Genomic DNA, 144,179 nt, shown 5'->3' on the forward strand with positions numbered 1-144,179 from the left:
TCCGCTGAGCTTAACAAGCACTCGTGAATTGGTTTCTCGCAGAAAACCAAACAAAGCCCACCGAGCCTCTCTACTTATGAAACCATCGAGCTGCGAGACAGACTGCGTAAATTGTGGGGTTCTTCACCGCGTTGGCATGGTGCTACTTACTTTATTTCTTTTCCTCTCTCTACCCAACCATACAGTTATACTGATATACGTCCCTGTATTTCCCCTTCTGTGTACCGCTCTCTTTCTCTTATGTGGTTTACTTATTTTTATTTATTCAACACTGTTTAGGCACAGATGAGATCTTGGATAGGAAGGCTAACAGTTGAGACTTCGTCGTGACGGAGTCCCCGTTGACATTATGCTGCTCAACTACCGGGTGGAGTATATATACAAGGCAACCATATACATTTCTTAAGTTAGACACAAATGGACTTAATCCGACTCCGATACACTAGCATATGCAAGAGATAAGACTTCGTCATTCGAGAACATCAGACACGAAAAGTAAAATAAGTCTACTACAGTACATAAAAGAATACAAACGAAACGAACGAACGAAACGAAACAAAGTCCAATGAATTAGACGATTCCTTTCGCGTGATAATATATCTATTATTTGTGAGTGTGGTGTTGAGGAATCGCAAAAAAAATTGAAATGCAATTATTGCACTATCCCGCCCATTTCATAACATTTTCAAAGCTGTTCAATAATTTCAAACGTTGCACGTTGCTTATCGTGTTTCGGTGGACATCTGTGAAATCCTGGATTGGATACTATGTTTACTTTTTTACCATAGCTCGTCGCATCCGCGTATGTGTTCTGCGTAGTAGATTGGTAGACGTGTCTGATCGTAAAGACAGAGATATAAACAGATATAAACAGTGAAAAATCTGAGAGAAAACAGAAAAATGTATTTGTTATGCTGCGCGTTGCGAATCGAAATGAATTTAAAATGAGAGGAAGAGAACAAGGATGGACTTTGGGATTAAACATGACCCCACAAAACACTGAGCGGGATGATTGCGTTTGGAAATTTGCGGTTCCTTTTATGCGGCTGCAGCTTAGCGTCCGAAAATCTCGTCGTTAGCGTGAAGACGAAGACCATTTCAACAGCAAGTGATTTGCGTCCGGCGCTCATTCCGACCGCCGCTTTCGCCGACTGAAAACAAACCGTCTCGGAGAGTATAATATTTCGTCCCTGCTATCGCACCGCAGCTACGGATTAGGCGCCAAGACATGTTCTACAGCAAAATAACCGTGGAATCTTCAGCGCTTAGTACTACAGTGATCCTAACCAGAGTGGATCCTAAAGTGTTCCGCTTTTTTTTAAATAGTTATTGCATCGCATTGATGGTGATGAACCCACAGCCTGATTTTACTTCGACTGGTGCACTCTCGCTTATGTTCCTGAATAGCCATTTCGTCTTGTCCCCCCCCCCCCCCCCCCTGTTCGTGCAGATCGATTTCAGCCTCGCTGCCGAAAGCGAAAGCTGGGATAAATTCCATCTGGATCGCCTAATATTGCGGCCGCATTAAGCACCTAGAGTGGAGTGAGGGGATGTGAGATGGGATTCGTGCTCAAGAGACGTGAAACTTGAAGGTCGTCGGGCGGCTGCCATCATTGTGTCCGTCAACTCTGCCGCACAGTGCCTTCGTATCAATCGCAGTTTTGCTAGTGGTTTCTTATGCCGTTGCCTAGGCGACCATGCAATCCTCGTTGTGCCCGACTAGGCTTAGGTGAACCGGTCCGGTGGCGCAGTGGCTGTGGCAGTATGCTGTTCAACACGAGGTCATAGGTTCGATTTCTGGCCACGGCGGCCACGTTCCGGTGGCGGCGAAATGCAATTGCACTTGACTACTTAAATTATGGCGCACATTGAAGAAACTCGGGTGGCGAAAATTAGTCCGGAGTCCTCCACTTCAACCTCTCTAATAGCCGCAGTGTTGCTTTGGGGCGTTAAACCCCATGCTATAGATATATAATCACGCGAAAAGAATCGTCTAATTATACAGGCCCATATTTATTTTCATTGGACTTTGTTTCGTTTCGTTTGTAGTCATTTATGTACTTTTCATCATCAAGGCTGATGAAAGGGGCTGCACGAAAAAAAAAATGTGTTCGGCGTATCCCCCGCGTGTATGTGTGCATCGGTGATAACTTAAGCTGAAGTGAAATGAAGACATTTCAGTAAAAAGCAGTGAAAGCTTCTCTTTTCTTTATCCCTTTTATCATGCTCAATGTACCTTGCTCAATGCACGCTCTGGTTTCGATTTGTTGACGCAAATTCATTCTTTACACGCGGCTTCTTCTGTTGCCGAGGTCTTCCCTTTCTATTTGCTGTTGTTGGGATTCCGGGTAGCGTTTAGGCTGGACCGAGAGAAAAAGGGTTTATTTTACAGTATTTATATTGGCTCCAGATATGGAATCCCACTCCATGTAGAAGCACTTTGACTATGTGACTCACTACATCACTCAGCACACATCACAACCGTCTGGACATACCTCACTGTACCCAAGGCGTCCCCTTATTAAACTGCCATCTTGCCTATTTGCCTACACAATGGAATTCGATGACCTTGATGCGGCCGAGCAGAAGGGTCGTACTGTTCGCATAACTCCGCCTCTGATATCCCACCTTCCAAGCAAGGACGAGGCATTATGGAAACCGGAGGTTCACGCTGCTTCCACGAAAGTCTTCGAACTGGTTCCTTGCTCTGCGTGATGGTCAGAGTCAGGAGAGTGGCCTTCGCACTGGTCACCGCTTTCAAGGAAGGTGGTGGTCGGGCACTGTCATCGTCTGGGCGACGCTGATGAATGAGGCTGCCTCGGGAGAAACAACTAAAGAATGCGCACTGCCGATTTGGGACGCAACACTGTTACCTTCTTCATTTTTTGCCTCTCGTTCTGCTAGCGCATTGAGGCACCTACCAAGTCCCACATACCCATTCTGTGGGATTGGCCAAGAATGTTCACACATGGAGTGGTTTGTCCAGGGGCCCAAGTCGTATACTCGGCAAGACAGCAGCCAGCGAGCCCAAAGTGGGGGCAAGAAGAAAAGAAAGCTTGCTTTAAAAAAAGAAGACACTTTTTGCTGGGGTGGGCACAATCTCCTGAAAAAATTTGCAGCAGAGACACAAAATGCTGCGTGATGTCAAAGTTGCCTTGGTGCCAAACGTACATCGCTGCGGGGGAAACTTTGCTCCAGGAGCTGAAAGGCAACAAAAAGCCTAAGGTGGACGATGAAGTCGAGCGTAATTCTCGAAAAAAGGCATAAATGGTACCGTACCTTCACAAGGATAGCCACTACCTTAAGGTGGCGAACAGGTATGGAATCCCTGTGGTTTCCGCCGCCCCGAACAAGCATGGCCTGTCTCTGCCCCCGAATCAGGGTTGCTCTACGAACGGGTGTACAGTACAGCACGTTAAGCGTTACGTGCATTGCTCCACTGGACTGGTTTATCTGATTCCGCTCAGCTGCGGCAAGTGCTACACTGAGCAAACTGGGCGCTGCGTCAACGACCGAATGCGAGAGGCACGCAAATATTTTAAGGATAAGACTGTGCACACTTGTCTGCGCATTGCAGGTCTTGCCCCGGCTGTGAGCCATTGTTTTTAACAGCGGAGCTGTTTAAGCTTGGTAAAATTATGGTGTGCATTGCTAAAACTGGTTGAGCGCGGCGTGCGCTCCTACTCGCGCCTCCTCTCTCGCCAGCATAGAGCGCGCCGTGCACTATCACACTATGCTCGCGAGAGAGGAGCCTGGACATTGACGTCACAACTGCGCCGAGCACGTGTTCAACAGAGTCATGTGACCGCGCTAATAAAGCGTGCGCATGCCGGCGCCCGGGCATTTCTCCGCTCTACCAAGATATGGCACGTGTTCAGCAGAGTCGTGTGACCGCGCTAATTAAAGCGTGTGCGCGGCGGCGCCAGGGCATTTCTCCGTTCTACCGAGATATGGCTCGACCTAAGCACACCTTGGCACCGGAAGAAGAGGCTGCCTGACGAGAGAAGCGCCTTGCAAGGCACGCGGGAAAGGAATCGCCGTCCTCGTGGCAGATCCAGCCTACCTCGCAAAGCAAAGCTGCCGATATGCTACGTCGGCGAGCCGATCCGGAATACCGAGAACGCGAGAATCATACCAAGCGTCAACGGCCAGGTTTGCCATGATAGCCTAGCCTGGCCCTGATAGCCAGAACCTTGCCTAGAAAAAGCCAAGTTAAGCCACGTTAAGCCCACATCAACTAGTTGCCAAGGAACGTCGCCCAGTTTCGCTGTTTCTTCAGACTTGGCATTTCTAGTGTCAATTAAGCTGGCCGCATTTATATTGCGATAGTAGTTATATGGACACTCAAAGCGGATTTATGCCATCGGCGTTGCCGTCGCCGTCACCGTGAGGTTCCGTATGAGCTCCAACTGTGGTGAAATCGTCCCCACGCGCCGTATGCTGTATGTGCAAGTGAAAGTGCGCGAGGGACGCGCGCTTTCACGGGGAGCGAGCGCACGGCGGAGAGCAAACGCGACTCCTTCCGTTGCGCGGAAGGTTTGGGGGGGGGGGGGGGACGGGAGGGAGGGGAGGCGACGTTTAGCTGCAGCACCAAATGCGTACTATATAAATATTAGCAGATAGCTATACGGAGTAAGGATAGCAGTTTTACCAGCTGTATAAGCAGCTGGCAAAACTGCTGCTGCACACCAGCTGCTGCATACAGCAGCAGCTGGTGCTGCTGCTGTATGCAGCAGCACCAGCAAGGCACAGCACTGTTGTCGACGCCGTCGGCGTTTTTCGCACCGAACGCGCGCGGCGTTGGTGACTGTTGCCGGTGCCTCTGGGGGTGGCTCGGAGGTTTTCGACGAGGAAGAAGACAGGACGATTGCTGTGTAACGTACAACTGAAGTTTAGTAAGAAAACGTAAAAAAACGTACTCGCCATCCTGGCCCTGCGAAAGTGGATGTATCCAGCGAAGCTGTTGAAAACGACCACTACAACTGCTGAGGGAGGCATGCAATGCTTTATTGCTCCGTTCCTCCTCCGGTGAATTATTCAGCCGCAGGAGAATGTGGACGTGCGGACTGCCCTATGCTGGAATTCCACGGTAATACGACCAGTGGCTGGACGCCGCTGCTGGTCGTATTGCCGTTTGTTTTCCTTTTGCTTCTCGTATTCACGCTGTTCCTCTGTAGTCCTAACTATGCGTTGCCTACCCATAGCGGTGCTGTAACAACGATGAAATGAGTTTCTAGGCTCGTTCTTTTATATATCAAAGGCTAGTGACGTCACTCCCGACGTCGCAAGCTGCCGTCGCCGCGACAGCTTGCGCAACCGTAATCGTTACCGGGAAACGTATGCGCGGAGCGCTACGTGCATCGCATTGTTAGTAGGAGCGCGTTATCATGAATTATGTGGATTGGATGCGTGTTTTGTGCTTGTTCTTTATTAAAACGAATGCTATGTTGTATGTTGTATGCGTGATACCAAAGAATGTATGCACTTTTTGCTTCGATCGCTGAAGGTTCGTTTTTCCCCCTGGGGACGACGCCGCGAGAAATCCCGACAAACTTGAGGCTAACAGCTTGACTGTAAAAACTCATCTGCAGAAGGAGGCCCAGAGCCCAAGGCCTGTAAGGTGCTAATATATATTTATTTTTACCTTCATCGTACTCGGCTCCTTCCATGCCCACTGTCTGACGGTGCGTTAACCCTATCGAATTCGATTCCTAAAGGTGTAAGCGTATTCCTTGGTCTCTTTCATTAACGGCTATATTTTTGTCGAAGTATGCGTTGCACAATGCATATCAAGTTCGCGTCGCAAAACGCCTTCCTCACGTAAATACCGCATGCTCGCGTTTTCCTTATTCCAGTGCCAACGAAGGAGCCATTGTGAGCCAGAGGGTGAAAAAAGTGGAATCGTGGAAAAAACACGTACACTTTGTATCGTTCCCTCCGGAAGTGCTGAGCTACTCCTGATAACGCGGATGAGGCGACCCCGTAAACAACGTGGCGGTGATTGCAATAAACATAAACGACGCCGACACATGTTCACAACACTGTTTGATGGCTTTTTTGCTTAGCGCTAGGGTACTGCAGGAAAGCCAGAACAAATGGAGAATGCCGGTCTATCCGATAAAGGATGGGAAGGCATGACATATTTTTATTGCGATAGCAATTATATGGACACTTCAACGGGATTTATGCCGTCGGCGTCGTCGTCGCCGTCAGGTTCCGTATAGATTCCAAGGGCGATAAAATCGACGCCGCGCGCCGTACGAGTAAAAGCGCGCTGGGGACGCGCGCTATCACGGAGAGCCAACGCACGGCGGAAAGCAAGCGCGATTGTCGCCCAAAAGGCCGTGGGGGTATGGGGGGGAGGGAGGCGGGGCGACGCTGTGCTACGGCACCAAATGCTCATCTTGCAACCCAGCGCAAGGAGAACTGGCAACGCAATCTCCCACGCGAAAGCAAAAACAAAAATGTCACAGTTTCGCCCTAAGGGCGAAGCAATGAATGCGATAGCAACACAACAATGTCATACGAAGTAAGGTGAGCGGCTTTGGTAGCAATATGAATTGTAGTAAACATGAGCTGATTAAGTAAGCAGGTGTGCTGCGGCGTAAGTAGACCGACATGAAGAGAGACTCGATGACCACGAGAAGGCGCGTGTGAAACGGTGGTGTTGATGAGAAGCGCTTCCCGTGGGCAGCGCGTGCGAAGGGACACACCTGTAGCGCTGCACTGCCGATCCGGGCAGCATTGCATGTGTAGCGTGCGTTGGAAAATGTAGCCCGACTATTACTACCTGAATTAACAAGCGTGGTGTGAGCGCGAACAAACAAACATGAATAGATCACACTGAATGACTGCAGACAACGACCGTCAAAACTCTGGCAGCAAGCGGATACGCCGCAGCGGCGAAGGTACGTGTGGTCTATCGCTTCAACGGAAACTGAGCGGCGAATGCACGGCGCATAAAGGTCAGAGCCGTGTGGAGATAAGAGAGGGTGCGAGCGAGCGACGAGCGCGGTTGTTGGCAGAGTGGAAGTGCGCCCCCCCCCCCCCCCCGCCGCTCCCTCTGGCGCTGGCTTCCCGCTTCCTTGCTTGCGCGTGGGAGATTGAGTGCGTTCGCTCTCCGTGATAGCGCGCGTCCCCGCACGCTTCCGCTCGGGCATACGGCACGCGGCGAAGATTTTATCTATAGGGAACCTGACGGCGACGGCGACGGCGACGACGACGCCGACGGCAGAAATCCGGTTGAAGTGTCCATATAATTGCTATCGCAATAAAAGCGGGGAGGCAGCGCGGGAGGGACGGGGGGTGCAGCTTCTACTCTGCCAACAAATACGTTTTCATTGGCTGTGGTGCCGTCGCCCGCACCGTCTCTTTATCTCCACCGCGGCTGGGCTCGACTGGCGCGCGCACTCGCTTCTTAAGAAGCGAGCGAGCGCGCGCGCCAGTCGAGCCCGGCCGTGTCTCCACACGGCTCTGACCTTTGTCCGCTGTCCATTCGCCACTCAGTTTCCGTTGAGCGGCCGCGCCAGCGTTTTGACAGTCGTTGTCTGTAGTCATTCAGTGTGATCTATTCATGTTTGCTTGTGCACGATGACACCACGCTTGTCAATTCAATTAGAAAGCGAATGTGTCCAAGTTTATGCGGCCGATAAAACTACTCTACTATCCCTACTCCGAATAGCTCTCTACCAATTTGCTATCGCAATTGATGCTTCGCCTTTCGGGCGAAACTGCGACATTTTTTTTATTTCTTTCCTTCGAAGCACCACGTCGGAAATGTAGGTGCCCTTTACGGCAAAGTATCCGGACGAATAAAGAGATTCCGGCTGAACCCATCTCACAATGACTGTCGTGGTTGATACGATGAGGAATCAACGACACACCGCAATACGAAAGACACAAGCGGGCGAGCAACTTGACGGTGAAAGTGTAGCAGAAGTCGAAGCGCGTGTTGTTTTGTAGACGTTCATGACGAACTCGAGCCGCCGCCGAATCGCGTTATGCACGAGCGCTGTAGTGCAGCCAGGTTCCTCTCCCGCACTCTAGGCATGCTGCGCGCCATCTAGCGGTGCGGCTCAATCTCACGCACGCAAGGGAAATAAGCGGGGAGGAAGCGCGCCGTCTTTCGTTGCACGCAGGGCTCCGGGTGGAGGGTATATGGAGGGTGGAGGGCAGAAGATGCCTTCTACACCAGGCGGCCCGAGCGGCGCGCGCAAGGCTCGTGCAAGGCTCATGCAGCTGTATAAACTTGCACGCACCCGAACGGCGCGCGCAAGTTCATACAGCTGTTAAAGCTGCTATCCTTAATTCGTATAGCTGTCCACTAATTTGCTATCCACATCGATGCTGCACCTTTCGGGCGAAACTGCGACTTTTTTCGTAGCCTCCGAGATTGCACCGGTGACAATTAATCCCTCCCAGCCCGCAGGCGTTCATGGCACGGCGTTAAAGCGTCCCGTTTCTATGCTTGAGGAACCTGTTTGACGCAGGCCCAAATCCACCCAGCACCGGTGTGAGATTTTATTCAATTTTTTTAGACTATCGGCGTAAAGAGGCGAGATGTATAGCCACAAAGTGGCTTAAGTAGGCTGAGAATTATAATTATAATGTTCTACTAATTATTGTAATTATGATGTTTATGATATTGGTATTTGTACCATTGTTGTACCCTAAGACAGCATAAAATCCCCCCTTCCCTATGTAATACACTCTGGACCTTTAGGGTATTGAAACAAATGTTAATTGCACTAAAATGTGTGACTCAGTCGATCCATCAAGGCGGTTTGCTGATATTTTTGAGAACAAAGGTGCTTAATCAGCACCACCTATAGGGTAGGGATTTGGGGGATTACACAGGAAACTGAGCAGAAGCTAAGCACTGCGCAACGGGTGTTGGAACATTACAGGACAGGAGAAACATTATCATACAGAAAGACGGACAGGGTGGTATTGGCATCCAATGCAAGTAACTGATATTAACGGGAAGCGTTCTTTACCTACGTTTCCGGGGTTTGGCATCGCTGGTCGATGTTTCGTTTGTTCCCGCGTAAACTGCACCTGGTTTAATCGATTTCGCAAGTCAAGCGCAATAAACAGGGACAGACGGAGGCAACCACCCATGCGGTGTAATCAAAACTGCGCCGATGTCTGGGACTGTGCAGTCAAAAGTGTTTACTTGCTGAGCCGTTCCTCACACCAGTGTATGACGTTTGCCCTCGCAGGGGCTCTATGCGGCTTGTAAACGCGAGGCAGCGGAATCCGGATAAATGTGATGATGCTATCGCATTACAGTCGATAATGCTCGCATGCTAGGCCCAAATGCGATAGCATTATCGCATTTGGGCCTAGCTTTTTCTGCCTCTTCCGCTGGATTTGGAGGCGTCGATGTCTCGCTGAGTTGGCGTATCGAATTGTCTCGCACAAAAGTGTCGCACAGCTAAAGAATTAAGTAAGTTGAAAGTGAAATACACTTGCACGCATCACGTGCCTTTTTGGATAGCATTTAACTGATTCAAGGAAGCTTCGCTTAACGTAGGTCCCAGCAAGTCGGTTGGATCTGCCGCAATTTTGTTGTTCAGACTTACAGAGACAGAAAGATAACATTGGCTTTCGGCTACTGGTTTGAGGCTATACTGGGTGAGAGTTAGTTGAGCTAGGTCGGACTAATTCTCTTTCTAACGCACCCGACTTTTGGCCCATCTCCCATAGCGGGTATGGGCCATACGTAGAGGCAAACCAGCTAAACAACAATGTAACGCACAGAGCAGAAGCAGATGAGGGGTACGCTATTAAAGTAGGAGAATTGGTTCCAATAGAAGGGCTTGCGCACACAAAAATCACAGAGAAGAGGAAGAGAGCTAGCTGGCAACTGCCACCAGGAGGGTCACAACCCCTGCCGGTTCTAGAAGAATGGAAGTTACATAGAAAAAGAATAGTGAATGACGAACAGTAGCGATATTAAGCGGAAGACAAAAGAAAAGTCGAGGTTGACAGAGGGTCACGTGGTGTGATGAGATAAGGAAATCTGCCGGCATAGAGTGGAGTCACTCAAGGAAATCGAGGGTTTACTCGAAATAGTATGGTATGATAAAACTTTATTATGGTCCCTCGGAACGCGCGTCAGCACGTAGCGGGCCGCTCGATATGACTGGGAACTATCTTGATCATGCAGCTCGACACAAAAGGAAGACGACGAGGAACAAAGACGGTGACCCTGCCAGAGCTGTCGCTCCATTGTCACCTGATATATCTGGCTTCAGGATTGGAAGATTCTACTATTATGTATTATGTGCTTCAGCTGAACTGGCCGTAGCATGTTAAAACTGAAAAGACGGCGATCTCATACTGGAGCCGCACGTGCGAAAGTAGAGAGTTTTGGTTCGTTCGTAAGCTGTTACCTTTTACGGATTACCGGGTTACCGCATCCATGGATGGCTGCAGCAACGATGCTTTCAACTACTATGCGTTTGAAAGGTTCAGGTGCGGCGTGCGCGTTCACCTCAAAGAAAAATTGTGAAATGACTGTATGTTAACGATTATGTCACTATACCGACGCTTTACGCCAACAGTTAAATAGAACATGGTAGGCCACTGGAGTGTTAACTTTGTGAGCTCTGGTTAAACTCCGCGTCACAAGGTGCCACTACCAATGTTGTTGCCGTGCGCCTCTCCGGTAAGTCGGTATTCTGTAAATGTTAAGATGTTTACGGACGAGCTAAATCCCCATAGCACTCCCCCCCAAGCACACTTTTCAAGAAAGTTGGATTACGAATAATTTATTGTTGTGCTCAACTCGTAAACTGAAATACGTGCAACTATAACTGGTCTATATATCTCCCAACGGAATAAAGAGAGAAAGACAGAAAGATGGTATCGAAAGGGCAAGAAAAGGTAGTCAGATGAACCAGAATCAGAAACTTGGCTCGCTTCCGCTTTAGGCACAATTACTCGTCTGGGAGAGATCTAAAACACACTCTGTAGCGATCATGGATGACTGGAGAGAACTAACGTCTGTATCGATCCACGATAATGGTCCGTTTCAGGCCGCGGACGATGCAGCTGGCAATCAGGAGATTACTGCCACTTCGCCGCGACATGCGCCTTCTAGCTCACTCGCTCGCAGAGCTGTAATTCCTCGTCAAGAGTTGACGTCGCGAGGGTTGACGTTCAATGTCGGGTCTTTCCTCTGCAACGTGTAATTTTCCATATTCTTAGACCAGCGATCCACAGTGTCGTTATGACGATGTGATGGTGGCGCAGAGGCCATTCGCCGTGGGACACGCGCGAACCAAACTGCAGATTAGGCTTAGTTGATTCGATATTTTGGGCATGGCATCGCTTGAACAAAATCATAATAAATAAATAAATAAATAAATAAATAAATAAATAAATAAATAAATAAATAAATAAATAAATAAATAAATAAATAAATAAATAAATAAATAAATAAATAAAACGACGGAGGCTTCAAGCAACTTATCTTATTTTGATGCATCAGCGCGATGAATATCAAGGAAGTAAAGAGAACAACAAATCAATCACGCATGCAAACACACACACACACGCGAGCGAACGGTCCAGAATTGAATTCTGGAATTTTACGTGCCAAGACCACGATTTGATTATGAGGCACGCCGTAGTGCAGGAACTCCGGAATAATTTTGACCACCCGGGGATCTTTAGCGTGCCCCCAATGCCCCCATCAAAATGCGGCCGCCTCGGCCTGGATTTGATCCCGCGACCTCGTGCTTAGCAGCGCAACACCATATATCCGCTAAGCCACCGCGGTGGGTGGGAACGGTCCTCTTCGAGAGGTTGATTCTATATACGGTTTATTGTATCAGCTTTATTAGTTTGTGTTTCGTGTGTCTTTTCTTTACCTGTCACTTGTTAATTGTTACATTAAAGACGCCATTTGGTAGAAGCGCTCGCGCCAGCTGTCTCATTTGTATCTGTTGTCCCAGCGCTTTATTAAAAATTGAATTAAGGGGTTTTACGGGCCAAAACCGCGATCTGATTATGAGGCACGCCGGAGTGGGGAACTCCGGAAACTTTGGACCACCTGGGGTTCTTTAACGTGGACCTAAATCTAAGCACACGGGGGTTTTCGCATTTCGCCCCCATCGAAATGCGGCCGCCGTGGCCGGGATTCGATCCCGTGACCTCGTGCTTAGCAGCCCATCACCATAGCCACTACGCAACCATTGCGGGTATCCAGCGCAGTATTCTGCCGAAAACGAAGTACGTAATCCTTAGCGTATGCGATTGTTGCAATAAGTAAAAGACGTCGACGTAGCCTTCGTGATGACATCGCGTAAAGCTGTATTTTAAGAACTAGCATGGGTGTTTGGCATTTTGTATTTATTTGTTAGGTGCATAGCGTATATATCGCGTAAGAGCAACCCAGCACGGAAGGGGAGAGCTTTGTAGTCACTGCTGTCACTACTTCCTCCCACCGACACTCACCATGCGCGCATGTACGATGTCTGGTTCCCTACAGATATACAATCACTGTTACTATGGAAATATCAAATGGTAGCAGAACCTATTTTGTGAACAGTCCAGACTATATCGACTTCCGCAGCTCAAACTGTCCACCGAGAGATCAAGTAAGTGAATACATTTAGTGCCGTGTCATGGCTGAAGCTCTGAATAGCAGCCAGAGTTCTAATTGCCTTACGAGGCTAAGAAACACGTGGATTAATAAAAAAAATGTTCCAAACCTAGTGTTCGTCACTATAGTGAACCACGGTAACGGAGATTTTAGAAAAGCCGAAGGTTGTGTTGCAAGCCTGGTTAAAGCCGCGATCAAATTGCAGCTTAATACTTGTCTTCGTATAAAATTGTTCAAGACTTCCCTTAGAAATAGACGGCCATTCTTACTCCGGGAATACGAAGTTACAGAAGTCATCTTTCATTCGTTCTAGCTTTTGTGAGTCGAGTGTATTGACAATAATTTGGTTCCCCCGGAATAATATTTTATGCAGACAAAGAAGTCACTCCTTAAATTTCCCCGTTAGGTTTATTCAGTTTAGCGCTGTCGTCCTTTAGCGTAAGCACAAAGCTTTTTTTTTTTTCTTTTATAGCTGCCATCAAGTTCTCTGCAAGCACGCACCTTTCGCATTTTGTGCATAAATTAGCCTAAAAAGTTCATATTTGCTCATTCTGCTTGCGTAAATAACATACCAATCAGCCATTCACACAAGAATAACAAATTTTACCTCCTTGAAGCTATCAAATTCTGCGCTTGACTATGGCTCTAAACATGCTTTTGAAAAATTGGCTGCTACAAATGGTTGAATTGCAAACGAGGCTTAACCACTGTCATGCTTAAAGGCTTTCTGAAAGTACATTCTCTGGAATATTCAGTCAGGATGGCCACTGGAAGATGTGCTACTTGAGCCAAGCACCACGTAATAACGTCGGCGTTTACGTACTCCCCAGAAATTTATTCAAATGTAACCGAAAATGCCTCGTTTAAGCACAGGGAAGACAGCTACTACTTCCGTTGAATTTAACACAGGGAAGGTTTAAAGGTAGGTCATTTTCTGCCTCTGTTAGGAGCGGGTAGTTTAGTCAAATCAATACGCTGAACTGACAATACAATAAAGATAACTTCACATGATGAACCGTGAAGTCACAGTGGTGACGGACTTTTTTCCGCACTTACGCTCATCTTCAAATAGATGCACAAAAGAATTATTGAAGTAGAAGCACTTAGACTAGTTTATTAATCGAACGTCAAACAGCATTAGGTAAGAACATTACTGTCAAGCTTTATAGTACAAATATATAGATACGGCTGTGACGCATGGCGCATTTGTGCTTAAGAAACTTTGAAAAAGCAAGCGCTCCTTCCAGATAATATATGAGAATTGTTTCCGACAAAAAACTTCTACATTAACAACGCTAGGTTGGCAATATACCTAGGTGTTACGAGCAACGGAAAATACTTCAGCGACCAGTGGGTTGCAAATAACATTGGCCTGTTCAGTAACACTGAAGATGATTTAAATGATCGCAACAAATGAGTGTCCGAAGAATATTTTAGAGTAAAGGGCTGAATATTCATATAAGCTATGTTTAATAGCCTTTTGGATGGAATAACAGCAATAAATTGTCAGTCACTTGAAGCTGTGTAGTATTGAATTTGTGTAAGCAGTGAAGTTACAAAATTTCTTGACCATGAGAAGGAAAGCTGCATACGAATAAAAATGGGTTGCAACAGTTCTGCCAATGATATTGAAGTAAGGAACGCAGGCTTAAGGATACATGCTTGACGAGAAAAGTGCATAATCACTGTATTTTCAACTATTAGCCCGTGTGGTCTAAAGTTAGAGCCTCACAGGGGAACTTCAAAAGGAACTAAGGATTATTCATCGATTGATGGGGCTGAAAATATTGGGCGTGACCTTACGTGACAGGAAGGCTGCAGGGACAAAATAACGGCTGCGGGTGCAGCATTTATTAGGCGCACAACAAACTTCTGAAGGAAGACTAGGAGCATGGATTTAGAACAAGTCACGTTTAATGAGTGTCGCATGTAACGTTAGTAATTTCACTCTTTGACCTCTACCGCAATATAGTACTAATAATTTCGCTGCATAGAGTATCATAAAATTTCACGTGAAGATAGTTTTCTCTGCACTCGCTGGTGGCATCAGGGTTGTTGTGTGGCGCCACTTTTGTGGCGTGCGTGTGTCATAGGCTGGCTAGGGGCTAAGGGCTCAATCCTGGACGTCCTCCGAACATTTACTTTATCCCACTCCTCTCTCTGTTGTAAGTTCATTGTTTCAGCACACGGATTGGTGGCCAATTCAGGGTATCGTGGCACACACGAAACATGGTGCACACGCCCCGAAGAAGGTGACATGGCTGGACTTTGTTGGCAAGCAAATATTGGCTAAAGAATAAAATGTACATGTATATATATTGGCGACTTCCGGGACAGAACCAAGCATATAAATATTAAAAGTTCTAAATAATATTTAAATAAATGTATCTTTCTAGCGCAAAGACATAAATTAATGTCACCTCGCGCCAAACAATTCCGTTTACTCTGAAAATGGTCGATAAGGCTGTACGGTTGTGTATGCCCTATGCTGATATGAAATCATTTATCTACGTAGCTATTCGGAAAAGAAAAATCTCCGGTAATGACGCAGAATATCTTCTCAGAAAGAGCGCAGGTTAAAACCGAAGCGCTGCTTCGCTCGAAAAACTGTTTCCTTTCGCGCTTAGAGTTGGGACAAGTGATAAAGTGATTTCAACGCACTTATTTAGGGGTCACGTGTTCACTGTGGACATGCGTGTCCAACCCCTCTGCTTTCCCGTTAAATATCCTGGTGCACGTGTATCGCGTACTACGTAAATTCTGACCAATTACAGCGCACCGCTCCAAGACCGGTGGAAAAAAAAACGAATACGGTAATGATGTAGAGACCGCGCTTCGACGCATAATAGAGCTATTTTCACTAATCCGTCGGCCACCAAGTGGACCCCTGTCATTACGGTTAATTGACCGGTGGCACGCGAGGCGAAGACTGATGGAGTGGCGCCGTTTCTTAGTCTTTACGACATTGCGTATAACATCGCCCACGCTACCACAATAGCACGAATAGCAAATGCCACTCCACCGATAGTAGAGAATAGAAAAATACAGCGCCTGGAGCGCGCGGTCCTGCCGGTGGCTGCTATGGTGGGCTGATGGCACGCTCTGCAGAATATGCCTATAAACAACGGCGACGCGAAGAGCGTGAGAGAAGTTTTATTTAGAGGAAAGGTGGAGAGGTCGACCTGAGCTGGCGTACTCTGTACTCTGCTGCTCTGTATTGGGGGGGAAATGAATGGGAGTGTCAAGGACGGGAGAAAACTAGGCGGGGTGATGAAGTTAGGAAATTTGCAGGTCCAAGTTGTAATCAGCTAGCGCAAGACAGGGGTAACTGGAGATTGCAGCGAGAGGCCTTCGTCCTGCAGTGGGCATAAAAATAAGCTGATGATGATGATGAATGGGGAGAAAGTATTGGGATGGATGATCAAAAAGAGCAGAGAATGCATGAGTGAATGGCTCATGTGTGTTAGACAGCGGCCCTATACCAACAAAACCGCTCGTCTAATACCGTGTCATGCAGAAACTTCAACAACGCTTTTGCTGCCTGCTTCGCGGTTGTAGTATCAGGCCATGGGCCGACAGTCACGCCCTCTGGCATTGCTTGCTTGCCAACGCTGGCTAGTAAACAGTCCAGCGTCCATCTGTTCGACATGTTTACTGGGCAATTACATAATAAATTTTCCAGTGTTTGAGGCGTCCCGCAGTGTTCGCAATCAGAGCTATTCGACTAGCCGATGAGATGTGCATGGCGGCGCGTGAAAGCAACGCCCAGCCAAATCCTGCGTAGCAAAGACGCCTGGTTCCGCCTAACCTTCGGGAGAATACGGTATTCAACGAAGCCAGCGGCTGGATTCGAAAAGCAAGAAATGGGAGGAAGAAATAGTCGTCTTTCTCTTTTTCACCATAGGCGAATTCTGCCGCCACAACGCATGATATTCTTTTTTTTCTTCTTCTTTTGACAGGCGATTGCTCCACGTGCATCTGCATATGTTTACTCCATCCAATACCATACGGAGCGGTGCAAGACATGCTGCGTATAATATTGCGCCAGCTATCACGTTACTGCTTCGCATTAAGGCGGAACTGCACTTTTTATTTATAATTTTTTATTGGTGCTGGAACTGCCCGTACAGGAGTTCTAGCAGAATGGGGTATAAATTAACAGGAAACAGAACATAATGAAACTCAGGAACACGCACACATTACAAAATATGCATAATGCATGTCCTTCAAAATGAAACCAAATATGAGCACGACAAAACAACACACCTGTAAAGCTACGCTGACAATGCAATAAACTGTAATTATTTATTCCAGGAAATGAGACAAAAGCGATAATGAATCTGCTACGAAAATGCTATCACTGTAGTGATGACTAGAATTATCTTATAATATATTTCTGGTCATTCACTGTTCGCTGATTGGGATGGACGTCTATTGCTACGCCGTGTCTCTGATGTGACAAATAAGCGGAGGAAGAACGTCCACTCAATAATGTCAACGTTATAGTGTCCGTAAGTAATACAAAAAAAGAAACGTCATAAGTGGTTCCTTTTAGATAAAGTTCCTTTTGGTTAGCACGTAATAAAGTTCAGTGACATAGCTGTGTGCGTAATTGTTATAAATGAACTGTGTGGCTCCTTTGGCAGCTTTCTCAAGCTGCAGAATATATCAGCTGTTGGCCAAGACTCCCATATATAGTAAGTAAGTACTTTATTTACAGTAAGCAATTTACAAAGCTAACTGCAGGGGCAGAAGCGAAAGGCAGTCAAGCTTGAACAGCGTAGTCTCAGATTGGAAGGTCGATATATTTGCACACGTTGTTTCTATTTCTAACGAAAGCACCATGTTATAACACATATTAGCATAATTATTGTTTCCATAAATGATGACGACTATTTTTGGAGAATGCGATTAGTGGTGCTGATTGTGTGGTTTTCCAGACAAATTTATCACGACAAACTTTTCGTGCAATCGCAGGGCTTTTAACCATTCCTTTAGATATATGCTTTTCTTTGTGGACAGCTTAATTTATCGCGATTTGTAGTAAACCATATTCCCCGTAGTCTAGTTCAATATTCACTGTGTTCTTTTCTATTGAAATGGTGACGGCAGTTTAGTATTTTGGGAATGAAGGCCACCTCACTCAAGAACCTTCAGCTCTAGCTACTGTTCTTTCGGGTAACTGAAAGGCCACGGATATCCACAATTATACAATCATTTTATTCATTCATTCAAAAAAAAAAAACAAGAAAAGGCTTGGAGTACGCTTAAGCTTCGCCTTTAAGAGTGGAATGCGATAGCGTTATTGGACGCCGTTGACGCCGACACCGACACCGTATTCTCTTTGACATGGGGCCCGATCAAAATTTAGTAAGGCTTGGTTTTCAAGATTTCCCTCAATGTTGCTTAGAACCAAAGTAGAGCGAAACACCATCAGAATTGGAGGATGCTTAAGCTTCGCCTTTAAGAGTGGAACGCGATAGCATTCAAGATCCCTGGCTGCTTATCAGGCTTTTATTGCGATAGCAATTATATGGACTCTTCAAGCGGATTTCTGCCGCCGGCGTCGCCGTCGCCGTGAGGTTCTGTATAAAGTCCAAGGGCGATAAAATCATCGCCATGCGCCATATGCGAGAGTAAAAGCGCGCGGGGGACGCGCACTATCACGGAGAGCAAACGCACGGCGGAAAGCAAAAGCGACTTCCGCGCGCGATAGGCCGGGGGGGGGTATGGGAGGGAGGAAGGCGGGGCGACGCTGTGCTGCGGCACCAAATGCGTATCTTGCAACCGGACGCAAGGGGAACTGGCCACTCAATATCCCACGCGAAAGGAGGAAAGCGGGAAGGCAGCGCAGCAGGGAGGGGGGGCAGCTTTTACTCTGCCAACAACTGCGCTTGTACTTTGCCCGGCTGCGGTGGTCGCCCGCACCGTCTCTTAAAAGCGATCTTCACACTGTTCTGACCTTTGAGTGACTGAGTGAAATAACTTTATTAGAGGTCCTTTGTGTTCGCTGTGCATTCGCCGTTCCGTTTCCGTTGAAGCGATAGACAGCATGAACCTTGCACTGCGGTGCTGCGGCGGCTGCGCTTGCTCACGCCAGCGTTTTTACAACGGTTGTCTGCGGTCATTGAGTGTAATCTATTCACTTTTGCTTGTGCGCGCTGACACCACGCTTGTTAATTCAGTTAGTAAGCGAATGTGTCCAAGTTTATGCAGCCGATAAAACTACTATCCCTACTCCGAATAGCTCTCTGCTAATGTGCTATCGCAACTGATGCTTCGCCTTTCGGGCGAAACTGCGACATTTTTTTCTTTTATATTCAAATTACAATCCGACGCTATCACGTCTGTAGGTTGTGGTTCAGTCGTACATTACGATTTTTCTGACGGATTTTACTTTGAGAAATTCAATTTTTGTTCACTAACGCCTTGCACGAGGCGGAGGGCTTGTGTTGTCGGGATGGTTCGGGATGATGTGGTTCGGCATAATTATTTCCGCCAGACGACGATGATTAACGCCGACGCCGAAGTCGACGCCAAAGTCGACACCGATGTCGACGCCGGAATTTCTGCGACACGGAGCCCCTAATACTGTCGCGTTAAATGTGCTGAAGAGATCTGTGAAATTCGCTTCGCTAACATGCATGTAACAATGAAAATTGCACGTGCACGATTTTTTACTGACCGTGCATATATACGCCAAAACACCAGAAGATTAGCCAGAACGCAGGTTAAGTTCAACCTTCTACGCATCCCCCCATATTTGACTGCAAAAAAAGAAAAGTATAATAGTGTTTTTCGTGTGTTCTTTTTCTTGTTCATGGCCTTCGTTATGTGCATTTCGATGTCACAGTGAGTAGCCGGCGTCAATTAAAGGCGGCAACACCCCCCAAAGAGTTTATATTAAAAATAATAATAATAATATGAAATAATACTTTAAAAATATTAGAAAGAAGCAAACCAAGAAAATCATGCGCCATTTTTTTATGCGCTGACTTCGGTGTGAGCCAGATCCGATTATTCAGATGCAGTTCCAAAGAAAAAAAAATCATTCAAATTTATTCCTGGCAGCACGGAAATACTGAGCAGTGTCATATAGTAGTTATGCAGACAAAGTTGCCCCTTGTTTCAACGCAGGTAACGCGTTAAAAGAGTACGCATTCTCAGAGCTGGACACAGCAACAGGCGAACCGCAAACACATGTGGGAGCGCTTCTTTTTCTTCGTGTCACTCGTCTGCCTTTGTCCATTCTTCCCAGAAGAGCCCAAATGCAGACTCTTTCACGTGCTTCACGCGTTTAGAGTGAAACAGCGCGATGTCTAACTGCATGACAGAAACCAAAAGTATCAATGAACATTTGCTTCCTTACGTTTTCTCGATTGTGTGGGAACAGTACGAGGTGTTTTCAAGCGGCTGTATTAAGCAGCATGACAAAACCACTGAATGTGGCTGTCTTAATTTACGGATGACATTTCATCCTGTTGCAACACGAGATAGTCTTATCGTGCCTTAACGAGAGTGCACTGACGCATATGTACTAGAAAAGTAAACGCCCACTCACAGCATAGTAGACGCGGATGGCATCTGAGTCTGCTCTTGCGTTCGTTAGCTATCCTTGAGTGTCGGGTGGTCGAGAGAAGCTTTCCTGCGTCACTCACTTAACGTGTGTGGGCTGGCAAACACAAATGCTGTGAATTGCACCCCAACCAACACGACTTGCGCGTCAGCGGACACGCGGCTTGAGCTCTGTACGCAGCGCAAACAGTTATTCATCCTAAACGCAGCTTAACGAATGCGAGATCCGCACAAAAATTGCGTTTTCTTGGTCTGAAAGAACGTCCACGAAGAGTCAGTAATATTTAAGCACTACATGCTTAATGCACTGATACGTATGACTGACTTCGTAGGGGCTGACGGCAACATGTAGCAGTACAACAGTTCGCGATCATTCCCTTCTCTCCCTTTTACTGCGAATAATACGAGACTATCCACACAGCGCTACCACTTTCTCCTGAAGGGGTGAAACTTGGATACTAAATTGGTCACGCCCGTTGAGTGGTCAGACAGATTTGCAGTCTTGGCGTGCTTAAATACATTGGTGATCATAGTTCACAGAGTTGGCGGCGACCGTTGGCTGCGACCGTGCTGTCAGTGCACTGGTTTGGTGGTTTGGCTTCGTCTCCTGTCACCCAACGTGCAGCCAAAGTTTATTCCGCAAGCGCTCACAAATCCAAGTAGGGTTTTCAGAAGTACTGCCAACTGTGTTTACTGTTAGTACACTCTAAAGTAACCTAATCGCACGAGTCGTTAGCCTATCTTACAGTTTATGGTATAGGTTTCTCATGTCTGTCTCTCAAGATTGAGTGCGCAGCAAGGAGGTGTAGATAAACGAAACAGATAAATGGTATTCAGGCGGTATATTTTTAACGAATAATTTTATTTGTCATTACATTTCTTATACATTATTAGCTCACATGATGCCCCAGTGTTATTCTCACCGGTATCGGGCACTCGCGGTGATAGGTGACAAGCTAATACTAGAAAATAGCACGGATAATTACGAAATACGCCCTCAGAACGGAGCAGGAATGGCCACTCTGCATGTGCTACAAAAATTCAAGAAGATAGGACACAGTTTAAACACGCTAGAGATTAAGGCCAACTGGAATGTTAATCACTGACTCTCATACTGTCACTGATTCCGGCTGATTTCAGTATCCTCAGTCTCGTTATAGCGGTATTTCTGCTACTCCGTGCATTAAAACAGCAGAAAAAAAAAGAAACGCTTTCGGTGGCTGGATTCGAGCCTCGGTACCCGAGAGCAGCAACCCGATACTCTATTAGACCATTACATTTAAACTTTTGTTACACATGCCGAAATACTAATCATACGTAGTCAGCCAACAACAGCTGATGATTCACCCATAATATGATCTTTTGTGCCGTTGTTTTGAATTTGTAAGCTCTGTTACCTGCGAGACCGTAAAAAAGAAAAAAAATATGCCACCCGCACGTCCACCTCTCTCGTGTCAACACCAACAAGCACTTTCAGATGGTTGCCATCTGTTGATCATGATGATGGTTTCCATACTATGGTACATACCGACAACGGGGGAATTGGCCAAGAAGCAGGCGGTACATATCGTGCCAACGCTATCTCTTTGAGATGATCACCACATCTTGATTATGATTATGGTTTCCCTACTATGGTATATGCCCACAACGGGAGACTGGCACATTTAAAATGAATAATATGAAATCAAGAAATACAAGCCTATGTGAAATTTGCCACATTGCGTAGCACTAGTGCGCAAAAGCACATGCGCGCACCAGCTTCCTTCACGCCAAAATCGCACGAGTGAAATTGGCAGTTTTATAGCACTTCATTACTGCTTCGCTAAAGCTTTGCTTCACATAGATTACAACGTCTGCGTTGAATCTGCATAACGTTTTAGTTAATTAAACCATTTGACAATAAAAGCATGTCAGCAATGTTGATCATGTTCCCGCAAGCGTAGTATTTCCTCTGGCACGCAAATACCCTACATCTCGTCCGCAGTTTAGGGAGGTCGGCATGTATACGTATAATAACGATACATTTATGAATAAGAGTGACGCCTTCATTGCTCGTGAAGTTTATTTGCTATTTTGCTTATTTAAAAAATATCACGAAGTTGACCAGATTAGAAGATATCACCTGGACCAAATAGGTACGCAGTATGTCATTCACCTGTGCAGTGAAAGAATCACCTGTTTGTATCAGTATTGTTCAGCCCCTTGTTTCCCTAATTGCGGTCATTTATATTTGCCCTAAAATTACTTTTAAAGGAGTTCCACGTTGGGCTTTTTGATTACTTGTGACTACCAATATAGCCTTATATCCCATTCATAAGCTTTCTTTGCATATGACATTCGCTGCACATGCCTAAATTGAATGTGTTGGCTCTTGTGTGCGCAACGTTCCATAAAGACGCATGGGCGTGATGAAACTCAGCTCTATAGTGCGTTGTGTGTAGTACAGCGCATTAATGTTTTTTTTTTTTTAGTTACGTTTATCGCCAAGGTGGCGTGGAGCAGAGGTAGAACACTCGGCTTCTAATCGGAAGGTCCTAAGTTCGAATCGTGCTCCAGTCGGCTCCATTTTCAGGCATGAAGTCGCGTCTGACACCGGCAAAAAAATATATTACCAAGAAGTAGTCGGGCTATACTAGTCCAGGTGCAACCAAATTAGGAAGGCCCACTAAGCTTCATCAAAGTCACTCCCTCACCAGAACAGGAATTGGCGTCCACGGTGCATTATTCGGCCACTACCTCCCTCATGACTCCTACAATTAACCCATGGCTCTCAGTCCCCAGCGGCTGCAGAGCACCTGAGCAAGGCGGCGGTCAGACCTGCGACGCGGCAGAGGGCGCTAACGATCTCTGGGTCCAGACAGGCCGCCACTGGAAACTGAACCTGGCAACGCTCAACACGCGCACCTTATTGAATGAGGCTACCTTAGCAGTGCTATTTGAATAATTACCAGTAATTGCCTGGGATATTATTGGCCTTAGTGAGGTTAAAAGAACTAGTGAGGCGTATACAGTACTGACTAACGGCCACGTCCTCTGCTACAGAGGTCTTCCAGATAAGAGAGAATTCGGAGTAGGACTTCTAGTCCATAAGGACATAGCGGGCAACATTGTACAGCATTAATGAGTCATTGTAATAAAGCTGAATAAGAGGTATAGCATGAAGGTAGCACAAGCTTTCGCCCCAACCTCCAGTCATGATGATGAAGAAATAGAACAGTTTTATGAAGTTGTTGAATTAGCAATGAGAATGGTGCAAACTCAGTATACTGTAGTCATGGGCGACTTCAATGCAAAAGTGGGGGAAATGCAGGCTGGTGAGCAAGCAATTGGCATCTACGGCATCGATTCTAGAAACGCTAGAGGAGAGATGTTGGTAGAAATTGCGGAAAGGAATAGGCTTCGAATATTCAATGCCTTATCTTCAGGAAGCGCAGCAACAGGAAGTGAACCTGGAAAAGCCCGAATGGAGAAACAAGGAATGAAATAGACTTCATACTCTCTGCCAATCCCAGCATAGTGCAGGATGTAGAAGTGTTAGGTAGGATAAAGTGCAGTGACCATAGGTTAGTGAGGTCTAGGATTTCTCTGAAGTTGAAGAGAGAAAGAGTAACATTCGTCAAGAAGAAACAGGCCAACCTAGACACAGTCAGGGTAAAAGCAGACCAATTCAGACTGGTGCTCGCTAACAAATATGCAGATTTAGAACAAGAAGATGAAGACAACCTAGAGGTAATGAATGAAACCGTAACTACGCTAATCTCGGAAGCAGCAATTGAAGTGGGAAGTAAGGCACCAAGGGAACCAGTTGGTAAGCTTTTCCATGTAACAAAGGACTTAATAAAGAAACGACAAAACATGAAAATAGTAAACTCGAGGGATCAGATAGAATTCACTCAACTTTCAAAACTTAACAGTAAGAAGAAAGTAAGGGATATTCGAAATTATAACGTGGAAACGACTGAGGAAGCAGTAAAATATGGACGCAGCATGAAATCAGTGAGAAGAAAACTTGGCATATGACAAGGCAAGATGGATGCACTGAAAAACAAGCAGGATAATATTTATTTATTTATTTATTTATTTATTTATTTATTTATTTATTTATTTATTTATTTATTTATTTATTTATTTATTTATTTATTTATTTATTTATTTATTTATTTATTTATTTATTTATTTATTTATTTATTTATTTATTTATTTATTCATACCGCAGGCCAACATACTGGCTCATGCAGGAGGGGCAATACAGTTGAAAAGTAATGAAAAAATAGACAAGAAAATAGGAAAATTTAAACAGTGCATAAAAAGGATGCAGCCCATGGCCACGTTACAAAATCAAAATGATTGCCTTAGGACGGTATGTAACTACAAGAAAAAAAACCGCACATTTGAATTTATACGTGCATGAAAAAAGAAAGCTGTGCCAAACAACAATCGGTCACTAAACATAACAAAATACAGGAAATTTCGCATTAAAAAAGAGAAAATAGTTACAAATACTGCTTATGGTTGTGATAATTTATTTGACAAATAGTTTTCTAACTCATTTGTGAAGTACGCTGATTGTAGTACATCAACAGGGAGGAAATTTCCATTCGCTTATGGTACGCGGATAAAAACTAATTATGTGAGATTTTGTTTTAGCAAATATTGGCGTAAGGGAAAAGTTGTGTCTATGTCTTGTTGTTCGAGCATTAGGAGGCATTACATAAGGAGGCAATTGAAGCCCGATTTTTCCATTTATGATATGTAAAAACTGGAGACGACTAACCTTACGTCTGTGTTCTAGTGAAATGATTTTATTTCTAAGCATTATTAGGGACGGGAAATCCTCTCTTTTATATTTTCCAAAGATAAATCTAACAGCATTCATTTGTACACGTTCCAAACTCGTGATGTCCTTCTTGGTATAAGGATCCCATACAACCGCCGCGTATTCAAGTTTCGATCGCACGAATGTGTTATATGCCAAAATTTTGGTGTTTACCGGTGCCTTTTTAAGTTTCCTTTTCAAGAACCATATTTTGCGCAAAGCTGCTGAACATGTAAGGGAAATATGGTCTGACCAGGAGAATCTGTTAGTGAATGTGACGCCTAAGTATTTGTATTTTTCAACATCAGTTATTTTTGTGTCGTTTAGAACATAAGAAAATATACTACGTTCCATTTTACGTGTTACTCGCAGCAAGACTGTTTTATGTACATTTATTTCCATGCCCCAAAGTTTACACCAATCGGAAATTGCAATAACTGACTTCTGCAAGCATGCGTGATCGTTTCGTGAAGCTATTTTTTTAAATACGACACAGTCATCAGCAAATAAATAAATTAATATCATCAGCAATTTCGATGACATAGTAAAAGCAACGGAAGAATTCTATACTGACCTGTACAGATAACAGAGCAGCCAAGCTACTTTCATTCGAAGTAGTGATGAACAGGATACAGAGCCGCCTTCTAGAACTAGCGATGAAGTTAGAAGGGAGTTGCAAGACATTACCAGGCGAAAAGATGCTGGAGAAGATGGAATAACAGTCAATTTAATCAAATATAGAGGAGATATCATGCTTGAAAAGCTTGCGGCCCTTTATACCCAATGCCTCACGACTTTACGTGTACCAGAGACATGGAAGAACGCTACATTATAATAACCCATAAGAAGGGAGACGTTAAAGAATTGGAGAACTATAGACCCATTAGCTTGCTTTCAGTATTCTATAAAATATTCACAAAGATAATTTTCAATAGAATCACGGCAACACTTGACTTCAATAAACCAAGAGAACAGGCTGGCTTCAGGAAGAAGAGATATTCTACGATGGATCATATCCATGTCATCAATCAGGTAATCTAGAAATCTGCGCAGTACTATCAACTTCTCTATATGGCCTTCATAGATTATGAAAAGGCATTTGATTCAGTAGAGATACCAGCAGTCATAGAGACATTGCGTAACCAAGGAGTACAGGAGGCATACGTGAATATCTTGGCAAATATCTGCAAGGACTTCACAGCTACCTTTGTTCTCCACAAGAAAAGTAGAAAGTTACCTATCAAGAAAGGGGTCAGGCAAGGAGACACAATCACTCCGATGTTATTCACTATATGCTTAGAAGTATTCAAGCTCTTGGACTGGGAAGGCTTAGGAGTGAGGATCAACGGCGAATATCTGAGCAACCTTTAGTTTGCAGATGGCATTGTCCTATTCAGCAACAATGGAGACGAATTACAACAAATGATTGAGGACCTTAACCGAGAAAGTGTAAGAGTGGGGTTGAAGATTAATATGCAGAAGACAAAGATAATGTTCAATTGCCTGACAAGGGAACAAGAATTCAGGATCGTCCATCCATAGCCTCCTATATATTTATAGGAGGCTATGGTCCGTCACCCTCTAGAGTCTGTAAAGGAGTACGTTTATCAAGGTCAATTACTCACAGGGGACCCTGATCATGAGAAAGAAACTTATAGAAGAATAAAATTGGGTTGGAGTAAATACGGCAGGCATTACCAAATCCTGACTGGGTGCTTACCATTGTCGTTGAAAAGAAAAGTGTACAATCATTGCATTCTACCGGTGCTAACATATGGGGCAGAAACTTGGAGGTTAACAAAGAATCTCGAGAACAAGTGAAGGACCGCACAAAGAGCGATGGAGCGAAAAATGTGAGGCCTAACGTCAAGAGATAGGAAGAAGCGGCGTGCATCAGAGAGCAAACGGGGATATAGCCGATATTCTAGCTGACATTAAGAGGAAAAAATGGAGCTAGGCAGGCCATGTAATGCGTAGGATGGATAATCGGTGGACCATTAGAGTTACAGAAAGGATACCAAGAGAAGGGAAGCACAGTCGACGACGCAGAAAACTAGGTTGGGTGATGAATTTAAGAAATTTGCAGGCGCACGTTGGAATCGGCTAGCGCAAAACAAGGGTAATTGGAGATCGCAAGGAGAGGCCTTCGTCCTGCAGTGGACATAAATATAGGTTGTTGATGATGATGATGATGATGAATATTACCAAGATGTGTACTCTGCCCCCTTTTATTAAAAATCTAATTGCTTTAGGTTGGCACCGTGGGCGTCTGCTCAGTTGTCTATCTTGTATCTTCAAGCTACGCGTTTAATTAAAGATAACAAGCAGTTACTCGCCCCGGTGGCCCAGTGACCATAGTGCTCTGCTATCGAGTAAGAGGTCCTGGGTTCGACTCCAGGCATCTGTGGCCGCATTTCGACGGGGGCGAAATGCAAGTACGCTGGTGTACTTAGACGTAGGTGCACACTACCGAACCTCAGATAGTAAAATTATACCAGGAGTGTTGTTTTGGGACGTCAGACCTCATGAATCGATCAATCAAGAAAGCATTTGTTTCTTGTGAACCGACTAACTTTATGATAGGTACTACTGACTCTTCCTTCGTGTGCCCTGTTTCGTCGTTTGTTGCATTGTCCATACGATTGCTTCGTTATGGCTTCGTATTCTTTGAAGATTAGTTAAGGTTAAGGTTCCGACACTGCTTGTGATGATTGAAATAAGTCTTCACTATACTTTACAGGTCTTCAATCATGTAGGCGATGAGAATATCTGCATAGAAATTGCAAACAGAACAAATGCAATAGCTCGGCATGGTGTACCAAGCAGTTCTGTATAGGATTTGCTTTCGTACTCTCCAAACTCATTGCAGCTGGTGCTGTTCGAACCCTGACTAACGTTTTGCTGTAACTTATACCAACGAAGGCTATTACCGTTATTACGAACGTGCCACGAAACACCTTCGCCGGCTGTGAGTCTGAATTGAGTCTCACTTGGAATAATTAGTCCTCAGAGCAGTTAAAGAATGCAAAACAAAACAGAGCAGATGAAGTGAGAAAAAGTATGAATTAGAAGAAACGTATTGTGTGATCCATCATCATGGCAGAGCTCAGTAGTACTTTAAGCTGTCCAACAACCTTTGAGGTAAAAAAAAAACAGCATTAATGAGAAGACTGAGTGAGATTGATCGATCTCTGAATAGAACAGCAAGAAAACACCTTGGCAAAACGTGAACTCTCCATTAGAGCCGAGCGCGATATCGTAACCACGTTAACCTTAACTTGGTTAGAATAAAGTGTCCCTAAAAAGCATATTTTTGCAAGTGTAAAAATCACTTGAATTCAGTTCGTACATTTTTCTGTACATTCTGGAGTGTGACGTATTGAAAAAATAGTTTTGGTATCCAGGACGAAGACATAGAGACAAACAATTGCGGTTAGTCCATCATGAGCTATTACGCCCCAGAAATTACAGTTTTAGTAGGCGATGTAATGATCAAATGAAATACGTTTATTAAATCTATTCAATAGCTAGCACTACCACAAATTTATAAGTGGTATCTCAGAATGCATGCTCCAGTTTAACAAGCATTTGCTGTAGCTCGTCAGTTGAATGAAGAAAAACAATTACCGTCATCTCGTGGATGCCATATCGGCAACAACGGCTGAAGTGTTCGTTATCATATGTGTGATTAAATATTTACCCTCTACCTATTACTTCTTCGGTAATAAACGGCAATATTAAAGTCAATAAGCGGTAATATAGTTTACGAAACATTAAGGGCTCACAAAGAGAAACTACAAGCCCAGTAACTTTTCAGTGGATACCAGGATATGACAGTATTCTAAGCAACACAGCAGCCAATGCGGAAGCACGACAAGCACATCAAAGTGAGGAGGCGTTTCCACTTCCGCTATTAGGAAGTTACTTGTGCTGTATTTATACAGCCACATCATAAATATATGTAAAAAGACGTGACTATAGCGAAATTGCAAGAGCACGGATCTTACTTTCTGTTGATCTCTTTATTTAGGTCAGCCATTCCGCTAACTTTACATAGAAACTTAGAAACCCTTATTCGTCAATTACGACTTGTCCCCGCTTACACGAAACAGTTTTCTTGCACAAAATTGTGTGCGCTGAAATACCACACTGTGATTGCCCCTTTGGATGCATGCCCTTCTAGAATGGCGTCGTCCTGGCGCACCAAGATACCGACTTAAACTGTCACTAATGACAATATATCGCAGATCATTAAGTTTAAATGAATCAATGCGCCCATGGACAACAAGAGCCGTGCAAATTATCGCTTTATTGTGAAAAATGTTTTAGAAGACAGCAAGATTGTTGGGCGCTATTAGGAGATGCCGAAGTCATTATCTTCATAAAAGTGTTTTTTGTCTATATTGTCGTTCTTGTTCGCATTGTTACTCTTGTACAGTTTATTTGAAATGTTGCTGGCGTATTGTTAGTTCTGTTTTATTGTCGTTGTGTGTGCGCTGGCAGTTCTTATACTCGATCATTCTTTTAGACAAACTCTAGGCATAAGAGTACAAAACAATTTGTGCGACCATAGCACCTGTTCATGAGACAGAGTCACCGGTGCTATGTTTCTGCGCCATCGTCTATCACGTAAATAACAAAACAAAAACATATCCGAGGCTGTATGCATCTTTCAGAACATCCACACCGTCCTGAAGCAGGCGGTAGATGGCTTGCTTTTGATGGACAAGCGAATGCGCCGTTGTATTCAAGAAAACGTTTCGGTAAAACAAAGTGGGACCACAAGGACAGACAAGCATATCCCAGGAGCTATCATGAAGAAGTGAAAATACCAGAGCTGGTCAACGCGCACTTTACTCAACTATACACGTCTTTTCATTGGCATTATAATGCCAGTGTTTTTTCTTCCTTTCTTTTTTTTTATTTTTTATACAAAAGTTATCCTCTGTTGTCCCGGTGCTTTCTTGAATTTGGCATTAAGAAAAATTGCAAAGGATGCATTTTCTTTCCTTGCTAGGTGTTACATCAAAATTATCGCCACGGTGACATGCTCATCATGAGCGTAGCAATCGTGGCTTCGACACTGACACTCCCAACGTTTTACCGCTCCTCCTTTCATTGCCAGAATTTTGGTATTTTTACTCCTCGATTATAAATTCCCGAACATTCCCAGCTTGGTGCGAAACAAATGGCCTATAGGGCTTGGCACGTATCGTCTATCCCTATGGTGAAATTTATCAGCGATTGCGCACTCTGGCGCCGTTGGCGACGGTGAAACAATCTCCCTTGCGTCTATATTAACGCAGGAACCTTCCGAGAGCATCCAGGGTTTAACGTTACGATATATTCTGGAGGTGGAGATAGAGACTCTGGCCATAAATCTGAGCTGTCAAGGCTTGCCCCAACGACAAAAATCTAATGCTTCAGCTGCTATCACTTTTTTGGCCCGTCCTGAAAGAGAATGAGAGAAGAGAGGTAACGCAGGAGGTTAACCAGACGCGCGGATGGTTTGCTATCCTGCACTGGGGAAAGGTGATATAGAGACGAAAAGAGAGAGAGAGAAGAAGAAAGAAACTTTATTCTGGCTTAGTGTAATACAATATGGTTGACAGTATCATCTGAATCCTTAGTCAATGTGGCTAGTTTTGGATCCACAGCATAAATGTCAGCATAAATGACAATCCAGCACAAAAAGCAAGAATGTGTAATCTTACGGGCCTTTTTTTTTCGTGGGAACCTCCTATTGCGTAGGCAGTGACGCCACCAATGGGCAATCGGCATGCTGGCTTAGGCGAGCGCTCCGCGTTGTATGCGACGTATATGCTGGGAGGCCGTTTCTGGCGGGACTTCTGGCGCTCGCGCGTTGTATTTGTTGTGACGTGGTGCCCTCTTAGTGAAAAAAATGTCACAGTTTCGCCCTAAGGGCGAAGCAATGAATGCGATAGCAACACAGCAATGTCATACGAAGTAAGGTGAGCGGCTTTGGTAGCAACAACACGCAGAACTGTTGTCGACGCCATCGGCGTTTTGCCCGCGTTAGCTCAAAATGCGTGCGGCGTTGGTGACTGTTGCTGGAGCCTCTGATATAAATAGGCACTTGGTGCCGCAGCTAAACGTCGCCTCCCTTCCCTCCCCCTCCCCCACGGCCTCTCGCGCGTCCGAAGAAGGCGCGTTTGCTCTACATATATGGTGATTGTAAAGGAGAAAAGAGACGCCTACTTCTGCAGCCCTTAAGCGAGCACGGCGCAGAACGCGCGTTTGTTCTCCGCCGTGCGTTCACTCCCCGTGAAAGACGCGCCCCTCGCGCCCTTTCACTCGCACATACAGCGTTCGGCGCGCGGCGACGATTTCATCTCCAAATGACGTCATACGGAACCTCACGGCGACGGCGACGCCGACGGCGACGGCAGAAATCTGCTTTTGAGTGTCCATATAATTGCTATCGCAATAAAACTATTTTGTGAGGCGTACTGAAGAGGTTTAAGCCGGTATGGCCGGAGTTTCGGCTAGCGTTGAGGCGGACGGAGCACACAGCGCGATGTGTGCGCGTGAGTTTGAGCCTCCAATCACCTCAGAGATCATCAGTTGTGTATTTCTGAAAATATGTTTCACGAATGTGACCTTACTGCAGCATTCTCACTGTAATTACAAGCTGTGGTTTTTCAGCAATGAGTAGTTAAGAAACATTTGACGATCCTAACAGCGCGTCGGTACCGTTCTGCTGCTGAATAATTTGTGCTGTTTACTTTGACAAGCGTTCAAACTGGTATATTTAAATACAATGTGCGGGTACGTCGTTTATTATATGAGGTTCTTGGCCACGATTAAAATATTTGGCTTCGTAATAACAGCATACCCTACAGTGTGGATCACACATGTCGAGTGGTAGAGCGACCGGCTGCAGACTGCGCCAGCGTCAGAGGCAGTGGTAGATGATCTATTGTAGATCTGTTTGTTCTATTTACCACATGGTCCAAGCACAAGGCATTTTCATGCGAAGTCTTATTGTGGCGTTAGCCCGTATTCTGTTTTTTTTTTCTTTTTCCACGAAGGCAAAAAAAAAATTAGGAACTCCAATTTTGAATTCTTGTTGGCCCCGTCCTCTACAACGCATTCACTCGTCATACAGAAATTTTGTCCTCGCAAATAGCCGTCGGATTATTTTTATGTGATTCGCTTTCGGTAATATGCTTTACCGGGCAAAAAAGAATGCTGAAGCACATAGATTATTTGTATCATGCTGGTCTACCAACCACAGTGGTCACTGTGTTAAGGCCTCATACATCTATACCATCGGCCTCATACAGGAGGCTAACGTAGATGTAGTATAGTGATTTCAAGTCTACTAGACTTGAAATGCGTGATAAAGATGCCGGTGGCTAACGCAAATGTTATATAACAACTGGAACTTATAGGTGTTTTGAAACATCATATGGCTACTTCAAAACCATCCCCATCGCTCGTCGGCCCACAAAGCTCTGAAGGCACTGTTGTCTTTCTTGAGGGCGACTGGCCTATGCGAACGCCTTTGACTTGCTCAGGCCCTCCGCGTACGTACGTGAGCTCACCGTGTCCTTGCTCCCCCCTCCTTTCTCTCTGTCATCTTTCCCGCCCCCAGAGTAGAGTAGCCAACCCGGCGCATTTCGGGTTAACATCCCTGCCTTCTCTCTTTCTCTCCTCCTCCTCCTCCATATGGCTTGGCCCTACACAAGCACTTTTGTGTTTCAGTTCCCACGCCAATTGATCAGACAGTGAGAAGATTTTCCAATTCACGCTGGCAATTCACAGACTCCGGTTCTATTCGTCAAGTGAAAACCGATACAGCCGTAATAGTTCACAAGACATAAATACACCGCGGCTGATGATGCGCGTCGCATTTTGGTGCAGCAAAGATAAATTTTCCCTATACTGTAGCTACTACTGCACCTAAAGGCTGCACAGTGGTTGTTCTACCACATTGTATATGAACTGAAATGACGTAAATTTCATCTCGAAATCGTTCCGTAGCACGCGACGGCAACACATGCAAGCAGCGCCACGTCGGGTCGTACAAGCCAGAGAGGATGAACAGCTCGCAGAGCGCCCTTTCCTCTTCGCCCGATGAAAAGGTATATATACTTGCTTGAAAGTGATGTTTTAAACATGGAACAATATTTGGAAGCTTTCCAATGAAGCTGGGTATTTCGTTGCAGATTTTTGCACTGGCATATGATAGGGAACGTTGACCGTATGCATTTTGAGTTTCTGGCAAGTCGAACTTATGTTCAGCTTGCCTCGTATCCCTTGAAGGGAAAGAAAGAGCACTAGTTGAACAAACAGGTGACGATGCGCAGCACCTATATAAGCGGTCCCAGAGATTTGTCGTTGATACTCTGAAGTAATGATCTCGTTGCTTTCTGCATCAAGGACGCGTACGGTCATGTTTCAAGGATCTCCACGTCTACTAAAACGGTCTTGCATGCGGCCGGTTTAGTGCTGTCAGCGGAGAGGTCACCTCGTCAAGCTTGACGTCGTACCGAAGGCAAGGGAACACGAGAGTTGTTGAACAGTTTCTTTAGTTCCAGAAGAGTCAGAAATAGTCTTGTCCCTCATTCTACTGCGGAAACAATCAGCCTTTGTAATTGCCACCCCGAGCTAGAGGCCCCACAACAATGTCTCATCAGAGTGAGAAACCTTTCCTGGGTCACTTGTAGAAAAATAAAGTACATGCAAACAACAGTTCGAGAGGTCAGGGAAAGCTGTTGCTGGTCTCCTAAACATCTCGATAGGGCAGAAACTGGCTATAGGCAATGACACGCACTTTCTGACATGTCGATATGCACATCAACCCGCGAACTCAACGTTCAAACGTTCAGTGGCCGTTTAAAAAAATGTAATGTAGTTAGAAATTTATTGCCTTCATTTTATAGCATGCATGAGAATCTTGGAAAATAAGTGAACATTAATTTCATCTTCTAGTCTGTTTTACTGGCCGTGATTATTGATTTTTTAAAATTCACTGCGAGAGAGGTCTTCCTATAGCAGTTAGACAAAGACGGCGGTGATTATAATGAAAATGATGATGATGGTAACCACAATAATGCTATCAAATAGCCCGTCCAGCATGCGTCTAGTGACACCTTGTCGAAGAAAAAACCTAACCTCACTTTTCTATCGCGCTTATTGTAGCTGAAACCTCGATACGCCCTCTTTCAAAGCAATCAGTTGAAATTTTGGTGTTAACAAACATCGACCTATTTGCAGTAAACTTTAGATAAAAGGGAGCTGAGATATCAGTACGTGTGAAAGAGGGGATGAGCGAAATGACGTAGGAGCCATCTGACGCTTCTGCGAAATTTAATGGGCACCAGGTGGCGACTAAGGTTTCGTCCAATCACCCGCCACTCTGCGTACGCGTTGGTCAGCCCGCTCGGCTCTCTAAGCAACGTAACAGCGTCTTCCTCTGCGAAGTGGGCGATCTAGTACGGTCGATGTCGCAACTGCGTCAATCCAGTTTTCGCTATAATCTCCGCGTCTGTTCTCGTACTGAATCCATCTCTATCCTCAACCCTCGCCAAACACTGTTCGCGCGCCTAAAGGTCACCTTCGGGAATGTGGATTACACTATTACCAATAAAATGTTTAGTCTCCACGAAGCCATTTTAAGGTTTTACTGTTTGCACACCGGCGGCTCTAAGCGTTGCCAAGTTTTCGTAACTCGGTGTCACTTTGAGCTTTTTATAATATTAGAATATGTCTGTAAACTTGGAAAAACAGCTTGGTTGGCATTTTGCGAGCAAACATTTGCAGCTGCTCTCATTATCTCGCTACTACTATGCTGTGGTCTAGGCTAACAGCTGCATTTTCCTGTGGCTCTCACATTCGGCTAACTCTTGCACGTGACAAAAATTGTGGTAATCCTTTTTCGGAACCTAATAGAACACGAATTAAATAATATGTGTGTCAGTTCAAATGGGAACTGACACCTAGGGCCAGAAATCGAACTTGAGCTGAACATTTTCAGAATATTCTTGAAACATTGTAAGTGCAACGTTACTCTTTAGGATAGGATCATCATCAGCAGCAGCAGCAGCAGCAGCAGCAGCAGCAGCCTATATTTTATGTCCACTGCAGGACGAAGGCCTCTGCCTGCGATCTCCAATTACCCCTGTCTTGCGCTTGCGTATTCCAACTTGCGCCTGCAAATTTCCTAACTTCATCATCCCATCTGGTTTTCTGCCGACCTCGACTGCGATAGGATAGTTTTGTATATATATGATAAGATAGTTCTGCCTGTGTATTCCCGGACAACAGGGGACATGCGAAATTCTCCAAGTGCGCTTCCCCACACGTCTCGATTGGCCCACACAAACAGGCTGACGGCGTCCTAGAAGTGGAAGCGAAGCAGATTCGCAAGAGCTGGTGCCGATATCCCAGCCGTCGTCTCTACCTAGCTACATTTTCGGTGTTTGCAAGCCTGTATGCTCTCGGCTCAATGGCGCCGTAACCGGGACGTCAGTCATCATCTTGTGAGGGCTAGCTAATAGTACGCAGGAACCTACTTCCGGTATTTCGCGTGCCGAAATCTTCAAAAATTATCGCAGGTTTTATTTTCATCCTTAATTTTCTTACTATTCGTGATCTTGTTGTCGTGGTAATCTCTAAAGACCCTGAAAAAGCTGGCCATTGAGGAGCCTCTCATGTGTTTCGTGTTTATCAGCTAATAACAAAAAGAAAACGAAAACAGCAATGCGTTTTTCTTTCTCTCTCTCTCTCTCTCTCTCGGGTGTTTGGTTCCAGTTCGACTTTCAAACGCTATGTGGCGGAATTTATTAGAAGATGTTCAGTTACATAATCGTCAGCATAACATTGAACAATACGAAATGCGTTCAAAAAAGAACGAAAAAAAAACAATCTTTTGAGTTATCTGAAACCATACGTTCCATCATGCCGATCTTCCTGTCAGTCCGTCACCCCAGAGTGTTGAGAAGAGCTGGTGTAGTTCACGTCATTTGCTAAATCCTCATTGATGACTATAATAGCCATAGCGCCTTCACGAGTGCACTTGTAACCAGGCACGGTGTGATCAACTTCTACGGCTTCCACTACGTACAATATTTATTTATTTATTTATTTATTTATTTATTTATTTATTTATTTATTTATTTATTTATTTATTTATTTATTTATTTATTTATTTATTTATTTATTTATTTATTTATTTATTTATTTATTTATTTATTTATAGAACACTGCAGATACTATATTCCCAAGCTAGAGAGCCAGGAAATACAGAACATAATACAATTATGCAAGCACAATAGTATTTCAATATTATAACAACAATAGAATAGTTCAACGTACAAACACTTCCCACAATGATCCTAGACCACCGCTATTATGGCAAAACTGGCAGACGGGATGTGAACGAAGCTCGAGTCCCTGCATTTCGATAACACAACGGATAACGTTAGAACGGTGGGTCTAAATGGAACTTTGGCCTCTGAACCACTGTTGCTGAGAATGAACGTGAGTAGTGGTGGTAAAGGGAAGGAGGGGGGGGGGGGGGGGGGGGCGGAGGAGTCAGTGTCTTTGGCGCAGTATATCTAGGGGTCGCCGGCAAAGTGACCGCGGCCACATTTATTAGGACGTGGCAGCCGGAACAGCCCTGACTCATAGCCTGGAGAGACAGCACACCAAGGTTTAGATACCTGGCCTCGTGATAAATGCGGCCATTGTTGGCTCGCTGCGCCTCTCTCATATATACTTACTACAGCTGCCCCGAAGAACAGAACGCGTTGGCACCTTAAATTACCTCGTATTGCGTAACACCGAGAGACAGATGTTTTTGAATGGTAATGCGAAGCGTTATGTGCATTGTGCAGTGGGAATTCCCCATGAAACCCTCCTTGACTGTGGCAAATTCTGCGGGGAGCAAGTGCGCTGGTGTGTAAATAATGGAGTAATTGACGGTAACATTCCAAATGAACACCAGTGGCACGACATAGGTGGTAGTAGGGGTAAGTGTAAATGTTTCCCAACAGCGCGTATTTGAATTTGGTACTATCCTTCTTTTTTTTAACGAGATTTTGCGAGAATGACTTGGCAACATGCTCTTTTTGCCAATTGAAGGAAATCCGGTCGCAAGGCTGCCGATGCGACGCATGCATGTCAAGTGCCGATGTTGTAACATTTTGGTACAAGCGTTTGCACATTAAACAGAAAAGAATTGATGTAAGCAGCGTATATAGGTGAGAAATTTATTATACGAATTACTGGTGAAGAAATCGCGAAGAAGGCTTAGAAATATCAAGTTTATTATGCATAAATGTCTCATTTAGTAGTGCAAGTAATACCAGTGTTACACGGCCGCTTTCGATCGTGATCGAGCTTGATCCGTATCGAAATTCTAAACCGCGATTGACTCGCTCCCGCAGATTGCGCAAAGAGGGCAATCCGGACTGAGAAATGCGATCCCGAATGGGCTCGATCGCGATCGATTGAGCAGCGTATAAGATCCATATATAATTAAAATTAAACCTCTTGTTGGTCGCAGTCAGCTCAGCCTACACCGAAAACACAGTAATCCGATATAACGTAGATTGTCAACTGCAGCCTACATCTCAACGGAATGTTATTTCGCTAACGCGCTTGTTAAATATGGCTAGTCAATTACACTTAGCAATAGAGGAATAACACGTTTCAGTATTGGTACGTTCACTTCTGGCCTTGTGGGTTTGCCTTGTTTTTGGTCAGAATATCCTGCGCTGGTGTTTGCTGCCCGGCCTCCTCACAGAAATCAGTCTCATCCCCGGTCCCATATCAGGATCAATACATCCCAAATGACTGTTCACAGAGCTGTTGACACTCACAGAAATAATTGATGTCGCCGCTATCCTTGTTTATCATCAGTTCGGCACCTTGATTCAGCAGTTGTTATTGCGTTTGTGTCTCACCTGTTCCACCAGCCCACGCCAAAGCCACGAACTTTCGCTGATTGTTCTTCCAGGTTCATCATGTGTTGTCAGTAAGCACCGACACTTGAAGTGGCTGCAAGCGGCATGAAAGGACGCCACGCAACGTTACCCACTCCTCTGAAGATCACCTTCAAGCGCCCAGGTCTCAATCTCTCGCTAGGTAATTACCTGCCCTCGCTTCCGTCACGTCCGTTGATGCCTGACTATCCTCTTCAAGAGCGCATTCTATCATCTGCGTCTTCGTGGACGCAATTCCAATGTACGCTACTGTTTCGAAATTGTTTTATTGCGTCACACTCGCTTCTGGAACCGGCCCCATTAAGTGAGAGCCGTTGACAACGATCATTCGAGCGAAGTGAAACCAATTTCGCTCTGGTTTCTGTGCAGCTACTTCCTATTTGCCCAAACACGTGGGGAGTGAGTGACCCTGCGTACATCAATTAAGCAAGCTTTTCCTCGTGAGGCGTATTTTGAAAATACTATTGTCAGGATCATATTCAATCTCACGTGGGCAAAGCTTACGACGGTGTCATCTCTAATACGGCTGGTATCTACAGCAGAGCCTATTGAAGAGTCTAAATGCCCCATAACTCCCATATCCACTATTCCGATATGAAACATATAGGATCCCACAAAAAAAAATTCATTTTGCCATACGTCATATGATGTTATGGGATATAGGAATTATGTGGAATAGAGGATATTTTCAGTACAGGGTTACCGGCTTACTAGCAGTTTTATAAGAGGTATTTTGTCTGTTTATTACCGGCACATATAAATACCCCCAAAAATTGTTATTTTCTATGTAAATGTGCAGATTCATTGACAATAAGCATGGTCAACAAAACTAATGTATATATATATATATATATATATATATATATATATAGTGGAAGCTTTTCCAGCAGTTGGAGGGAAACCCCAGGCAGAACGCTGGACATGGGCTTTACCCCAAGCCACCTGACTTCTTTTGGAATTTGTACCGACAACTCCCGTCATATGTAACCATATGTGAACATTTAATTTGCTTTTTTTCTGTGTGTGTTGGTGACATCACTGCAGCCGGATATCTTGCATCGGTCGATCTCCTCTGACCGTGCTTTCAATAAATGATGGATTATGGGCAGCATATTCTATAAGTCGCTGTGGCAGTATTTCTATGAAATGGGCCTGCACGATTATATTTAGTTCCGTACTAACGTTATGCCGCGTAGCAACCTAAGCGAAAACAAATGAACGCCAGTCGCGTGCCAAACTTCTACTACCTCGTCCAGTGTTCCTGCTATAAACCAAAAAAGGACGCTTGCTGCCAGTCATTCAGTGCTGACCGAATACATTCAGCCAGACACTTCGTACTCAATATCGATACTCAGCAAGAAAAGATGTTTCTGGTATATTTCCTGTAGGTAACACTCGTGAACAAAGGGTTAAAACTAAAACTTTGAGCGTTAAATTTCTGAGAGCCGTTGAGAGCCGTTTCTGAGAGCCGTCTCCGCTTTATTGGCCACGTATACGATCCTTTAGTCACGGCCTTCTTGAGCGAAATTTGTCTCCTACATTTGCCTAATCCTCCAAGCCGACTATTTCCCTTAGTCGGTGCACCGACGTCTTTCTATTTCTCCTTTCGATGTGTTTTTTCTTTCACTTTTTGCCTGACTTTATTGTGTACAGCAGTCGACTCCCGAAAGCGCGTTCCCGCCGCATTATGTATTTACTATCGACCAAAAAAGTTTACGGACCACGATATCTCAGAAAACGCTAAATATCCGAGCAGCCTTTAAAAATAGCCAGTAAAACCAGACATCACGATGTAGTTCGCATATACCAGTAGAGGCTGGAAATGGGAATACTAGGTGGCGTTTTGAGGCTGCGGAGATATTCAGCTTTTTGTCAGATCCGTAAACTTTTTCCGTAAAAAGTCCGTAAACTTTTTGGGGCGGTAGTACATAAGCCAGCTAGCCCAAAACATATATTCCTGAAGTAGACGTCCGCCACTGCAGCACAGCACCGCCTCGTCTTTCTGGTCCATCTCAAGAATTCATACTGAACATACGGGAGAGCTATGTCAAGCGATTAGAGTACGTGGCAGAAAACTCATACGGAATTATGGTTCGGAACGTCATTCTTCGATCGTTCACTCCAGCAGGGGCAGAGGAGCAACCACCACTTGGAACTGACGAATGCCAGGTACTATCCTGTATTATCTATGGCAAGCAGAGGCCGGAAGCTCACTTACATCGCGAGACATTACTTTGATTTACCGTTCACCGGTACGATATTGCAGCACCACAATGAGCCCCATAATGGACCCAGAACCTCCAATCATGCATGTTAAGTTAACAGCGTCAATGTATATCGATCGTTATACGTTGATGCATGCAAAACGCTGCACGGAGGTACGCAGGAGAGATAAGGTTACTTCAGCTTCCACTGCTTTTCAAGGCAAAGAAGCAAGAGGAAACACATGGCGCTGACTTCCAAATTGTTTTATTCTTTCAGAGCAGAAGTATACGCATCACATATGACGACTGAGAAGCGCAAAAAATAAAAACTGAGAGCGATCTGAAAAAATGTATAGATGAAACCACACACACACAAAAGAAAGAAAAAAATAAAAGCACCAAAGCGAACGTGATAATGTGTGCTTATGCTGTAAAGCTTCCGCGTTCTACGTTCAAAAAAATTTATTCGGCATCAGGTAAGGTAATCAAAGAAAACCGTCTAGATTGTCTGCATTTCGCCTCGAGTTTTTATTTGTTGTTGTTTTTTTTGTCATTGTATGTGGTGCGTATAAAAGCCACTGTTCGGAAACAAGAAAAGTATTCTGTCAAATTTCTACCTTTGCCCTTTTAGTTTAATCACGTAGCGAAACAGCTGCTTGTGACCACGTGTGGTGGAGAATGTCCGGTGTAAAACGTCCACTCTAGACATCCGCTGGAAATGTCCGCCACCCTGAAAATTCTTATGAGGTTTAAATGAAACTACTAACTTCTTTATCACGTACGTATCTGGAAGCCAACCAGCCGAACCAGTTCCTTGCTTAACTGTTCTTTTCAGTAAGCGTATAGGAATGTCTCGGAGGTTGCAGCAGGAATACGGAGGAACAAAAACTGTGGTAAAAGACATAGATTGAACCTCACTTTTACATCTTCGCATTCATTGCGTGTAAACCTGGACCTTGGTGCGAAGGTGCGCTTGCTTCTGGTAACAACGTTGACCTCTGAACGCGCACCTCGACGGGGTCCTGGACGTCTTTGTCATCGCACTCTGCTGAAAGAAGGCATTCGTTTCGACGCGTTCAGATATTAGAGTCAAAGACAATAAACAAACAAAATTAGTCTCGAAGTCCTGAGCAGACGGACGAGAGAGAAGCGAAACGGCGCGTTGCTCGAAACTAGCACGAAACCGTTGGCTTCGGCTGCAGTCGCACGATTTGTGGCAACTCTGTGCACTTGCAGAATGTCGCTCAAATGCAGTTCCAATCCATCTCAAACCCTGCTCAAATCTAGCGCCCAATGTAGCACCAATTCTGCTCAAATCCTGTGCTTGTGTAGTTCAAATCCAGTGCTAATACAGCTCCACTGACGTGAAGCCTGGAGAAGTGCGAAGCAGCCATGCGCCGGTGCTGTAGTAGCGCTGGAGGGAGGAGCAATGAAGCGCTTGTGGGGCGGTGGCACCTTCTTTTGCGCTGCCCTGATACCAGTCTGGGCATTTCGGAACCACTTTTAACAAGTTTCTGCTAATTAATGCGCCTAATACTTGATTATTCCTGCCTTTGAAATTATTCTGAATCATGTTAGTTTATGTTGAACCGGTTTTGATCAATTCTGCACTTGTTTAGACCCTGTTTCGAGCACTTGTTGAGCGTGATCACCAGGGTCGCCGACGCCGACAGCCCGGGCCACTAAAGTGCTTCGCACTTAAAATACCTGCCACCCCCCCCCCCCCCCCCCGGATCTGCGCACTCGTTTGAATGCTTTCATACATTCACATGAGGTAAATAGAGGGGAATCCTTGTAAAGACTGTGGGTTGCCAGAAACTACGATCAAATATTGTGCTTTTCATACTACAAAAAGTATTCGTATTATAATTTCTCATTCATTTCCTTGCCGCCAGAACACAGGTGCAAACACGTGTCTGCAATATCTATCCTATCCATTGACCACTGCTCGTATACAAACAAGTTATCCAACCAGCATGCGACAAGTTAACAGGGCACATGACGGGTACGTGCGTGCGTGCATGCGTGCGTGCGCGTGACACAGAGACAAAGCTTGGAGACGAAATAAGATGACACTGTGGTATTAAAGGGGCGAAGCCATGCGAATGCGAAGGCATGGGGCATTAAAAAAAACCGCCACCGTAATTTTCAGTCAATCTGTGCCTAGAGCAATACTTGTAATGGTTCTTCCAATTTTAACTTTCTTTTACCACACACGAAAAACACTACCACGTGCAAAGGATGGAATTTTGCTCTTCCACATGAGGAGTTATCTGTTACAAGCACAGATTGCTTGTAGGCACGTGGAATAAAGCCTGCATTAGTCCCTGGCAATAAAAGCACCGCCAACGTTTGCGAGCGTGAATATTGTTGCAGGTCCATCGCTGTTTCCAGTCTCTTCGCCATGGCTGCGAATCTGCAGATTGTCTGCAGGCGACGACCCATGAAGGAGAGTGCCTCGAGTGTATATCAACGACGCATGGTAAGCCCCTGCATATTGCGTAGCTCCCGCCTCGATGGCTTCATTTCTATCGCGAGACAGCTGCAGCGGAACAAGCGTCAAACAGCGAACGCATGTCGCGACTAAAGGCAACTTTCAGCGCGCTCATATTCCTGCGTGCGATGCTACAGATTCTGGTGCTGCACAACGTACGGGGGCAAGATGAAATGTATTTTGCATTGTTTTCTTTGTCTTTCCCTATAATTACTATCAAAAATGTTTCGTGTATTCTTACATTTTACTTCGTTTGGTTATTGTGCCTTTCTTTTACTCCAAGCTTTCATTTTTCTCTAGCACGGTGAAGTAATAATGATAAATTAATTGATCAATACATCAATTTTGTTATAGTGCCCAGGAAAACCTTGCTGGTCTTAGCACTGGTGCACTTGATGCAGGAATATTTCCTGCAGCCTGACAAGCATCCGTCTCAAAAAAATTAGCTTGGCACAACAGATAGGTTGAATTCAACAATGCAACTGCAGCCGATAAAGAAAAGTCACAGGCCTGCACGGCACACGCAGCACAGTCACAGCGTAAGCTGGTGAAGCGGCTCAAGAGTAGCTTCAATTTGGGCAGCACGCACAACAGGGTCTTCGCGGCAGTCTGTTCGCCTCGTTTTGACGAGAACGATCTGAACTGTCAGCCCGGCGTCGATGGCGAGTTGCAGCTTGTAATGCTCTCTGCACAGCAGTCTGCTGAGCCCGATCAAGCCTTACAACTGCAACTTACATGTCTGGCACGCTGAGTTTGCAGGCACCTTAACTAGATGGCGCCACCATACTGGCGGAGGCTCGGCAGCTCGGTATCGCGTTGATTGCGCACCTCGTCTGAATCGAAGCTCGTCGTCTGCGCCTGCGCACGCTGCGTTTGCAGGCACCTTACCTAGATGGCGCCACCATACTCGCGGAGGCCCGGGTCGTCTGCCCCTGCGCGCTTGCCTTATAGGGCATTTTGCGCTGACCGATAGCAAGCGCTTGCGTGGCTCAGTATTATTATTATTATTATTATTATTATTATTATTATTATTATTATTATTATTATTATTATTATTATTATTATTGTTGTTGTTGTTGTTGTTGTTGATGCTGTTGTTGTTGTTGTTGTTGTTGTTGTTGTTGTTGTTGTTGTTGTTGTTGTTGTTGTTGTTGTTGTTTGGTTTGAGTACATAACACAAGGACACGAAGGAAATAGGGAGGGAGCAAGCTGACAACTGCCACCGAGAGGGGCACAACGCCTGCCTACTCTTTCAGGGGAAGGGAATAGAGGAATTGAAAAGATGAGGAAAGAAAAGAGGAAATGAAGAAATGGCTCAGTGGTAGAGTATCTGGCTCCCACGCAGCGGGCGCGGCTGCGATCCCGGTGAGAATCGGGTACTTTTTTCGCATTTCCGACGATAGTGGTTACGGCGGCCTACGCCGGTGCCGGCATCATCGCGAACCGAAACGACTATTGGAATGAGCCCATAACAGCTTACGCTGTAAAAAAAGCAAGAACTAGTAAGATGTCAAACAAAACAGTTTTCAAAGAAGTGCCATGACTCCAAGCTTGCACGCAACAAGCCGGATATGTAAACATGAATAAAAAAGCTTAAAAGATACGCATTTGAAATGACGGCGGTTCGCAATAATACCTACAAAAAATAATTCATCAAGATTTCTGAAGTTAGGTTTACGTGTGGACTGAGGGAAGCATAATCATTTGGAAAATGGTTGTATATAATAATAACAAAAAGCCGGCACATCCAACGCTCTGTGGGAATCGATGTTATGCGAAGCAGTGTAGAGGAAGCCTGCCAATTTAACGAAACGACCATGAGAGCATCAAGACGTAGGCGGCTCTTTCATGACCTACATGACGGGCATGTCATGACATTCATGTCATGAGTCCTCAGGAGTCTCTTTAGCCACAGCTAAGAGACCTTAAGGCGAAAGTCTTAGTCATGCTCATGAATATGACTTCGACCATCAAACTTTAGCCTTTTCTTCACTTAGTATCACATCCGAACCCATTCCAATGGTTTTATTGCGATAGCAATTATATGGACACTCAAAAGCAGATTTCTGCCGTCGCCATCGCCGTCGCCGTGAGGTTCCGTATGACGTCAATGGAGATGAAATCGTCGCCGCGCGCCGCCGAACGCTGTATGTGCGAGTGAAAGGGCGCGAGGGACGCGCGCTTTCACGGGGAGTGAACGCACGGCGGAGAACAAACGCGCGTTCTGCGCTGTGCTCCCTTAAGGGCTGCAGAAGTAGGCGTCTCTTTCCTCCTCTACAATCACCATATATGTAGAGTAAACATACCTTCTTCCGACGCGCGAAAGGCTGTGGGGGAGGGGGGGGGGAGGGGCAGGGAAGGGAGGCGACGTTTAGCTGCGGCACCAAGTGCCTATTTATATCAGAGGCTCCGGCAACAGTCACCAACGCCGCACGCATTTTGAGCGAACGCGGGCAAAACGCCGGCGGCGTCGACAACAGTTCTGCGTGTTGCCGGTGCTGCTGCATGTCCAAGTTTATACAGCTGATAAAGCTGCTATCATTACTCCGTATAGCTCTCTTCAAATTTGCTATCGCAATTGATGCTTCGCCTTTCAGGTGAAACTGCAACTGCGACAACGTTTTTGAGTATTAATCTTTTTCGGTGAGCCATTGTCATTTTTGCTGAGTCATGCTGATTGTTGCCTTCTACCATCATCCTTTAGTTGTTTCCTTCACTTGGTGCCCACATCCGAACCCATTTCAGGGGTGTTTGGGTGTTAGTCTTTTTTTTTTGTTTGGTCATTCTCATTTTTACTCAGTCATGGCCATGACTATGACTTCTACCACCATCAGTTAGTGCTTCCTTCACTTAGTACCCACGTCCGAACCCACTGCAGTGGTTCTTGAGTGTTAATCTTTTTTCGCTCAGTCATTCTCATTTTAGCCGAGTCATGCTCATGATTATGACTTCTACCAGCATCCTTTAGTGTTTCCTTCACTTAGTACCCACGTCAGAACCCATTTAACTGGTTTTTGAGTGTTAATCTTTTTTCGCTGAGTCATTGTAATTTTTGCTGAGTCATGCTCATGACTGTGACTTTTACCAGCATCCTTTAGTGCTTCCTTCGCTTAGTACCCACGTCCGAACCCATTTCAGTGGTTTTTGAGTGTTAATCCTTTTCCCTGGGTGTCATGACCTACATGACACGCACGCCACGAAATTTATGTCATGACCTATCACTTATGTTCGTCATACACTCCTGTCATACTATGTCAATTTTGGTATCTACCAAGTTAACCAAACGACCATGAAAGCACAAAGACGTAGGCGGCTAGATAGATACTGTCCAAAGTAGCAAATGTTCGCCAAGAAATGCTTCGCATTTAATAATAATAACACCTTTATTGCCAGAAAAGGTAAATATGCAGAACTCAGGCCTACCACAGCCTCACGTGACTTGAATTGTGACTTGTAAGCTGTCCTTTTCTTATGTGACCTAAATTAGGGCGCTCTTGGATAGGCAGGACAGAAACGCTCATCGCAACTTTCATATGTGCCGTGGGCAAAAGAAATTCGGCAATAAGCCCTATCGGGAGACAATGTCAACTATAATAATAACGATTCGTTTCAGATGTTGTCTCCTCATTGCCGGATCCGAGTTTTTTAAGTATAGTTCCATAATGTCTACCCCCAGTAAGCTAAAGTTGTTCGCGAGCATTACGGCGCACACTGAAATCGTCGAACAGCTGTGAAACTGATTCATATTTCGTGTTCATACGCAGTAAACCAAATTATTAAAAAAAAGTGTTCACAACCACTAGAAACAAAGAAACAGCCTTAAACCAAACTTTACAACAAATACATTGCGCTGATTCTAAAAAAACAAAAAAACAAAAAGATCAGCTGTGCGCTATGGGGTTATCAAGGCGCCTTTTCTCGATATCAAAAAGTGAGACAACGCGCAGTGAAGTCGCTCATTTTCTCGCCTTTCCGGCTTAAGACCTCAAAAATCGGGTATCAATTTGATTGTTTTTTTTTTTTACTTCGTCCTGTTTTGTGACTTGACCTAAGCCTTGCTTCCAATCTCATGGAAATCCTTATTGACGTTCCTTGAGCGTGTGGTGCAGCGACTCGGATAGGCTCGGCATTGTGTAACGCTGCCGGGGTCTTGTTGCGCGTTACACGCTGGAGGGGGTAATTTACGTGTGGGAGGTAGGGAGCCTAGTGGGTGGGCAACTTCGCTCTCTTTCGCCTTAGGAAGATAGAGTGCAGCCCCTGCCAAAACAGCTCGCCTCACACCCACCCTCCACAGACTCTCTGGAGTTTTCACTCCAGCTGTTCCAATAACGGCGGCCCGCTTTCTTCACCCTGATATAACACCCGGCACGCCCCGCGGTCTCGACTACGTTCTCGCTCCACCAATGCTGCAGCGCTGAATAAGAAAGAAAAAAAAAAGAAGGAATGGAGTTATTTTTCTTCGAGGCTGGAAACAAAGCGATAAGTGACGTACTTATTGGCAGACAACGAGCGGAGCTTTGCTATCACGAATCTTCCGTCTGTAAAAAATTGAAATCTGAGGTCTTACGAACCAAATACGTTCATAAAGGTCGTTGTAGTTACTATCTAGTTGTCGCACCATATACCTTGGTACAACTGCAGTTGGAAACGGTAGAGTTCGTAACATAACTGACTAAACAAGGTACTCACTGTGAGTAAAGAGTCTCAGCTACCAATTCCTAACGTAGTTAGGAGCACCGGATACAATGTCATTAGTCTATAACGCTTTTGTCGGATCTACAGTGGCCTATTCCATAGAAGGTCCTATAAATGCGTTATAGTCTAGAAACTTTGTATCCGGTGTTTCTTATACTGCGTTTGGAATTGGTAGCTGAGACCCTTTATTAACAGTTACTAGTACCTTGTTATGCTACTAACTGTACCGCTACCAGCTGCAGTTATGCCAAGGTAGCGGATGGTGTGACAACTAGATAGTAACTCCAGCGACAATTATTATTTTTATTTTGTTTAGGAACACCACTGACCAAAAAAGAAAGTCGAATCTGGAGCAAAAACAATAACCTCAGCAAAGATCCAAAAAGTCGTTAATTTGTAATAATGAGATTTACAAACACCTGAAACGTAAGGTATAATCGTAATCTTTGAGCAAAAAGGGGAGTAGCTGTATGGTGGTAGGAGAATGAGCAAACACCGAACTGCCAAACATTACCTCAGATTTACAGCGATAGCAAACCCAAAGCCGCTTGGCGTAAAGACATAGGCCGAGAATGCGCTTTATTAAAGCGGCGCAGGATATTTTAGTGACAACGTGATGCGTTGTGCGATCCAGTGCATACGCCACTCCTATATAGCAGAAAAAAATCTGCCGTTCAAGAAGCAAATTTGGGAGTGCCCTATGTTTATTTTATGTGATGCGTTTATTTACAGAATACTGCCGTCCAACTTGTGGCCAATGCAGGAGTGAATAATATTTTATACAGTTGTGATGTTTATGAACGATGAAGTTCTTGACAATTGTAATTAGTAACTGGTCGAGGGAGTCATCGAGTAAGGAACTCCTAAAAAAAATTCGTCGGCCCTTCCACTTCGTGAACATGGTTAACCAGCGAAGCTGAAACGTGCCGCCCCGATGTTATAAACTGGGTTAATCCCAACGCTTCATTAAAGTATTTATCAATTACGAGGTTACGCACACGTTCGGCTGCGACGGAGAGAACGACGTCACTGATGGTACGCCCGCAGTCCGCCGTTGTCGCTTGCGTTCGATGTCTCGAGTTTGCTCGGCTGCGTGGTTAGCAGCATTCGCTCGTCATTGCTGCTTGCGATTCTTCGAAATGAAATTGCTTCAAAATTAAATTTGTCCTTTACGGTAAGACAATGAATGGCTCATACCCCCTTAAGAAATGACTCATACCCCCGTAAACGCGGCCTCTCCATTACGACAACAGAAAAGTTCAATTATACGCTGGAATGATGAGCGACAACGCAGCCAGCGGGGGAAGAAGACGACGACGACGAACGCGGGAGCAGTGGCACGAGCTCGTCCCGAGTACGAGCACGAGCTTGTACTCGGGACGCTCGAGCCAATGCTGGTGATAATAGCTTTCCGTGGACAGGCGACGCACAGACGCTTTTTAGTTTCGCCTAGCCGTATAAAGCTTCGCTTTAAAACTATCCAGGTATGCGTAGGGGTGTATAGTGGGGGGCCGAGCGACTGACATACCAGTCGAACTGTGGGCTTGTCGCTATAGGCTTATATTTGGCTGACTGTGGGCTTATTTCTGGCTTACTCTGGGCTTAGCAGCGTTATCCCAGGCATAAGCCCACACAGTATCAGCTGTATATATACGTAGAGACTCGGGCCATGTATACTTTGGGCCCTATTACGCATGCGAAACCCAATAGAATGCACCGATACAGTCTTTAAAATTGCGAAAAGGTTTTACCCTCATTTGGTGTTCATATCGCTGCCCGCGGTCCCGTGATGTATGCCGTGATGTAGTTGTGACATGCTGTGATAGTGTGCCTATGCTCTTTGATTCTCTTTCTCTCTCTCTCTCTCTCTCTCTCTCTATTTTATCTTGTTAGCCCCCCATGAGCGGCAAACACGATATTCTGTTCTAGCTAACTGCCTTCCTTTTATCCATATAATTCCTCTCACTTTATTAAGTAAGAAAACGGCACGAGACAACACGAATTTCGCCACTTGAAAGTTCACACTTATAGGATTTTTCGGGATGGTCATTCTAGCACGCTACAGCAGTGATGCTAAGGTTCTGCAATACACAAATTAGGCCGCATTGAGAGAAAACAAGCCATACTAAATAGAACAAAGTTTCGATAACACCTTTGTAGCACTATTCATTTTCCCCTTAGCCCTTTACTGCTGTCTATGCACGTCCTTCGTAATGTTACCGCAGCACAGCGAGACAACCACTGTCCGATGGCCTGCGCTTTGCGAACGCATGTATATAAATGTCTCTTCCCGTGAATTCTCAATGTTCTTGTTTATTCCTTCTTCGTTTTCCTATGCACATGCAGAGCAGTCAAGCTCTTCGTGATCTTCCTGTCTTCGTTGCCCCTACATATTTCTCGCACGTCGTGGTTCTTTCTTTCGCAATGATCGGTTGTCGTGTTTTCGGCACTATTTTTCGTGAAAATACGCTTTATCAGTATTCTTTTAGCAAACATACATATGCACGAACATTTGGCAGTATGAGCATGACACACCCGTTACAATGCCGAAGGAAGTTTAACCGACCTATGATACGTCACACGCAAACGAACAAAAGTTTCGCAACCATGTAAGGCCGATGCGAAGGCCTATTCGATGCGGTAGCGAAGCTATGCGGGCTCTAACCTTTCATCTCCCACAATACACCATAACGTTAAGACACAGGAAGAGGCAGTGTATTAGAGGTAGCCGATCATTCTAGTTGATATTAGGAAAAGGAAATGCAGCTTGGCAAGCCATGTAATGCGTAGGGCACATAACTGGTGGTCTATTAGAGAACAGAATCAGTTCCAAAAGAAGGGAAGCGCTGTCCAGGAAGGCAGAAAGCTAGTTGGTGTGACGAAATAAGGTAATTCGTAAGCATAGCTTGCGATCAGCTACTACAATACAGGAGTAATTGAAGATGGCCAGCAGAGTTGTTCGTCCTGCTGTGGGCATAAATTATGATGATGATGATTTCACCGTCTATTTCTTCAATTTATTCTCTCACCAATTAATGAGGAGAGTCTTAGCCTCTCCGTGAAAGATAATTGAATCTGCGCATCGTATGCAATAGTGAGAAGAGGTCGTTTACAGAGAGACAAAGAAAGACGATGTGCTGAATGAATGGCCACAAGTACGGTACCTACTGCATACGCTTCTTATCTGATATATCAATTTGAGCGCGATACACTGTGAACTATTTCCACCCTTAAGGCTGCGTACGGGTGGAAATCTGTCTAAAACTCACACCCTTACATAGGGGGAGGGGTGTTCTGTCTTTCTTTTGTATTTCTTTTTTTTTTCAAACTCATCTTAGTATATCATATACACCCGTGAAAGTATATATGAGGACCGAACGTACGGGGAAAATTCTAAATGCCCTGGATTTCTCGGCGTGTAGCCTACAGTTGAAGAGTGAAGTTCCCATTTGCCATTACAAACATTGCAATGCAATGTCACTTTCAGATTATCAGTCTCGGTTGCCAAAAAAATTCGTTCTTTTTTCGTTTTTTTTCGTTTTTTTTTTTTTTTTTTTTTTTGCAGGAACCTTAGTCCGTATAATTTTGCTGACGGGTGTACGTAACTGTGTAATAGAGTAAGAAGGTCGTGCCCGACGGCCAGCTCTGCGCTTCTTGCTCTTCGTAACTGACTGCAGCACTTAAAAGACGCATGTCGACAACTGCTTTTAGCGCTTGAATAACAAGGCTTGTTTTGTTTGTCTTGTTTTAAAGCCAAGTTTTCTTTGCTCACTTCATTTGGTTTCACTTGTCTTTTCTGTGCCCGTGCATGGCCTATATGGTATTAAATGTTGACGATGCTGTACTGCCAATGGGGCGCGCCTCTGATCTGCCAAACAAACAGTGAAGCAAAAATCAAATCTGCACCTATAACGTCGGCTCACGGGCCATCTCTAGAGCACGAATATATCTTAATGGAATAGCGCATGGTGTTCAACGGCTTCTTTGGTTTTGTTACGTTCGGGCTAGGCAATTCTTGTACTATTGTGTATGTGGCCATCCTTGGGTAATATCCTCCAGATTGCGTATGTGCCGCGGTGGCACAAGGGACACAAAATCCCAAAATGCATTTTTGCGCCGTACCTCTCTCTGAATACACCTCTTCATTCTTAGAAAAACACAGACATTTGCTTCGTTCTTGTGACGTGGCAACGTAGACGTATCACACTGCGTACGCCTGGTTTAGTCGTATTTTCGCTGCGGCATAACTATTAAACAGTGTAGTGCATAAACATAAACATTGAATGAGAATAATGCTTTAACCTGCATAGTGCATTCACTTACGCATTGCGCGAAATTATACGTCGCATAGGACAAAAATAACACAATTGCACGCATCACATTTAGATATGTAGCATTTAATTGCCCGTTTCTCTAAAACTTGGCATCACCGAGAGTTGGATCGGTATATTTTTTTAAGGAACTGTTGTTGCCGCAGTAAATAAACGTGCCATGCTCTTCGGGTCACGTCGGTTCTTCTTCAAGGGGAGCCAGAAAGAAAACAAAAACAAAAGAAAACAATTTCACCTTTGAGCTAGAATTAACGGTTTCCCTTGAGCTTCCAACTTTTTGTTACCTCTTTCAAAATACTGGGGTGGCTTGAAATGACACCAGCCATCTGCAAAGCTTTTGCCACCGAACGTGCAACGACTAGAGAACAGGTGCATTGCCGCTTCCGAGAAAACGGCACCCTCCTAAGTTCAACGACCACTTGGCCAGAGAAGCGTACAGACATCTGCAGACATTGGTCGCCCATACGGAGGACTTAGAAAAGAAGTGACCAACGCATGGCCTGCTTGTTTTCTTGTACCAGCGGCGACCCCTAGAGCCGATTAGCTCAAATACATGTGTCGCGCAATGCGTCGACTGACCCGGTCTGTCACCTGAGTGCACTGCCCCGGTGTTTCGGCCCGCCCACTTTTCGCAATCAGCGCGTATAGTGTAACCTGAACGCGGTCGTTTCCGACGCTTATAGGGCTAACGTCGAGCAGGAAAAGGAAAGAGTGATACCCAGCACCAAAGTGGCCAATGACCGACGATATCCGCGTCGGTTTTCAAGCTCCTCGTCAGCCAGCAAGGCAGACAGTGAGGCAATTTTCTGCTCTTTCAGCACGACTGACCCATACGAACGCCTTTGTCTGCTCGGCGATGTACAAACGCGTGCAAGCATTCTTCTCTGCTTTTCTGGCTAACATCCTTGCCATATCTCTTTATTTTTCTCACTCTGTCTATCGCGCTCATTACATGGCTGTCAGCTACGGTTGTCAGAGTGCATTTTTCTTTACGACAGCTCGCTCAGCACTAATTGGAGTGCTTGAAAGCCCGGCATGTGGTTCCTGTAGCCTGCAAGGCGAAGATAGACCGCCTATTATACCACTGTCATCGACTTGACATAACAAAGACTAGCAATGCCCAATGTGTTGAGGCGACTAGATGATTGTCCACTGTGCGTACAAACGCTACGGGAACACCATCCTCACTGATCATCGGCCAAAAAACACAGTGAAGGCACATTTGGGCATTTCAATATCGACTGTCTGATGCGAGCACTTTAACGCGGTTTGCTATCCCCGCACGTACACACATTCACCGCCTTCCTCGCTGTCTCTTCTTTCTATTTTCCTGTTTCCCCCTCCATGCGTAGGGTAGCCAACCAGACGCTTTTCGAGATAACATTCCTGCCTTCTCTCTTTCTTTTCTCTCTCTCCCATCTCTTGCTCAGTCATAAAACCTGTCAACTTAACGTTTCTCCTAGCATTAGTCTTTATGCTGATGATCGCGTTTTATATGGCATAATTAAATCACCAGATGATCAGCAGCGCCATAATAACTTATCGTATTTGCGCTTGCTGTCAGACGGGGACAACGAATATTAATTTTAACAAAGCGGTTGTTACGACATGTGCGAACAGACTTTCACCATCACTTGTGGCTTATACCATTCATGGCTGGCTGTTTTCATATATGCAGGGTGTTCCAGCTAGCGTTATTCAAGCTGTTAAAGAAAACTGGTACTTTGGCTAGCCACCTGGAAGAGGAAAGCTGTCGGTTTCCTTTGACGATTGGCTTCCACTGATCGCTAGCCACTTGTTCCGTGTTACTAGTGCAGCCTACGCAGTGACCAGGAGGTTGTCTAGTCAGGTCATCAGCGGAGTTAGTTCCTTCGACTAAAGTTTGGGCCGTGCTTAAAAGGCAACCACAGCTGTTCGGAGCGCTGGCAGTTGCGGCACGAGGCACTTTTCTTATTTCCCGCCGTGGAAAAAATAATTACGCAAGACAAAGGGCGCTGAAATGAATGTCACTTTTTTAGAACCTAATAACAGCTTTTACATTAGAAGTGACTCCCTTAGTTAAGAGATACACTTGTTTCACTAATTTTCTGTAGTGACTCCCTTAGTTAGGAGATACACTTGCTTCATTATTTTCTGCAGGTGGAGAAAAGTAAATAAATGGAAAATGTCACATCCACACAATCGTAGCAATTGCTGCAAAGTGAAACCCATATGGGTTCCTCGAAAGAAAAGCCTTGCAATTGAAGAAAAATTTGTCCTGGTCCGGGACTCGAACACGGGACCACCACTTTTCCGGGGCAGCCGCTCTACCATCTGAGGTAACCAGGCGACTAGCTGATGGCAGGGCGAAGTCGAATTTATCAACAACTTGAAGCAAAGGAAGTATCCTTGTAGTTGAAAGCGGCTGATGACAAAGCACCATATATCTCATAATTATATACAGTATATATACCATCAATTTTTTACAACTTTGTCAATGTTAGCTGGGGCATTCTGTGTATGAACGAAGCAATATTATACAGACTATGCAACTGGCTTCCAAAATTGTACTCTCAGTGTACTGCAATAGTTTAAACGTGAATTTGTTTGGCATCTGCAACATGCTGTTGATTTAAATGCCCTGAATGAATTGCCAGATTTTATGCACCCTTTAGGTTGCAGCGGAGTACAAGATGACACATTTTTGTTTGTTGGTCCAGTGTATATATAGTGCACTACACATTAGCTTCAATAACGATTGTTAGGGATTTGTTAGGGATGGTGGTGGCTTATCATCATGGTGGTGCAGTTGTATTGGTGATGATGCTGGACGAACTAGCGCACCTGCAAACATTATAGAAGTTCGGCACTCTGCCCTGCCTCTTCTAGTTTTTCCTATGATTTGAATCTGCTGAAACACTGCTACGAAGGATAGTAAATTGCATTATCTGTTTCCTTCTATTTGCAAAGTTTAGTCATGGGAGGCTTTAACGTAAAGCTATTTCAAATGTTTCTGTTGCATTTCTGCAATGAGCCCTTCACAATTCGTCAAAAATTTTTCGGGCTACCCCCACTTGGCCTGTGCGTCACACGATGTCATAAAAACAGCGAGAACTTCCTATGTGCTATGACGTGTACACACTAATTATGCCTGACTAGACCGAACAAAAAAATTATTATTTCTCATTCTACGCCTTTTCTGCCATTAGCCCTCCGCTATTGGTCGAAACGTTTCGGGCTGCGCCCACTTCGCTTGCATGTCGGGCGACGTCACAGAACCGCGAAAACTGACCACGTCCAAGGGACGTGAACGCTTCAAAGATACATTATTATGCCGAACAAGACTGAGTTTTTTTTTTCTTTCGGAATAGCCGAAAACTCCGCGTTCTGAAAGGAATAACATATCGATGCCAGCCGATCATCTCTGGCACTGGCTACTCGGATCTGCCGGAAAGAATGGATTTAATTGCATATAATAAACATTTTTGCATGGCGGTATAACGTGGTTGAGCCCTTTCGACAGGCATACGACATCGCTCTGCCAACTCTTCACTGAGAGCCAGTTTTAGGAGACATTTGTTACTTTCCGTTGCACGCCGCCGCGATTTTCGACAAGCCACCGCAAGCTGAGTAAGGGGAAGAAGGCCAATTGCAGACGCCGGCACCACCTTCCTCATCCGGTTAAATACTTTCACTGCGCTAGCTTGGCCCCACCGAAAATATCTCCACTTCTGCCTTTTCCTCGCCTTGTCAGCCAATTCGATAAGCAGAACCAGTAAAGGTTGGCAATGCTATTCGCTTTGAAAGCAAACAAAAGTGACCTCCTATAAAGGAGAAGAACGTTTGATTGGGCTGTTACAACAACGCTGCGGGTCACCGCCCGATGCTTGCGTCGGCGGTTACGTAAATTGGGCGTCAGGAGATTGGAATGAAAACATATTGGAATATTTTTACGTTATAGCGCTCATAACCTGCATAACTACCACGCACTACACCTCGAGGCCACGATTCGCTTTAGCAGGCCCGCTTCTGGGCCATGATCTTAAATAATATCGCTACTAAGTGAGAGGAATAGAATGATCGCGATTGAAGTCTTTGCAACTGCGTGACGTAATAATACTTGCGGTACCTTTCCACTCACATCGGGTTCATATATACGCCCCCCTACGGCTCCCTCGAGGACCATCCCTCGGTTCGTGCCATAACCCGCGAATCACGACGTGCTAGCAGCGGCAAAACAATGAACCTCTCCAGGACGTTTGCGCCCCTTCCTCAGCTCTCACACTAACCGGTCGAGTTTCCCGGTCCCTTCGAGAGTCATAACGCCTACCGCCGTATAGGCCGGGCGCAAGCCTTGTGCGAAGAGTTTCTCTTCACCGCGAGTTAGCGTTTCGGGGTCGCGCTGGAATATGTAACGAGATGGTGCCTTACTGGTAATTCACGGAGACGTGAAGTCAACAGCTCCGCAGATAATTGTCAGAGCAAGGCAATGTGTTAACTCCAGCATAATTCTGGTTTCCTTCTGCAAAGTAAATGCATAAAGGGGCAGTAACGTTGAATATCAAGCTGACCTAGACTGCTATTTGACAATTGTGAAAGAGAAAAATTGGCACCCACGAGAGAGCAGCACGTAGCTACAAGAGAAAGCTGTACAGACGCTACTTGAAGATAGTCCCCATCGCTCGTCGCTCGGCGGCCCACAAAGCTGTGAAGGCACTTTTGTCGTTATTCGAGGCGACTGGCCTGTGTCAGCGCTTTTGACTTGGTGAGGCCCTCCGCGCGTATGCACAAACTCACCGCTTCTTTCATTCTTCCTCACACCTCTCTCTCGTCTCTCTATTCCCCCTTTACCACCCCCGAGTGTTGGGTAGCCAACAAGACACATTTCTGGTTAACACTCCTGCCTTCTCTCCGTCTTTCTTCCTCCGCCTCTTCCGTACGGGTTTCTCAGAAAGAATGCTTCCCTGTGGAAGGAAAATTCGTCTTTTCTTGAGATCGAACAGGGTTCTCACACCTTTTCGGGGCGCTTGGTCTACCACATGCGCTAAGCAGAAAGCTACCAGATTGCAGCGCGAGGCCGAAGCAATAATCGGCAACTCAACGCGTGGAAACGCTCAATATGGCAAATAAGATATGCAGAAATCCGTTAGATAGGGGAGGATTCATGAAAGTGAAAACTTATCATCCACCAGGCCATCGCATGAATCTACAAAGCAAACCCCAGTTAGTTATTCAGGTAGTAGAGTCACCGCCCCGGAAACGCGTTGGACCAGGGATCAATTCCCGGACCAGGATGAACCTTCTTTAATTCGGGGCTTGCTTGGTAGCTTTGTACTGCTTTACGATGCATGTCAACTGTTCGCTTGGATAAACAGTCCTCCAGCTTGTCCGTTTGCGCTGTTTGCGTGGTATTATTTTCCAGTCTACACTCATGTAATACCAGAAACGACAGCCTCGTGAGCTAACGTTTCGCCAGCCCAGCCCACAGGCCAAAACGAAAGGTGGGTCACCGCAGCCACTTGGAAATTTTCGCACCATCTCCCTGCTACGTCGTACTTTTTGACTATGTCTGCACGGAACCGGTTATCTATTTTTAAATATTGGTCACATTATACTAAGGTAAGCGCAGAGGTTTGTACGACGAAGAGAATCCGGAAGTACGCGGAAATTTGGTGAAATTCGTGACCCGGAGCACATGTGCACGTCGCTAAGGCAGACTAAGTTCGAGCTCGAAATACAAAACGAGACACTAAAAAGAAACTTGGCCCTGATTTCCTGTCGTAATGATAGGCCTTCCTGTTAGCAACAAATACGATGACGGCGGTGACAACAACGACAACAAACAATGAGTTGTGAAGGAATGATGTAGCAGTTTAAACTGCTTCGTTGCATCTCTTTTTTGCAATCTTTAAGTGCAGGTGTCCTCTCATTGCAAATTTCCATCACCGTCAATGACAATGCCTTTGCGCAGCAAAGTGTTAAAGAATATATACGCACTGACCACACTGACAGGGAACGCACTGTGGAATGTCTTCGTCAGCTCCCAATGTTTCTTTATAATGAAATCAATCGTCATAGGAAGCAGCCTTAGTCTGCTAAAGCTAGTTCTTATATCTTTTATAACTCAACTCCAGTCTCAGAATTCACAGAAGATAGCCTCGATCGCGATGGGATATTCCAGAGTGCGTGCCGAATTCGTTCTTAAGAACTGCTGGTCACTGGCCTGCCTCGTTCGGTGATATTGTGACGGCTGTAAATAAATATTTGGTGGCGCATGTTAAAATAGGCTAAAATAAGTTCTTGGGTCTTACGTGTCAATCTCATCATGCCGTAAAAGGGGGGGGGGGGGGGGGGCTCCAGAATAATTTCGGCCACCTGAGGTTCTTTAACGTGGGCCCAATGGACGGTACACAAGCGTTTCTTGCATTCTGACGCCAATGGAATGCGGCCGCCACAGCCGGGATCTCCGCCGCGAACTCGAGCTCAACGCCGTAGCCATTGCTCTACCACGGCGGGTCTGGCTCCATTGTTACAAAGCGCCCCTAAGGTACCGCATGGCTCGTGAATAGGCGGGCCGAGATCCGCCGTAACGGGAGGTGATGAATCAAGTGGCAGAATCAGTTGGTTGCCTACAACGCATTCGGTCGCTCTCGTATTTCAGCTGAAAAAAGGAGAGGGGAAGGAAAGCCAGTAGAGTTAACCAGTGGTACCATATACACCAGGAGTATGGTGCTGGGAAGATGGGAGAGAGGGAACCTCACGACGAGGGGAAGGGAAAATGCCACAGCGTGGATTCGCAGTGGAACGTATTTGAGTGGTCACCACGCATTTAGACGCACCCGCGCAGTACTGTAGTACTTAGCGACCGTAGCAGCGTTCGAGCAGCTTTGTGCGCAGATTTCGCTTGAGGCGATCGGATGCCTGTGAGAGGACCGTGAGTGGGCGGCAGCTTAGCCTGAGACTGAGAGAAAGAGTGCGTATTTGAACGTACACGGAATCGCATACGCCGAAAGGAAGCGCTATAGTTAGGTAGCATTTCTTTGAATTACGACGGCAATCAATAACGTGAGAGGACCACGCTCCTTTGAGTCCTGCAACCGCGCCGCATTCGAGGTCAGTCGGTCTCGAAGCCCGAAACACGTGAATCCGCTACATAGGCCCACTCCAAAAGGTGCATTTGCCGGAGCGGTCCATTGTTGTCGCTATACAGAGACGAACAGAAGATGCTCGGAAACACGAGTGCGTACAATCTGTAGAGTTTCCATGTACTGTCCGTTGAGCAAGTGCATGCACGCACTGTTCGGGAGCTTTGCGAGCTCTTGTAACGCGACGCGGAGCCTGTCCCAAATATTGCAGTCCCACGAATTTGCACACTGCCTGGACTGTTTAGTTGCACACTGCTTAGCGCAAAGCGCACGCTCCTCGCAGCATTACAAGAGCATTAGGGCACGCTTACAGTGCGATACAATAGCGATGCTGCTGAAGCTGACGGCCACGTAATGCCTGCCTAAAGTGGCAGTCGCCATCATTACGCATATGGAAGGTCTGAAGCTAGTTGGGGCAACGATGCAACGGGAGGCGTGCACGTATTCGTCCGAATGTTTGTACATTTTCATTCATGGAACCCACGATTGAGGAAACCCACGATTCATGGAACCCACTTCTTTGAAAACGACTGGGTGTAACTGCAACTGTTCTTGGGTAGAAACTTTGTTTTAAGTTGAAATAAAGCCAGAAGCTAGGAGACGATTACGTAATACATTGAAGCGCTTCTTCGTGTTTTCTGTTTAATTTCCCAGTGGCTGCGCAATCCATCGTGAAACTGATGTTAACCTCTACGTTTTATCGCGATGCTGCATTCCTGCAAAATAACTCAGAAGGTGTTATGAAATAAGTCTCGGACTCTCAGGTCCAGTCCGTTAGGTGAAAAAATCACCAGTATAGTTTACAACGGGTGAAGAAATGACAATGATACCTTGCGCAACATGTAATGATGGTGGTGGTGATGATGATGACGATGATTTCTTCACAAAGGAGCACAAACCCACCACTGCCTAGATTAATTGTGGCGAATCTTTATATTTGCTTTCCTTCATTTCACATTATGCATCAATATTGTTTAGAGTGGCAAGTAATTGCTGGTATTCATGGGTAACACAGTCAAGTATAAGAAAATTCTAAACAAGTACTATAATTTAAATGACAGCATTCGAAAGAAAGTTGTCCTAGGCTAAATGCCTGTGCGCAGGGGTAGGCGTGGCGGATGAGTGAAAAAGTTGTTGATGCTTCACCTGAAAGGCGAAGCATCAATTGCGATAGCAAATTTGTAGAGAGCTATACGGAGTAATGATATTAGCTTTATCAGCTGTATAAACTTGGACATGCAGCAGCACCGGCAACACGCAGAACTGTTGTCGACGCCGTCGGCGTTTTGCCCGCGTTCGCTCAAAATGCGTGCGGCGTTGGTGACTGTTGCCGGAGCCTCTGATATAAATAGGCACTTGGTGCCGCAGCTAAACGTCGCCTCCCTTCCCTCCCCCCCCCCCTCCCCCATGGCCTCTCGCGCGTCGGAAGAAGGCGCCTTTGCTCTACATATATGGTGATTGTAAAGGAGGAAAGAGACGCCTACTTCTGCAGCCCTTAAGCGAGCACGGCGCAGAACGCGCGTTTGTTCTCCGCCGTGTGTTCACTCCCCGTGAAAGCGCGCGCCCCTCGCGCCCTTTCACTCGCACATACAGCGTTCGGCGCGCGGCGACGACTTCATCTCCATTGACGTCCTACGGAACCTCATGGCGACGGCGACGGCGACGGCGACGCCGACGGCAGAAATCTGCTTTTGAGTGTCCATATAATTGCTATCGCAATAAAAGGGAGACGCAGGAGCTAGTCGTTTCAATGGCAAACTAGCTTCAAAAAGGGTTGTCTCAGGCATATACTGGGAGCGACAAATTTTTTCTATGGTCGGCGGAGCTCAGTAGTTATATTAAACGGCTGGATATTTCTGAGAGGGACCCCTGCACACTCGGAAGCCATATACGGCAACTTGCTGTTATGCTTACTGAGTAGCAAAACAACAGGCACTCCATCAGGCGATTCCTTTCATTTACTCATTACAGCCAAAGCTTTCTTAACTATTTATTGCATACTTTGCTAACCGTGGCTGCCTGTCACTGCTACTGTCTCACTGAATAGCTCACGCACAGGACATCACTCAATAATGGATATAGTCTTGAGAGAGAGAGAAATTTATTTACAGAAAGGCAGAGAGGTCGGCCTGAGCTTTAACTTGCTCTGGCCTGCTACTCTGTATACACTGGGGAAAAGGGACGGGGAGGAAAAGGGTTAATGACTGATGATGATGATGATGATGATGATGAGAGGAGGAGGTGTGTGTATATACAAGTTTACAACGTTGTGGCATCTCTAAAGCCGTGTGTCGAACCCAGTGGCTTGTAGAAAGACTTAATTCAATAATACCCCTACGGGTGTGCCGGTACCTGGCTGGCTCTGTTCTCTACGATATTACGCGATCAAATACCAAGTTGCATTTCAATATATTTATTGCAGCAAAAAATATACACCTTAAAGCAGACTACGCTTAAACGGAACTCGAAGGGACCGAAAGATCTGTTCTGTTTATTCGAAGTTCCCTTTAAGAGAAGGACACAAAAATCTCCAAGGCACATTTTATTCGTAAAATGTACCATGGGCCCATACTGGTCATGGTGCAACAGCAAAGGGATCCCATCTCGAATATGGACAAATTCACGGCCACGTGGGTCGCGTGGTGAGGGCCTCCGCGTCTTGCCTTCTGCCAGGCAAGCGCGTAATCGCTTTGCTGCAAAACGTGGTGCCAAAGATGAATACTTTTCAAGCATTTATTTAACTACGTCGTAACACTTCGCTCCCCTAGATTACGATATTTACGTTGGATCTACATGATGTTATTTCTTTATTTTAATAAATAATTCATTTTTTAGGTTTTCTTATTCGCGTTTGTTTTTCTCTTTGTTTTTATCTTTCGCATGTGCGACTGGCATGAATACAGAGAGAGTAAACGTGTAAGTTGAATCCAGCTAAACGTAGCAATGAAGCTATAAAGCAAACAAATACATGCTCTTCCGAATTGAAGCTTTGCAGATAAAGCAATTTTTAGTCCACTGCCAGCCACAGAAAGCAAGACCATTTCACTTCCCCCATGTCGGTCGTTCTTTGCGTACTGCAAGCAGCAAATATACCGTGCCAGGTATTATGCATATTTTTGTCAGAGTTGTAACGAGAAATTCCACGTGCAGCTTCAAAGTTGTTATCGTAGTAGCTTTCAGTTGAATCACCTTCACTTGTTTTGATAATACTAATGAACCGGTTCAAGTGGTTATTCCGAATGAAAACTCTTCATTAGGTGCGCCCTTGACAAGCCACTTCAGCCTTCAGATTTAGTTACTCTTTTTATACTATAATTTTTCTTTTATACCTCTGCTTTATGTTACGAACAACGGTGGCATAAGTAGTCTTTTCGAATTATGGTGTAAAATGTTCCTGTGGTTTCTTGGCACAGCCTTTTCTTTTACAGTAGTTATTATCGCACGCCAATGTCCCTACCCTTGACTTTTCCGGGGAAAAAGGGGCGGGGGGTAGAGGGAGTGCGGAGCATCAGGGACAAGTAGTTTAGAACGGGTGTTTCTCTTACAGGAAACGCTTCTAATATACAACGACGCTTGGTCCGTCAACGAAAAGTCTGTAATTGCGCCTGTCTCGAATTGGAGGCTGTATTACAACATGAAACGACACCGGTTGTCCGGGTCACAGCCTCTCTCTCACGCTAATAAACAGCGCCGCTACGGTCTTTAAATAGCCCGCTAGCCTCAGACAAATGAGGAAACCGCGGTGCTAGCTGAGCATGCGTAAACGCCCATCTGCACTGCCTCTAGCGTATGTGTGCACCGGCTAGGCCTTCAGCTATTTGTCTGCTTACATATAGGCTGTCTTTTATTGCCGTATTGAGTGCGACCTCTTTTTTATTTCCTTTCTTCCCTCTTGTGTAATATCGAGCAACTGTTCCACCACTCCAAGTGGAAGTTTCGCTTTTTCGGTCACCGCTCTGGTGTCTTCACTGTACTCTTGATGCGATATTTACAGCATTTGAGTCACACAGGGCACTGAACCGAAGTACGGTGATGAATATGTTAATGTTCTAAGTTTATTTGTCGAGAGGAGGAGACGGAGGATGGTGGCTACAGACAAATCTACACATGCGGGAACCGCCAACAATCGCTCCTCCCCAGCGCCGCTCTTAAGCACAGTTTAATAAACTTAAAACAATATCTATTTAATTTAGTGCCTCAATCGTTCAAAGCGCCACGCAAGACGGTTCAACAAGAATAATGTTGATGTTGAATGTTATTTGACACAGCCTTTTCTTTAAATTTATTTTATGTCTTAAGGCTCGCTCTAGAGCACAAGTTTTCGTTTGAAACCCTTCGGCGTCGAGGCGCCCCATACGTTAATCTGGACGGCGTGTTTCTGGAAGGGCAGTGGAGACACAACAAAGAGGTGTCCTGGCTGCTCCTGAATATTTTAAGTGATGTGGATTATAGCTTGTGATTGGCAATGTTTAGCTGAGTCATTTCAGGGCGTTGTATACGGGAGGAGGGCTGCGTGGTCGCGGAGCAGCATCCCACGCTGGAGGGCTTAGGAGCACTTAGGAAAAAGAGGCATTGTGAATAAGGCCACTGAATTGCGACGTTCATTTTTTTTTCTATTTTCTGTAATCATGATTTCATTTATTTATTTGTTTGCTTATTCATTCAACAATATATATGTCCAGTAAATGTCAGTGTTTACAACTTGATCGCCATTTTTTGTATTCATTGAGGAACTGTCTCGGTTCTCCCCTGCATGTCTAATTGATACTTACACTTTGTATGGTCCATTATACACTTCAATTGCTTGTGCTTTTTTGCTTAACACTAATATGCACATTGTACCAAGTGTGTTGTCGCACCCACTACGTGACTCGTCGTTTCCAGTGCGTCTACGCTACGTGGTCGTCATTGCGTGTATGTGTGTATGAAGAAATGACCAAATAAATGTACACACGTATACGTGTGTCTTTTTATTCGCTCATTTCTTCATCCCACTTCAAGGTTATTTCATCAACGTACTTAAATACTTGCGATGGGCTGCGCATCATCTATGCGAATCCAGAAACAGTCAAACTTTTATTATTATTATAATTCGAACGCATCAAATGGCCCATTGAGCGAAAACGCCCGTGTCTGTACCCGCGAAACGGCACCTCATTTCCCATTGGCTGCGACACCACATCACGAACGCGCCTGGATATGAAGCAGAGCGGGCGAATCGAAACACCTGGTGCATTAGCAAGCCAGGTGTTGCGTGAGGGGAAAGGGCATCGCCGCGACGCCACGTCATCAGCGCGCCTCGACGGAGCATATATGACGTCGCGACTCCGCTGGGCGAGGCGGGTTGTAGTCGGCGAGGCAGTCGCGTGAAGCGTGCGTGCGGGTGCCGCCGCCTCGCTTTCGGAAGCCGGTGCGCGGTCCGTATCTCTCTATCTCACCCTCACTGGGCTTAGCTGCCGCGCACGCCTGCCGGCCTTGGTTGCTGCTGCTGCTTTCTCCGTCTCTCGTCACGCATGCGGCTTTCTTGATTTCTCAGCAATATTGTCCATATGATACCGGTCTACAGCCAATATGCTTACGTAGAAACTGTACAAAATAAGTAAATGAATAGCCCGCACCAATTTAATCGTAAAATTCGATAACATATCCCGCAGCAAAACTCAAAAACATTGCAAAACTTGAAGGACCGCTCAGCGGCGTTCAATTGGACGATAATGCTTTCGGATTAGCAACTCATAAGAAGTGATTAGGTGTCCTAAGATTTCTTCTTCGCATCTACTTATTTGCCTCGTTTTCTCTCGTCACCGAATCGCAGGCGAGTTTGATGATAATAATCAAGAAGAGTCGTCATCTTGAAGAAGAAGCGGAACAAATAGAAGAAGAATTATTCCATAGTCACTGATGACGATAATGATGCTTCTTTAGAGACAGTGGAACCTGCCTACTCTGGGGGATTGACCAGTAGTCGGGTTGCTTTCAGGACCATGCAGTTTTAAACACCACCGCCTGGTTGACCTCCCTGCCTTCCCTCTCTTCGCTTTCTCTCTCTCACCACGTGCCCAACACTTCAATTTGACTTTGCATTTCTCTGCCTTTTTTTTTTTTTTTACCTGTACGGAATATCTTTTTTTATTCTCCTTGTATACGTTCTTCAGACAAGCACGTTCCTGAAGCAGTGCATCCACGAATCCCTAAAAAGCTCTTAAGCTCGCACCATTACTGGACTTCCCACGAGACTTCTCTCGCCGCTTGTGCTCGGAAGAAAAAAAATAACAGGAAAGGAACTAACAAGACAGCTAAACGAACTGCATCATCATTAGACCTTGCAATGTGAAGTCATCGCTCATGTCGTTTATCTCCCTCAAGCAGGAGAGTCGCAATGTTCCGCTCACGTACGCCGAGGAGTGCCGAGCACAATTCTAACTAATGACGACAGAAAATAGGTTTTCTATTGACGTTATTATGTAATGAGATTTGCTCACGATGAAAGGATTTTGGCTACTTTTTGTCACATAGGAAAGAAAAAAAACATGAAATATGGCACAGCTGTTGGCAAACAATCGATGATAGCCAGTACACTAGAAACCGTTATAAACAACACAGTAAATGCGTTTATGCAGCTGCACTGATCCACCGCACTGATCATGGAAAGGAAAATAAACTTTTGCACGCAGGGGCCGATTTGTATAATTGAGCTCTTGGACTGCGCTGGAAGAAACCTGGCGTATTGTTTAGAGTACTGGGCTGAATACGTCTCTGCTTACGACACCGGACAGAACTTTGAGCCATTGCAGCGAAGATCACTGTGGGACAGCAACCGGGCGTCACCCATTTTTCGCCATTGTCCCTTGCGAAAACATTTAGCGTAAGAACGTGTTTGCGAGTGCGGGCCCTAATTGAGAAATTTTCAGCGTTCTCTTGGTTTGTAATCATTCACCCCCTTAATCTCTTTTAACATTTTACGACGAAGATATTGAAGATAGAAGCGCCCCAAAACCTTTCATGCGCGCTTTTACGGTGTCCTTGGAGAACTAAATAATTTTAAGTGTGTTAGTCAATGTAGGGCGAAAACAAAACTGCGAAGCCCTCGTTTTAGCTTGTATAAAGGCGTTATATGAAACAAACATTTCCCGCCGAGCTAGGTGAACCAAAAATGGTACCAGTTTTACACATGCGGCCAATGAAGACCCCGCGATGGGTGATGTTTACCGAAAGTTTGAAGTGTGAAAGGTAAGGCAGCCTTTGTAGGAAATTACTTATACAAGCGTTCCGGAGCTTTACAAGCGTATTTTTACGACTCGCGCAGGTAGTTACTTCAATTGCCGGAAAAGTGCATGTTGTATACGTAACAATGCATGTCGTTGTGGTTGCAGCAATGACTACGCTTCATCAGGAATTGGGAAATTGTTTTCAAACCTGCTTCAAAAGTCCATTTTACAGCAAAACTGTTAGCCTCTCGGCGGTTGGCATTTTTTGTGTCAACGTGCGTGCGCAAAAATGTGGGCCGATCCCTGCGGCAGTGCAGTGCAGGAGGAATGGCTCGTACCCCTCGTAAGGCAGAGGCTTCAAGCATACAGCAAAGTGAAGTGAAAAGTGCATAAATTCTTTGGAATCACGCACACAACATACAGAAGAGCATACGTTTCAATAAAGAACAAGCACAAAACTCGCATCCAAACCACATAATTCATGATAAGGCACTCGTGATAACAATGCGAAGCACGTAGCGCTCCCGCATACCTTTCCCGGTACAGATCACTGTTGCGCAAGCTGCCGCGGCGACGGCAGCTTTCGATGTGGGGAGTGTTGTCTCTAGACTTTCATATACCGGGTGTGTTAGCGAACACTCTCAAAATATTTTAAAGGTTGCCTGTGACAGATAGCACAATTCCAGTTCATGAGTTTGTCTACTCGAAGAGGCGGACACTACTTGCACAAACATCGAAATGCTTAATCTACTAATTAACAAAATGTATTATTTAGTTTTTAACTAGTTACCTTATGGCTCGCCTTCCAATTTGAAAATTCTAGCCATGGAGTTCGCAAGGCAAATCCACTTGGAAAAAATTGTCAGGATAGCAACAGTTACGAGATAATAATTTCCGATCTTTGCGGAGAAATTCATTGGCGTTCCAGTTACTTTTGAGCTTCAATGCATAAACGACATTTTGTTAAGAAAGTAACTGGAACTCCAATGCATTTCTCCGCAAAGTTCGGGAATTATTATTAAGAAACTGGTGTCATCCTGAGAATTCGTTCCAAGTGGGCCCGCCTTGCGAGCTCCACGGCTAGAATTTATAGGAGGAGGAGGAGGAAAAAGAAGAAAGCAAAGGCAGGGAGGGTAACCAGACGCACGTCCAGTTTGCTACCCTACACTGTGGGAAGGGGTTTAAAGGGGTGAAAAGAAAGGAGAGAGAGTGAAGAAAGTACTCTCAGTATGAACACGTGCGCTTGTCCAACACTTCACAATCGGTCACTGAGGCCAGTCGACTTCATGAACTGTAACAATGCCCGCGTCACTTTGTAATTTATAAATTGCAATCTGGGCCATAAGGTAATTAGTTAAAAACCTAATGAGTGATTTTTGTTAATTAGTTGATTATGCATTTCAATTTCTTGTGCAAGTAACCTCCGCCTCTTTGAGTAGACCAGCTCATGGACTAGAATTGTGATATCTGCCCCAGGCAACCTTTAAACATTTTTGAAAGTGTTCGCTGAAACACCCTGTGTAAAAGAACCAGCCTATCAACCGATTTCACTGCTGTTGTAGCACCGCTGTGGGCACGCAACGTATTTAGGACTCCGAGGGAGAAAAAGCAAAGGGAGAAAGAGCGGCAGCGCGCTGACAAAATCACCATTACTCCCATTACTACCATTACTCTAAATTATCATTACTACTATTACTCTAAAGCAATGAAGCATTGCATAGCTCCCTCAGCAGTTGTGGTGGTTTTCAACAGCTTCGCTGGACATCCACTTCCGAAAGGCCGGGATGGCGAGTCAATTATTTTTTTAATAGAACCTCATTAATTATTTCTAGTTTCTCGCCCTGCGGGGTCGTAGCAGTCTCAGTTTGGTTGATCCGGTGGTTTGCGCAACTGGAGCACGAAAATGCCGTGCAAGCTATATTGTACGGGCAAATCTCCTGGAAAGCGAGATTCAGCCGAGACGAAATAGACCATCTGGCTCGTTGAAAGTGCAACATCGAGAAAAAATTTGGCTATAGACAACGACCAAAAATCCTTGGCACAACACGCAGCAGTATAGAGCCCCTCTTGGGAGGAAAGCGATCTTCTTCTGCACTCGATTTTCCGCACCAAGGAACGTGCCCTACACATTTTCCCGCACTCCTCGTTACGGGGCACCACTTTCGTAAATGTCCCGAGAAAAGCACGCAATAACGGTTCGCGTCAGCTTTTCGACTCTCGACAATTTGTTACGCGTTACTAGCGATTTCAGGGCCGCTGCTACCGTAGTGTTTGTTGTTTGGTCCCCTTAGGGCACCTTTCTTCCTTCGAGTGGCCGTTGGGAAAAGATTCATGTACAACTGCATTTTTGTTTTTTAAGCGAAGCTGCTAGGGGTAATTCCACTGCAGTTTTTGTGTGCTGGCGGTGGCTTGTGGGGCATGTGCAGGTATGTTTTTTGTTTGTTTGTTGTTTTTGATTGATTGATTGATTGATTGATTGATTGATTGATTGATTGATTGATTGATTCTTTCTTGCTTTCTTTCATTCATTTTTTGTTTGTTCGTTTGCTTGTTTTTGTTTGTTAGTTTTGCTTGCTTGCTTGCTTGTTTTTTGTCGTGTGCCCGAAGTAAAATTGGTAGATTTCGAGCAGGGAAAGACACGACCCCTTGGTCAAAGTGCGAGAACTGTCTCATACAGCTTCGCTGTCTTTGATGTATCAGTTGCTTGCATTAGCGCACATCTGCGAGGGATATTTTTCTGTTATATTGTTCGCTGATGTTCCAGTTTTTCGTAGTCTTTACAATGGCAGACCAGCGATACTGGGTTTCAGAAGGGTGAGTAACCTGGCGCAGGTTCCAACTACAAATAGCTCCAGTGTTCCCACTTTCAATCTTGCACAAATTACGGCTTTCAAAAATTAAACCATGTGCAGTAGAACCCCGTTGACGCGTTTTTCAAGGGACTGCGAATATATATATATATTTATATATATATATATATATAACAGCCGGGAAAACGTAACTGTTAGGAAAGCCACAAATCGCCACAGCTATGTCAGAAACAGTTGTGAATGGCTGCCAGTACGGTTATTAGCCGTCTCGATGCTCGTACCGTCACCGAGCGACCGAGCACCGTCCTCGGTGCGTGTGCATGTGTATAATTAAGGTAACATGTGCACAGTTTCCCGACAGTGGCCCCTTTCAACTCTTAATATGCTTGACCACAATATTTTACTTATGCTTCACCGCAAAACACGTCGCCACTGCGGTGAAGATGACTTGAGAGAACCAGCGATTATGCTACTTATATAAGACCCTTGCCGGTTCCAAAATGAATGTAACGCTACACTCGGTGGATCTGCCCCAGTGCGCGTGGTTCCCCGTGGGCTTCAATTGATGCAAATTCGCTTCGGGTGCTTCGCCAACTGCTCTATGCACATGTGCAGCGCCTGGCTTGTGCAACTTTGGCCGCTTATTGCAAACTGTGGTCGCTTACAGCAAACTTTGGTCACGTACTGCAACTTTGCTCACTTACTGTAACTTTGGTAGCTTACTGCAAATTTTGGTAGCTTAATGCAAACTTTTATCGCTTACTGGAAACTTTGGTCGCTTACTGTAAGCTTTGCTCACTTACTGCAAACTTCGGTTGATTATTGCAAGTTTCGGTCGATTGTCGCAGCGTGCCGGTCGCTTGTTGAAACGCACCGGTCACCTGTTGCAACGTACAAGCAGGCTGCACCGTTAAATTTAAGTGACCGCTACGTTCAAACGCAACGTAAGATGCAGGAACATTACAGATTGGCGACATATCAAGGGGGAACTTAATACATAGAAGTCAGTGACAATTAGGTCGGGACCGCGAAAACGCGACGTAGCAGCCGGCAAAACGCACCACTGAGGAACGTATCAACAGAGTTCCAATGTAATTCGATGTATCCTAGTATCCTACTCTGATTTAATTTTGTTTGTAACAGGGAAAAAGTCAACAGAGGTCGTCTACTCTCTTCGTTAATAACACAGTAATTTAATAGTGCTGTTGTTCACGTAGTGCTGTCTTTTTTTTTTTTTTTATGGCCTGTCTTGGTCGTTGCGTATATACTTTGTACTTCTGGTGGGGAATTCAATTTACTGTTTGTCGTATTCTACCACACCTGTCCAGAATGCTTTATGTGGCTCTGAAATGGCGTTGTTTGGTTTTCTTGTTTCTGGTAGGCAGGCCTTAGTCACATGCGTGTCATACCTTTGTCAACCTGAGCTAAACTCTGTTTGCTTTGCGCTGTCAACCTGAGTTCAGGAAAAGAGAGGAGAGAGAGAAAATGATTTAATGAAAGGCAGGGAGGTTAATCAGGACTGAGCCCGGTTGGCTACCCTACACTGGGGAAGGAAAAGGGGAGAGAGAGGAAAGAAAGAACGAAAGAAAGTGTGCTTAGCTAGTCACCATTTAATTTATTTAATGCAAACTATAACTAGCGAAGCTCACCCTTTTTGAGCCAAACTCTTTACTATAGCTAGTGCTCGTCGTCTTTGCTGCACTCAGAAGCCGTCTGATACAAAAGTCGACTGTGAAAACCGCGAGTCCCCCTGGCTAAATTTTATTCTTGCTAAGCCTTACTCCTATCAAAGGTAGTACAATCCCCGTCTTTCATTGCAGCCTTTTAAGAACGCCGAATGGTGCTCGTTAGCATCCCCCTACCCCTCACCGATTTCCTTTCATTTCTCATTATTTATCTTTCAGCATATAGGAACTTCTTTACTGTTGCAATGCAATAGCATATTTACCTGAGACGGGTTCTTTACACCAAGCGCAAATGAAAGCGGTCGATGAACCAATACTAGAAGTAAACAGTGAGGACGGTATTAACAAACTGAAAATCTTCTTGAGGCATGCAAGTTGGGTCTCCCTCCCAATACAGGATCGTCGCACTTTCGCGATTCAGTTCAGTATTGGCGGCATTCGACCACGAGGTGAACGTCTCCCCCCCCCCCCCCCCCCCCCCTTTGCGAAACTTGAGGCTTCGAACAACGCCTGTGCCTTCTTTTACGAATCGTCCCACTCAATATGCTTCGTGTTTCCAGGAAAAGATGTCGTTAGCGGCAGGACCAAGTTTTTGCGTGGCTTCGTTCGGAAAAGCACGACATCCTGTTCAGGGCTTCATTGTTTCTTTTCGAGAGAGTCGTTTTTCTGAGCTATTTTTCTTGCCGCTATCTCAGGGTCTTAAGCAACTCTGACTGGAACGAAGGAGGAACTGAACAGCTGGGGCAACTCAGTACAACTGTACTCGGTACAAAAGCTCAGTACAACTATTAGTGAGATTGCATGGCGCGTCTTCCCGAGATGATGCCCGAGAGAGAATCGTGTATCTAATACAACGTTTTTCGATGAGACTCTTGTAGAACATCGCATGGAGAGGTCAACATTGAAGTTTATTTTGGCGCCAATTGGGTGGAGGGAGACGTTTTAGTGCTACACAACCACAGTGCTCCAATAGACAGTAAGTGGCCACCACCTGTTCTCAGCCTCACTATAGAATGAAGGTGAAGACAGTCAGATCTGCTTGCATATCTCGTTGCGGCATCCTCGCATTATCTCTACTTCCTATAGGGCACTCAAATTCCCCGATCACAATGGAAACCGCTTTCGGGACGCAGTCGTAACCCTTTCAGTCACGAATTATGATGCATTGTGAATAAATGCGTCCGAGTCGCATAATGTAATCTCAAGTTGCTATATACTCCGATGAAACAATACCAAAGTGATAGGTTGATGCTTTCTGGACTTTCCCGAAGTGTATTAATAATTTCAGAGTACTTAAATTTGTAGTTAGTGAATAGCCAGTCATGTCGCGTCTTCCAAATAGCGAATTTTATTGACCGGGTGAAACCACATGCACAAATATATATTGGCGGCATGCGATAGGAGGAAGGCCCAATCCTTCCTTCATCGATGCTGACGGATTGCGACTCGTCGGCCATTCAGTCAAACATGTTAGTGTATTTAGTAAAGTGGTAGTGCTTTAGCAATACTCTGCAATCTTAAGTAAACTGGAGTCACAGAGTGTAAGCAGATAATCCAATTAACCCGCAACTAATGTCCGTGTTATTTCGTTTTTCTTTCTTTCATTACTGGCCTTGAATGCAAAGATTACACAGCCTAAACGTGCTCTTTTCTGGCAGCCGTTGGTGTACCTTATAGCAGAAAAATTGCTACCAAGGGAAAGACACCGAGGTGTGGGATGACAAATATGGTTCAGTGCCTTGATGAGGTTAAAAATAAGGTTAAAAATAAAGTTTACTCATAACGTTGAGTCGAGCGACTCGAAATCGCGTAACTGAGGATTGCTCGAAAATGTGGTCGTCTTGCAATGAGCAAAAAACTAGGCTGATGTGTATGATGATCCTTTATTCGCGTGCAGAGTTCAACGAACGCCATATAAAAAGCCAAATAAACGCGCCGCGTTTATTCTTTTTTTGAACGGCAAGTTTCACGCTGAAGCCCCGAAGCAGCCTAACTATTTTCTATCCGCCAAACGCATCTACTGCGTGCCTTCTCCGGGAGTGTCAATGACCGCCAAGCACTGGACGAACAAAAGATATCGCGAGCTTGTATAAGCGGGACATACACAGCGTGAATATTTCAGCACCCGGCGTGTCGGGGTGAATGAGCCGAGATAAAGGAGCATATGAGCTTTCTCGCAGCGCTCTCGCGGATAGCAGGCCTCGCAGCGCGTTATAAGCAAAGAAGTGCGTCTAATGCTTTGTCGGTGTGTGCGTTCGTTAGCATCCCTCATTCCTAGGTGCCCAGCCGAGAAACTCTTTGAATACGGTCGGCAGAACGAATACATTGCATTAAGCGGGTGTGCCGCTTCTGACCAAGATTAGGAATGGCGTAACATGATGGCGACATTTACTGCGTGCAGCAGGTGTTTCCGCCAGTGAACGGCGGGGAACACCTAATATCGTTTGTTCGCATTTGTTCTTGGTCGCCTTCTGCTCTCCTGTATAATGTGGTATTGAATTTCGCCAGGGCCTAGCTGGTTGAGTGAACGCAGCTGTTACAAGCCATCCTCGTTATAGCGATTCTTTAGCCACACTCAAGTCGCTTCCAATTTAAGGCAGCAGAGGACTTTTTTTTTCAGGAGCTAAGCCAGCTGACTCTCTCAATCGAGACTATTTGCGATCATTCGATTGAAATTTTTATTCGATCGTTTGGTTAGGTTATTGCGGAGTTCTGAAAGCAGATACACCGTTCGCCACTCGTATAGCGTCGTAATCGCGACATTTTTTGCGAAACCGGTGATTCTCATCGTGGGTTTTCATGAGCGCAACCATGTTCGACGGCAAGCGATTCGTCGTTTTAACAACAACAAACAGCGCACGGTGCCATGTCTAAATGGAAAATACACTTTTATATACTACTTTTGGCAGTTCGTGAGAACGATAAGGACGAGTTACCAGAAGCAGCGTTTGCAACCGCGGATTTTAAGAGTAGTACGTCCAGCACACGGCCTCGTAAAAACTTCGCCCCTAATCTCAAACACCGATAACGCATGAACATTAATGGTTTTCTTTATTTTCCGATACCTAAACATCAGTTTGCGTCGGTGAGTGAGTGAGTCCAGGGCATGTGAGCCAATGTAGCTTTCCACTACGAGTTGCATCTCAGATTTGCGCTCAATTTATACGCCTTTTATTTCTCAGCGCTGCTGGCGACGAAGGCTGCATTCATGTGGGGGTGGAATTACCAACGCTCATGTATTAGTTAGATGCCCTTTAAAGAACCTCAAGTTGTCAAATTTATTTCCGAGCCCTCCACTATACGTACGGTGTCTTTCATATTTATGGATCATTGTTCATATATTTCATTGCGACGTTACATGTCACTAAATAATCAATCAGCTATCCTCAACAATGATTTAGAACAATAAGGAACAATACATTTGATAGGATTTCGTGAGATAATTAAAATTTCCACAGAGGCATGCAATACTAGCGCACATCGCCTGCTATAGGACTCGTGGTCATGAAACAGTTATCGTAATATCTCTCAGCAGACAACCCAAACATTAGCTAAACAGAGTAACGCGTGGTTTATTTATGCAGTGGCTAATTTATAACATTTTCTTCAGAAGTGAATCTAGGTGGCCAAACACCGCGCACATGCTATTCTCCCAATTCTCGTTTTGCTTTCGCAGGTGCTTCACCTTTTAGCAAACACGTGGTATGTGTTTAAATAGGACTAAAAAGACGATATAAAACTGCGATGATTTGGATGGCACTTATAAAGAAGTGTTTGATTTTGTTATTGGCCTCGAAGGCCTCCGAGTAGGGGCATAATAATCCAGTTGCACTCAATTTTTTTTATATATAAATCCGGCAGTACCTATCTCACAATGAATGGCGACGATACTGCAATTCGCATTGAAGCAATGTATAAACCCACCCTACTGCGACCGCCGAAACAAGTAATGTATGAGGTGCTGGTGTTAAAGATGTTCATTGAAGAGCGGCACAAACCCTGTTGCACATACCCAGCGGCCCAAATTCAAATGAAGAAGGTTCGTTGAGCTGTGGCCCATACCTAATTTCACATACGCAATGATCCAAGGAGGGGGTAACGGAGCTTATGGGAAAGTGGCACATAAGCAGCGGCACTTAGCCAGTAACACAAGTTGGCGTGAAACGGGTAACCTAATGAGCGGCGCATAGCAATGTGACATAAGCGCGACTTAATTTGGCCCGACGATTGGTTTCGAACACCGTTTCCTCGTGACGACCGCCTGAAACTCCAACCATCAGGCCATGGACTACTCGGTAATCCAAGGTTAAGCGAAAACCATTACAGACAGGCAGCCCCCGGCAATTCAGTAAAGTGCCTTAATCATGCTAATTGCATTAAGACATCGCATACGCCACGCAGGAGGCACTTAAAAGACTAAAAGCGAGCCTGTAAAAGTGAATGTCGGGCTACATGCAGAAAATGTCTCTAGATGACGAGTGATGCAGGGACAAACAATTAAAGAAACAAAGATGTCATCAAGTCATAACAAAGAGAAAGAGGGGGGAAGACAATGACAAATGAAAGCCGGGGTGGTTAACCAGGACTGTTCCCGGTTGGCTACCCTGCACTGGAGGAAGGAAAAACAAAATATACAGAGTCATCCACTTCTAGGGTAAACACAGTTATTATTCAGACGCTTGTAACAGCCTAAAATGTATAGAAATCAGGCCCACTAATAATTGATACCCGCATTAGGCTTCTTATAAGTCAAATTTTCATCTAAATAAAGAATGAATGCTCAACAAAAATTGGCTTAAGGTGTTTCTCCCTAAGGGCGGGAGACCCTGTACATGCAGGCACGGTTCAAGTTCACACGTAGATATTTAGTGAAAGTATTAACAAATATCATTTCTTCCAAGATTAACAATACCGTTATGTAGTGTCTCGATGCTTGCCTCCGAGCTCGCGCTTGTGCCTGGATCCTATACACCCAGCGTGTATGTCTTCGTTCAAGTCGAAGTCCCCGCGTAAAAAATCAGTCACCGACACAACGCCTCCTGTATGTTCCGTTGTTGAGGCATACATTTTTGGAGGAGTTATTCCTGACAAATGCATATGGGGGGGATGAACTGGGGAACTACAAATTTCACCACGTCTCCACTAACCTGAACCGCCACTTAGGGTGAATTTGCCCCCTTTCAGAGGCACAAATTGACAATACTGTGCAGGGAGTTGTGGCGTTCAAGTGAAGACCAATCTTGATAAAGAGCTGAACTGCGCGAGTTGGAATTTTGAATGCATATTAGCTAAGCAGGAGAAATATTTACATTCCTACAAGAACACAAATGAACTTAGACAAAGCATGTTCTTTCAACTAATTTAGTTGCGCACAAGCACACATATATACATACTTTGTCCTATCTGGACATTTGAACAAAAAAAAAAAAACTGTCAGCCCTTCCACTGGGGTGGAGATGGAAGACCAGCGAAGCTGTACTATGGTGGGAATTATGTATTTCCAATTATTACTATTAAAATTTGATGGTGTAATTGGTTTTTGAACTATTAAAGAATGAGAAATATATATGATCCGGTCGTTTTCATTTATTTAGTGACCACAGGGACCATGGCCTTATGGTCGCTACGGTACACCGCCATAGGGTGCACGGCAAAGTTTGGCACGTTCTTCATAAACACGTCATCAACGCCGTGCTCGTTCGGTGTGAACGCGGAAAAAACGCCGCCGCCGTCGACAACAGTTGTGCGCGTTGTTTGTGTGACCGCACACAACCACTGTCAAAACGCTGGCTATACGTGACGGAACGGCTAAAAGCCGTTGTAGACACTGTTACGGGAGAGGCGGATGAGAGCCCAAGGAGAGTCTGCGGCACAGGCAGCAGAGGCCGGCAGGGCTGCGCGCATGCGCCGCAGTGGGAGAGCGGGCACGCACACGCACAGTCTAGGGTGCCTCGATGCCCTCCTCGCCCACCACTCCCCTTCCACTGGGAAGTATCGTTAGCTCTCCGCCGTTCGTTCGCTCCCCGTGAAAGCGCGCGTCCCTCGCCCTCGCGCGCTTTCACTCGCACATACAGCATACGGCCAATGAGAGTTTTTTTTTTTTTTTTTTTTTTCTATTGCCGGACGCGACCATTGAAGAATGAGCCCTTAACAGCTTCGCTGTAAAAACAGATAACCTAAATGCTTTTCATAATAGCACACGCCAAAAACAATGTTACCAAGCCCCCCCCCCCCCCCCCTCCCAACCCCTTCCCGCATGACCCTCACAGACATTTTAGCTCTTCATCGGACAATTCTACAGACGCCTTGCTGTAGAATATAACCAAGGTGTGCAATTTGAGCTGCTTTGAAATCTACCGGTTGGTTATGTCAGGAATTCCCCCAAAACGGCGCAGTCTTGAAGCCTAGGTTTACATCCACAGCACCTTACGTGAATTCCAAAGTTCCCAGACACACAACTTTAGGCATCATAATTATGTTATCCACAGTCCCTTACGTGAATTCCAAGGTTCCCAGACACACAACTGTAGGCATCATAATTATTTTCTCGATTACCAAATTGTGCTAAGTTATACATAATCTAATGCAATCAGTTACAAGTTACAAGTCTCAGTCGCTCAAATGCGAAATCGTACTTGTTCAGTTGGGAGACAGCGCTCGATCTACTGTTCTTTGTGTCCTTGTTTGGTGCTAATTTCATCGCTTGTTAACTAATACAGAATCAATCATGAGCACTGCTTATGTAAATAAACATTTGTTCAGTTGTATGACTTGCAGAGAGAGAGACAGAGGGACTCTTTAATTAATCTTCGACAGGTTTCACTGGCGGCATTCCTAGCGTGCTACTCCAGATGGGCATGATGCAAAATAAATTTATCTCACAGTTCACTTCACAGATCACAACTTACACAAAACTCACCACAACACTCAACAAATTTAAATGTCTCATTGACACCAGTGTCTCCGAGGGAGCTTAAAGTGCCTTCGTTGCGCGAGGTGCACAGGCAGCGTTACTCCATAGGACAAGGACGGGTCGTAGTTCAAGAGAAGGCAGCCTTTGATGATCTAATGTTCAGTGCGGCCGTTAAGGCTGTTCTTTCTAGTGTAAATAACATGAAAAGGCAGAATGAATGGGCTATGCTTTCCCGTACGGCTTGCACGCACGTCACAGTGGTGACCGTATCCGCTTGATAGGAAGTGTTTAGTATTTGCGACAATTGGTGGGATTCCGTGAAGTCGTGTGATGTGTGAAATCACGTGAAGCATTGCAGTGAAGCTGCTTAGCGCAGTCATTGGGGCTGCTGAGTCTGCGTCTTTTAAATCTGCTGCGTGTTCTTTTAAACCTTCAAAATTGGTTACGTTTCACACTACCATTCGTCGGTCATTGGCTTCCTCTGCGCTATTATTAGTCTTCTTCTTAGTATATTGCGCCGAGTTAACTTCCCTGCAATTTGCTTTCTTTCTCTCTCTCTCTATCTCTCTTTCTCTCTCACCTATTACATTGATTTGATGTCATTAACTCTGCCATCCGCCATTCTCCTGGCTACAAGGCATTTTTTTTTGCCTAGGTTTCCTGATCGCTGACTGCCATTTCAAGCCACAAGGAGATGAAAAGACTTCTGAGATTTTCCACACATTCTGTCTGGACTGTGAAAGAATGCTTTCGGAGCTCTCGCTTACTTTTTGCTATCGCGCCATGCTTCTCCTTTTGTCAGACGCCCGCATATATTCAGGCCATGTCTCCCGTTACTATACATATTCGAAGCTTTTATTCGGCTGTTCGTAGACACGTCGCACAAGTAGGGAACCGTATGTTGAATGCGAAAACAGCGGACGGGACAGGAGTCCCGAGAAGCGGAAGCTCAAAGGAAGCACAGCTTGCAGAACAAATCGTCCGGGGCGTATACTTATTGCATCATACGTGCCGAGAAAGCAAATCTCCCATTGTGTGACGTTTCACTGGCCTTTCAAAGCCATTTGTATCGTAAGTGCGAAAAGGTTGCGTAGGCGCTGATTTCTCAAACCCTTCAGTCAGACAGTCTCTATTCTTTTATCCCTTGTCTCCCTCTTTCTTTTTTTGTTTTGTCTCTTCTGCCTGTGTGTTTGTTTCTTGCGTGCATATTTTTCTATTGATGTGGGCGCAACTGGAAACGTAAATGCGGGTTTTTAAGGTTTCGTTTCAGGGTGAAACCTTATACGATCTCTACACAATAGGAGAATGACCAAATCATATGTGGTGTGCTCGCAACAGAGCTGTAGGTTTAGAAACTACATATGCCAGAAAGAAACAAATGTGAACATAGGGCACCCAGCGTGATAGGTTTTGTTGCAAACGCCGAGAATCAGTGCCTTTTCACTTGTAAAGAACCCTGTTTCGGATACAGTTTCCCGGGACGTACAGCAAAATTCACGGTGCTGTGTTCTATCTTGTTCAAACGTTCGCTCAGAAGGTATTCATCATAATCTATATCCGTATCACCCGTAGCCCTTCTTACGTATCGTAGTAGAAATCAAAAGTCGCAGTTTCGCCGAAAGACGAAGCATCAATTGCGATAGCAAATTAGTAGAGAGCTATATGGAATAAGGATAGCAGTTTGATGAGCTGCATAAACTTGGCCACATTCGCTTACAAACTGAATTAACAAGTATGGTGTCAGCACGCTCAAGCAAACATGAACAGACCCCACTCGATCACCAGAGACAAGCACTGTCAAAACGCTGGCGTGAGCAAGCGCGGCTGGGAACAGTGACCGAAGGTTCATGTGGTTTATCGCTTAAACGGAAACTGAGCGGCGAAAGCACAGCGCATTCAAAGGTCAGAGTCGTCTGGAGATCGCTTTCAAGATATGGTGCGCGCGATAGTCCTCAGCCGCGCAAAGTACAAGTACGCAATTCCTGGCAGAGTAGAATCCGCGCACCTCCCTCCCGCGCTGCCTTCCCGCTTTCCTCCTTTCGCGTGGGAGATTCAGTCGCCTGTTCCCCTTGCGCCCGGTCGCAAGATACGCATTTAGTGCCGCAGCTAAACGTCGCCTCTCCTTCCTGCCTCCCTTCCATTCCCCCATGGCCTTTCGCACGACCGGAGACGTCGTGTTTGCTCTCCGCCGTGCGTTCGCTCTCCGTGAAAGCGCGCGTCCCTCACGCGCTTTCACTCGCAGATAAAGCATGCGGTGCCCGGCGACGAGTTTATCGCCATTGGACTTTATACGGAACCTCACGGCGACGACGACGGTAGGAATGTGCTTGGAGTGTCCATATAATTTCTATCGCAATAAAAGTCTCACGCAACTCTATTCAGGCACATGTGCCAAAGTTAGTGTCATGCAATCCTTTCCGTAAATGACTTAGTCTTAATCATGGCCGTGCTGCTTCGTAGTACAATAAAGGACCCGGTGACACATGTCGCCTTGTCCGTGTCAATGTCGCAGACAAATTGTATTTTGTTAAACTACGAAGTAGCGTGTCTAACCCCTACGTTTCATCAACTAGTTCCCGTCGTAGCAATACCATTCAGCTTTCCTTCCAGTCGCTGTATTTCTTGCCGATATGCGAGGTATTTGGTGTGTTCAGTTAGTAGCTTAGATCGCCTACTGTGTCTTCTAGACCAAAGGTTTCTCTGCCTGTCTCTTTCTATTTCTTTTCAAGGAAGCTTTAGCAAACGGAAACTTTCAACAAGTGGTCCTGTAGTGCAAAACGGTGAAGACCAAAGCTTAGCATTTTGATTTTTCTTTCTTTTTCTTCTTCCTTCCTTCCTTTTTTCTTTTTTTTTTTTTTGAGCTGCGGATAAATCTTTGCTTCAAGAGAAAAAAACTGTATCTTATGCTTCTGTTTTCTACAGACTTTGCGGTTAACGCCGTGATCTTTTTGAATACGTTGAGAACTCGTTTATTTCGAGACCTAGAACACAGTGCTGTTGTTTAAAACCCGCTCGACAAACAGCACAGCCTGCTGAATGCATATCTAATTTGCTATTGATACCTTAGCTCAATTATTTCATTCATGCAGTGTTCTCATTGGTGTCATTAACATACCTTCTTGTTTTCATACAACGTTCGAATTGCTATATTTAAAAAAAGAAAAATAAGAAAACTGTGTCGGGGTTGTTATTTTTATTTCGTGAAGAAAGATTTTCCTTTCACAAGCTGCAATTGCGGCGAATCAAGCAATAAAAACGTTGTCGTTGCGATAACCTTCCTGGCTTCGACATGCAAGGAAAAATCAATTGTTTTGCTATTCCCTGTAGTGTCACGAATTTCGAGATGGTGCATATAATCAGACACGTCGGCTATGCTCATCCTTACGATTCCTCGTTGTTGGTCTAGATGATTAAAACTGTACAAGGATAATAAATGAGTGCACATCCGATGACGAAGGTTGAGTTAGAAGCGTGTACACAGCACGAAGCTCACATGCAACTGCCTTTTTTCCTGCCTTGGTATCATCCTTTACGCATGCATACGATAAGCAGAAACAAATGAAAAATTGGCAGTATAACATAATTATCGAGAAATACAGCTTCTTTGTTTGTTGGCTTGTTTGTTAGTTTGTTTGCTTGTTTTGTTAACTGTGCGCTTAAAGCAGATACCAAGAATTCCGAGTGATTTCGTTTTAAGTGTTGTCATGTTTTCTCGCTTCACTGTGGACCCCGATCATCTAACTCACGGTCATGGATGTTTCTTAAACGCCATTCTTTAACGGTGTATCCCAAACATGGGGCTCTCAATGCTCTCATATCAGCGTTCACACGTTTAGTAAGACCTAACATTACCGTTTCCTAGTTCTCGGTAAAGTTTAGCACGACTCTTCTTCTTTCCAGTATCCGCCTAAACTATGCTACTGCTTTTCATAATTTCTCTTAAATGATTTAGTCAAACAACGAGCCTGCCAATCAGTCATTCCAAACTGTACGTAAGACAGCGCCGGTACCATGGCGCTACACGAAAGTGCGAATGTCTCACCCGAGATCAGGAACTCTGTTCAATGTTCTTCACCAGCAAGCGTTCAGGTTTTCGGGATGAAACAACCTTACGCCCTACGTACATGTCATTTTTCCGATCTTTATGTCAGGGCTTTTGTCTATCCATTTCTTCAACTTTTTCGAGCCTTGCTTGTTTCTAAAAGCCAATCCATTTTAAGCGTCAAAACAGTCGCGATACCCTGGCCAATATGTTTCTCCACGTTGCTTACTGCGTTTTCGATTTAGACGGTTCAGTCCATTTACGCGAATTCGCAAGGGCCGTCGATCTTGCTCGGTAACCCTAACATTTACAATACGCTTCAGTTGCTGTTTTTTCTTGCTTCTGTATCATATTTAGGCACATTTTACAAGACCAAGCTTGCTGCACATGGAACAGATTTTGAGTAAATGATGTTTCCTTCCTTCCGGAAGACTTTCCCTGACGACGCAGTGATCGATAGACTGTAGCTACAGCTTCCCGTTGTGCGTTTCATTTTTGTATTTTTGCTTCCTCTTGGGATAGGAATATAGCAGAGCAAGGAGCGAGAAGTTTAGGCGAGACACTTTCCGCAAATATTAGATCCTTGAACGACTCCTTTTTTTTTCTGTGTCACCACTTCTGCTGTAAAAATATATTGCCTGAACATCAGCCGGCGCACTGTGGTTGGCTCATTTGTAGTAGGCTTTTTTCTAAGTGGAGTGATTGAACTCACTCTGGGGCCGGGCATGAGTGTAGCTACAAAAGTTGAAAAAAATTGGCTGAAAAAACATTGTTGATAGACATTTTTGGAAGTAATTATTAAGTAAATAATGTGGAGTAAACAATAACTAAATATATCAGTAAGATGATACTGAAGAACAGAAAAAAAATAGCGTGCAGTTTTTGTCGCGGTAAAAGGTTAAAGTGGCATAGAAGTCCTCCGGTGTCTAAGAGCCACAGCGGCGCACCAAAGGACAACCGCAAGATGTAAATTTACGCCAAGCTATTGAAGAGGTTTTTCGTAACACATTTTTTGACAGTAAAATGGCGACATGTTACCGAGAAATGTTCTAGGGATTCACTCTCATTGCAGAAAAGACATATTGAAAGCGATGCAGCCAAACACCTGTAACGGTAAATGGTAAGAAAGACTACTCGGCAACTTAGTCTTCTAGGCGAGAGTTGATGCGTATCTGAGCTTGGCTATGTTCTTTTTAGGTTTATTTTTTTTTTCGCTACGCTGTCCAGCGCACGTGTCACACATTTTGGCCTGGGGATACAGCTGACACCACATTATGCAGGCAAATTTACTTTCTGGTCATCGCGTATTTGTTTCACATCCTTAAGTTAACAGTTGGCCCATATCCGCCAGCATTGCCACTTCGGCAATGTGACTTTTGCGCGTTAAACGGTAATATGTTGATATATCTATATCAACTCAACATACTATGAAGCAAGAAAAGAGTATATGTAGTATATTCGAGAACGTCAAGGACATTATGTATACTCTGGATAAAACACCACACACTTAATTAGCCTGTGCCCGCGAGCAACGAAGTTACGGAGCACAGTGCTTTGCTAACCTTGTTCTACTCTTCCTCGTTTCCCGCTTGATTGTAGCAACCGCAGTACATTTTTTTAACATACTGACTTTTGAAATGGCGGCTATTGAAATGGAAAATTTGGTGGCAGTCATATTTTTGTGCCGCCTCATTATTTAAAAACCTTGAAAGTCGCACCTAAGTAATAATAATAATAATCATCATCAATGGTAAATCCAGGCAATGTGAGAAACTAGCGTGCCAGAAGCGCCGAAAAGGCGCCCCCGCTATCGTATAGCACAGAAACGCCCCGTGGCGACAAGCGCGAGGAAGTTTGAAACTGAACGGCTCGGCCAGGTCGCGGCCGCTACTGATACGGCACGCTTTGCCTGGCAAGCATGTGCGGCTGCGTGACGGGTCGGGATTTGCCACAGCACGTTATTCAAACTTCACCCTACACTTCTTTTCGAGACGTCTCCGTCAGAGAAGCGATTACACAGCTACACGTCAAGGGACCGGTTGTTCACTTGTATTTCGGGCCAGGAAAATACGTTTAAGCAAAAGCAAAAAAAAAAAATAAGAAAAAAGTGGTATTTTAGTAAAAGCCTAATTGGTATAGTAATTATATATATATATATATATATATATATATTGCTTAACTCTCAACGACCGAAAAGTACGTTGCTGCAGCGTATAAAGAACGCTACTATAAAATAAGTCTCCCACGCCTATATTATAATTATTTTACATAAAACTCTCCGTAGCGAAGATAATACGTTGGGTATAATGGGAATAACAGTAATATCCTACTCTTGTACCATATTTTAATGTTCTGAGAATTTCACACAATTCTAACATCATCAGAAATCCCTGTATGTGTTCCGCTCGGGGCCGTGTGACTCTTCACATTAAATATATAAGTAACAAGCGTTGGAGAAGCATACATCTTCCCTCCAGACTGTTCAATGTATTTCTCATACCTGACAACAACTCAGGGGCATGCTCGCTTTTCCCGCAGGTTTTTATTCCATCTGCGATGTTACGAACGTTAAAAACTTTTTAAACACCACTTAATGAGGAAGGCGCCATTTTGATGTCCTTGGTGAAAGTAACTATTTGTCATTACATTTCTTGTTCTAAAAACAACTCTTATGTGCTCAAACGCAGATATGGAGATTTAACATCGTGTCGTAGGTTGCGGGGCATTTTGATGCTTCATTCCAGATTTTAATGTCAACTCGCAGTATTCGAAATAATTCGCGGTTGTTTCTCATCACCTCTAGGCCAAATTGATGTCGATAGTGAGAAAAGATGGCGCAAAGAATATACTTAAACCTTACAGTTTCTCCTGCATCCGCCTTTATATTGAGTTAGTGACATAACTTTATTTGAAATCCGGCGATTGGGAGGCTCGGGCCTGGGGCCGCCTAGATGGCCACTGGGAGCTGTTGCTCCCGCACGGCATCCATGACTCGCTGGACGGCCCAAAGTTGGTCTTGGAGTTCTGAGCTGAGCAGCGTGGCCGACCACGGCGCCTGTAGATTTTCCGGGGAGACTTGCCATTTTTTCTTGATATATTTTACATCCCCACAACCTGTGTTGAAGGGTAGCTCTAGCAGGCTTGCATAGCTTGCATATATCGCTGGCGAACATCTCGGGGTAGAAAGTCTTTAACTGCATGGGACTCACATAGGTTTCTGTTTGTAATCGCCTCCAAGCAACGGAATCAGCTCTGTTCAGTTTAGTGTGAGGCGGGGGTAAAATTCGCCTCTGATTTTTATAGAATTTTGTGATGTCGCTAAATCTTGTTAATCTGTCGTTTTCTCTCCAGATCTCCTCCTCCGCGTTCCCCTGACCAATGGAGTTCACTCCTTGCTTGCTCAGCTCGGCGAGTAAGACCTTGAGCTTCGCGGTGTGCTACCTCGTTGGGGTTGATTGCGTGAATGCCTGGTGCCGTATGCGCTGGGAACCAGAGCAATTGCCTGCCGTTCTTCTCGGCTTTAGAGAATTTTGCTTTGTTGACTATGATGATGTGCCACGTCTCAAGAGAGATCCTACCCTTAGCATAGTTTCTAATGGCTGCCTGAGAATCGCTAATTATGTATTGAGCATCTGTGGAGACCAATGCTAGTGCAATGGCTACCTCCTCTGCTGTCTCGGAATGTTTGGTATTAACTGACACGCTTGTAAGGGGTTATTTGGTGTGAGCTACGACTACTGCCACGTAGCTATTTCTGTGTTTGTATTCAGCCGCGTCTACGAAGGCTGCTCTGTCGTCTGAGCCATAGCTTCGGATCATTTTCTCTGCTCTACTCATGTGTCTGCCCTTGTTATAAACTGGATGCATGTTCTTGTGTATATTTGTTACGGGCAGTTTGTCGCGAATTTCGCTCGTTATCGTCCTCTTTTCCCCGTATTGATTGTTACTCCTAGGCCAGGACTGAAGGCTGAAAAAATGTGGTTACATCATGGTTCGTTAAGCCCAAAAGAAATATACTTTGCCAATGGCCAACAGTGGGGCAGAAAAGAGCCTTTTTTGTTTTAGAAATATTCTTTTGGAAGATGCAATAATTTTAGGCTTATACTAAATGTTCATGTCGGAGCCACTGTTACAATTCTTCAAGTATACCACAGCTTGTATGTGTGTGGTTCACATTAAAAGTTGTCATGCGCAGTTATGTGGCTACAAGTTGTTATGAACCACTATCTGTAAGATACGTAAGCCATCCTGCCTGCAAAACTGCCTACTTCTGTGCGTGATTTCGGACTCATTTGTGTGCTTTCACTAGTTCACGGAACTGTGTATCTCTTGGTGTCATTTTACTCTCTTCTGCGACTTCTCTTACTGGCGTGCAGAACTGCGTAAATGTTAGGGATATTCGACTTGGGTGTTTTTCAGTGCTTTTCGTGGCTTTAGTTTAGTTTGGCGCAGTATAAAGACGCCAACCTCACCTAATTTCATATATATATTACTCCCGAATTGTATCCACCCTTTACTTCCCCAGGGTATAGATTACTCATTGACTTTGTCTAGTCTTTTCCATGAAAAACTATTTGTATATGCCTCGATTCCCAACTTCGGGAGGTTAGTGGCGCCCCTCGCGAAGCTGGCACTAAGCCACAACTCTCCATGGTAGGCTTACTGCGTAGGCGAAGGCTCAGTGATCTCCAATCTGTGATACTGTCAGCAAGCCAAAGAAGCTTATGCCACATCTCACTCTCGATTACTGCATACGCCAAGCCTAGGCGGATTGCCGGAAGTGGGACCAAACCTTGTACTTGGAGAAATAGCTTGCGGCTAGGAGAAAATCTGTGCAGCGTTCGCGGTTAGGTAATCCAGCCTCCACTTGTTCGCTTCAGGGGCCGTTGGGCGAAGTGGAACGCTCCACAGGAGAAGCAAGAATCAGTGATTTGCATAAGAACAGCGTGAGGGCCACTGCAATCCTGATATCCTAATTGCCTGTAAATAGGCAATTAGGATATGTGTTTGTTGTGACGTACAATAGGGGGGCGGGGGGAGCTTTGTTGAGCTTCCTGAGATTATTTGCCTATGCTTTTTATGTGCTGTGACACACTGTCTGGTTACTCCAACTTTCTGTGATAGTGCATGAGCGTGATACAACATTTATTTAGCTTTTTATTTGATCGGTGTTTGTTTGTCTGGTTGTCTGGTTGTTTGTTTGTTTCTTTGTTTCTTTGCTTGTTTGTTTTTGTTTGGGGCAGTTTAAGTTTTATATGTTCTGTTTGGCTAGGCGAGAACGAGCAGCCGGCATCACTCATGTTGCCGGCTACCGTTCGTAGCCGTACACGACTGGTACATGACATGCAGCTAGTAGACTTTTTATTTAGGCTACCATTTTTTTAGAAAAATTATTCAATATTTCCAAATTAAAATACTGAGACATTAAAATACCAACTGTGTATTTCAACAAAACAAATATTACAATGACGTAAGCTGCAGCTTTTGAGGCATCTAAAGTGGACAAAATTGATGTATTGTATCGCTGCTCTGAATATACCCCGAATGTGTGACTAAAACGTCTGCAAAACTCCCCCTAAACATTGTAATGGTTTAACGTATTCAGTAAACTAACTTATTTCATTTGTCCACTTCAGATGTTCTAAGAAATGCAGTTTACGAAGATGCTATCTCTGGTTTTGATAGAGAGTTAGGGCTTTTAGACCTAATGCTTCACCTTATCTTTTAAGAATGTTTTTTTTTTTTTTGATAATTGCGGCCCTAAATCATAATGCTGCTGAAACAGTGGGTAAGATGCAACTTTCTCTCCAAAATTAAAGAAATTTTGTTCAAATCACTTCAGCGGTGGTCTACGATGACAGCATTTCTGCGCTATAACATGCTTTGGATAGATAAATTTTAGCTGGGCCAGTGGTAAAGTTTCCTTAAGAAAGCATGCTCCCACTCAAAAGATATCATTTGTCCATTACCTGGCGGATAACACGTGAACAATACTAAAATTATACCAATATTAGTCAATTATTTCTCAGCAGAGAATAGCATAAGGGTCAAACGCACACTTCTACCCAGGTTATGCACGAACACTTACGACGAATGAACGTTGCCGGGCGCAGACATGGCTCGCAGGAAAACCATATTGATCTCCTCCTGCGCTTTCTAGAAGAGGGAGACTTGATCAAATATTTTATGAAGGACGCGCCCTATTGCTAATACTAATGAAACTAATCATATTTCCTTTTACCTCTTCCACCGCACATGACAGTTGTCTACGCTGATTGCCGAAACATGGTCGATACGTTCTTGGTTGTAGCATTTTTCTGGCCTCTTACACTCTGGAACGGTGGCCCCGTTTAGTTTCCATAAGGTTATGGTTTGGTGCCCATTAGCTTTCAGTTTTCTAAGCTTGCTCTCCGAGTTGTTCCGTCCAAAACCTGCAACAGTGCACCGTTGTCGACAGCTGTGTGTCGTCGCTGAACAGGCTCACTTCGTGTGTTTCGAACTGTTCGCTTCGATTGTTTCAGCTTAGCGGGTTTCGAATAGTTTGTTGGCTTTCTACACCCCCTCAAATAAGGTTTTGTGCGAGAGTTCTTTTTTTGTGCCTGATGTGTAGCGCAACCGCAATCGTGATCGCAGGTTACTTTTCCCAGGATCATGCGTTGTTTCCCCGTGTTCCCTTTAAGAAACATACCAACGGAGTTGTGCATACTGCAAATGAAATCATTACAACATAAAATTACGTAATATGAAGGAGCCGTTAAGACTGACGTGCCCGTCACGAGAAACACAAGCGAGAGGAACAGCTTATACAGCAATCGCCCAGTGGTACTGCTGTAACCACAAGAACAAAAAAGATTCTATGTTAGTGTGCACGTTCAACATTCTCGTAGCAACATTAACGATCGCGTATGCGTTCGCTCGTGGTTCAGTGCAATATCGCTATGTCCCCTGATGGCGCGAATGACCTCAAAAATACTAAAGGGCTTCGCGCTGGAGGGGAAGAAAATAAGTAAAAGATAAAGAACAAACCAGCGAGCATTTGTGCGCTAGTGCCATGCACAGTTGGTATTTTTGGGCAAGCACGTTTTATTTCTCCCGCGCTAGTGATCTTTCGATCGGGTGGCGCTACCTCCGGAGTCTGGATCGAAACATCGCGGCGTCTTGGCTGGGCGCCGAAGAGATAGAGGAACATTTGATTGCTGTCATTTGCATCGATCGTTCATCTGCGATCCGTAGCCACAAACGCGATGTCGCGGGTAAAATAACGTATCTAAAAAAAGAAAGTGGAATTAGCGCACGGTGCTTGAGCAAAAGCAGGCATATCGGTCGTTCTGGATACTTAACCCACGGGTAGGGTTTTGTCAAACTGCCCACAGGAATAGATAGCGCTCTTTCATGTACATCATTGCTGTAGGAAATGCGGGCTTCGGGTCGGTATGACTCTTGGAGAGTAAGGACAGCTAGAATACTTGTCTTCCGGGATGTTGCTGTTACTGTATCGTTAGTTTTATGTTTTGGGGGGAATTTGACCTAGAATGAGGTCTGTTGGTCCATGCATAACCATTTTCCCGCCAACTTGGGTCCATGTTATAATGGGTGAAGCATCGGGCAGCTGTTCTGAGGGAACGAGGAGGAGGAGGAATAAACCTTTATTGTAGAACCAGCATTTTATGATGGCTGGGCCTAAGCCTCCCATGAGGGGAGATTCGAAACAAATCGTTAGACCAACTTGGGCCACTGGATATGTAACACTGCGTACGGACCGCTCTTCGGGGAATCTCTTTAAGATCTCTTTATCTTATCTCTTCAAACCTTAAGCCGGATTGTGCTTGGGTGGATTAGGAAACCGCGCCGAAAGGAAAGTAGCGTACATATATATAAGAGGGCGAGGTCACGTGTTATGTCAGCTGTTATGTCAACACTTCCACGAAGCGAGAGCTCCTTGCGTGTATTTATAGAAGTAGCATTGCCTACGGGGACATTTGGTGCTTTTTTTCTTCGAAGAAGGAAAGTTGAGAAGACCAAAACTTTCGTAATAATGTAGACGGCTCTTTTACGTAGTAGCTATATTTTTGTAAGATATAACCGCGAGAGCTATAGTTGCTGAGCGCGAATAGCACGTGCGTTCATTTTCTTTTTCTTAATCTGCAAATTTTCTCTAAATGCGAAGATTGTCAGGAAGGAATTATTGATTGCTGCTGAGGCGACCACTTGCCTTTAAAACCGAGTGTATGCGACAGTCATGGTTCCTTTGACATAAGTCAATTTGTGATAGCTGGAGCTCAGAAAGCTAATTGAATGCTGAAGAAAGCAGGCAAGCTTGCGCACGGGCAAGCGCATTCTGCTTATTGGTGAAACAATGGAAATCAATATTAAACCAATCCATTTCGCCACGACATTTTTCGTAGAGTTTCTGCTACTGTTGCAATTTGTAAATATATGGAAATCACTAAAACTATAAAATCAGGCACGATTGTGGAGTTTTACTGATAACTTCCGATAGTATCGAAAGCAGGTTGCAATTATTTAGCAAATTCTCTGTTTGTTACAGCACTTTTGATGCTGAATTTGTGCCCTAATCCGTGCTACTGTTCTCACAGTCACACCCAGGGCGTTCGGAGCATTCATGCTATCGAATATTTCGGGGGATAAATTGGTAGCAAATGGTTTTTGTGAGCTTCCTCACGGAAAGAAAACGCTCATGTGGTTAAAAGGACCAATTTCGTTGGTGACCGGCTGTGGAGCTTTCCTTCAGAGATATTTAAGCATGCAATTAATCGTTTAATAGGTCAGGATACTAAGAAGCTTAGATAGATAGTGGGGACACTATCTAAAGCGCAATTTTCTATAACGAACGCTCTTATATATGATGCTTCCACGTGCTTCAGTAATCCGGAAAAAGAAGTATGCTGGAAATTCCTGCAAAGCGATTTGTGCAACAGGCAAAATCTAAGCATGAAGTTGTGCGTTCGATTTCTGCCCTCGGTGGCCGCATTTCGATGGGGACGAAATGCAATATCACTCGTGTACTTAAATTTTGGTACACGTTAAAGAACCCCAGATGGTAGAAATTAATCGACCACTATACGTTGGGCCTCATACTGAAATCGTAGTTTGGGCACATAAAACCCTACAATTTAATTTTAACCCGTAATATCTTCGTTCCAATTTAATACTGCTACCTTTGCTCGTGAAAGTTTGGGTGACAGCGCAAAGAGACGACCACAAGAAGGGAGACACGGACACACAGGCGCTGTGTGTCCGTGCTACCTTTGCTCACAAGCGACAATAACGAACTATTATCTTTGCTGTGTCCGTTACAGATGGCCACCTTGTCAGCTTCCTATAGTGATGCCCGCTTTTCCTTCGCTTCTGCCACGTGCCTTGTGTCACGGATTGCCGATAGATTAGCGGCTTGTAACAAGAGCACAGTGCAAAGAAAACATGAGGACGTTTCCAAATACCAGAGTTCGGGCCCTGAACACCGAGTATCGCGCACGAGCGTCTGTGTCGCCCACGAAATAATGAGCACCCGAGACAAGTGACAACAGTTCTCCGACTCCTCTCCCACTGTCGCCTGTCATCTGTTCCTTTCTTCTGCGTTTGCTTGGAGCTCCATCGCAGGCTGTGGTAGCAGAGTGGCCACGTCAAGGCCGCAAGAAAACTGCGTCAACACAGATCGAAATACTTGCTCTGTCGCTGATTGCCCCCACGCACCTACTCAAACAAAAGCCCTTTCGGAGATGAGGAATTCGCAGAGACAGCAGATTTAACTCGAAGGCTCTTGTTGTGGACCTTGGAGTGATCATTTCGGAGAGAAACTGGGACAAGATTCGTGGAATAGTCAAAAGAAACATTTCTTCAACACTATATATGAAGTGACGTTTCTTTATATTGCAGCAACCCTTCACGTATGTTTAGGCAAGTACTAATAACTAGGTGGATTTTTTATATACTTGTTAGGTCTCTCACATTAGGGGTGCTTATACGCAGGGCCTAGTCTTACGCACAGGGATGCTATATTTAGGATCTCTTCGACCGCTCTCTGCCAATTCTTCTTTGTGATTTGACTGGCACACCGAAGAAACAGACCATTCTTGTTTTCTTTCTTTCTTTCTTTCTTTCTTTCTTTCTTTCTTTCTTTCTTTCTTTCTTTCTTTCTTTCTTTCTTTCTTTCTTTCTTTCTTTCTTTCTTTCTTTCTTTCTTCCTTTCTTTCTTTCCTTCTTTGCTTTTCAGATTCACTACAGTTTTCTTCCACTCCACTTTTCCTCCACTGAAATGTCCTTGAGCGCATTTACTCTTGAAACATCCGCACAACAAGGGAGAATTCAGACGTCACGTGTGTAGGCATGGGTGCTGTGTCTGTTTTAGTCGCAGCTCAGAGATGTGCAGAAATTAGACGCCAGTGCATAAGTTCTTCCAGGCCTCGTTGCTAAGGCAGTATTCACATTGCTTTATTTTTCGTACCATGGCGTCAGGCCAGCAGCATGGCGAAACTTTACCCTGTGCTATCGAGTCAGGCGATGCAAAGTAAAAGAAATAGTAATGATACTGTTGATAATAATATAGGACGCCCGCTCCTCCTACGTCAAGATTCGCTTTTGCTGCATCACCGTCCCGGGCGTCCTCCTTCAAACACCTACGTGACGTCTTGCCACAGAAGCTTTTTTTTTTTTGGATCAGGCGTCGAAAGCCCTGTGTTTGTTGAAGCTTTATATATGTATGTCCTTCTCTGTCCGCTGCCAGCCGAACGTATGGAGTCGTGTTTAGCAAGAACCTGCACGTTTGATTTCGCCCTTGTTTATCTAATTGAAGAAACAGGGAAGACACCCGTCTTCTGAATGCGCAGTAGTGGCACGCGTGAAAGATGACTGCACACTGGCATCTAATTATTTCACTATGTTTGATGTATCTCAGCATGAAACAAAATAAGCTTTCAAACTTCTCAACGTTACAACATTTTGATGAAGACCAGCCAGCCCAATTTCAAGTTCATTTAAGTTACATTTGAAAACTTGAAGCATTAAGATCGCCGCTTCGTAATGGAAAAATGAGTTACACAACCTAGAACGTACAAAAATGTTCCTTTGCTGTGACGCGACAATACCAATGGCTTCAAATTACAGGCCCTATACTCACGACTATACAGGGTGTTTCACGTAACTTGAACGATAGGCGTATCTACCGGGTGGGCAGGGAGGTCACTAAACTTCAGCAAAATTCAGAACTGGGTGCATTGGTGTGAATTCATTCACTTTCTGAATTTCGCCTTATGCTTCAGCGCCGTGTGTGACAACCCTGCATGCTTCCATCAGGATCTATTGCTCCATCAACAACAATGAATCCAGAGGTAACCTAATTCCCAAAAATGAAATAATCCCAAATTGTTTCCGTAGCATTTCCTACAGGACCCTGTATACTAACCAAAGTTCTCTGTGTGTGTATAGAGAAATTAAGCAGCACCACGTGAGGAATTGGTGCATACAAAGAAGGGACCGAATCGCGTCTGGTCGAGGTGGTCGACGAACCGTGTTTGAGTTCCCTCAACGCGCCGTCGCGACTTCAAAGCGCCTACAAACAAACACGATGTCAAGAGCAGGCGCGCCCTGTCGCACGTAGTGCGGATTGCGGCCCGCAGCGCAAAAGCAACCCGAGTGTTTCGTGTTTTACGTCTCTTCACTGCACACCACTCCACGCATCCGAAACACCTGCGGTCTCCGCGGGACAATAGCGTCGGTGCTTTCGTAAACAGGCTCTCTTCGACGGTCCGTATCTTGGCTGCAGAAGACATGTGTCGCCGTTTCTGCTGTTTAAGTGAATTTATGCGCTTCGTTGAGAGCAGCCATGGCCGGTTCGCTGATCGTTTGTTTCTGCTTGCATGTTAGCTTTATTTAGCGCGACCTCAGTCTGAGTTTTGTAGAGCGTAGTCCTGCGTGCAGCGAAGCTTCTCAACATGCAGCCCGTGCTGTTTATATGGAATGAGAAAATGTCATTGTACCTTCTTAACAGTGTGAGAGATCGGGCTAGTAGGGTATTTCCTTACCAAACATTTATTTACCGCGCTAGTACCATGGGACAGAAGCGGTAATATAAGCAAGGGGTGATAACTTCAAATGAAGTTTTATTATTAAAGCACGCCTGATTCTAACTGAAGTAGGAAGCTAGGACGTGGGTTTGTCTTCCGCTGTGCCCCAGGTATTTGCGCGCTACTTCGCGCGCAAGTTTAGTTGGACCTAAAAAAGATTTATTAGCTTTAGCTTTAAGAGGGTTAGGTGTAGCTAGGTTGTATTTATTGAGGTTTAAATCAGGTTTAGCCAGATTTAGATTGCGCTTAGGGGCTGCAAAATACTCTCTGGTTGAGGACCTCAGATTAATTCTGACAGCACGGAGTTTTTTCAGCTTCAGACTTTTAATATTGCTCGAAAAGTGGTCGTTATATTAGACAAGCACCGGCCTCGTTGTAAAGAATTCATATGGACAGAAACTGAATTTGATTAAAAGTGGCGTTTCATTAAAAGCGGAGATGCTCAACGGTGCGGAAACTCGTGAAACGTACCTATTCCAACATTGAAACGAAGCCAATATAAACAATCGTGACACAACAGTACCAAAGTTCTGCTGATGCCCATGAGCGGCTGTCTCGTCTGTCGTCATAAATCAAGTAATACAGCTATAGCATCAAGCAGCTACCGCCAGATGGCGGCGTGACGCTTACAACGCTGTTTACCTGTGCAGATTATTGAGACGAAAATGGCGAAGGCCTACCGCGTTAGCTGCACCGAGCGGTCCCCAAGGAGGTTTAATTTTTTTTTTAACGTCCTTGACGGTCCCGTGCGGAGGTCCCGCTTCGCACATTGTACTAAGTGGAGTCCGCCATGGATACACTTCGAATATCCCGGGCTAAAGTGCACGCGCTATGGTCGGGATCACGACAATGTTCGAATAAGGTGACATTTCGAATAAACCGATTACGTTTTAACGAGGGTTTAATGTAGTTACTCCAGCATCGTGACTTGCCAAGGTTCACTGTTCTCAAAGCGCGCATGTTGAGCTTACGGCTTGCGGCAGAATTGTATTCTCACCTTTGACGGCTCTGCGTTTCAGGGATCACCGATTCCCCGCTTACAGTTGCGGGTAATTATTACAAATTTGTTGCTTGGCAGGACATTCAGCTACGTGCTGGGGTAACTGCATTTCTTTAACGACAATTACAGGCTCATTTGCGATGTGCAATACTAGTAAGGACACAGCATTAAGACATGTGTAATAAATCTTGTCGTATTTCGAAAAATAAAACTACCTGGAACGCGAACCACAAAACAACTTTTTAAAGCTAGCCCCGCAAAACAGTGAGACTGTTCTCAAGCGCGATAATTTGTACGTGCTAATGAGTGCCGCATTTGCTTTTATTCTAATCTTGCTGCTCAGAAGGAGCCAAGTGCTCCTCCGACTTGTAAATAAGATCCGCCTAATGCTCACTCTTGTGAAAGTAGAAGCTAATGGCTTTAGATTATTATGCTCCACCCATGGGACCTAGCCCCGCTCTAAGTACTGCACTGGAGTGGTTTTTTTTTTTTTTTTTTTTTGCTTCCCTCTACCCACTGCGCAACTGCGGTTACTCCAAAGTTTGATATAAATCTTTTTCGTGCTCATAACACTGTCCGTAAGACCACTTAACCAATTTGTCGCCTTCGCTTTACGCTCCAAGCGGAGTCCACCACTACGGCGTGCCTCATAATCAGATCGTGGTTTTGGCACGTAAAACCCCACAATTTATTTTTATTTTTTTTATTTAGAAGAAGAAGGGGCAGTTTCGTAATTTCTCACAATGAAAAATGTGCGCTCGTACTGCGATTCAACTGCTTCTGGCAACCAGCTTTAACCCCGGCTTACACAGAAGGGCATGGAAATGAGATTTCTCTCATTCGATATTTGAAAAATCGTATCCATAATTTTTTTCTTGCTACGGTAGTAAGATGCAGCACGTTCAAATCAAAAAAGCAAAAAAGAAATTAGTCACACTGACCACCCTTTCCAATGCGTAAATACATCAAAGTAGTTGCCGGAAATTTTATATGACTGCCTTAAATTTCTACTAAGCTCCATGCTGTTATAGAAACACGTTAATTAATGGCCGGCTTTCGCAAGTCGGGAGATATATGCCGAAAAGAAGGAATCTTGCACTGGCGTCTGCGAGCGACGCCAGCGTATAACCTGCGTGAGCATGGTAAGGACGACTAGTACATGAATGTTTAAGCTTTCTCACTCTTGCACGGAACGATCTTTTGATCTAAATGCTTCCTGTGCGAATGATTATTCGCATTTAGCCCGTGATTTTTATCAGTGGAGCGGTGGCGATACGTCACGAACAAACTAGTTGTTTAGAATATAAATATTAACTCTCAGGTCATGCAGTGTGGCTATCTGAATATCATTGAGGCTTAGCGAACGATGCACTTCAACATGGTAAGACTTTCTGTACGCACTTCAAAAAAATTAGCAGTTTCGTCCGAAAAGCGAAGCATTGATTGCGATAGCCAATCAGTGGACAGCTATACAATGTAAGGATAGTAGTTTCATCGGCTGTATAAGCTTGTAAACATAGGCAGATTAACTAAGTTGCCAAGCATGTAGTCACGCGCGCACAAGCAAACATGAACGCATCTCACTAGCTGAGCGCGGAAACCCACTGTCAAAACGCTGGAATGCATCAGCGCAGCAGCAGCAGCAACCCAATTGAGCTTCGTGCCGGCGATCTCATCAACGCGATCTTAGGCGCGAAAACACAGGTTAGGCGGACTCTGCCCCCGCCGCAGAGGGCTTTCAAGATACAGCCGCGCGGGCGGGTGCTCGCAGCGCACAACGCCACTACCCCCCCCCCCCCCCCACCTCCCCAAAGCCTACCGGCCCGGCAGGAGCGCGCGGCCGCAGTAAGGCGTGGCTCCTCCACCTCCCTACCCTACCTCCGGAGCGTTGTGCGCGAGTGGAACACTGAGCTTCCTTCCCGCTTCGCGCCCTTGTGTGCGCGTGCCACGATTGCCGGCTCACCGTCGCATGCTTTCACTACACATGCAGCGTACGGCGCACGGCGACGATTTTATCGCCCGTGGACTTTATACGGAAACTCACGGCGACGACGATGGGGACGACTACGGCGACGGCAGAAATTCGCCTAGAGTGTTCATATAATTGCCGCTTGCAATAAAATTATGTCATAAGGGAGTTCTAGCGTGTCCGTAATAACTTATAACCCTTACAGAATACCGGCTTACCAGAGACGCTTGCCTGAGCGACCGTGTTGGGGGTGATGATGATAATTTATTGGCATCATGTCATTCATTTCGCTCATGCACAGGTCATTTCATTCATATCCAGATATATATCGAATTAAAGAAACGACCATGTCATGGCAAGGATGTGATCGCATTGATGTCATTGCATGACAAGTGCTTGTATGTCTGTTCATTCATGTCATGGCACTTACGTCATGTCAACCATGTCAGGTCGTGCATGTATTTCATTCATATCCTCATATACAGTGCATACTGAGTCATTGTTTGAGTTAAATGACCACGACACCATCATGTCATTCGTACCAATAATGTCATGACATTCATAGCATGACAAATATATGATGTCATTGATGTCATTACATGTCATTCATGTTATGTATGCATGCATGTCATACCACCCTTACTCATATCCTATGAGAATGGCCGAAAGCCCGATGTGCGACTCCGGTAGGTGCGAGGAAACCATCGAGCACCTATCGTGTACGTGTCCTCGCTACCACGTACAACGCCCCTCTCTCACGACAACTTTAAACGTACTGGACTCGAGACCATTCTCCGAATCAAAGTTACTCGGGCCGTGGCACAACCGTCACTGGCACAAAAAGCGATGCGTGTACTAGTACAGTATTTGAAGTGCACCGGTTTAAGAGACCGCTGACAGTGTCTCTGTACATCGTCCCACGGGTACTCAGTACTCACTGTCTCCCTATCTTCCTCTTTCTATTCCCCCTTTCCCTTACCCCTAGTGTAGGGTAGAAAACCGGACGCTCGTCTGGTTGACCTCCCTGCCTTTCCTCTCCTTGCTCTCTCTCTCTCTCGCCAGTTGAAGAAACGACCACGACGGCATCACGATGTAGGAGGCTAGACAGACAGACAAGACAGGCTCACTCACTCACTCACTCGAAACGCCTGAAGTTCGCAGAAAATCCTTCGCGTTACTACAGTATGTAATACAGAGCGCGCGGCGTGCGTTATCAGAACCGTTTTTATCTGTATAGTCACGGCATAGAAAGAGAAAAAAGACAAATGACCATGCACAGTGCAATTAATCAAGCCCATAAAAAAGAGCAAAAATTGGTTCTAGTTCAGATAAACGTGCACGAAGTTCAATACTGAAACATTCACTATCGATCATCTTTCAGAAAGACTGCATTAAGTCACATGTCTGTTAGCAAGTTACAAATTGTGCTGTGACAGTGCGTGATTGGACACGACCAGAAACCAAGATCTTTTTCCCATGGATACAATATTACCTCTAAGGTCTTAATTTATCAGAACCTCTTTCTGAACCAAAGTCTTTTGTCTTTCTGCATCTAGCTTAGATTTTGCGTGCTTTTCTACCAATACAGTTTCTGTGCCACAGTTTCACAATCCTATATTCACTGTGGTATAAACAAAACTTGCGAACAGGCCGGGTCATCGTACCGCACACAAGCCTGAAATGAGATGGTAAACGATTCATCCTTTCAGTGCCCGCAGAGAGCATGGACCTTTATTTTTACGTTTGGTGTATCCACGGAAACGCAAGAATGCTTTATGTCGTAGACCTCAGCCTCAGCAGGCATGCGAATGCACCGAAGTCGTCAAGTGCGATGAAGTTGAGACGTTGCACTTTCAGGCAAGCTACATACACACATCGCCAATTCATATGACCATCTACTAAAGCGTAATGTTCCAGCGCGTTCCCACGCAATTCCTGCAGATGCCAATCTGTCAAATTGTGTCTGATCATGCAGAAATAACGATGCACTTAAAACATGGGGCTATATATAGAAGCGCTTCTCCGGTCGATAGCTGGCCTTCGGGTCTGAGCAGTGTTCGTGTTTTTGTATATGTTACGTGGAAAGTAGAAGGTGCTACACAGTGAACAGAAACAACGGGTAAATGAACGCACATCATGGCACGGGCCTCTTGCCCTTTCCTTCGCGATGAATCAATGTTGTCGGGTCCATTTACGTTCTCGCGACGAGGCTGGTGACCTTTGGAATTTGCGAATAGTTCTTTCGAAATTGCATTGGCGAAATTGGAAAGATGTAACAGGCGGCTACGCGTGAAGAGAATCTGCTTCATGCGTTGCTGGAGATTACTTAGTCCAGGAGCAGCAAAAGAGCGCACGGTATTGTTCCAGATCCGCCAGAATAAGCGGTAGTTTCCTTCTTTTTCTTTAAGTTCCTTCTCTTAAAACGAAAATTGTTTGCCTCTTCTCCCCACTTTACTGATGCATGCTGTCCTGCCGCGTAATAAACTTGCGCCACTGGTTATGTGTCACTCAATATGTGACGAAATAGACAACTTGCCTAGCGGACAACAATATGAGCAGTTGGCATGTGCCCCAACAGATAGTTTTCGCGGCTGGGTAGTTACCTGAGTGGATGATACCGGCCATTGTGGATGTGCAGCTAAATGCCTGCCACTTGGCCTCAGCGGGGGCAGCGAAGATCACGCCTGGAAATACGTTTTTCTTGTCGTCACAGGTTGAATATCGCTCCCCGATATTTTTTTTATTGTTTTGCTGCTTTCCTCCTGCCATAATTGTCTACTGTTCGTTTGGTTCCCTGTCCATCATGTCCACTCGTTTCGAAGAAAATGTCAGGAAAGAAGTGAAAGAATTCTAATCTAAAATCGAATGTGATTTGAGGGATGAGTTGAGGGAAGTGAAATAAAGTCTTGAGTTCCGAAGTCAGCAATTAGAAGAAAGCACAGTGAAAAAAGTAGAACGATGCAAAAAGAGAACGAAGCTCTCAAAAAGAGACCTAACACTGAAAGAGAAATGTGATAGGACTGAAACAGCTTACAGATGAAACAAGAATCACAAATAGCGACCAATACTCTAGGATTCGCAATTTGGACATCAAGGGAATTGAGGAGGAGAGGAATGAGAATCTCCATGAAATATTAAAATATGTGGTTGTAGCTCTGAATGAACCAGTAACAGCAAGCTAAATTGATGCTTGCCATAGAGTGAAAACCAGGAATGATTCTTCTTGTTCGAACATCACAGTGCAATTTAAGAGCCGCTCAAAGCGGGACGCCTTTCTGATCAAGACAAGTAAAACAAGGCTCTCGACAAATGACATCGGTCACAGAACTAATAAGGCAGTATTTGTTAACGACCCTATCGAAAAATTCATATGCCCCATAACTCCCCATATCTTCTGATATGCTACCGTTTCGCCACCGAGCCATAACTCCCCATATCCTATAATCTGATATGAAACATATAGGATATATTATAAAAAAGAACATTTATCCCATATGCCATATGATGTTAATGGATATAAGAGTTATGGGGAATATGGTTTTCTTTTTTTTTTCAGCAGGGGATCACCTATGTCCTACTCTTAAGAAGTTGCTTGGTATGGCAATCAGCAAGAGAAAGGCATGCGAGTGGAATTCGTATTAGGAGGGATGGAAAGATTTTTGTTCGAAAGGATGAACAGTCCAGAGTACTTCGCGTCAACAGTGAAAGTAATATTGTAAAAATAGTTTGAGTGAATAGCATCACGCCTTTGACCATCACTATACCATCACGCCTTTGACCCATAATGGCATTGCAACCCGAAGTTGCTAACAGTCTTGCAGCTTCCGAAAACCTTATTGGACTAACGTACTTCCATCTAAACATCACATCTCCCTACCATAAACAAGACTTGGTAAATCTTTTCTTGGACCAATTTCGTTTGGAATTCGAATAAATTACGTTCACTGAAACATAGCTTGGTTCATTCTAATGACTGATTGCCAAATGCGCAAAACTGGGAAACAGGACACCACACAAGAAGAGACACACAGAAAGAACGAGCTCCGACTACCAACTGGTTTATTGCAACGTTGGGCGTTACAAAATATAGCACCACAGGACAGCCGAATTGCGCAGGAGCGTACAATTCCAAAGATAGATAGATACCCTTCCTCCTTCCTCACAGAACTTTCTAATGCATCTGATTAGTCAAAAAGGACATTTATGCACTGAGCAATGATATAGATGTGTCATTTACACAATCGCTACCTCTTCTTTTAATAAAAAAAAACGCTTCCACAATCTCTCGTGCACATACGTTCTTGCTTCTTCCTTGTATCTTGGCAAGATGAAATTCTGGAGGCCCACGTACTGAAGTCGTTCACGCCAAAAAGTGGAAACAGGCGTGAAAACTTTCTTCTGGGCAATATTCGCGCTCTGAATCATCGTCTGGCACGAACGCAACTTCGGTAATCTCTTATGCGAAAGCCCTATTCCCTGAAGGATTACTATAACCACTCTGAGAAATTTCGGAGCATGTATACTGAATCTTGAAATCTTATGATGGCCTGCGACCTGCACATGGTTAGCACGACCGCAACCAAACAAGAACCGCATCTTCGCGCGCACCAGATTTCTCCGAAAGTGTATCCGAGATTTCCGCAGTTACGGAAAGGACGTACACGCAGAATAACAGGTGCACTGGTGAGCAAACAATCCCCCGTCGCATCGTGGAGTTGAGGACGCCAACATCGGTGTCTTCATATAACGGCTTTATGCGGAGATCCGCAACTGCTCGTCTCTCCAATTTTAGAGCTCGAGGTCCGCAATTGGTTTAGAAGGAATAGGCGTGCAATGTACAAAAAATAACGCCTAGACCCCTTCAATTATGCTTTAAGGGAATTCCCTACATTTGCTATTGTTGAAAAACTAGTTTTCACCACAATTCGACATCTTAGGAGCTGCCATGCCGATTCGTGCTGGGCAAACAGACTAACACCCACCATCACCGTCTAAGTTCGTACAAAAGGCACCTGGTACTTTTTTTAAATAACAGTCGGCTGCTCAAAAGGGGAAAGAAGAGCAGAGTGTTCTATTCATTTTTATAGCACGTCTTAGCAGAGCAGCAACCGGCGCCTTTAAGAGGCGGCACCATCTCTTTTCATACGTGTATCATAAAAAATAAATTTGTGGCTCTGTTTCAAACATTGTACTTGTGTCGGTGCGTGCCATTCTTAGAACTTTGCAGAAACAATTGCAAAAGAACACTCCACCACTTTACACTGGCAAAACAATCATCGAACGTCTGTTTGCATTTGTTTGGCCAGAAATGTGCACGTTTGTTAATGTAAATAAAGCACGAAATGTTTTTCGTTTTAATTTAGCGCTCAAACAATGGTGCTGGTGCTGTCAGATCGACGTCGCGTATTTTACTGTCTTTCCGCTAATTTTCGCTGCTTTTTGTGGAGAATAAAATAAATAACACCGCCAATCAGAGTATTTGAGAGCTTACTTCGAAAGTTGGAGCTCGTTGCATCGCGTTATTGTGTGCACTGTTTTCTTTTTAGTCTTATTATTTTAATCTCTTCTATCACCTTGTCTTCTCTTTACCTCCTTTCCCCAGCACAGGGTAGCCAGTGTAATTACACTGGCTAACCTGCTTGTCTTTCCCTCCCGTTATTCTCTTCTTCCTCTACGCCTAATGCAAAATATATTTATGAATAAACACATATATCAATAAAGACATACTCTCTGCCGATCCCAGCATATTGCAGAATGTAGACGCGTTAGGTAGGGTGAAGTGCAGCGACCATAGGTTAGTAGGTCTAGCATTTCTCGCAATTTGAAGAGAGAAAGTAAAATTAGTCAAGAAGAAACAAACCAACTAAGACGCAGTAAAGGTAAAAGCAGGAAAATTCTGACTGTTCCTCGCAAACAAATATGCAGCTTTAGAACAAGAAGATGAAGTAATCGAGGTAATCAATGAAACCGTAACTAGGCTGATCTCAAAAGCAGCAGTTGAAGTGGGAGGTAAGGCACCAAGGCAACAAGTAGGTAAGCTCTGCCGAGTAACAAAGGATCTAATAAAGAAACGACAAAGCATGAAAGTGTCAAACTGAAGAGATCAGATAGAATTCACTCAACGGTCGAAACTGATGAACAAGAAGTAAGTAAAGGATATTCGAAATTACAACGTCGGAAAGATTGAGGAAGCCGTAAAAATTGTCCGCAGCATAAAATCAGTGAGAAAAAAACTTGGCATAGGACATGGCAATATGTATGTACTCAACGATAAGCAGGGTAATATCATCAGCAATGTCTTCGATATAGTAAAAGCAGAAGTATTCTATACTGACCAGTACACCACGCTGCTCTGGGTTCACGTCAAATTTACTTCATTCGAAGTAGCGATGAACATGATACATAGAGTCCTTCTATAACTAGCAATGAAGTTATAAGGACCTTGCAAGACATGACCCGGGCAAAAGGGGCAGGAAAACATAAAAAAGTCGATTTAATCAAATATGGAGAAGATATCATCCTTGAAAGGTTTGCCGCCCTTTGTACCAGAGAGCTGGAAGAATGCCAACATTATAGTAATCTATAAGAAGGGAGACGTTAAAGAATTCAAGAATTATAGGCCCATTATCTTGCTTTCAGGATTGTATAAAATATTCACCAAGATAATTCCCAATAAAGTCATCGCAACACTTCAATCAACCAAGAGAACCGGCTAGCTTCAAGAAGGGATATCTACACTGGTTAACATCCATCTCATCAATCACGTAATTGAGGAAACTGCGGAGGGCAGTCAAACTTTCATTTGGCTTTCACAGACTATCAAAAGGCATTTGATTAAGTAGAAAGAGATACCAGCAGTCATAAAGGTATTGCGTAATCATGGAGTACTGGAGGCATGCGTGAGTATCTTGGAAAAAAATCTGCAAAAATTCCACAGCTACATTGGTTCTCCACAAGAAAAGTAGAAGGTTACCTACCAAGAAAGGAGATACAATCTTTCCAATGCTATTCACTGCATGCCTAAAAGTAGTATTCAAGATATTAGACTGGGAAGGCTTGGAAGTGAGAATCAACTGCGAATATCTCAGCAGCCTTTGGTTGCAGATGACATTGTCCTGTTCAGCAACACTGGTGACGAATAGGAGCAAATGATTGATGACCTTAACCGAAAAACTGTAAGAGTGGGGTTGAATTTTAATATGCAGAAGACAAAGATAATGTTCAATAGCCTTCCAAGGGCACAAGAATTCAGGACTGCCACTCAACTTATAGAGTCTGTAGAGGAGTACGTTTACCTTGGTCAATTATTCACAGGGTACCCTGATCACGAGAAGGAAATTTAAAGAACAATAAAAATGGGTTGGAGTACCTATATACATCAGGCATTGCCAAATCCGGACTGGGAGTTTACCAATGTCGTTAAAAAGAGAAGTGTACAATGATTGCATTCAACCAGTGCTAACATATGGGGCAGAAACTTGTAGGTTAACATATAAGCTCGGGAACAAGTTAAGGACCGCGCAAGGAGCGATGGAACGAAAAATGTTAGGCGTAACGTTAAGAGACAGGAAGAGAGCGGTGTGTCAGAGAGCAAGCGGGGATAGCCGATATTCTCGTTGGCATAAAGAAAAAAAATGGAGCTGGGTATACGGCATATAAATGCTGGGTATACGGCATATATGCTATACGGCATATAAATACCGCATAGCAATATTCACTATAGCAGACCCACCATAGTCGCAGCTTCGCTGGCTTCTATCTTCGGAGTAGTGGAAGGGTTCTGAATTTGAAGGCGCATGCGTTGCACCGCCTGCAAACCGTGTGGGATATACAGAATACCCGAATAAAGCGTTCGATTTTGCTTTGCACTCACATTGAATAAGCACAGACATGCGTTTCAGCACTCAGGAATTTACGGAAAGCTTTGCTGTATATAGGTTCTAACAGGCCGCGTTAGATCTGCTGCAATTTTTTAATGGTTCGAGCGTTAGGTAAACAGTCTTGTCGGATGGTAAAATCAGTGCCTTTAAGCTTTCTGGCATTAGACAAGATGTTTTCTTTCTCCTTGCAGTAAGAGTAGTGCACGTTAAAGAACCCCAGGTGGTCAAAATTAATCCGGAGCCCTCCACTACGGCGTGCCTCATAATCAGAACTGTTTTGGCACGTAAAACCCCAGAAAGAAGAAAGAAAGAAGAAGTGAGAGAATCGCGCAACTATCAGGCGGTTATAACTCGGCGAAACGCGGCCAATTTTGTGGACGTGTTCAAATTTGATCCAAGAGGCTTGCCAAGTTCACAATTGCACGACTCAATATTCAACGGCTCTTCTTGCGCCCATGTCCCATTTGCTTTGTCTGGAATGCAAAAAGAAAAAAAAAACAAGAGCTTAGACCGGCGCGCGATCTTCTCTCTACGGCATCGTAAAGTCTACTGACAATGTTTGTGAAAGCATTCGACTTATACTCCGCAAGAATCTTGACGCCATGAAGTTGCGATTTAAGGGCACTGAAAGCTGAGGAATCCTGTTCAGCTTTGGGCAACCTTTGTTTGATGTCATCGAAAGATATTTGGTTCGATGTGAGCTTCGAGTGGATTCAGTGCAACTTCGTAAAGTGTGAGGTCTGGTGCGAGCGAATTTCGTTCAAGACAGCCGTGACGTCGCTAGATTCCTGCATGGACAGGCGACCGCAGTGTTTAGACCAGGGTTTTCCTCTACATCCCGTGAGAATAACAGCAGTTGCACAATGGCTTCAGAACATTCATAAGCAATACTGGCGTAACAACGTTGGCTAATAAGGCATAGCATGACGTCCACTTCCAAAACAAGGAGTAGCAAATGTTTACCAGCACGAAAAACAGGCGTCGAAGGTGAGCGTAAGGCATAGCGGATGTGCTTCCGAGCCAATTGAAAGGGGAGCTGATAGCGTTTACCGTTTTATTTTGTTGTGATAACTTCACAGTAGTGTTTATGACGCGCAGCCAACCCAACGATGATGGCAGCCGGGCCAAAATTTGCGGCGGCGCTTGAGGGCAGTGGCCCGGACGAGAAGCGAGATGGATGCTTCAGGAAATCCGAAAATCCGGGCACTTGGGAGACGGTTGCTGTACGGTCCGAAGGCAGCCGGGTTATCTGGCTCAAGTGTACGTTGAGAGGTCCATCCGGTTCGCCAGTGGGTGTGGGAAGAGCAGCTGCACGAAAAACAAAATAAATAAATTAATTAAGTTCTGGGGTGTTACGTCCCAAAACCATCATCTCATTATGAGGCACGCCGCAGTGGGGGAGCCGGATTAATTTTGACCCCCAGGAGATCTTTAACGTGCCCCCAATCCAAGGGGCGCGGGCGTTTTTTGCATTTCGCCCCCATCGAAATGCGGCCACCGCGGCAGGGGTTTGATACCGCGACCTCTAGGTGCACGAGAAACAGGCGTCGAAGGTGAACGTAAGGCATCACCGATGTTGTTGTTCCTTTGCACACGTGACACATTGTTGTTGTTCCTCAATGACCTGGCGCAGCCTACTGTGGGGGACTGGCCATGAAGCGGTCGGTGCAAATGTAAAAAAACACTAATTTTGAGAAATATCCGCGAATGGAACCGCGAATGGAACCAATTGCCGTCAAACATTGCCTCTGTTATGTCTAATGATGTTTTCTTTTCTATGTTAGCATAACCGCGTTCAAGTTTGTTTCAATGACATCTGTATTTTTGTGACTGATTGTGATTAGTGGTTATTTTTATTAGTTGTGTGACTGACACTGTATGTATTTTTTTTTATCTTTTTATGTATACCCTCCCCCACTGTAATGCCTGTTAAGGCGCTGTGGGTAATAAAATAAATAAATATTATTTCCATAAAAACTGGCAATTTGAAATTGTGAGAATTAATATTTATGTGATATAGATGTAAACTCTATCGTAGCTACATCTTACACAATACAAAATTTGAATTAATAAAATTAAACGCAACATTTTTGCATTAAATTCTTTTTTTCCGCGAAAACAAAACTTTAGAGGGCATCACAAACGTTCCTGTGGCTGGAACCCAGTACGTTAGCACCAACGGAAAGGAGCACTGGGAGAGTAAACGTCAAGTCAAGTTTACGTAATGGTTCTTCCAAGATCTTTTTCTTTGAACCTTAACATGGCGATATGCTAAAACGAAATATTCTAGAGATTCACTCTCATTGCATAAATGACACAATGGGGATATCGCCATACCAGACCTGTGAAGGTAGAAGTTGTGTGGGGGGACTCGACAACGTAGTCTTGTTAGCGACCTTGAGCCTTTTTATTGAAGCAAGTTCCAAGAATATTTATATTCTTGAGAATACTTAGATGCGATAGTTCAGAGGCCGTCAGGACAATGAAGATTTGTGGAAGTTATTGTCAGTTATTGTCATGTTTCAACAGGCTGGAATTTTACCCGTCCAAAACCTCTACACTTTTAAATTAGTTGTAGCGATCAGGCGTGAAGTGAAACAAAATCGACATTTTCTATACGACCTTTGTCATCTGTATACAGCAAAACATTACAACGTTTCATACATGAAATAAAGAACCGTGGAAAGTGACAACCCCGAAGACAAATTATTTTGAAGATAAGCTATCCTACATAATACCTACATTACTAAATAAATATGTGAAAGCTGGTATAGATTTTCTTCAATGTACTCCGACTGAGTTGCGCAAGCTGAATATGCTAGATTTTTTAATTACATTGGCCCTTTGTTCACCTTTATCTTGTTCTTGTGATTTGGGTGATTATGAGACTAAGATATTTCTCTGTATATTTTTTTCAAGCAGATCTGCTGTGTGTTGCATTTAATTGAAATTGCTGTATGTTGCATTTCATTGTAACTGCCGCTGCTGACTGTTCTGTACAAAGGTAGCTGTGGGCCTTTGTCAAGCTGCCTCTATGAACAGCAGCTTTTACCTACAGCTTCCTTCATCAGTGTGATGATGAAAAATAAACATTATTATTATTATTATTATTATTATTATTATTATTATTATTATTATTATTATTATTATTATTATTATTATTATTATTATTATTATTATTATTATTATTATTATAACTAAATATCTAAATATCAATCGTATTCTTCTTTTCATGTAGCCGTCGATGAAGAAGCCCTTAAGCGCCTGAACGACCCGTCAATGTGGCCAATGGGTTGCTTGTTCAAGCCGTTCCGTGGTGTGCTACACGATGACATGATCCATGCTACTGAAATAACAACCCCCAAGGATCAAAGTGGCGTGTAATTTGGACATTTTTTACCAGAACGCTCGCGGACTTCGCACCAAAGCACGTGCATTTTTTGGCAATGTGATCTCATCTTCTTTTCCTATTTTCGTTGTTTCTGAAACTTGGCTGTGTGGTGACATTTCGTCTTCAGACTTCTTTCCACCGCACTACAACGTCTTCCGCAGTGACCGGGACTTCAGTGGGTCTCAACAAAAAGGTGGTGGCGTGCTGATTGCAGTTGACAATTCATTGAAATGTGTACGGCGCATCGATATAGAAAGTGTACGGGAGTCGATATGGCTAGAAGTCAGCCTAGCCCGATGTGAAAAATTGTTGATTGGATCGTTCTATGTACAGCCGAATATTTCCCCTGTTTTGTATGATGAGGTCATCTCTTCCATTGAAAGTGTAGTATCCTCCCATAGTAAGCACAAAGTAATTCTTCTTGGTGATTTTAATACACCAGGTATTGATTGGAACACACTTAGACATTCTCATTACAATCATTACACAGAGAAAAAATGCAGCCTGTTGTTGGACTTTCTGTCTTTCTGTTCCCTTCAACAGCATAACTTAATCACCAATTCCTGCGGCAACGTCTTAGATCTTTGCATCTCGAATTCTCAGGTTTTAGATGTCTCTCGTTCAGAAATTTTCCTTGTGCGTACCGATAAGTTTCATCCGCCACTAAAGATAACTGCCTCTGTGTCAGCACTGAGGCAGAGCTCCTCCAGCGGCGTAAATGAATCCCCACGTTTTGCTTTCAAGCGTGGTGATTATCTTGGTTTATATAATTCCTTGTCCACCACCGATTGGTCACTGGTTACAGACAAAATCAATGTTAATGACCAAGTAGATCAGTTTACAGAGCTTGTTCTGAGCAGTATGCGCAAATACATTCCCCAGTACAGGCCTAGACGCTCTAGATATCCCCACTGGTTTTCGTCTGAACTCATAATTGCCCTAAAGAGTAAAGATCGCGCACACCGAAAATCCAGAATTCCGTTGCCTAATGAGTACAGAGAAGAATTCCGTGTTTTTCGATCTCTCTGTAAACGTCTCTATAAGCGGGATCAAGATTCATATATGGCATTATTGGAAAATAGCGCCTCCGACCGGCCGGCGGAATTTTGGAAGTATATCCGTAAGCGTTCCAATAAACATGGAGAGGGTTTGCGCTTACTTGACTCTAGAGGGGCAGAAGTGCTAGCAGTCGCGGATTGTTTTGCATCCCATTTCTCTTCCATATATAAAGATGCAGGTTTCAACGCTGGTGTCAGTCAGCAGCACACGACGGTTCCTACATCTAGTGCTGTGTTGTTTGATGAAGAGCTTGTCCACGAATGCCTTAAGCGCTTGAAGCCTTCCCTATCATGTGGCCCTGACGGCATCCCCTCCGCAATTCTAAAAGCTTACGGCAGTATATTTGCTCCAGTATTGACATCTATATTTAATAACTCTTTGACTACTTCCACTTTCCCTCACATGTGGAAAACTGCTCGTGTTTTTCCTGTATTTAAGTCTGGATGTAAATCAGATGTGTCGAATTATCGCCCAATTTCTCTTCTCTGTGCTACGTCCAAGATTTTTGAGCTTGCTCTTCACAACATATTGTCTTTTACTGTGAAGAACTCGCTCATTCCGAATCAGCATGGGTTTCTCACCGGCCGCTCCACTATCACAAATCTTGCAAGTTTCATCACACAGATCTCCACGCCGGTACTTCAAAGGGGGCAAGTTGACACCATTTACTGTGATCTCAGCAAGGCTTTTGATGTAGTCAGCCACTCGCTGCTTCTGATCAAGCTTACACACTTTGATGTTGACTCGTCAGTTGTGAATCTCTTGCGCAGTTATCTTCTTGGTAGATCCTGTTATGTTAACGTCAGTGGCCAAACGTCTTCTTCTTACATGGCAACTAGCGGCGTCCCTCAAGGATCAGTATTAGGACCACTCCTTTTTTTTAATTTTTATTAATGACGTTCTTTCTGTTATTCGGAACTCTTCTTTCCTTCTATATGCCGATGACATCAAGATTTTTAAGAAAATTCACACTGTTGATGACTGTCGCGCCCTGCAGTCTGACCTGTTTTCTTTTTCTAAATGGTGCAAGGATAATAACCTTACCTTGAATGCTGCTAAGACCAAAGTCATGACTTTCACACGCAAAACAGCAAGTATTTCTTTTTCTTATTCTGTAGATTCTGTGCCGTTGTGTAAGGTCTGCGAGATCAATGATCTTGGTGTACTTTTTGATGCAACCTTGCACTTTTCGGCTCACACTAAACGTGTTGCAATGCGGAGTATGCGCTCTCTTGGTTCTGTATGCAGACTATCGAGGGAATTCAAGTCTCCTACACCGTTCCGCAAATTATACACAACCATCTGTCTTCCTCAACTCGAATATGCGTCGGTCGTCTGGAATGGCTCATCTAGATCCAACAGTGACATTATAGATCGTGTCCAGAAAAAGTTTCTAAGCATATATAATCACCGCTTTGCAAACCTGGACATTGCACCCTGTACTAGCACTGTTGGATTGTTGTCATTGCCCTCACTTCGCGACCGACGTAATCGCGCTGACCTCCTGTTTCTCTTTAAACTCCTTCACGGTAACCTCACGTGTCCCGAACTTCTCGGCTGTGTCATGTTCCGTATCCCACGCAAGATCACCAGAGAACATAGACCTTTCCATGTTCCTGCCTGTCATCATGAACACTCAACTGTTCACAGAATACAGAATCTTTATAACACTTTCGTGAACTTGATATCTTTCATAACTCCTTGTCATCGTTCCTTTCCGAGCTTTGCCTTGTGTTATAATTTCATGTATTGTTCAAGTGCCCTTCTCCTCCTTTCTTTGCGCTTTGTTGTCGGTACTCTCTTCTTTTCACAATTTTTATTTTTATTCATTTATTGTTTAATGATTTTTCCCTGAGTGTTTTGTTTTTGGTTTGTAATGTATGCGTGCGCCAGCACTCAGACCTTAGGGTTGTTCCTGGGCACGTTAAATAAACATGATTGATTGATTGATTGATTGATTGATTATTATTATTGGCAAATTTTCTAAACCGCGCCGCTGCAACAAACGCAGATGATGGTAAAATATTGCCACCTGTAGGTAGTGGGTCGAGGGCAAGAGTGGGTCGAGCCCAAGAGAAGAAAGAAGACCGCGCGCCCCTTCTCTGCTCGAGCCAGCCCCGACGGTCGCGTCTTCCGAGAGCCAGCTGCTCTACGGGTTATTAAACCTTCAAGTCCACTTCTAGAGGCTCGTGACAAACTGGTGGAGGTGCTGGGTAAGCGTCCTCACGGATGTTGCAGACCCCTCCAAGGATCCGCGCTACGAATCCAGTGCCTGTCGACACTCCCGTGCATCGGGCCAGCCGCAGGATCAGGGGACTGTCCCCAGAAGTCGTCGACGCTACGGTTCCCACCACATCGACCGGTATGACCAGCGCCACCCTTCAAACCGCCCCAACCGGTACGGGAAGCACGATGTCGAACCGTTACACACTTGAGAGCCCACGGATCCCAAAGACGTTTCATGGCACAGTGTTCGAAGACGTCGAAGACTGGATGGTCGAATACGAGCGCGTGGCCTCCGTGAACGAATGGAACGACACGGAAAAACTCAGACACGTCTACTTCTACCTGGAGGATGGCGCGCGTACGTGGTTTCAGAACCGCGACGGGCAATTGCCGTCGTGGCGCGAGTTTTGTCGTCAGCTCCTGGAGACCTACACCAGTTCTGATCGCCACGAACGAGCGGAACGAGCGATTCAGGCCCGTGTCCAGTTGCCAAACGAAACTGTGACCACGTACGTCGAAGACATGACGCGCCTCTTCCGACGAGCGGATCCAAGAATGACGGAGGAGAAGAAGTTACGTCATCTGATGCGCGGGGTCAAGGAGCAACTCTTCGCTGGCCTCATACGGAGCCCTCCGAAGACGGTCGCGGAGTTCTTGTCCGAGGCCGTAACCATGGAAAAGATGCTTCTGCATCGCTCGAACTTGTATGAGCGGCAAGCGAACAGCATGTCTGCTGCTGACGTTTTCACGGCCATAGGAAGCAACGGCGACTCACTGCGAGAACTCATCCGCTCTGTAGTGCGTGAAGAGTTGCAAAAGGCCGCTGTAACACCGCAACCTACGGTAAGCTCCATAGCGAGCATTATCAAGGACGAACTGCACCAGGCGCTTCGTGATACCTTGCCTCCTGCTAACGCTGCGGCAGTACCTCCTGAATACCCTCGTGCGACCTACGCGGAAGCCCTGAAGCGCCCTGCTTCCTCTCCGCCGCTATTCGTTCGTGCTCCTCCTACGGTGTCAGTTCAGTCGGTGCAGCCGATACCGTACTACGACGCTGGGTACACGCCGCCGCCCGTTGTTCATGCCGCTCCATTTGCCCATCGTACGGAGCAAGCGGTTCACTACGTCGACGATAGACGCCCGCCCCCTCGGAAGTCGGATGTTTGGCGCACACCCGATTCGCGGCCTCTGTGCTTCCACTGCGGTGAAGCTGACCACTTGTACCGCCAGTGCCCATACCGGCGCCTTGGGATTCGCGGATTTTCCGCATACTCGCCGCCGCCCCGATACGGCCAACGACCCCGGGACATTCAGGAATACCTGTCCCAGCAGCGCTTGCCACCGCCTGCCCGGCGGCAGTCGCGTTCGCCGTCTCCGAGACGATTTTCACCTCCGCCCCAGCGGTATTCTCCCGAGCGGTCGACCAGTCCCCGCCGGGAAAACTAACTGAAGCGATCTTTGGGGGCGAGGTCGCTGACGGTCGAAGCGCTGAAGACCTCCGACGGACGCAGTTACGGAAAGATACCGACCCGACACCACCTGCAACTGAACGAGACGACCGGCTTTCGCTCGATATACCAGTTACTGTTGACGGTCATGCCGTTAGTGCTTTAGTGGACACCGGCGCAGACTACACGATACTAAGCGGCAAAATAGCAACGCAGCTGAAGAAAGTGATCACGCCCTGGCATAACTCGCAGATTCGGACAGCTGGCGGCCACATCGTTACTCCGCTGGGCGCCTGCACGACTAGAGTTGAGATTCAAGGATCTACATTCGTAGCGAGCTGCCTTGTCTTACGCGAATGCTCCCGCGACGTTATCCTTGGGGTTGACTTCCTGCAGGAGTACGGCGCGATTATCAATCTGCAAGAGCGTCGTATCACTTTCTCTGCCGAACGAGCAATCGACGTGCAAGACGGCCGACGGCGCGACGACGTACTTCGTGTGTCTGCTGACAGTGTAACGCTTCCTCCACGTGCCAGTGTCCTCGTCGACGTCACATGCTGTGGCTTACGCGATGGCGAAGCGGTGGCCGAAAGTAACTTGGAACACCTACTAAAGCAAGGTGTTTGTGTGGTTCGCAGTGTTATACAGATTCGTGCTGGTCATTCGCAATTGCTTGTTACCAACTTTAGCTACGAGCACCGACACCTGTTCCGCGGCACTTCGTTAGCGTTTGCAGACGCAATAGCAGACGTTAACAACTGTTTCACGTCAGAAGTAGTGGAGACAGCAGACACATCTCTGGGCCATCTTGACATCAATTCTGAACTGTCCACCGATAGCCAGACAGCACTGCGCAAGCTCTTGCTTGAATTCAGGACCTGCTTCGCACATTCTTCCAAGGTACGCCAGACTTCCATCACTAAACACAGGATCATCACGTACGACGACGCACGCCCGATACACCAGCAGCCTTACCGCGTGTCGGCAAGAGAACGCCAAGCCATACGTACGCAAGTCCAAGAGATGCTTGACGATGGCGTCATCGAACCTTCCAACAGCCCGTGGTCATCTCCGGTCGTTCTTGTCAAAAAGAAAGACGGAACGCTACGCTTCTGTGTCGACTACCGCAAGCTCAACAACGTGACTAAAAAGGACGTGTACCCGCTGCCGCGTATCGACGACTCGTTAGATCGACTACGGCGCGCCCAGTACTTTTCTTCTCTCGATTTAAAAAGCGGGTACTGGCAAATCGAGGTAGACGAACGCGACCGCGAGAAAACAGCCTTTGTGACTCCAGATGGGCTCTATGAATTTCGAGTGCTTCCTTTTGGCTTGTGTTCAGCCCCGGCTACTTTCCAGCGAATGATGGACACTGTCCTTACTGGACTGAAGTGGCAGGCCTGTCTTGTGTACCTGGATGATGTGGTCATCTTCTCTGAAACGTTCGAGCAGCATCTTCACCGCCTACGGAGTGTGCTAGAAGCCATCCGATCGGCAGACCTCACACTTAAGCCCGAAAAGTGCCACTTTGGTTACGAAGAGCTCAAGTTCCTCGGTCATGTAGTAAGCGCCAAAGGGGTCCGACCCGATCCAGACAAGCTTGCCGCTGTGGCCGCGTTTCCAGCTCCTGCCGATAAGAAGGCCATCCGGCGCTTCCTGGGTTTGTGCGCCTACTATCGCCGGTTTATTAAAGGCTTTTCGAAGATAGCGGAACCCCTGACACGCCTTACAAGAGACGATACGCCATTTGTGTGGCATAATGAGCAACAGGCGGCTTTTGCTGAATTACGACAGCGCCTTCAGTCAGCACCCGTTCTTGCACATTTTGACGATGATGCTGATACTGAGGTGCATACCGACGCCAGTAGCATTGGCCTTGGCGCAGTGCTCGTCCAGCTTCAAGATGGAGTGGAAAGAGTTATAGCGTATGCCAGCCGCTCCCTGTCCCGTGCCGAGGCGAATTATTCGACTACGGAGAAGGAGTGCCTCGCGGTCGTGTGGGCGATCATCAAGTTTCGCCCCTATCTTTATGGTCGTCCCTTCAAAGTAGTGACGGACCACCATGCCCTCTGTTGGTTGGCAAGCATGCGCGACCCTTCAGGACGACTGGCACGGTGGAGCTTGCGGCTACAGGAATTTGACATCACCATCGTTTATAAGTCTGGCCGTAAGCATGAGGACGCTGACACGCTGTCCCGCGCACCCATTGATCCTGCCAGTCAGGAAACAGAGGATGATGACGGCTTCCTGGGCGCCATTAGTTCGTCGGACTTGAGCAGACGGCAGCGTGACGACGGTGAGATTCGACCGATCATCGATCATTTAGAGGGTCGTGACACAACCATACCACGCCATCTGTCCCGCTCACTGACGTCCTTCTGTCTGCGAGATAACGTGCTGTATAAGAAGAATGCTCGTTCGACCAGCCGTGCTTACCTCCTGGTGGTTCCAAGGGACATGCGCGACGACGTCCTCTTCGCTTGCCATGACGAACCGACATCTGGTCATTTCGGCTTTTCACGAACACTCGCTAGAGTAAGCGAAATGTACTATTGGCCCGGGCTTTCGGCAAGCGTCAAACAGTACGTTAAAGGCTGTCGTGAATGCCAGCGCCGCAAGACACCATCCGTTAAACCGGCTGGCTTACTTCAGCCAATTGAAGCACCTCACACGCCTTTCGACCAAGTCGGCATGGACATTCTCGGACCGTTTCCCCTTTCTGCCGACGGCAACAAATGGGTGATCGTCGCGACTGATTATTTAACACGCTATGCTGAGACGCAGGCGATCCCACGAGCCACGGCCTCAGAGGTAGCGCACTTCTTCATGCGCCACATCGTCTTGCGTCACGGTGCTCCCTCCACTGTAATAACTGACAGAGGGACAGCATTCACAGCGCAGCTTATGGACGAGGTTTTTGAATTGAGCAACACCAGGCATCGCAAGACGACCGCGTACCATCCGCAGACCAACGGACTTACCGAGCGACTGAATAAGACGGTCACAGATATGCTCGCAATGTACATAGACGTTCAACACAAAACATGGGATCGGATCTTGCCTTACGTGACCTTCGCGTATAACACCGCCGTGCAAGAGACGACGCGCTTCACGCCCTTTCGCCTTCTCTACGGTCGCGAAGTCCAGACGATGCTGGACGCTATGCTGCCGTGTCAAGACGCTGACCTATTGACAACTGACGCCGAGGAATTTGCAGAGCGTGCTGAGGAAGCCCGGCAGCTCGCGCGGCTGCATATCGGCCAGCAGCAGCAGGCAGACGCACGACGCTACAACATCCGCCACAGGGACGTGTCCTACAACCCCGGGGACCAAGTTTGGGTCTGGACCCCCGTTCGCCGTCGTGGTCTCTGTGAAAAACTGCTAAGCCGGTATTTCGGTCCGTATAAAGTGCTCCGCCGCGTCAGTGACGTAAACTACGAAGTTGTTCCGGACACATCATCGCAGACACGGAGTAGGACACAAAGACAACCGAGCTCAGACATAATTCATGTTGTGCGCATGAAGCCGTACATTGCGCGTCCGTAACTTTTTTTTGTTTTTGTTTTTTTTTTGTTCTCTCATTCCCTTCTTTGTTTCTACTTTTCATTTATCTTTGGGAGATTGCTTCTTCGTTCATTGACTGTGCCGGCGTGACGGCTACTTTTTTTTTGTGTACTTTCGCTTTGCCTGCCTTCTTCGTCGTTGTCTTCTACGCCTATTTTTTTTAGCATCGAGGCGATGCTTTTGTTCTGAAGGGGGGATATTGCCACCTGTAGGTAGTGGGTCGAGGGCAAGAGTGGGTCGAGCCCAAGAGAAGAAAGAAGACCGCGCGCCCCTTCTCTGCTCGAGCCAGCCCCGACGGTCGCGTCTTCCGAGAGCCAGCTGCTCTACGGGTTATTAAACCTTCAAGTCCACTTCTAGAGGCTCGTGACAATATGATGGTAACTTCGTGAAGACGGACGATAACGAAGCTTATCAAAATCACAACAAATGCAGGGTATACGTACCCGTTCACAGTGCTAAACGCCAGCAGACCCCCCCCCCCCCCCCCCCCGCTCTCAGTTTCCCTTTGATAAAAGATTCTGTACGCCTACCACAAACTCTAAAATCCCCAAGGTCTTCTCCACTAGTAGCGTAATGTTACTTCAAGGCATTGCGTCGCTGTTCGTCGGAGTGGGTCACACTGATGATGGACAAGTTACTGTCGAACCACGACCGCTTGCGTTCGATGTCTCGAGTTCGATCGGCGGCGTGGTTAGCAGCATCCGCCCGCTATTGCCGATTGCGATTTTTCACAATTAAATTGCTTCAAAATAAAATCTCTCCGTCACGTAAGACAATGAATGGCTCATATTATCTTAAGCACTGCTCACACCCCCATTACGACAACAGGAGTGAAATTCTACGCTGGAAGGATGAGCGACAACGCAGCCAGCTGTGGAAGAAGGCGACGACGCTGCGGGCATTGCTGATGATAATAGTTTCTGCGAACAGACACGAACGTTCAGGCTAGAGACAAGCTTCACTTCTAAAAAGCTTCGCTTTGAAAGCACACCACGTGTTGCATGCGGCAACCGGGCACAGTTATAGCTTCGTCCTCTTCAACCACTCGTTCCAGCTGCCACAACCATCGTCAAAGCTGAAACCGTTGGCGCCACGAGCCACACGAGACGCTCGAGCCGCGTGACGCGAGCAGCATTCACCCGCATTTCCTACCTCGGATTCCCCGCCGACGGACGCGTGAGACCAGTGTTCCTGCCGACAACGGTTCCTGTTGACTTGACACCTGCAGGAAGCCTTCTTCGAGACATCCGGTTTCCTGCCACGACAGCTTCGTCTCTCAACTAGCTAAACTTCGTACTAAACAGCGACCATGGGTGAGTGGAAGTTCCCAATATTCTCGGCGCCGCGACGTCGCGGCTGGTGTTTACCTAGGCGTCTCGTCGAAGAGTGCCAACGGTACAGGGACGGCCGGAAAGGTCTAAGACAGCAGCGCTTGCTGCCTTATCATATTACTGATGCGAGAGCATCAAATGGCCCATTGAGCGGGAGAGTCGGGGGGCGTCCGTAGCAGTGAAACGGCACCTAAGTTCCCGTTGGCGGCGACGCCGCGTCACAAGCTCACCTCGACGGAGCAGAGCGGGCAAATCGGAACGTCTGCTGCAGCGCTGGCGCGCCAGGTGTTCCGTGAGGGGATAGGGCATCGTCACGTCACCAGCGCGCCTCGACCGAGCAGATACGGCTACGCGACGCCGGTCTTGGTGGCCGCTGCTTCTCTTGTCGCGCAGTATGTAGGTGGCATGCGGCGTCCTTGCTTGCCCAGCGGTATCGTTCAAGTTATTCTGAGCCAACATGCTAACGTGGAATGCTTTCGCATTCACAACTCATAAGTGCTTAGGTGTCCTCGGATTTTTACCGCGAAGCAGAATTTTGCTTGATTGATTGATTGATTGATTGATTCATTCATTCATTCATTCATTCATTCATTCATTCATTCATTCATTCATTCATTCATTCATTCATTCATTCATGCATTCATTCATTCATGCATGCATTCATTCATTCATGCATTCACTCATTCATTTGTCCCAAAGAAATAAGACTATAAAAGATACCATAGTGCTGAGCCGCATTGATTTTGGCCACCTGTAGTTCTTCAACGTCGCCTAAGTAACCTACTGATTGAGCTAGCTGATGTTGAAGCATCTTGTGTGAAAGCGCGAAACGTTTGGCGCTTTCATACAAGGCGCAATTAACCTTAAGTAAACGAGCGTGCTTGCATTTCGCCCCTGTCAATATGCAGTCGCCACGGCCACGAATCTAACCTCTGACCTCGTGCGCAGCAATAGAACGCAATAGGTTCTGCATCACCGTGGTGGGTGGAGAAGCAAAATCGTAGATTCCGAATCAAATACAGTCAAAAAGAAATACAGCTGAGAAACCTAATGAATAACATTACGGAACATATTGCAATTTACAAATTGTATCGGTGATATTGCAAGCCTTATCCAATTGGAATGAATTTCCAGAATGGCACCAGTTTGGAGATATGTGCCATCAAACTCGCCATAAGAAAGCATTGTTGTTCCATTTTTTTTTTTTTAAGAAAACGCTCTTTTTTTATACTGAAGAACAATGTAACTGGGACGCCCATGTATTTCGTCCCACACTTTGGGAAAATAATCTCGAAAGTGGTGTCACCCTGAAAATTCATGTCAATGGGATACGTCGCGCAAACTTAACGGCTCTAATTCGTAAACTGCAAGATGAGCCTTAACATAATTAAAAAGTTAATTACTGAATTTCCGTAATTAGTTTAATGTACTTCCATATCTCATGCTAGCAGTGTCCGCCTCTTTGACTAATCGAGCTCAAGGACACGAAATATTCCATCTGCCACAGGCGATTTTTAACAATATCGTAAACCTTAAAGACGATCACCCCGTATAATAATTAAATGTATTTCTTTTTACTTTTTTTCGTGGTACTCAGCTGAGCAATCCGTGATGTCCCAGATGTCCCAGGTTTCGGAGATGTCCTGTAAGTGGTGCTCATTTTGGATGGCACTATCACGTGGTTTCATTTATTAACCTTTTCTTAAGATTTGTATTGCTTTGCGCATTGAATCACCACCCCAGTTACGCTGATTTTGATTTCATTCGTGTATAACTGTATTACCATATCACCTTTTGGGGCTTCATTAAACAAAATATACTATTTATTCTTTTTTCATGTACTAATGTTTCCCCTGTATTGTTTTGTTTTTCACGCCACAGCTGTCACGACACAGGATGCAGGCCATGACGGTAGTATCTTTAACTTCAGTATCTGCTATCGCAGGCTTTTCCTGAGAGTGTTTGTAATGCGTCCTTAATTTCTTTTCAGGAGGGTAAGTCTGGCCATTTGATCTTTCCCGGAGCTTGTAATGTCAATCGATATACTTTTTCCCGTTCAGCCTCCTGTTCCTATCAAATTACGCTATATGGTTTCGACAAGACAGCCTTTCTCGAGACGCAGTCACTGGTAAAACAGACTAGCGCAAGTGTATAACGTAGGATTACCTACAGCACGAAAAATCGGACAACGCGAAGGAGAGGACACTCAACAAGAGCGCTTACTTAAGCTTAAAGTTAATTGTAAGACTTGTATCGCGTATAAAAACACGCATGCGCAAGCCAACAATACTACACAAGCTAAGCGAAAATGAAACCCAGAAAATAGCACCTATAAAAGTGACGTTTGTATACCTACCATCTCTGACAAAATCTCTTAAAAACACCATCACGTGCTCCCATATATGCTCAACAAACCTCGAACTTTCCGCAAGATACCTCCAAATTGGGTGACGTCTGATTACAACACATGCGTGGGGATCGAACGTCTGTCTTTCAGCACAGCACGTCCAATAATCTAATCATTTAGCGACGATCGCACGCATGCATCTCTCGTGCCAAAGGCGCTCCTTGAAATGTCTGACGCTTACGTCACGCGCCTGTTTCACGCATTCTTCACTGGCGACATATACCACTTTGAGGCGCTCCCTTCTGGATCGGCCCATATTATTAGTCATACGGATATCTATAAAATGGGTGAAGTTAGCCTATAACACTGTCACAATAGCTGATGTCAGCCACAACACTCTCACGCGGCTCTACTCCTTCAAGGTTGGCGAGGCCTGTCAAGCGGTCGTGAAGACAGCTTTTTTCTCGTCAACCCCAGTTGTTGTACATGCCCTGTACAATAAAGTATACAGTCAAACAACAAAATCATATTGCACAAAAACGTGCTGAAGAAACAACGTTGACAGGGCCATGCAGTGTTGTACAAAAATTGTTAGACTGAACTCTGGCGCTACTGTTGTCTTACGGCAGCTTCAAACATGGTGGTTCATCAAGCATCGGAATGATAAGTACATGGGTACAAGGAAACTTCGTCCTAGTGGCTTCAAACAGCTTTGTGACTTGACAAGCTAATCATTCAGCAAAATATTCAGTTTTGCGTAAATGCCGCAACTCTTGGTGTTTATGCATGTGGCGCCGAGTCTTATTACCTTATGCGTTTGGGTAAGTAGGATAGCTTCGAAATTTTCGCCAATAAAGCGGAATAAAGCAAAGTAAACAACGCAGCAAGAACGTCTCAAGCTAACAGCATGAGCACCAAAGATATAAATGTGATAAGCATCATTCCCGTGGTAGTTGAAGGAACGCAGCTCTAGAGTTCCCTTTAGCAAATTTAGGAGGAAACTCTAGGTGCGAAGTGGAGCCTTAATTGTTTTGCATCGTATAGTGTCACTGACGCCTCACTTACACCCGTGTCACGAACTTTGTTGATCTGCTGTGAGTGCGCTATGGGGCATTGTTTTTTTTTTTTTTCACAATTCCGTGTTCCTGCGCAGCCGCACGCGTTGCATCAAATACAGGCCTACAGATACACGCTGAGCAATGCGATGTCAAATAGGCCTCACCTGCGTTCCATGTCCATAGCGAGAGAGTCAAGACCAGAATGATTTCATCATTCGTTGTACCGAAGTGTCTCACACAGACGATTGGATGTGGCGATAAAGCCACCAAGATGGCCATGAGGATCTGCTACTCGAGGTCCAAGACAAAGCGCAGTACGACAAGTTAACCAACCTTGAGACATGTAGGGATATCGCTATCACCTTTAATGCACACCGAACCATGAATACTGTCAGAGACGTAATTTCAGAGGATCACCTGAAGCATCACCAGTCTAGGCGAGCCATTTAGTTAGTGCTTACTCAGCGCTCGCATGGTGTTGCTTACTTTCATGTTCCGCCTGATTTGGTCGCGGTGTAAGTAAACTTGGGACTCTGTACCGAAACGCCCAACCTGCATCGGTTCTTCAGTGCACGATATGTATCTGGAAGGAGGTTGCCTTGACGAGGATAATACAGCTACCTATGCATTTCTAGTTCTTTTCGCTCAGCGCCAGTTGTCTTTTCTGCCAGGAGGCAAAGGAGCCCGGCAATGCATTTTAAGGTCACGCTCTAGATCTGTTTTCCGCATGTGAGGGAAGCACGGGCAAAATAAACTATAATTGCCGCACAAACCCAAGTTATCGGTCGCAGCTTCGAAATGCAAGCAATACGAGAGTGACTCTGGATAGAAAGTTTCGTGACTCTGGACGAAGCCACCTAAATAGCACAAGGCATTTACACTAGTGTTATGAAGTCATGCTACTAGGACCGACTGCCATAAATGGTTGTGCTGCCGAGTAGGCCTCGGTAATTTTGACGTCAGTGAGCTTGGGAACGAAAATATCGGCCCTATGAGCATGACGTCAGAGTTTACTGGCATGTGATATGCAGGGGGTGTTTCTCTAGATGCCACATTAGTCTCGTGTGACGTAGAACTGCTGCGCCCAATAGCAGTAGGGAATTGATATCACGCAGCAGAAGTTGGCGCACCATGGTTTCCAAGCCTGTTCAGCTTGTTGATAGCGTCGTTCATGTGGTAACAACAGCGGGTTTTAAAACAACTCCCGCGAGACCGAAATTAGTGCGCCATGGGCTCGGCGTGTTTATGGTGTCGTTTTCATGCTTCAGCGTGGTGGTCGTGATTATGAGACGGTAAATAACGTCGCTCTAACTAACTAACACCGCTCTAGTATTTTTCGCAGTACTCGCAACGTAAATTGTACATTACATTTTTAACCTAACCAACAATAGCTGGTGCGGCAGTTCGGCATCCCGTCCATAATTAAGTGGTGCGTGAAATATCTACATCCTGAAGATGCTATCGGTGGCAGCCAACTAGTTTCCTTGGGCACTTGTAGGACCCTTTTAACGCAATAAAATAGCAACGTCGCTACCAACTTTCTCGGACCTAACATATCCCACTCTATTCATTAGGAAGAAGTTCCGGTCTATCATTGTTGTACTACTGCTTCTACTTCTGGGAGCCGGCAGCCTGTATTTCATCATACCAGGCGGGAGTGGTGAGTTGGATTCCACTGCCGTCACATCCGTCAGCTTAACCGCATTTGACCGTTACTTTTCTGTAGTGCTTAACACAACAAAACGGGATAAATGCTCGACACATGTTTCTCGGTGGAAGGTGGAATTTTTCGACTGCAAGCTCTTCCGAGAACTCGCGCATTTGTTGCGGGATCACATCTTCATCCTAAGCATAGATGATGCTCTTACATACTTCAGAGCTTTCCTTATTGATGCTGCATCTAAATGCAACCCACAAACAAACTGAGCGACTACCAAATGGCGAGTTCCGTGATGGAATGCAGAAAACAGGAAAGAGCGTAAGCAGCAAAAACAAAGCGTGGGGTCACGTTCGCGATTCTCCAAGTGCGGAAAATCTAATTAATTTCAAGCATGTAAAATTGCAAGGACAAAGGACACGTCGACAGGCTGGGAGAATAAGTTGGCAAAGTATATCTCTGGTATAATGTCTTATACAGATGTAATAAAACTGAGATAATCAGTATGACAAGGCAGCCATCCTTGTTTATTGTAATTTCTTTCTCCTCTTCTCATTTTGCCTTCTTCTGCCTTACACTCCCCCTCTTTTAAGTCTCACCCCTCCTGGGGTGATATGGAATGATGTTGCTCACAGCTGCAATCTCTAATTGTCCACTGTTCATATACCCAACCGTCTTGAGTAGGCCTTGCTGCACACACGTTTTCACGACCTGGAATGGACCAAGGATTTTTACATAGGTTCCTGGTAGTCCCTTTCTGAGAAGCACAAAGTCGTTGAGCTTGATATCCGGTATTTGTCCGTGTTGTCTCTTGTCGAACTGGCCTTTCATCGCTGCGCGATACCTGCTGCGCTCCTTGATGATTTTTGATCGTTCCGTTAGCTGGAGTTTGTCCGAAATTCCAAGCTCCTGGTCGGCGGACAGTTTCGGCACTTCACCATACGCGGCGAAATGTGGGCTACATACGAGGCTTTTGGTATGTGTCCTGTTATGGTGTGCAACGGCTGCTTCTAGGCAGCACTTCCAACCTCCTCGGAAGTTCGGGTACATTGACATAAACAGTTTTATGTCACGCATAACTCTCTCCGCCAATCCATTGGCTTGGGGGTGATATGGAGAGCAGCGCCGCAGCACAACACCGCGACTGTGTGCCCACTGCTGAAACTTGTTGCTTATGAATGCACGTCCATTGTCAGAGACTACGACCTTCAACTCCAAAAACATCGCTCGGTCAAGAAGGGCAATGACACTATTTGTATCTTCTTTTCCGGGGCGTGCATTCTTGTGCATTGGTCGATTGCCACTACAAGTGACTGTGTTTGGCGCACACCTTCGCTCTTCTTTTTCAACTCGGCAAAGTCCACATGCACTACTTTGAAAGGTGTGTCTGAGTGGATCGGTAATACGAGTGCGTCTGGTCGTGGGCGGTACTTTGCCTTGTTGACCTGGCACAAGTGGCATGATCGAACATAGTTATCTACATCTCTCTTCATATTGTTACGCGAACGAAGGATTAAGTACAGGAGACTATTTACAAGTATATTTACAAAAGATAGCTGCAGCGCTGGCCAGATCAGCCGATAGCTCGAGAGCCCAGAGCAGTTCGTCTTCTTCGTCCAGGCGCCCGCGCGCATCGTCCAGACGAAACACGCAATATGCATGTAGCAATATTGTTCCACGTGAACCTCTGCAGAAGCTTATTATAGGTTCTCCAGAAACCATCATGACCACCAGAATCGGGAGTGTCATGGTACCTTCGCATCCTTCCCATAGTTTCGTCACGTTTAACACTTCATGTGGAACTTCGACCGCCAGTCTTGATAACGCATCTGCATCCGTCAACCCGCTGCCTGCACGGTGGATAACCTCAATATCGTACTGCTGTAGTTCGTTTATCCAGCGCGCCAGCTTTCCTCTTGGCTCCGACTGACTGAGGAGATAGGTCAGAGCCTGATGATCTGTATACAGTTTGAATTGTTTCCTGTCTATGTATGATCTAAAGTATCGCACGGCCATGAGGACGGTATGTGCCTCTTTCTCCGTAGTAGATTAGTTCAGCTGAGTAGCGTTAAACGTGTAGGAATAGTACCCAACGACTCGGAGCTGTCGATTTAGGGGAGAACTGCAGTCCCTCTGATACAGCACTGCCCCTGTACCATAGTGTGATGCATCAGTGTTCATCTCGAACGGCAGGCTGAAGTCAGGTAAAGTTAGTACTGGGTCAGACGAGATGCGGCGCACTAGTTCCTGATAGACCTCTTCGCACTCATCAGACCAAATAAAAGGAACATCCTTTTTTGTCAGCTCGGTCAGGCACTTTGTCATCTTTGCAAAATCCTTAATGAAAACCCTGAAGTGGCCTGCTAGTCAAAAAAAAAAAACTCGCAGCGAATGAAGGTCATGCGGCTTCGTAAGTGCGGAAAGTCGTTGTACAGACTCTTGCTTGGTACTTTTGGTAGCACCGTCGAACACTCTACCGAGAAAAACGACCTTCGGCTGAAAGAAATCACTCTTCTTTTCATTTATATTCAGATCGGCATTGCTGAGTGCTTGTAATACCTTCGCCAGATGTTCGGTGTGCTACTGCTTAGATCTCGAATACAGGATGATGTCATCAATGTAAACATTGCAAAAAATTCCGAGATATGGCTTAAGAACACAGTTCATCATCTTTTGAAACCATGCAGGTGAGTTTTTCCAGCCAAAAGGTAGTCTGTTATATTCGTATATGTCGAATGGTGTCACAAAGGCGGAAAATCTTTTTGTAACCTGACAGTGGCACTTGCCAGAAGCCTTTGCACAGATCCAAGCGAGAAAAAATCTAGTAGCCCCCGGTTTCGTTGATAATTTCGTCGATAAGTGGCATTGGAAACGGAAATAAGTCAGTCTGTTTGTTGACCTGCCTGTAATCAGTGCAGAGACGAAATGTGCCATCTCCTTTAGGAGCAATGGTGATCGGAGAAGCGAAGGCAGAGGTTGATGGGCGGATGACACCGGCGTCGAGCATCTTCTGTAGTTCTTCCTTCAACCAATGTTTCTTCTCCCGTGACATATTGTAAGCCTTGCGTTTCACTACCATCTTGTCGCTAAGTTCAAACGGTACTTCAAACTTTGATGTGGCCTTTGGATAGCCCCCGACGCATATTAGCTCTGGATACAACTTGATAACGTCCCCTGCTGTGGTAGGCTTCCGTTGAAGTTCAGCAAGTGAAACCGAAGACATTTGGCGGTCATCTCGAGTAGTGACTTCCCCATCCCAGTAGAGGTTTAGTCGCAGCTGTTGCATGACTGGGCGAGACAAGAGCAACTGATATTTTACTCCGTCGAGTACGAGAACATTAGTTAATGTGCTTTTTTCTTTGCATGTGATTAACACCTCCGCCCATTCATTATACGACTGTTTCCTGCCGTCGTAATCATACACGCACCGTCACAGGACAATCTTCCACGATGCTTAGGTCCGGAATTTCGCTCTTGGGTAATCGAAGCTCCACTATCTACTAAAGCCTCGACGTCCTTCCCATTTGCTTGCACAGAAATGTACACAAGCTTGGCACGATCGGTAAGGAAGATTGTCTCTTGAAATGAGAACGGGTGACCTCCCGATGTCAACGTGGTCACAGTTTTACACCGCAATCTGTGATCTTCAGTAGATGAAGTACTGTAGCCGTTATAAGCACTCTCTTGATGCTGCAGAGTGCATAAATCTTTCATAGTCTTAAGCAAGTCATCCACATGTATGCGGAGTTCGTAGTTGGACATCGTGTTGCATGTTCTTAGGAAGTCCTAATATAATCAGAGGTATGAGCGACGAGTCCAATAACGTGGAGTCAGCAACATGTAGCAGCCTTCTTTTCTCAAAAAAATATTCTACCAGAGGGCCGGAACTATATTTGAAGGCTATAGCTCTATCCCAACTCTGGAGCTTACTCTCGGAGAAAGACGCCAAAAAACTCTCTCCACTCAGCCCACGGCCGGTTCCCTCTTTCCGTGATTCTCAAGTCATGCCAGGTTTTCACTATGCCTCGTAGGTACAAGCGCATATTCATAACCTTGTCAAGGTCTTGTCGCCAACCATTTTGGTCGCACGCGTACTCATAGAAACTCCGCCAGGCTTGAGCGTTTGCAGATGATGAACCGTCATAAACATCCGGTTTTACCGTTTCCAACGACGGCCTCCGAGAATGCTGGAGGATGCTTTTTGTCAGGAGCTCTAGTATTTGTTGCTGGTGTTCGTGGTTTCTCTGCTCGAATTCCATTATATGATGAAAAATGTCTTTCGCACTCTATTTCCGGTCTTGTTCACTCATGCTGGTCGTACACAGTTACGTACTACCACCAATAGCAAAACGTCGTCTTTGTGAGCGTTCTGAAGAAGGGATCAGTGCTCACCCGTAACAGCGAACCATCTTCCGTGGAAAAAGCTTGCCACGCTCGCACGCCTGTCGTCCGCGCAGATTTCGGTGACGTCCAAGCACACGGTCCTCTGTAAAACGACGCGGATAAGGTGCACAACACAGGTTCCTATCCTGTCCTTGACTGCGCCAAATTTGTAATAAAACCGAGATAATCAGTATGACAAGACAACCATCCTTGTTTATTGTAACTTCTTTCTCCTCTTCTCATTTTGCCTTCTTCTACCTTACAACAGACAAGCGAGAAGTGTTGATTGGGTTAACAGAATAAAAGGCACGCAGCCAAACCCATTACCTTTGGTAAATACTGACGTAGATAGCCTAGAAGAACAGGCAGATTTTCCGGGTGCACATTTTCATTGCATCTCCCGTTCTTCGCCCTATTCTCAAGCATTTCTTAGATACAAACAAGGTAAACGTTCCTTACACACAAATAACAAGCAGAACGACATCCCTTGGAACGGAAATGCGCACCAAATGAGGAATACAACAATCCCTTTAATTAACATAGCAGAGCTTCAAGCATACCTGAGCTCCTGTAAAAATTCGGCTCCAGGATCTGATCGTATCATTTATGAAATATGATAAAACACTTACACCAACGCCATATTGACTTCAGGGTATATTGCGTAGGTTTGGGAAGAAGCTACTGTGATCACAATACTGAAAGAAGGCAAGGAGTCTCTTTTACTCACCAATTATAAACCTACAGCGTTAACTAGTAGCATTTGCAATTCGCTCGACAAGATGGTGAATTGGCGCCTGTTCCACTTTCTGGCGAACAGTTGCTTGACCTACTGCGGTTTCGGAGAGCGCAGATCAACTGCTCACCTTTAACTCCGCATTGAAGTAAATATTAGGGACGCCTTCATTTATAAACAATACTTATCTGTATTTTTATGTCGAGAACGTCTAGTATACCACATAGCACTTTGGAATTTTACGAAATCTCACGGCGCTGAGTGTCCATGGTTCATTGAAAGCTACCTGTCTAACCGCGCATTCCGCGTATGAGTGGGTAACTCTTTGTGTTGACCCTTCACCCAAGGGACTGGTGCGCTGAAGTTGGCATGCTTAGTTGCACGCTCTCTTTGGTAAAAATGAATTCACTTCACAGTGATCACACGCACCATAATGTACAGATACGTTTTAAATAATGCAACATTGATAAATGCGAACGGGAGGTGCAACTTGGGTTAAATAAATTGTCTGAATAGACAAATGAAAATGGGTTTAAATGCCCAGAAAAGAATTTGCGTATTCTTTTCAAACAAGAGGGGTAACCCCAGTCCCAAGTATTGCAATTAATGAAGATGAGCTTTCTGTGAGCAGTGCACATAAATTCCTAGTAACCATTTCAGAGTCTACTTAAGTACCACTACTTAAGTACTACACTCTTTCATAACCAACCCGCAGCAAGAGTGCTCTGCGTGTGAGGGAATCGTCTTATGGTTCGAGCGAAGCCGTTCCCACCGAGGCAATGACATCTTATGGAGTGTGACACCTCGTTGGTAGAGCTGGGTCACTAAACATGCTCCAGAGACACCAGACAAGAATCCACTTCCTAGAACTTCCTAGGTAATATACTCATGTACGGAATTTTGTACAGATGCATCAAAATCACATGCCGGCGTGTCTCATACTGCAGTCGGTGCCTCAGGTACAGAATACGACGATTTCGCCATTGAAACAAGCATCTTCATGACAGGCATATGCAATATTGCCGGCTGTGACACGCATCACGAAACTAAAGCTAGAAAAGTCAATTGTAGTCCGACTCCTTCAGGGTCGTGAAAGCTTCTATATAAATTAAATGAAATTAAATCCCTGCATAAACTCAAAAACCCTGTAATCAATTATCTTTATTTGCAGCTATGTGTTATTACTCATCTAACCAACATATGATCGTATGTTGCAACGTGCTTGCAGATGAAATTTCCACGTTCGCAACAACGAAATCTAAAAAACACTTTTGTAGCCGTTCCTGCCATTTTAACAAAAATAACTAAAAAGCTAGTGGCGAGAGAAAAGGAACATTGACACGCCAAATAAGCTGCATTTAATAAACCCACGTTGGGGAAATTGGCCTCCAATAGTGAGAACGTGGGCAACAGAGGTCATTTTCTGTGACTTAGAATAGGCCACACATATGACTCTTACCTCTACCTGTTGAACAGTGATGAACCTCCTATCTGTGGCAAGTGTGGCGAGACGCTGACTGTCCTCCAAGTCTTGGGGAAGCAGACACTTAAAGATAAAAAGCACTTTCCTTTAGCCTACCAACCGCAAATCTCACTACATCCAACAGTGCTTCTTGGCAAAGAACCTTTTTTTTTTTTTGACAGAAAAGCTGTTTAGAACTCTTTACACTGGATGCTGCTGCAACGATAAAATGTTTTTGAAGAGCACGTGCCTCCAGGCTCTTGCGTTCAAAGTGCAGCTGATGTATTATTGCTACTTACGCCCGTATCTTTTAGTGTATCATCCCTTCGTTGCATATATTTTATGTTTAAAGCACATCTCGCACCGCACGTGTCAATATAATGATTTTATGAACATATAGTTTACACAGTTTACAGTCTATGTTTTTAGGTCTCTATACAGCCGTGTTACTTCTACCCTTCACAATTCACAGTTTATGCACCATTGACAAATCATTACCATAGCCTTGGCGATCTTTCGCCACACCTTGCCCTTGCGCCCGGTGTTGCCAGGTGGCGCAGAGTGGCCTAGCTAAAACAGACCGATATTATAGCCCAAAAGTAGCCAACCATGCAGTCGGGCCTCGGTAGCCTGTAGCCAAAATGTAGTCATAATTTCTGCTACCATAAAATGGAAAGAAAAAAAATTAATCATGGAAACAAACTAGTAATTTTTTTTTTCATTTGCAAGTAAAAGTGCCAACCGAAAGCATCAAATACACGTGTTTGACTAGACTAGCATACAACAGAGAAAGTAAAAAAATCAAGCATATGCCCAAGCAAAGGGTTGACTATAATTGGGAAAACATGCGAAGAAAGAATATCAAATTCAAACCATTCGCCATGGTTTCCAGTGGCTAAGGTATAAAAAGATCTAAAGCTCTACAATACAGTGTCCCTTATATCGCACTTTGAAGGTTAGGAATCGTAAACGCAATAAATTATCGCATATCTAAACATACAACATAAGCCCAGAGAGTACATAAAAAAATAACATAATTCAGGTCTGAATAAGCGAGTTTACTTTATTCACGAGCGATTCGCAAAACCAATACTTGGTTCAATGCATGAAAGCACTATTAAATTTATCCAAGAAAGCGGGCTTGGTTTGAGATCGTCGCAACACCCAAACTCTTTCCAACTACATCGCACATGCAATATTGTTGCCAAAGTGCGTGTAGCCAGTTTGTTACGGTGGTTTGTTTTTGTAACGGTGACCTGGGGGGGCTGAACACCCCTCTACTGCGACATTCGGCACAGGCAAGCACAGTAGTACAAAGAAAACCACTGACAAGTAAGGAAAGAGCGATTCGCCTGAACTGTTAGCGCTTTCGCGACAGCTCACCAGAATTCATTCCCATCGCCGCTCACTTCGAGAGACGGGTACATTGCATGCAAGGTCACATACTCACCTTCTAAGATCGACGTGCTGCACAATGTTTCATCCATGGCAATTATTTTTTGAAAAGTACAAAATGATGTGTCAAGAATGCTGCTTCAAATACGATTCTTTACGATTTCTGATCCACATAAAAATGTAGCCCAAAACTAGCCACATAGCCAACTCATCTAAACCACAGCCAAACAACAATTTAGGTAGCCGAATTTGGCTACAAATAGCCCACTCTGGCAACACTGCTTGCGCCAAACATATCCAATAGTCAATCATATACTAATTAGATGCTTCTCCCTCTACATCGAGGCCTGTTCTGGTACCAGTAGAGTTCTAAAGCGCTTGACGCTTGGCACGCAGATGATGGGGACTCCTCTGATGGTGAGGGATCTGACAGCTCCGGAGGGGGATTCGGTTCATCGGGCGGAGGACCTAGTGGTGGTACCGTGGTGATCGAGAAAAAGACGACCACGACAACAAAACGCACTCGCCGCCCTCGTACTACTGAGGGCATAACCTTCAGCCCGACTCCGGACCAATTCCAAGGTAAGCATTAGTCGCGCGTTCCGTCCAGCCAAAGAGCCGGAACTGCCAATTTTTAAGCGAACGTTTCTTTGGCGACTATGGTATAGCTTCGCTGTATTGTTTCCAAAGTGTATGTAGCCAGTTTGTTACGGTGGTTTGTTTTTGTAACGGTGACCTGGCTGCACGTACTACTAACGATCGATCGCTAGTGGGAATTTTGCCGAGTAGATTAGCACTCACTTAAAAACTTTAAATTGCAGTATCGCCCGAAATGCGAAGCATCGCTTGCGATAGCAAACTAGTGAACAGCTATACGAAGTAAGGATAGTAGTTTTATCGGCCATATAAACTTGTAAGCACAGGCATACTAACTAAATGAACAAGCATGGTGTGACACGCGCACAAGCAAACATGAGCACATTTCACTCAAGGACCGCGGAAACTCGCTGTTTAAACGCTGCAGTGAGGAAGCATGGCAGCAGCAGCGAGTGAATTGAACTTCATGCTGTGTCTCGCATGAACGCGAACTAAGCCGCGAGAACACAGCGCATGATGGATTCTGTCCCCGTGGAAGACTTCTGGATACAGCGCGGTGATCGCTCTACGACGAAGACAAGGTAAACAAAGTACGACCTAAGGAAGCAATGAGGTAGACATTGGCAGTGGGGGAAAAAAAACGCCGCAGACTTGTGCGAACGTGCGGAATAAGTTTCCGATTTCCAGCGAAGTTTTTTTAGAGCATTGTAGGTTTTTTCGGATCCCCCGTAAATAAATCTTAACGTTATTTTCAAATTCTGAATGCTTTGAGCAATACCGTACACCGCCATATTTCCAGGAAATTTAAATTCGGTGTGACATTTCATTCTTGGGATCTCATGGAAACGCGCTTGTATAATAGCGCATTGTAATGACGCGATTAGTTCTTAACTGCGGAAACCAGGAATAGCCCACTCTCACACATCAGCCCTGTTTCCACGAGGAATTGACCAGTTTTTACACATCATTCTCCCAAGACTGTGGAAAGCGTTCTTCGTGCTTCAAAAAAGGAACACTTACATGTAACTCGGTGCAAAAGCCGAATTCATGTCACGCTCTTCTATAGAATCGTCGTCGACACGGGCGGTGGAGAACTTGAACTCCAAAACGGTGGCTAGCGGGGCTTGTTGGTACAAACCCACACTTCAGCAAACAGTGCGGAAACTGTTTGCGGAAGTATGAGAACTTGGTGCATTTTGTTTTCGCGCCGTTAGCTGCTGTTAGAAATGCACGGGAACTAGGTTTCGTCGGGCGACATATCGCCTTTAACCTCCATTCCCTGGCAGAAGTACTGGGTTGAAAGGAATTAATGCGATGCGAACGGGTCCCGAGAACGCTATCGCGTTCCACTCTTAATTCGAAGCTTAAGCGTCCTCCATATTTTTTCTATGTTGATCCTGTATCAATTCTCGCCTTTTTCTTTAAGGTAACATTTCTGGCGTTTTGGTTTCCTTTTAAGCAGAAGTGCAACAGCTGCCTTGGCCACTGCGAATGCAGCCGCTGGTTTCCACTAGTAATGGCCGATTTTAGGCCCCACACAGTAAATTTTGCCGGCACGTGACCCATAACACAGTACCCACTTTACCGAATACAAGCTTGGTGGCCCATTTAGCTTACCGAGCACAATGCGGAACGATTGTACGCGCTGTAGACTAGCAGCAGACGAATAGGAAGAAAAGTGTTCAGAAAGTATACCTGCAAAGGTCGTAATTGGGGCCCCCACTTTATGACGGAGAAACACTGCAAGAAGCGAAATAACGTTCGTGTTATCGCCCCGCGTTCTGCAAAGTTGTCATTGTTCGTCTTGCATCTATTATAGAAAGAGGCGCCTTGTGTGATTTCTGCAGTAACAAAAACATACACACACACAACCATTACAGTGGAAGTTTCGCCGTATTGGTAACATCTACAGAGAAACCAGGGAAAAGCTGATGTATATATATATATATATATATATATATATATATATATATATATATATATATATATATACATTTTTTATTTATCCGGTAGAAATCGTCGCCTTTATCCTTCAAACGAATTACATGCCACTACATTATTCTAAAACAATTGCATGCCACTACAGCAACTTCGAATTCTCCAGTCCACTACATTTTTAGGTTAGAGTGGCACCTGACACCGGCAAAAAAATGGCCGCATATCTGCTTGCTTCGCTGCAAATGACGTCGAAAGACTGTAGTCTTCTGCCGCCCCTGATACGTAACACCCTCTCTTCTTCGCCCTCCCAACAATCACCCTCTTCGCCTCCCCTCTAAGTCCTCCCATGATGGATTCAATTGAGGTTTTGCTGAATTCAATTCAAATTTCCCACGTTCGCCCTGTTCTGGCGCCATCTGTTAGGACCTTTTATTACTGTTGGCTCAAAGCCGCGTCCCTTGGACACCATTTCTAACGCGTTGATGTTTCATTTACTAACGTGAAAACCAGTCCAATGTGTATTCTTAAATGAACGCTGCGGATCATGGTTATGTAGATATATTTTACCTCAAATAGGCCTGAGGTTTCCCTTGGGCTGTGTAATGTTGACGTGTATGACCCCGTGCCACCAGTGCTAGTAGCTTGGTTGGTTTTGGCCGGGTGGTTAAATCTGTTTTGGCCGGGCGGTTGAATCGAGTGACAGACAGTTTTTCGCGTTCAGGTAGCCTAAGAACGACTATCGTCTTTAAAAAAAAATATCGCCGAGAGCTAGTGGGGCTATATTTTACCAGGTGCAACCAAATTGGGAAGGCCCACTAAGCTTCAACAAAGTCACTCCCTGACTTCCTGGTGCAGTATTCGGCCACTACCTCCCTCATGACTCCTACAATTAGCCCATGGCACTCAGTACCCAGCGGCTGCAGCGCACCTGACCAAGGCGGCGGTCAGATCTGTGACGCGGCAGAGGGTGCTAAGAATCTCTGAGTCCGGACAGGCCGCCACTGGTAACTGAACCTGGCAGCGTTCAACACGCGCACCCTCTCCAGTGAGGCTAGATTAGCAGGGCTACTTAAGGAATTATCAAGCATTGCCTGGGATATTATTGGCTTTAGTGAGGTTAAAAGAACTCGTGAAGCTTATACAGTGCTGACTAACGGCCACGTCCTCTGCTACAGAGATCTTCCAGATAAGAGAAAATTCGGGGTAGGATTTCTAGTTTATAAGTACATAGCGGGCAACATTTATGAATTCTGCAGCATTAATGAGAGCGTAGCAGTCATAGTAATAAAGCTGAATACGAGGTATATAATGAAGGTAGTCCAAGCCTACGCCCCAGCCTCCAGTCACGATGAAGAAGAAATAGAACAGTTTTATGAAGATGTTTAATTAGCATTGAGAAAGGTGCAAACTTATTATGCTGTAGTCATGGGCGACTTCAATGCAAAATGGGGAAAAAGCAGGCTGGGGAGCAAGCAATCAACAAGTACGGCATCGTTTCTAGGAACACTAGAGGAGAGATGTTCGTAGAATTCGCGGGAAGGAATAGGCTCCGAATAATGAATACATTCTTCAGGAAGCGCAGCAACAGGAAGTGGACCTATAGAGAAGCCCTAATGGAGAAACAAGGAATGAAATATAATTCATACTCTCTGCTGATCCCAGCGTAGTGCAGGACGTATAAGTGTTAGGTAGGGTAAAGTGCAGCGACCATAGGTTAGTGAGGTCTAGGATTTCCCTAAAATTTAAAGAGAGAAAGAATAAACTTAGTCATAAGGAAACAGGCCAACCTAGACGCAGTAAGGATAAAAGCAGACCAATTCAGGCTGGTGCTCGCAAACAAATATGCAGCTTTAGAACCGGAAGATAAAGACAACACAGAGGTAATGAATGAAACTGTAACTAGGTTGTACTCAGAAGCCGCAATTGAAGTGGGAGGTAAGGCACCAAGGCAACCAGTAGGTAAGCTCTCCCAAGTAACAAAGAACCTAATAAAAAAGTTGTCGCAGTTTCACCTGAAAGGCGAAGCATCAATTGCGATAGCAAATTTGTAGAGAGCTATACGGAGTAATGATATTAGCTTTATCAGCTGTATAAACTTGGACATGCACCGGCAACACGCAGAACTGTTGTCGACGCCGTCGGCGTTTTGCCCGCGTTCGCTCAAAATGCGTGCGGCGTTGGTGACTGTTTGCGGAGCCTCTGATATAAATAGGCACTTGGTGTCGCAGCTAAACGTCGCCTCCCTTCCCTTCCCTCCCCCTCCCCCCCTCCCCCACGGCCTCTCGCGCGTCGGAAGAAGGCGCGTTTGCTCTACATATATGGTGATTGTAAAGGAGGAAAGAGACGCCTACTTCTGCAGCCCTTAAGGGAGCACGGCGCAGAACGCGCGTTTGTTCTCAGCCGTGCGTTCACTCCCCGTGAAAGCGCGCGCCCCTCGCGCCCTTTCACTCGCACAGACAGCGTTCGGCGCGCGGCGACGATTTCATCTCCAAATGACGTCATACGGAACCTCACGGCGACGGCGACGGCAGAAATCTGCTTTTGAGTGTCGCAATAAAAAACGACAAAACACGAAAGTGTCAAACTCGAGAGGCCAAACAGAATTCGCTGAACTGTCAAAACTGATCAACAAGAAGAAAGTAAGGAATATTCTAAATTATAACGGGGAAAAGACTGAGGAAGCAGTAAAATATGGACGTAGCATGAAATCAGTGAGGAGAAAACTTGGCATAGGACAAGCAACATGTATGCACTGACAGATAAGCAGGGTAATATGATCAGCAATGTCTAAATTTCGTAAAAGCAGCCGAATAATTCTATGGGGACCTGTACAGTTCCCAGAGCAGCCAAGCTACTTTCATTCGAAGCTGTGATGAACAGGATAAAGAGGCTCCTTCTACAACTAGCGATGAAGTTGGAAGGGCCTTGCAAGGCATGACTAGGGGAAAAGCGAAGAGAACCGGACTAGAGAAGATTGAATAACAGTCGATTTATTCAAAGAAGTTTACAGAAAAATAAAATTGGGTTGGAGTGCATACGGCAGGCATTAACAAATCCTGAGTGAGTTTACCACTGTCGTCGAAAAGAAAAGTGTGCAATCATTGCATTCTACCGGTGCTGACATATGGGGCAGAAACTTGGAGGTTAACACAGAAGCTCGAGAACAAGTTAAGGACCGCACAAAGAGCACTGCAACAAAAAATGTTTGGCCTAACGTTAAGAGACAAGAGACCGTTGTGGATCAGAGCAAACGGGGATGGACAATATTCTAATTGACCTTATGAGAAAAAAAAATGTCGCAGTTTCACCCGAAAGGCGAAGCATCAATTACGATAGCAAATTAGTAGAGAGCTATGCGGAGTAAGGATAGTAGTTTTATCAGCTGTATAAACTTGGACATGCAGCAGCACCAGCAACGCGCAGACCTGTTGTCGACGCCGTCGGCGTTTTGCCCGCATTCGCACCGAACGCACGCGGCGTTGGTGACGGTTTCCGGTGCCTCTGGGGGCGGCTCAGAGGATTTTCACGAGATCATAATGGGACACTCGTCGAGCTGCGTCGGAAATCTACCCACTTTCTCGCCTCGCAACGTTTTTATATAAATACGCATTAGGTGGCGCAGATAAACTTCGCCTCCCCTACCTCCCTCCCGTCCCCCGCAGCCTTTCGCGCGACGGAAAAAATTGCGTTGCTCTCTATATATGGTGAATATAAAGGAGGAAAGAGACGTTCTGCAGCCCTTCAGGGAGAACGGCGCAGAACGCGCGTTTGCTCGCCGACGTGCGTTCGCTCCCCGTGAAAGCGCGCGTCCCTCGCGCCCTTTCATTCGCACATACAGCGTCCGGAGCGCGGCGACGATTTCATCGCCATTTACGTCATACGGAACCTCACGGCGACGGCGAAGGCGTCGCCGACGGCAGAAGTCCGCTTTGGAGTGTCCATATAAGTGCTATCGCAATGAAATGAAGCTGGGCAGGCCTTGTAGTGCATAGGGTGGGGAACCGGTTGACCATTACAGTTACAAAATCGATACCAAGAGAAGGGGAGCGCAGTCGAGGACGGCAGAAAACTAGGTGGGGTGATGAAGTTAGGAAATTTGCGGGCGCAAGTTGGAATCAGCTAGCGCAAGACAGGGGGGTAATTGGAGGCCGCAGGGAGAGGCCTTCGTCCTGCAGTGGACAAATAAATAGGCTCATGAAGATGATGATCATGGTGATGATGATGATGATAACATTATTCTTTAATCAATTGTACACGTCGAGAGAAATCTTTATGCATGTCATCTTGTTTCTGGTTTGCCCAACGTAGGTCAGTTACCCAAAATGCTGAGATAATTCAGCGGGGTCGTAAATCTTTTCGCTTATTTGAATAATCAGCTTCGACGGTTTCTGCATATTTCTTGCTTCCTGAGTGTATGGAGCATGAACAAGGATTTTATTGACCGATCGATTGGTTGACTGATTCTAGTAGCTCCCCTGCACTTAGTGCCACTAAAGAAATTGTACGCCAAATACTAACGTCGAGACTAAGTTTCCTATATGCGTGTGTGTATGTGCGCAGAGCCGGCGCCGACGCCACGCACGGATCGAAAGCCGCGCCATGCCAACGAGGACCTTCTGCTCTGCACAGTCAGCCACCGGGCATTCAACAAAGAGGTGTACCCGGATGACGGCCTCTGCGACCTCCTGTATTACACCACGTCCTACTACGACCCCGGCAAGAAAGAGTTCCGCGGAGCGTTCGACGAGTTCAGCTTCGGTGTCTTCCGTGAAAAGGTGAAGGCGTCGAGCGCCACTAGCAAGACCAGCTACGGCATCTCGTTCGACTACAGGTACCGGCTCGCTTCATTCCATCATCCCAAGGATATTTTCTTTTGGTGGGAGGAAGGCGGGTACATCTTCACCCATTTTGGTTGGCAGTGCACAAAGGCGCTACGATATTCTCCCGTGGCGCTCGTAAGTGCGAAAATGGGATGGATACTCACTTGCACTCGCTTACCAAAATTTTTGCAGTGTATGTACTCATTGTATTTGGCTGAGGAAGCATTAAGATTGCGGGGGACACTGAGGAACTATGTCATGGTGCGTCGGAAAGGGATATGTCTGTTACCTAACTTACACCTCCATTGCAAAAAAAGAAAGTGTAATCCGAAAACACTTGTGTACCGTGTATCGGGTGCACGTTATAGAACCCCAGGTGGTCAAAATTAATCTGGAATCTGCCACTACGGCGTGCCTCATCATCATATTGATGCGGAACAGCCGCCATTGTGTGGCTGCACTGAAGAGGAGCAAGGCGACGTGTTCCCGCTTGATATAGCGTCGGCATCTTGACCTCCGTTAGCTTCCGTGTAAACAAATTGTAAATCGCCTTGGACATCAGCTACACGGGCATCAGCTACCAAATAATGTTACGTGTAGCTGATGCCCTAGGCTATTTACAATTTATTTACACCGAAGCCAACTGAGGCCAAAATAGCGACGCTATATCAAGCGGGAACACGTCGTCTTCCTCCTCGTCCGCGCAGCCACAATGTGGCGGCGGTTCCGTATCAAAATTGTGGTTTTGGCACGTAAAACCTCAACATTTAAAAATAATTTTGATATTTATTTGCCATCGCTCGGAAGTGATGGAACGCGCGTTCGCCGGCAGGCCGCGACTAACACCCGGGGATGACAGGTGCCGTACACCCTATGGGTTGGCACGTTCTTCTAAGGTTGGCACTATCTTCATATAAACACGTACCCAACGCCGAACGCGTTCTGTGCGAACACGGGCAAAGCACCGCCGCCGTCAACAGTTCTGCGAATTGTTTGCTTGACCGCACACAGCTGTCTAAACGCTGGCGTGAGCAAGCGCGCCAGCAGCAGCGAGCGAAGGTTCATGCGGTCTATCGCTTCAACAGAAACTGAGCGACGAAAGCGCAATGCATAGAAAGGTAGGAGCCATGTTGTATATCACTTTCAAGATACGGTGTGCGCGACCGACCGTCACCGCGCAAAGTAGAAGTACGCAGTTAATTGCTCAGAGAGCAAAAGCTGCACTCCTTCCCTCCTGTGCTGCCTTCGCGCTTTGCTCCTTTCGCGTGCGTGATTGAGTCGCCAGTTCCCCTTGCGCCCGATCGCAAGATACGCATTTGGTGCCGCAGCTAAACGTCGCCTCCCCTCCTTCCCTCCGGTCCCCCCACGGCCTTTCGCGCGACGGAAGAGGTTGCGTTTAATCTCCGCCGTGCGTTCGCTCCCCGTGAAAGCGCGCGTCCCTCACGCGCTTTTACTCGCACATACAGCATACGGACAATGAGTTTTATTGCGATAGCAATTATATGGACCCTCCAAAGCGAATTTCTGCCGTCGGCATTGTCGCCGCCATCGCCGTGAGGTTCCGTATGAGGTCAACGGCGAAGAAATCGTCGCCGCGCTCCGGACGCTGTATATGCGAGTGAAAGGGCGCGAGGGACGCACGCTTTCACGGGGAGCAAACGCACGTCGGAGAGCAAACGCGCGTTCTGCGCCGTGCTCCCTGAAGGGCTGCAGAATTAAGCGTCTCTTTCCTCCTTTACCATCACCATATATAGAGAGCAAACGCACTTTCTTCCGTCGCGCGATAGGCCGTGGGGGACGGGAGGGAGGTAGGGGAGGCGACGTTTAGCTGCGGCACCAAATGCGTATTTATATAAAAACGTTGCGAGGCGAGAAGGTGGGTAAGATTTCCGAAGCAGCTCGACGGGTGTCCCGTTCTGATCTCGTCGAAAACCACCGAGCCGCCCCCAGAGGCACCGGCAACAGTCACCAACGTCGCGCGTGTTCAGTGCGAACGCGGGAAAAACCCTGACGGCGTCAACAGTCCTGCGCGTTGCTGGTTCTGCTGCATGTCCAAGTTTATACAGCTGATAAAACTACTATCCTCACTCCGTATAGCTCTCTACTAATTTGCCATCGCAATTGATGCTTCGCCTTTCGGGTGAAACTGCGATAATTTTTGTAGCGTTAGCTACACTGGCCTAGCCAAGCCCGTTTCGCGCGCCACATCAAGAGCCGTGCTGCGCATGCGCAAGGATCAGTGATGTCACACGGCTTGCGCACCGGAGCCACCGGAGCCGGCACCTCTCGCGCACTCCGCCGCCGCCGCGCGCGACTCACCGCCGCCGGTCTGCGCATTCCAGAGGAGTGACGTCGTAGCCGTGGTAGACGCACTGGCGCCGGCGCTCGCTTGCTGTGCAGTCGCCGTCTGACACTGCGCTGGAGCCGCTGCGCTTCTGACTGGCGTTTGTGTGTGTCATTGGAGCAGCAGTAAGCATGACAATCAAGCTAATCCTTGACAATCTAGACAACCAGGAAAGCTAAGAATAATCAGCTGAACCTTTGCTAACGCTACGTATATCCTGGCATAGCCGAGCTAAGCCACTGCAACATTTTTTTTTCTACACGCGGACACGACCATCGAAGACTGAGCACTTACCAGCTTCGCTGTAAAATGTGGAGCCCATTCAACGTAGTGCACAAATCTTTAAAAGAGACAGCACGCTTCAAAAGGGACTCTCTCAAGGGAGATCCCGTCAAGCCGCTTGACGCGGGGGTTGCGCAGATAAGGCGTGCCCAAGTTTAGGCATTGCATAATGCCTTTGCATTGCATAAAGTTTAGGCATTGCATTGCCAGCCTGTCTCCGCTTCCCGTAAGCCTTCTCCGCTGGCCGTTGCAGCGCTGCGGCGATAAACGTTAAGTTCTCCTTCGACCCGACGTTTTTATATCAATACGCATTTGGTTCTCCTTCGACTTATAACAACTTATAGACCAACTGGCAGCGCGCATACAAGCTAATGACACCATGGGGCCGTTATAATGTTAATCAAGCTAATTTGCCGCGGTGGCTCGGTGGCTATATGGCGTTGCCCTGCTGAGCACGAAGTCGAGCGTTACATTCGTGGCCCGATTCCTATGGAGGCTGAATGCCAAAACGCTCGTGTGTCGTGCTTTCTATACACGTTAAACGAGCCCTGATGGCCCAGATAAACCACGGCGATCAACAGCTGCCGGAGCGCATGCGCACAGTTGTCCGGCAAGCGAGCGCTTTTTCGCTCAGGCTCGCACTAGGCACGTCCCCCGAACTGTTGGCTGCATGAGAAAAAATGTCACAGTTTCGCCCTAAGGGCGAAGCAATGAATGCGATAGCAACACAGCAATGTCATACGAAGTAAGGTGAGCGGCTTTGGTAGCAATATGAATTGTAGTAAACATGAGCTGATTAAGTAAGCAGGTGTGCTGCGGCGTAAGTAGACCGACATGAAGAGAGACTCGATGACCACAAGAAGGCGCGTGTGAAACGGTGGTGTTGATGAGAAGCGCTTACCGTGGGCAGCGCGTGCGAAGGGACACACCTGTAGTGCTGCACTGCCGATCTGGGCAGTATTGCATGTGTAGCGTGCGTTGGAAAATGTGGCCCGACTATTACTAACTGAATGAACAAGCGTGGTGTGAGCGCGCACAAACATGAATAGATCACACTGAATGACTGCAGCCAACGACTGTCAAAACGCTGGCAGCGAGCGCATACGCCGCGCAGCGGGCGAAGGTACGTGCGGTCTATCGCTTAAACGGAAACTGAGCGGCGAATGCACGGCGCATAAAGGTCAGAGCCGTGTGGAGATAAGAGACTGTGCGGGCGAGCGAGCGACGAGCGCGGTTGTTGGCAAAGTAGAGCCCCCCACCCCACCTGCGCTCCCTCCGGCGCTGGCTTCCCGCTTCCTTGCTTGCGCGGGGGTGATTGAGTGGTGGTGGTGGTGAATTCTTTATTTCGCCCAAAAAGAGGGGACCAGTCCAAGGACCGGTTGCGCTGGCTTAGAGGAGGTCGGCGGGGATCCCTTGGGATTCCGCGGCCTCCACCGCACGCTGGATGAGCCGACGTTGGTCTGCTGGCTCGGAGCTACGCAGGAGGGACTCCCACGACTCTGGCTTGTTTGTTTTGTCTGTGTTGTCGTGCGTACAAGTCCACGCCATGTGTATGAGAGTGGCCGGAGCTGAGCAGTGTTTGCACCGAGGCGTTATTTGTTGCGGAAAGATTTTACTGTATAAGAGGGGGTGTGGGAAGCTACCTGTTTGTAGTTTGCGCCATTGGACGGCCTCGCGCCTTGTTAGATCACGGTGTGCGGGAGGATATATGCATCTCCCGAGTCGGTAGTACTGGAGGATGTCCGTGTAAGTGGTGAGTAGAGAATCCCGCGAGATAGTGGTGTCAGGGGAATCGGGGCGGTGGATCCTACACTCGGCTCGGCAGCTAAGATCTCGAGCAAGTGTATGCACCTGGACGTTTCCCCTGAGCGATTCATGGGCTGGAGCCCACAGGAGTAAGCGGGATGTGGAGGAGGGGGAAGTAGAATGCAGAATGTGTGATGCCGGGCGAGAGATACGGCCGGCATCGTAGTTGCGGATCGCCTGTTGAGAATCACTTATGACGACTTTGGTAATAGGATCAGCTAGCGCAAGCGCAATGGCAACCTCCTCTACTGCGGTGACTGTTTCTGCGTTGCGAATGCTGCAGGCTGTGTACCAGCTGCGGTGCGGGGCGAGGGCTGCCGCCACCATCGCTGGTTTCGAGGGGTGGTAAGAGGCGTCCGTATACGTGACATCTGGACGTCCACTGAAGCGTTTCTCGAACTGTCGTGCACGATCGGCCCGTCTCTCGGCGTGGTGTTCCGGATGCATCCGTTTGGGAATGGGAGGTATTCGGAGATTTTGACGATATTCCTGTGTAAGGTCAATATAATTGGGGGCCGCCCTCGTTGGTGAGATCCCAACTTGCTGCAGTACCGCGCGGCCAGCGTGTGTGAGTGACAACCGCTCGTATTGGGCGGTGAGGGTAGCTTCGATCAGTTCGCTCACGGTGTTGGAGATGCCAAGAGCCATAAGCTTGTGAGTAGCTGTTGACATGGGAAGACCCAGGGCCGTCTTGTATGCTTTTCGAAGTGACGCCTCTAGCCGTTCGCTTTCGGCGCGGATGAGACCTAAGTAAGGTGCGGAGTAGGTGATGCGGGAGCAGATGAAGGCTTGGACGAGGCGCAGGAGGTTGCACTCTCGCATACCTCGGTGCTTGTTGGAGACTCGCTTGAGAAGACGTCCGATCTGTAGCACCGACTGGTCGATGCGTTGGAGCGATATATTGTTGCTGCCGTTTGCCTGTAGGTGTAGGCCCAGAATCCTGATGTGATCTGTACGAGGGATGGGGTTTCCTTGCACCTGGAGGTTGATCTCAGGAAGTATTTTTGGTGGGCGTCGTCCTGGGGACGGGATGATTATATACTCTGACTTAGTCGCCGAGCAGCTGAGGCCAACTGTATCCAGATAGCCTCCGACCCGATCGATGGCGGTCTGGAGAGTCTCTTCGATGTCGCCGTCACTGCCGTGTGTGATCCAAAGAGTAAGATCGTCAGCATAAACGCTGTCGTGTAGGTGGGGAATGTCAGCCAGAAGCTTGGGCAGGCCTATCAGTGCAACGTTGAAAAGCAGCGGCGAGAGCACTGAGCCTTGCGGCGTGCCGCGGTTGCCAGGAGAGATGATGGAGGGATGTCACGTGCCGACGCTGAGTTGTATCTTGCGGTCGGTCAGGAAGTCTCGGACGTATGCATACGTGCGATGTCCGACGCCGAGAGTCTGGAGTTGTTGAAGAATCGCTTCATGGAGGATATTGTCGAAGGCCTTGGCAACATCGAGGCCGACGATGACTTTCGTGTCTAGTGTGCGACGCATGACTACCTGGTGATGGAGAAGAAGCATTATGTCGGGGGCTGCTAAGTGAGGATGGAAACCGAACATCGTGTCTGGTAGGAGGTGGTTGTCTTCGAGGTAGCGAAGAAGTCTGGACTGGATAACGTGTTCCATTAACTTCCCAACACAGGACGTGATAGAGATGGGACGGAGGTTGGCCAAGGTGGGTGGTTTTTCCCGGCTTGGGGATGAAGACTAGCTTGGCGCACTTCCATTCCTGCGGGATGGTACCGCTCGCCCAACACTCTTGAAGGTAGACGGTGAGGGCGTGAATAGAGGCGTCATCTAGATTCCTAAGCATCGTGTTAGAAATGCGGTCGGGGCCGGCCGCAGAATTGGTCTTGAGGCGATTGAGTTCTGCATGGACCTCCGCTAAAGAGATCGGGGCGTCTAGGCCAGGGTTGGCCGAGCCCTGA

General features: G+C 45.7%; 1 protein-coding gene, 1 long non-coding RNA gene and 1 other non-coding gene across 4 annotated transcripts in view; 2 read left to right on the forward strand and 1 right to left on the reverse strand.

Moving 5' to 3' along the window:
- The first annotated feature begins 36,881 nt into the window (after positions 1 to 36,881).
- Positions 36,882 to 91,525, forward strand: LOC125940989 (uncharacterized). Of its 2 annotated transcripts, none has more exons than XR_007464139.1 (4): positions 36,882 to 37,003; positions 37,993 to 38,120; positions 42,559 to 42,664; positions 90,805 to 91,525. It is a non-coding gene; the product is annotated as an uncharacterized LOC125940989 (long non-coding RNA). The 2 variants fall into 2 exon arrangements; XR_007464140.1 differs by lacking the exon at positions 90,805 to 91,525 and adding an exon at positions 71,408 to 71,486.
- Positions 91,526 to 117,413: 25,888 nt separating this feature from the next.
- The window catches only part of LOC125940848 (uncharacterized), a 62,347-nt gene continuing 35,581 nt past the window's right edge, over positions 117,414 to 144,179 (forward strand). Inside the window, exons 1-5 of the mRNA XM_049657456.1 lie at positions 117,414 to 117,417; positions 119,426 to 119,429; positions 122,415 to 122,500; positions 130,867 to 131,052; positions 137,566 to 137,836. Coding sequence (XP_049513413.1) covers positions 117,414 to 117,417; positions 119,426 to 119,429; positions 122,415 to 122,500; positions 130,867 to 131,052; positions 137,566 to 137,836 — 551 coding nt within the window. The remainder of the gene's footprint in view (positions 117,418 to 119,425; positions 119,430 to 122,414; positions 122,501 to 130,866; positions 131,053 to 137,565; positions 137,837 to 144,179) is intronic.
- LOC119466611 (uncharacterized) lies at positions 141,779 to 143,877 on the reverse strand. The gene has a single exon (XR_007464138.1). It is a non-coding gene; the product is annotated as an uncharacterized LOC119466611 (transcript).

Source organism: Dermacentor silvarum, chromosome 10 (genome assembly GCF_013339745.2).
Source record: "Dermacentor silvarum isolate Dsil-2018 chromosome 10, BIME_Dsil_1.4, whole genome shotgun sequence".
NCBI lineage: Eukaryota > Metazoa > Arthropoda > Arachnida > Ixodida > Ixodidae > Dermacentor > Dermacentor silvarum.